The sequence below is a fragment of the Callithrix jacchus genome, chromosome 3 (genome assembly GCF_049354715.1).
Source record: "Callithrix jacchus isolate 240 chromosome 3, calJac240_pri, whole genome shotgun sequence".
Taxonomy (NCBI): domain Eukaryota; kingdom Metazoa; phylum Chordata; class Mammalia; order Primates; family Cebidae; genus Callithrix; species Callithrix jacchus.
In genome coordinates this window covers 77,832,766-77,976,944 of record NC_133504.1, presented here as the reverse complement: position 1 = coordinate 77,976,944, position 144,179 = coordinate 77,832,766, and the positions used below count along the sequence as shown (strand labels likewise).

Below are 144,179 nucleotides of genomic sequence, written 5' to 3'. Positions count from 1 at the left end.
ACCTACTGGTGTTGACCAAGTGGTACAAACACAACATTACCATGATTTTAACTTATTGCTAAAATATTAAAAACAATAGGAGGAAAAAACCCGACCTATTCTCAGTACCCATATTACAGTAGGTAGGTAGGCAGACACAAGCAGGGCAGGAGAGGCTCCCCACAGCCAGGAACATCAAGTGACCATCAGGTGATGGCCAGGCAGTTGTTAAACTGTCCGTCTAAAATAATTGGTTGCAGCCAGCACCAGAAAAAGGCAGTCTCCCTACAGATAGAAAACAACTGAAGTGGGTGATCAGCAGCTTCCTGGTAAGATCTCAGGAGTTGGGTGAGTGGGCTCAAACCTGTGCACTAAAAGGCAAATGGTGGCATTTAATTGGTATATGACCTCCTTCTGGGAACACCCAACTGGTAAGGGAAAACACCTCAAATAAGCATGTGCACAGCTTCAGTAAACACACTGCGCAAGTGGCCCCTCCCAAGTGCTGGCAGGTCGGTGCCTGTGCAGAATGCCAATGTCTACAACCCTAAGTCAAACGTAAACCAGGCATTTGAATCTCTCAAGTTGCCTACTTAGCCCTCTTCCATGTGTACTTTATTTTCTTTTTTTCCTGATCTAAACTTTTTAGGAAACTTTCATTCACGTTCTGAAACATACCTTGGTCTCTCCCTCTGCTTTATGCTCTCAGATCGAATACTTTCTTCTGAGGAGGCAAGAATTGAGGTTGCTGCAGACCCATAGGTCTTTAGTACTGCTAACACCCAGACTATCACTGTCAATGTGAAGAAAGTCTCTGCATCACATACTATTTCAATGGACATAGTGTAACTCAGGTCTATGGGGCCTCTAACACTAACATACCTGCATCAGAAGGCAAGACCAACTGTGAGGGACCTCTTCATCTGCCTCCATAGCATTCTGGAAACTTAACAGGGAGTCAACCTGGAATCAAGTGGTGAAGTGGGATCTGTCATGGTTTTTTAAATAGTGAAGAGCCAAACACACCCAGAGAATGCTTGTATAGATGTATGATCCATACAGATATGTAGTCTACCCAGAGTTTCCTAGCAGTTTAAAAATGTATCTGGGGATAAGAGTGTGATCTGAGAGACCAAAATAAATACCCTTTTAAATACCCTTTTATCAATTAAGATGGATCCAAAGGTTGAGGAAACAAAATTACCTGCGGGTTGAGGGTTCAGGAACTGGCTGGTATGGCTACTTCCTAAATTCCTACAGCTATGAGAAAACCACTCTCTTGCTAAACTCCCTAATAACAGGAGCTATCAAGCAAATTATCAGACCCCACCTAACTGATTTACAACCCAGACCACTGTAACTCTGATTGGACAGAGGACTAGCCTTACAGACATTCCTTCCTTATAAGCTGCAACAGACCGTAGGCCAGTTTCAGCCAGTTTGTAGAGACTGCATACAAGATTTGCATTCACCTTCTGACATCAAGAGCCAAATTTCCCCTAAGTTTAATGCTAAAACCCCATCCCAAAGTGAACATGGGATAGTTGTTACATATGTTTACCCATTACACATGCTCTTGGCTTCCCTCTTAAATATGTACAGCCTTTCTCCCAAACCTGCTGGATATATATAATACAGGCCCAGTGAGACATTAAACTCAACCTGTCCTGGCCTCTTTGAAGAGAGAGTACCTTGAGTTCACTTTGGAGACTGTCTCTTCCCAGTTTGCAAGCTGATACAATCAGTAAAACTTTTCTTTCTACTATTTTGCCATCCTTGTGGTCCTTTGAATAAGAGAGAGAGAAAGAGAAGGATGGAGAGAACTAAGTTCTTAGGCCCTGGGAAAGGAATGGCAAGGGTTATTTCTGCCTGGTCTACTTAGAGATTCATTTGGCTAGGCTTTAATCCGGGCTAGGCTATTTCATACCTGGATACTCTGAGGTTATACAAAATACAGGACTTCAAACCATTCACAATCAATGGCATGCGGATAGGGAATCTTTGCATTTCAGTCCACCTCTGAGTAAATGCAATTCACTGCAGGAGAATTCAGTGGCAGTATTTGACACTTGGTCACTGCCCTCACAGAGGATAAAAAGTGGTGGACACAGCCTGATCACACCAACCAGCTTATAGGCTGTCTGAATACTTTATTTAGTGATTACATATGCTCAAATTCATGAACATCATTGGTTTGCAGAAAGCAACAATGTTTCTAGTATCTTGTATTTTCTAAGAAAAAGCCACCTGCTGTTGGAAGGGCCAAAATAAAACTTACCCTTTACTCTGAAGTTTCACTGAAAAATCAACTCAGAAAAGTCCGATTAATTGGAGAAAAGGCATACAAATCTATTAACATGTACGGGAGAGAATAATGGAGTGATTACCCAATATCCCAATGAGGTACAGACACTACTTTGTAGAGGAAACCGTAATGAAGAAGTGCGGATGATTTTAGTGGGGCAGTACATGATTTTTAGGGGAATTCAATGGGCTTGAAAAACATAAAATGAACTGGGACAAAGTCTACTGGGCCCACAGAGTGGGCAGCAGTTTATGACAAAATCTTTCCAGGTTTGTTGACAGACTTCAGTCTCTTTTTCTGTGATAAGTTCTGTTAATAAAATCTCAAGGAAGGGACCAGAGGTAATTATTTTTTATTTGGCAGCTCCAGACTTTAGGCAAATAAGGAACTTCAGAGAACAAATTTATCCTATGCTTTGGGAGACAAGGAAGACTGAGAAATAGGAGGAATGGGGAGGAGAAGGTCAGAGACACCTTGAGCCTCTTCTTCAGCATGTCAGAGTGCCATGTTTTGGGGTATTGGTTTCTTTCTTTCTTTCTTTCTTTCTTTCTTTCTTTCTTTCTTTCTTTCTTTCTTTCTTTCTTTCTTTCTTTATCTCTCTCTTTCTTTTCCTTCCTTCCTTCCTTCCTTCCTTCCTTCCTTCCTTCCTTCCTTCCTTCCTTCCTTCCTTTTCTTCCTTCTCTCTTTCTCTTTCTTTCTTACTTTCTTTCTTTCTTTTCTATCTTTTTTGAGACAGAATCTCACTCTGTCACCCAGGCTGGAATGCAGTGGCACAATCTTGGCTCACTGCAACCTTCACCTCCTGGGTTCATATGATTCTCCTGTCTCAGCCTCCTGAGTAACTGGGATTACAGGCATGCACCACCACACCCGGGTAATTTTTTAATTTTTAGTAGAGACGGGGTTTTGCCATGTTGGCTAGGCTGATCTCAAACTCCTGACCTAAGGTGATCCGCCCTCCTCAGCCTCCCATGGTACTGGGATTACAGGCATGAGCTCCCATGCCTGCTCTTGGGGCGTTGGTTTCTAAACCCTAACACTATCTATAACTTTTCAGAGTTAAGTCAGTAAAGTAGACTTTTAACAAATGGAAGAAAAACAGTAGTATTATAATATCTACAATCCTACAATGATACTTGATTCATAATTTTACTAAAGAGCCAATGTAGAGAAAAACTGTAAATAATGGTGATGATGTGAATCAGAGAAGAGGCAAGAGTTCACCCATCTGGCAGCCTTGCCCTGCCTGTCCTTGAAAACCTTGTTCTTAGGTGTCACATGGAGTATAGATACCAGTGCTTAGTGGGGGCTGGAGTCTATTCTGACGCCAGAAATGTGGTTCTGAGCTTAGATTATTTGTTTAACGCAGTTATCTGAAGTGAGACAACACCTACAAATAGATAACAGGACTGCTGTTTAAAGTTGGAAAAACTACAGAGCAAGACAATGTATTGAAAAGGATAAATAGTGGGGATTTGGAATGATCTTTCTGAACCCATAACAAGTGACAGAAAAAAAATTATCCATTTTCAAGCTATTGGGAATGACACAACACTTTCTGGGATTCACATTTCATATCAGAGTTGTTTAACCAGCAAAATGCTGAAGTGATTAAATATGAAACCACACAGCTAAAGCTGGAGAAAACTGTTTGGTCAGAAATGCTTCTGGAATGAGAATGCTTTAGTTATTTTTGTTTGGTTGGCCAGTGATGAAATGCGCTATACTCAGCCTGCTAAAGTTATCCACAGAGGAAGGTTTACTTTAGTGGTTTTAAGGTATCTTCTTTCAGAATTTTGATGTGGCAGTACATCCCTTAACAGCTCATTTCCTGAGGGATACTGAACAAGAGCCAAACCTAGGAAAAACGACAAGTTTAAGATCGCTCACCTCACTGTGAACTCTGTGTTTAAACGTAGAAGACACTCTCAAAATCTGGCTTCAGCTGAACACTGCCACATAGGCCCTAAATATTTATTATGCAGAGACCCAGGGCCTATTTTTCACGAGAAAAATAAGAGAAGATATCTTTACTAGCTTTGTGCCTTGCCCAAACATGAAACTGAAGCCAAAAGGAGTGAAAAGACCTTGTTTTTCCTATGACAATTTAGTTAGAGAAAATTTTAATAGGTTCATGGGCAGTGTCAACATCTTTTGGTTATCCACTGGAAATTTATAACTATACTAACTTATATCACTTTATTAAATATCCGTAAAAACCAGGCTGTTAGTCATTGAAAAATAAGGAGCTCACAGTTTGAAAGATGATATACGTGCAATATTTTCAGTTATATTTAAACTTATAAGTTGGGGAAAATCGTAGATACAGTTTCCAGTGTAAAACTTAGGTTGGGATTAAAAAGGTAGCATGATTGATCAGGGCACAGATTGGAGCTTAATGTTTTGTGGTGTCTGTTGGGTGCCCTGGACACTGCAGATCTTGGAAGTGTATCCTGAAATTGCATATGGAATACAGTTATCACATTTGCTTATAGAGTTAGCACTTCATGGCATGTCATGGATATGCTGTTGATTGTCATCTGATGCTTTTGTTTTACTTCAATGGTATAATGCAAAATGGCTAATGGAAATGTTTTTCAAATATAAAATTACTTGTAAGACACACATCTTCTTAAGAAGTCATATTACTAAACCAAGTAAGATAAATCCTCAAAACAGAAGATGAACTGCAGAAAGGGATTGGAGCTACATGGAGAGACTCATCAATGTGTCTGAATAAAGTGAATATATGTTTTTCAAATACATCATTTCCAACTGTAAAATGAATGGGATTATTTTCTGCTTAGCCTAATCTGATATGATTTGATTGTTCTATATTCTTTAAATTTCATAGCACCAATTCCTGAAATTGTTAATTATTGATTTTAACAATATACAATATTTTATAGTTTCTTTTGATTACAGTTAAATTACAGATTTTAATTTTTCTTGGTGTTTTATTAAACAGTTACAAGTAAAACTTCTTAACTTTGTTCATTACTTTCAGCAGCTCAAGCTTGGGAATCAGCTCTATGCTGATTAAGCTTCTGAGATTTTTTTTTCTACTGACAGCTGATAAAGAGTGCTTTCACAATAAATGTACTCTAATATATTTCTTGATTGTGATTGTTTTTTGGTCGAGGGTGGATAAGATAAGATACAGACTTACCAAAGAACACATAATTTGATAAGCTTTACCAAGTCTTTTTTTTTTAAAGCACTTATGTGTTTGAACTTGCTAAGTTCTCTCTCATCTTCTGTTTTTGTTTTTTGTTTGATTTAACACAGTAGGTGTGTAAAGGTGATACTTAAGAATAATGAAGAGGTAAGGTAGTTCTAAATAGAATTATTAGAGAAGAAAAATTTTAGAAAAATACTACTTCTCTTTCTTGGGCTTTAAAAAGAACTTAAACAGGATAAGTAAGTTGAGTGCATCTTTTTAAAAAATATATATATATTTTTGAAAGCACTGGGAGCTCTCTCCCTTCCCACAAGGACTTAAAACTACTGGCAGAAGGACTGTCTTGAAACATATCATGAGTGATAATTTTTCTTCCTATCTTCGAGGCAATCATTATCCTTGTTTTTCCTAATCCTTCTGCATTGGCTGTCTATTGATGAGTAGGTGCTAAAATAGCAAGAGGAGGGAGAGCATTAGGACAAATACCTAATGCGTGCGGGGCTTAAAACCTAGATGACAGGTTGATAGGTGCAGCAAACCACCACGGCACACACATACCTCTGTAACAAACCTGCATGTTCCGCACATGTATCCCAGAACTTAAAGTAAATTTTTTAAAAAGCACATTTATTAAAAAAGAAAAACCAATACATGTCTTAGAGAAGTCAGCCAGAGTCACACAATGCACTGTTGGGAACTTTCCATTTACTTATGTTTTAGTTTCTATGTATATTGGGACTCTGATCCTTCAAGGAACTGTTTTTCAAATTACCTTGTTAAACAAAATAGTTTCCTATCTACTGGTTACTTAAGTTAAAAAAAAGAAAAGAAAAACAAAGCTTTTATTTCTTGGCAGTTGTTGGAAGGAGATTGTGGTACCACATGAACTTGTTTAAAAACTAAAAGGTGGCATGAGCTGGTATAGTCAGCTTCTACCCCAAAACCTCTACCTCAAAATCTCTGAACCTGTTTTTGACAGGATACAGACTTCCAGAGGATCTTCTTGTTCTGAAGGCCCCTGTAGTGTAAAGTATGGTGCTTTGAATTTGGTTAAGTGGTCTATGAGCCTTCCTTATCGCCTTGTATTGAGCATCTTGAACACTTAGAACGTACCCGCTCCAGAAAAACAAATGTACAAACAAATAACCTATCCAAGGAGATTTCTAATCCGGTGGTTGGCAGATTATGCTGTGTATGTGATTCTGTTCCCTTTAAACTTTACTATCAGATTTTCTTCTGAAGCATCCTTCATTACTCTGTAATATCTTTGAAATTTCTGTGTCTCTGTGAGGTGTCAATAATTAGCAAAATACTCTGTCAGTTGGCAACAGCCTGATCTTTCTTATATATGCATTATGCAACAGACTCATGAAGACAAATTTGTTCCTCTGCCCGGTAAGGTACATGAAACCAAAACTAGTCTTCTAATCCCCAAACTTCTGCTTACTATGCATGAGACAAAAGAGATTAAACAAGGACATCCCAATTTCTTTTTTTTCTTCTTCTTCGGCTTTTTTTTTTTTTGGCAGAGCACAGGGGACTTTATTGATGGTACATGACAAGGTGGGGCTCCCTAGGCCCCTCCCTCTTCAAGGGGTCTGCATGGAAACTGTGAGGAGGGGCAATTCAGTGTGGTGGGGGACTCAGTGTGGCAGGGACTCCCCAGCAATGAGGGCCTCTCTTCCTCTCGCTGGGGCTGGTGGTCCAGGGGTCTTACTCCTTGGAGGTCATGTGGGACATGACGTCCACCACCCTGTTGCTGTAGCCAAATTCATTGTCATACCAGGAAATGAGCTTGACGAAGTGGTGTTCAGGGCAATGCCAGACCCAGCATCAAAGGTGGAAGTCACTGTTGAAGTCAGAGGACACCACCTGGTGCTCAGTGTAGCCCAGGATGCCCTTGAGGGGGCCCTCCGACACCTGCTTCACCACCTTCTTGATGTCATCATATTTGGCAGGTTTTTTCAGACTGCAGGTCACGTCCACCACTGACACGTTGGCAGTGGGGACATGGAATGCCATGCCAGTGAGCTTCCCGTTCAGCTCAAGGATGACCTTGCCCACGGCCTTGGCAGCACCAGTAGAGGCAGGGATGATGTTCTGGAAGGCCCCACGGCCATCACGCCACAGTTTCCCGCAGGGTCCATCCACGGTCTTCTGGGTGGCAGTGATGGCGTGGACGGTGGTCATGAGTCCTTCCATGATACCAAAGTTGACATGGATGACCTTGGCCAGGGGTGCTAAGCAGTTGGTGGTGCAGGAGGCATTGCTGACGATCTTGAGGCTGTTGTCATACTTCTCATGGTTCACGCCCATCACGAACATGGGGGCATCAGCAGAGGGGGCAGATATGATGACCCTTTTGGCTCCCTGCTGCAAGTGAGCCCCAGCCTTCTCCACGGTGGTGAAGATGCCAGTGGACTCCACCACGTACTCAGCACCAGCATCGCCCCACTTGATTTTGGAGGGATCTCACTCCTGGAAGATGGTGATGGGATTTCCATTGATGACAAGCTTCCCGTTCTCAGCCTTGACAGTGCCATGGAATTTGCCATGGGTGAAATCATACTGGAACATGTAGACCATGTAGTTGAGGTCAATGAAGGGATCGTTGACGGCAATGACATCCACTTTACCAGAGTTAAAAGCAGTCCTGGTGACCAGGCGCCCAATACGACCAAATCCGTTGACTCCGACCCTCATCTTCCCTATGGTGTCTCAGGGATGTGGCTGGTGATGGGAGACAAGATGCGGCTGTCTGTCGAACAGAAGGAGCAGAGAGCCGGACATCCCAATTTCTAAGAGTTTGTTATTTCCCAATCTAACTTCTTGCAGACTTAAAGAAAAACAGTGTAGTTTAGATTTTGAGAATATTCTGTTAAAGGAGAAGAATTTCTATTTTTCAGGTTTATCAAAAAATGAAGATGAAATAATAGCAAAGGTAGTTCCTAGAATAGTAAAGTCTTAGAAAACTTGGGGGGAAAAAGGCAAATAAATCGTCTCTTTTGTTTTCCTCTACATTTGCTTAAATATTTTACAGTTCTGTACCCAGATTTGTCTTGGTTGCAATCAGAACTACATAACTCCTTCAGGTTTTTCTGAAGCCAAGTCTCTAGGCTGATCACCAGATAAAATGTATTGAAAAATCATAGAGTAGCATGCAAACAGAAGAAAGCCAAATTTGTCCAAACAGAAAAACATTTAATCAAGTGAAATTTTCTTGATTTCGGCTTTTCTGAGTAAAGGCATCATTATTTAAACAGTGTGCTCTTTAGTATCATTACGTGTTCAATTGCATTGCTCCATGCCCCTTTATCTTCAAATATGGTGTTTCCTTTAATTTAAAAGGGTTTCAGTGTTCCCATTCCCTTATTTTCTAACAGACTTGCTTCTGGGAGAGATTAACTGTTGCCCTAGAAACACTCAAAACATCAATTTCCCTGGAGCAATATCTCACTAATCTCAGTACTTAAGTCACAATATTTAGTTAGAGTTTGTTCAGTGAATACTTTAAGGTTGATTAAATGACCATTAAATGTTCCAGAGCAACCAAAGTAAAAAGCTCAGAAGTAGCAGATCATCCATGTAGGAATGCAGCTCTCTCCACTCAGACACCAATTTTGTCAAGACCACCTAGAAGATGCACAACTACCATTTCCTAATGGTAATTGCAGAATTATCATTACTTATGGTACAGGTGATCCCATGCATAACTCATGTCTAACCTATATAAATTTCCCTAAAATTTCCTAAATGTGGCCTTCAGTCAAAACTTAGATAAACATTCAAGTGTGTATGTGTGTGCAACCTCAATGTGCAGAATCTGTCTTTTATTTACTTATCTTCTCACTTGTTGAGGTGCCTTTTTCTTCTTTGTATTGTTTATCAGCTCTCCAGGGAGGATCTTGGCAATTTAGACTATGTCTCTTTAGGAATGCAGATAGCAGATAATGAATTTTTTTTAAAGACAGTCTCACTCTATCTATTTGAGACAGAGCACTGTATCACCCAGTCTTGAGTGCAGTGGAGAGATCATGCATGGCTCACTGCAGCCTCCAACCCCTGGGCTAGGTGATCCTCCCACACCAGCCTTCTTAGCAGTGAGGACTGCAAGTAAGTGCCACCACACCTGGCTAAATTTTTATTTTTTTATAGAGATGGGATCTTGCTTTGTTGCCCAAGCTGATCTCAAACTCCTGACCTCAAGTAATCCTCCCACGTCAGCCTCTCAGAGTGCTAGGATTATAAGCGTGAGCTACCACACTTGGCAGAGGATGGATTTGAGAGGTATCTTCAGGCTGTTTGATCTCCCTGGAACAGAACAGAATTGGGTTTTGTTTTAGAGTTTGAATCAAGGATTAGATAACCTTCTGACGGAAAGTAGAATGTGATTAGAAAGATGCAGTTTCAAAATATGCCTACAAATTAATACATCTGCTCATAAGAGTTCCTGGAAGAGAAAAACAAAAAAACAAAAATAAAACAAAACAAAAATACCAGCAACGGCCGGGTGCAGTGGCTCAAGCCTGTAATCCCAGCACTTTGGGAGGCCGAGGCGGGTGGATCACGAGGTCAAGAGATCGAGACCATCCTGGTCAATATGGTGAAAGCCCGTCTCTACTAAAAATACAAAAAATTAGCTGGGCATGGTGGCACGTGCCTGTAATCCCAGCTACTCAGGAGGCTGAGGCAGGAGAATTGCCTGAACCCAGGAGGCGGAGGTTGCGGTGAGCCGAGATTGCGCCATTGCACTCCAGCCTGGGTAACGAGCGAAAACTCCGTCTCAAAAAAAAAAACCAGCAACAGCAACAAAATACGGAAACTCAATTCATAAATCAGCAGTTGATCAGAGATTGTGGAGGATCCCAGTAAAATTCACATGAATTGTTAAGAGAAATGCCATTCTATCACTTTTGAAAAGACTTTAATTAGCTTCTAGACCAGTGGGCCCAGTCTTTTTGACACCAGGGACTGGTTTAACGGAAGACAATTTTTGGATGGTTTCAGAATGCTTCAAGTGCGTTACATTTATTTTGCACTTTATTCCATTATTATTACATTATAATTTATACTGAAATACTTACAGAACTCACCATAATGTGGGATCAGTGTGAGCCCTGAGCTTATTTTCTTACTACTAGACAGTCCCATCTGGGGATGGTGTGATGGGAGAAAGTGATAGATCATGGGGCAATAGATTCTCATAAGGGGTGTGCAACCTGGATCTCTTACATGCACAGTTCACAACAGGGTGTATGCTCCTATGAGAATTTAACGCCATGCTGATCTGATGGCAGGCAGAGCTCAGGGGGTAATGCGAGCAATGGGGAGTGGCTGTAAATACAGATGAAGCTCTGCTTGCTTGATTGCTGCTCACCTCCTGCTGTGTGTCCACGTTCCTAACAGGCCACGAATGGGTAGCAATCTGTGACCTGAGGGTTGGGGAACCCTGTGCTAGACCATTGACAGGCACGCCTAATTCTTATTTCTGATCCACCTTGGTGGAGCATACTACTCTTCTATGAAGATTTAGAGGACGATGATATTACTGTATTCCGATTTCAGAAGTAATAAAACTGAGGTATAAAAGGTTAATGTGTTTCCCTGAACTTGTACAGTTTCCTGAAGCAAGAACGTACAGCTAGGTTGGAGAAGTACTTTCACAGAAGCCTACTTTAAAAAAATGTATAATGCTTTGAAATTTATTAAGCCTGTTTGCAATAACTTACATATTTTAGATATTTTATTATTATGCAAACATATGTAAGTGCATTGGAAATTTTGGCTGTTATAAAATTAAAATCTAACTTGAATGTTTAAAAATAATTTGTAGGAAGACTTTGCTTGCTATGACTTAGATTTGCATGTAAAATATCTTTTATTTATAATACACTTTGCTTTATTTTTTCACCTAGTTTTTAAATATTTTGAAATGTAATTCTACTGTAAAGTTTCGTTTCTATGCCTAGGAAACTACATGAACACTCTTCCGTATGGCTTAATTTTGTATTGACTGTGGCTGCTGATTGCAGTCCGCTTTCCTCCAGTTAGTGGCGACCAAGATGCCTTTCCAAGATGTTTTAAACTCATGTTTTCACAGTGCCTGCTTTCATTTAATACAGCTAGTATATTTTAAAGGTGATTGTCCACTTTAAAAATAAAAGATGCCAAAGTAAATAAACAGGAGATACCATGTTGTTTATTCCACTGGATAGGAAAGCTGGAAGGAACTCATAGGGTCTTCCAGTTGGGTTCCCCAATCCTTTCATTTGTATTTTTTGTTATTTGTTGTTGTTGTTTGAGACAGTCTTGCTCTGTCGCCCAGGCTGGTGTGCAGTGGCCAGATCTCAACTCGCTGCAACCTCTTGTCTGCCAGATTCAAGGGATTCTCCTGCCTCAGTTTCCTGAGTAGCTGGGATTACAGGCACCAGCCACCACACCCAGCTATTTTTTTTTTTTTTTTTTTGTCTTTCTAGTAGAGACAGGGTTACATCATGTTGGTCAGACTGGTCTCGAACTCCTAATGTCAAGTGATCTGCCTGCCTTAGGCCTCCCAAAGTGCTGAGATTACCAGCATGCGCCTCCGGGCCCAGCTCCCAATACTCTCATTTGTAAAGATAAGGATGCTGAGTCCAGTGTGGTGGTGCCAGTTGCCAAGCCCACACAACTAGTTAAGGCAGAGCCAGCATTGAGGCCCACATCTCTTGGCTCTCAGTCAAGTCTTTTACCACTGTATTAAAAGAGACCATATTTAGAAAAGATTAAAATGCTGAAGGTTTTTCTCCACATCTGTATTTTAAAGAAAAGGAAATCTCTAATATGAATTATAGTCACTATTAACAGTGTTTATCTGAAAAGTACTGGAGCTCTGAAAATTGTGAGGTTTGTCCTTCATAGACTAAATGGAAAAAAATGAAAAAGCCAACTCCACCTCCTGCTGTGAACATACTGCTCGCTCTCTGATGTATTCGGTGTACAGCTGCTCCAAGTCTTTCTCTTGAACACCATTCTGTTTACTTTAATGCAAACTTATTGTGGATTTTGGAATCAACTGAAGTATTTCTTAGTTTACAACAATGTTGTTTAAAGTTCACCATTAAAAATCATGATGGTAAAAACACTAACAGTCCTTTCCCCTATTAGAAATAATTTTAAAAGTACCTTAAGATAATATTTCAGAGGAACATTTCAACTTACAGCATATCTGACATTCGTCATCTTAATGCCTGGAAAAGAATGCTTGTCAAGAAGGATTTTGTCCTTTTACTAGTAGGAAGTGCATTACTCTAAGTATATATGCCTGCTTCTGCTCTCTTGAGGATCAGAATAATAGCAATAATGTAACACTTTACATCCATTATTTCATCAAACTCTCACAGTTACCTCATGAGATGGTTATTATGATCCCTACTTTACAAATGAAGTAATTGAGGTTGACGGGTTAAGATCAGAGGTTGATAAATGGCAGTGATTGAAATTTAAGCAGTCTCAGTGCAGGCCCTAGCTCTGTGTTAGCATGTGACATCTCCTGAGGAAGAGACTGCTTCCCAGGCTCAACATCATTTGGTTATGGCCCTTGGTCAGGGAGGGCTTTCTGTGTGGAGTGATGACCAGGTTAAGACCTCAGGAGACTACAGTGGTGGAGTACCTGGGCACTAGGCACAGAGGGCTGAGGTGAGTGTCTGCTTTGCTACTTACTACGTCTTTCTCTGTGTTTTCATTTCGTTGTCTGTATAATGGGAGATACCTCTTATAGCCATAGGTTTGCCGTGAGAATGGGATAAGGTGATACTTGTAAAGTGCTTTATACAATGAGGGGCACATAATATGCACTCAAAGAAGCTTAGCTATACATATACTTGATTGGTACTAAAGACAGCAATGAAATTCCTAATCCATTGCCAATTTCTCTATTAATGCCTATTATTACTTGAGAATTATTACCTGTTTTCAAGTAATAAAATATTTCTTGAGTCCTTAAGAAATATATTTTTATTGTTATTTTAACCCTCAAGGGAACTGAAGCAAGCATATATACTTCTTTCTCAAGAGGAAAGGAGTTCCAAATGGGAGTCTGGAGGCTAGGGGTGAGAGAGATTTGCTTTCTGCTATGAAAAGCCCAGCCTCTCATTGAATCTTACTTGCAAGGAAATAAAGCAGCCAGTCAGCAGATTTTTGTGTATGATGTGATAAAAGAAACTACAACAAGATGGAACAAAAACTGGATATGGTCCTCTCTCAAGAAGTTGAGGAATAGGAATGCTAACAAGGGATACCATGGGCAGAAATGTGCACAGTCCTTACAGAAACTCATAATTGAGGATGAGGTATGGGATGCTGGGCAGAGAGTTGCTTACTAAGAAGAAGTATTTCAGATGGGGGAGCCCTATTGCGAGTCAAGGAAGCTGTTCTCTGCACCTAAGATATTCCTGGCAAACACCATATAGGTTCTGTTTCTGAGCTGTCTTGATGTAAAATTTACCCTCTGCAAGTGTCTGCAAGACACCTAACCTCACAGTATGATGTTTTTCTAGTACTTTTCTTGAAGGTATTGGGATTACATTGCATGGATATCGATATTTTTTTATTCTTTCTCCTTCTACTGCTCCTGACGGCACACACCTAAAACTGCATACATGTTCTGAGTCTTCTAAAAGTCTGAGCTTCTGCCCCCACTGGGATACCCTATTCTTGCAGCTTCCTCATGAAGCATCATCCATTCTCCTCTAATTTTCTTCCATTGGAAATCTGGTGAATAAAATTTTGTACATTTTTACACTTAAAAAAAAGATATTCCTGGCAAAATAGCTTGGATAGGATTTACAACGAAAAAAAACAACCAACCAAACAAACAAAAAACACAGGTCCTTCTAACATACGTGAAGGCTGGTGGCTAGGGTACAGAATAAGATGATAGAATAAGATGAGAGTGGTTGGATGAAACAGAAGCATAGGCTAAGGAATCCTACAGGATATGGTTTAAACATGGCTTAGAGCCAGAGGTGACTAGCAAACTACTAGAGATCTAAAGAAGAGTTCACAGTCGAGCTCTCTCTCTCTGTCTTTTGCTCTCTCTTGCACTCAATTCGAGGATTTTATGTTTGGAATACCTCTTTCTCCCACTTGTTTCCTATTCCCTTCTCCCTCCCTGGGCGAATCCATGTGGAGTCTTCAGGTCTCAGCTTTACATCTTCCTTCAGGAATTCATCCCTGACCATGGAGACTGAGTTAGGTATTTTTTTGTAGGTCCTAGTTTTGGCAACTGCTTACCTCATCAAATCTGTTTTTGTTTTCTACATCTGTGTAATAAATTACCAGGAACATAACAGCTTTAAGAAACAAAATTTATCCTCTCACAGTTTCTCTGGATCAGGAGTTCAGAATGCTTTAGCTGTGTCTTCTACTCAGGGTCTTAGAAGGCCAAAATCAAGATTTTGGCTAGATGTGTCCTTATCTGGAGGCTTGACTGGGGAAAGGTTGGCTTCCAGGCTCCCTCAGCTTTCTGGCAGAATTCATTTCCTTGCAGCTGTATGCCTGATGTCCCTGTTTTCTTGACGCTGTTGTCCAGGACCCACTCTCAGTGCTGGTCCTTGCTGCATGGCCCTCTCTTTAATATGGCAATTTGCTTCTTCAAGGCTACTGGGAGAATCTCTCTTCACAGCTTTCTATGACAAAGTAACATTATGTAATCACAGGAGTGACTATTCATTACCTTTGTCATATAATGTAACCTAAGTAAGGGAGCAAATATCTGATTATATCTGTAAGTTTTGTCCACACATAAGAGGAAGAGATTATACAGGGTGTGCATACCAGGGAGAGGGGATCTTGAGGGCCATCTCAGAATTCTGCCTACCACAATATCCTTTGTCACATTGCAGTATAATTGCCAGCTGACTGAGATCTCAGAGTGACTATATCTCGGTGACCCTTATAGTTTTGCTTTGCATATGCTTAGCAAATACTCTCTTCTCAATAAAAATTTGCTGAATCAGTTCATAAGTGTTGACAGGTCAGATTAGATAGTAGAGAGTATGGAGACCTGAAGAGGAAAGATTTCAATAATTTATACATTTAGTAGAAATAGATAAAAGGATGCTGTTGAATGGCAATGAAGAACAGAGAAACTCTGAACTAAGTCCAGAGTCTACAAAATCTGTTAATGAGGATAGCTATAGGGATGGGGAAGCTTAATACTATAATTGGAGGTAGTGGTTATGTGACACTCAGCAATTTTTGTCAATGATATTGCATATGCTGTCAAATAGGTAAGAATGAATGGTTCCCAGTAATTGTGCTGCAGTGTGGAAAGCCATCATAACCATTGCTTTAAAAAACTACATTTAGGCAAGGCATAGTGGCCCATGCTTGTAAACACAGCACTTTGGGGACCAAGGCCACAGATCCCTTGAAGTCAGGAATTCAAGATCAGCCTGGGCAATATGGCAAAATCTTGTCTCACTAAAAATACAAAAATTAGCCAGGTGTGGTGGCACACATCTGTAATGCCAGCTATTCCAGAGACTAAGGCAGGACAATTGCTTGAAACCTGGAGACAGAGGTGGCAGTGAGCCAAGACCATGCCACTGCACTATAGCCTGGACAACAGAGTGAGACTGTTTCAAAAAAAACCAAAACCAACAAACTAAAAACTATATATTTATTTGAGCTTTTTCTCTTATCAAAGCACCTGACTAAATCTGTTGGAGGGTGTGTCAGGGCTTAACCAAAAAACTGTAGAAAATTTACAGCAGGGAATAGGGTTGTACAAGTGATGGTAAACCTGAGAAGCCAAAGAAAAGGCAGTGAGGTTAATCAAGATTAGCAACACCAGAAAGCCACTACCATCTTGGGATACAGAGGGAGGAGGCGTTATACAGGAGCTTAGAGACCCGAGTTACAGGCGGATCCTGGAACTAGAGTAGGCTGTTCTGAGCAAGAACTGGGATCATGGAGAAGAATAGGCTATCTCCAGAGATGCTGGATGACTCAATGAGAGGAGGAAGGCCCTGGCTTCGCCTTTCCTCCTACTCTTCAGTCTTTGACTACTGCCTCCTAGTAATTGAAGCCAGCTGAGATAGTTGATGGGCTAGCAGAGAAAATGCAGACAGTAGACAGCAGACAGTGACCCTCTTCCTGGGCATCTCCTAGACGCAGAGCAGAAGATGAGAAATGACCCATAGGCAAAAAGCTCAGGACCAGCACAGGGACGTAAAGATGCATGGTCAGGCATCTGTCCTCAAGGGGCTTACATTGTAGAAGAGGAAAGGAGGCATGCACAGTTAACCATAACGCGGGAGAAGTCAACACTTTCTAGGATAGTAATTGATGACTTTTGCAATGGCAGTCTGAGTGGCATGATAATTAAAAACAAACATGAAACAAAATTGTAGTCATTCAAAGTGGAGGTTGTATACAGAATTAGATATTAATTGAGTTTGTATTTCACATTATAATTAGCAAACACAAGAAGTAAGTTTCAGAAGAAACTTTGGAATATATGTATGGCTTAAAGAAGGAGATTTAAAGACAGGCAACCCAGAAGCTATGAGATAGATACAACTGGTTATACATAATATTTTTAAATTATGACAAAATACATAAAACTATATATAAAGGTAGAATACACATAATACATTAGGGAAAGACCATTTCTAACAAATGACATAAAAAGAATCAACACCTATAATGTATCGACAAGGTAATAAAAAGACAACCAAATAAAAAAGTTAGCAAAATGTGTTGGCAATTCATACAGAAGAGTAAAAAAATATGGTTCAATTTATCTAAAGCAAAGCATTTTTTTTAAAAGCCCTCATTTCATGGTTTATGAAAATGCAGAGAAATATGACTGATGGTATATCTGGCTAGGTTTTTCTATTATTTACTGGAAGGGAGGAGCAGCGGGGTATGGAATGGAAGACAAGGTCATGGGAGAGAAAGGCAAAAGCCCAAGGAGTCAATAAGACAAGTTTGTACAACACATACAATGTAAATATGGTCCCATTATGGGAGATCATGAAAATATGTGACTATATGTGTATGTGCATATACTGCTTACACTGCCCCAGCACTATTGTCTTTCACTTAGATTCCTGCTAGAGTGTTCTCTCTGATTTCCCTCTTTCACCTTTTGCATCTTCGTCTTTTTTTAATTTTTACTACAGAGCCTTGCTTTTTCACCCAGGCTGAAATGCAGTGGCTTGATCTTGGCTCACTGAAACCTCTGCCTACTGGGTTCAAGCGATTCTCTTGCCTCAACCTCCCAAGTAGTTGGGATTACAGGCGTGCACCACCACACCCAGTTAATTTTTGTAATTTTTGTAGAGATGGGGTTTCACTATGTTGGCCAGGCTGATCTTGAACTCCTGAGCTCAAGTGATCTGCTCACCTCGGCCTCCCAAAGTGCTGGGATTACAGGCGTGAGCCACCATGCCCGTCCCACCGTTGCCTTCTTTATTTTTTTAATTGTACTTTGGGCTCTGGGGTACATGTGCATATCCTGCTTCCTGCAGGATTGTTGCATAGGTATATACATGCCATGGTGGTTTGCGGTCTTCATTTCCCCTGCCGCTGACGCCTACATCAGGCATTTCTCCCTCCCCATCCTCCCTACCTCCCCTCCACCCCCACACCTAGCCCAGTGAGTGTTGTTTTCTTCCCTGTGCCCAAGTGTTCTCATTGTTCGACACCCGCCTATGAGTGAAAATATGTGGTATTTGGTTTTCTGTTCTTGTGTCAGTTTGCTGAGAGTGATGGTGTCTAGATTCATCCATGTCTTTACAAAGGACACGAACTCATCGTTTTTTATGGCTGCATAGTATTCCATGGTATATATGTGCCACATTTTCTTTGTCCAGTCTATCATTGATGGGTATTTGGATTGGTTCCAAGTCTTTGCTATCGTAAACAGCACCACAATGAACATACGTGTACATGTGTCTTTATAATAGAATGATTAATAATCCTTTGGATATATACCCAGTAATGGGATTGCTCGGTCAAATGGAATTTCTATATCTAGATCCTTGAGAAATCACCACACTGTCTTCCATAGTGGTTGAACTAATTTACACTCCCACCAACTGTGTAAAAGTGTTCCTTTTTCTCCACATCCTCTCCAGCATCTATTGTCTCCAGATTTCTTAATGTTCACCTCTCTAACTGGCGTAAGATGGTATATCTCAATGTTTTGATTTGCATTTCTCTAATCGTCAATGATGATGAGCACTTTTTCATGTTTGTTGGCCACATATATGTCTTCTTTTGAAAAGTGTCTGTTCATCCATCTTTGCTTTCTTTTTTTATGTTTTTTAATTTATTTTTTAAATTGTACTTTAGGTTCTGGGGTACATGTACAGATCATGCAAGATTGTTGCATAGGTACATACACGGCAAAGTTATTTGCTGTCTCCATCCCCCCATCACCTATATCTGGCATTTCTCCCCATGTTATCCCTCCCAACCTCCCCACCGCCTGCTTTCCCTCTCCTACCCCCACAACAGACCCCAGTGTGTGATTTGCCTTCTTATAGCCCATCCTCCACGCAGCAGCCAGAAAGTTTCTTTGAAAAGTTAATCATATCACAACCCTCCTCTGATCAATACTCTACCACAGCTTTCCATCTTAGTAAGATATGCCTTCTCATGTCATACTTTTCTTCCCTTTTCTTAGCACACTCCAGCCCCTTGGGTCTCCCTGCCATTTCCCAAACATCCTGAACACAATCTCACCTCATAACTTTAATACTTGCTGTCCCCTTTGCCCATACAGCTCCATCTTCCCACCCTCCTGTCCATGCCACTGCTCAAATGTTACCTCATCAGAGATTTCCCTGATGATCCCGTTTAAAATAATATGTTCTTTACTCTCTAAAACTTATAAACTCTACTTTTCTTCATAGCATCTATTACCACCTTACATATGACTAGACTTGAGGACTAGCACCTTCAGGACATGCACTGTGTGCCCATGGCACATAATAAGCACTCAAAAATTATTGACTGAATGAAAGAATGAATAAATGAATGAATGGAGATGAGTGGGTCAGGATAGTCACCCCAAAATTAACAGTGATAGGTTTCAGGGGCTTTTTATCTTATAATTTTTCTATCACTCAAATATTAAGTAACAGAATTTTTCAACATGATTTTCCTCATTGAGAAATCAGAGGATGTGGCTTGTGTTTATAGGAGTCCATGATACGTCCATAGGAAGAAGGACTCTAAGGAAAAATATACTTATTGCCCCTCCTCCTCATCTCAGAAATGTGGGATCATTTTTCCAGAGACTTCAAGATGTTACTTAGCTATTTCTCTGTGTATTTTCTAGCTATAGGCAGAAAATTGTATTTGCAGGAACCAGCTTCTACACCAAATCTATGTGCCCTGCATCTGACAGTCTTCTGCAATGGAGATAAATGTGTTTGTTGTTCAGGTTTAATAAAAACAAACAACACTAATACTTGCTGAGATAGGGGAAAAATGAACTGATATTTCAATTCATTTTGAAGTACATACAACAAATAAGATGGATGAATGGATGAATGGAGGGATTGGTTGTTGTGGAATAAAACAAGATAGTTAAGATGTTAATGGTAGAATCTAGGTGCTGATGGTGTTGGTCTTCACTGTAAAATTCTTTCAACTTATAAGTATTTGAAAAATTTTATAATTTTTTTAAGTACAACAGAACTTAAATTGTATCAGAGGGAATTTCAAAAATTTTGTGGAAAAATGGAATTAAAAGATAAATGTAAAAAGTTTAAACTTTATTTCTCAACATAAGCTCCATCAAATTTAAGACACTTGTGTAAGTGATAACATCAGTTATATAGTTCATCCCTAAAGAACTGAGGGTCCTGGGAATGTAACCATGTCCATGCAGTCTTTTTATAATATAAACTGAAGAAAAATAAGTGCCTTTTAAAGATTTTTTTAAAGATTAGAAAACAAAAAGTAATGAGAAGGAGTGAAATAAGGACTGTAACGTGGATGCCTAGTGATTTCACATTGAAACGCTCACACAATTGCTCTTGTTTAATGAGAGCAATGAGCAGGAGCTGTGTCATGGTGGAGGAAGACTCTTGGGGGAAACTTTCCCAGGCATTTTCTATTAAATCTTGGCTGACTGTCTCAAAACACTCTCATAACCAGCAGATGTTATCGTTCTTTGGCCCTCCAGCAAGTTAACAAGTAAAATGCCTGGAGCATTCCCAAAACTGTTGCCATGACCTTTGCTTTTATGCTTTGCCTGGACCACTTCCACGTCTTGTAGCCATTGCTTCGATTGTGCTTTGTCTTCAGGATCGTACTGGTAGAGCCATGTTTCATCTCCTGTTACAGTTCTTTGAAGAAATGCTTCAGGGCCTTGATCGTACTTGTTTAACATTTCCATTGAAAGCTGTGCTCTTGTCTGTAACTGATCTGAGCCCAGTGTCTTTGGCACGCATCAAGTGAGAAGTACACTCAATTTTAGTTTTTCAGTCAGAATTGTGTAAGCTGAATCAATGAGATGTCTATAGTGTTGGCTATTATTTAGGTTGTTAATCATCAATCATCTTCAATTAGGGCATAAACAAGATTAAATTTTTCCTCCCAAATTGGTGCAGATGGTCTGCTACTGTAGGCTTCACCTTCAACAGCATCTTGTCCCTTCTTACAATCAGTTATCTTTTTGAATACAGCTGATTTCTTTGAGGCACTGTCCCCATAAACTTTTTGCAAAACATCAGTCGTGTTGCTCTCTCCCATTCAAGCTTCACCATAAATTTGATGTTTGTTCTTGCCCCAATTTTAGTAGAATTCATGTTGTTCTGATAAGGGCTCTTTTAAAGCTGGTGTCTTGTCATTCTTAGTGCCTCAAACTAGATCCTAGATGTGTTATAACAAGTTATGGCAAGTTTACTTTTGTGCAAAAAAATTTTTAAATCTATTAGTAGTTTTTTCATAATATGAATTTTGCATAAACTTTTTAAAGACCCCTCATAATATTCAAAGCTACTTATTTCTTTTTGATGAGAGGGGAAAAATAGATATTCTGATAAAAGCACTCATACTGTTTTAGACATAGTAAATATTTTAGTCCATTTATTGTCTTATTTAGGATTTGCGGTTGTATAAACCACATTTATTTGATTTAAAAAATCATTTTTATCATTTGGTATTATGGTTTCATCAAGTATCTTTTGTACTTCAAGAGTTTGTGTAAGAAAGTATGAGAGTCTGGTTTTTCCCACTAATTAGGACTTTCAAAAGCTTACTGAAAAACACCCTTCTAAACTTGACAGCCATTGAGAGCTGTTGTGCTGAACTACAGTTAGCACTGTTAATAATAGCTTTTCCAGGAAAAGAATTTAATGACTGTGCAAAATCAAAAACTCTAAACAAAGTATCATTTGTATATCACTTCAATGTTGTCTTTGTTTTCCATGTAATAAACAGGCAGAAAAATTGGTCTCACTGCTAAATACTATAACCTTTGGAAACACAACTCTAAAAATATATTCATTCCAATGTGCCACATTGTTCATTACACAGAGGCCATAAAGAGCTAGGAACAGAATTTCCACTTGTTTTTTTTCTCTCTCTCCTGCTTCTCCTTCACCACTTCCTTCTTGCTCTTCCGCTTCTTCTTTCTCTTCCACTTCTCTCTCTTTTTTTCTCACTTTTTTTCTCTTAATCTCTTCTTTCTTCTCTCTCCTACCTCTTTCTCTCTCCTTTCTCCTCCCTCAGGATGGCAGGCCATTTCTATATGCTCATTTCTGCCACTAGCAAGATCATACTGAGGTAGAATATAGAGGGATAGGGACGGTTTAAGGGCAGTAGCAATAGCCAAGGATTAACTATGTTCCAAGCACAGAGACAAGCACCTTGTAAGTTAAAGCTTATTGATTCCTCACACCAATTTACAGAAAAGAAAACTATGATCCCAAGAGACCATCCAGGGTCACTCAGTCAGTAAAAGACAAAGCCAGAATTCTATACAAGAGAGTAGAATGTGGCAGGAAAACCCTGGGCCAAGAATCCCGGGTTTGAGCTTTTACACCACTATTCATCAGCTGTGTGACTCTGGGAAGTCATCCACAACTCTGTAAGCCTCACTAACCACTGATAAAATTAGAAATCTAGATTAGTTGTCTGTGCGATGTTCTTCTAGGTTTGACATCTTGTTATTCAGTCAAATCCTCATAATCCTTCTATTCATAGACTCTCTCTCCCTTTTTAGATTCATACATTGTTTTCTTTTGTTTTCAGAGACAAGAGTCTTGCTGTACTACCCAGGCTGGAATGCAGTGGTGTGATCTTAGCTCACTGCAGCCTCGAACTCCTGGGCTTAAGCAATCCTCTTGCCTCAGCCTCCTCAGTAACTATAACTACATGTGCACACCATTACTCCCAGCTAATTAAAAATACATTTTTAGATACATAGTCTCTGCGTTGTCATACATTTTTAATGCAGTAAATCCTGAATAATTCCACATATATGTTGAAATTAGATAAGCTATCTATATAGTGTATGCAGTTATTGAATAAATGACATAAATAATTGGCAAATGTTGCTTTAGCTGCAGAAAGAAAACTATTGTATTTTTGAGGATCAGGTGGTATCTCACAGGACTTCCTGAGTTTCTAATGGAGAAGGCCATTTACTAAGAATAGATAAGAATATGTCTTAGAATGTTAATGTCCTGTGGAATACAGTTTGGGAAATGCAGTTGCAGTATTCTGAAATTTGATTTTAAATTATTTTTAGGCATATACTGAAATATTAGATTTACATAAATGCATAATAGAGTCATGTACTTTTTTCTGTAATAAAGTTTATTGTTGTTGTTATTGTTTATTTTCCCCTTATCCCATTAATTTTGCATCTCCTTTCATACCCTCTCACTTGTGCTACCAGGGAAATTCATATTAACAACTTAGGACATACCAATTATCCATACTCATATAATAATTGAAAACATATGAATATATTTACATGTACATGTACATATATAGAGTTTTCTTGTCATGGATTTATAATGGAACATAGTATATGCACCACTTATTAGTTTGCTGTTCTCATTTGTTAATATCTTATGCAATTCCCTCTAAGGAATTTGGCTCAGTTCTAACTAAATTCCTTCTAAGTGTTTTAATAATGTTCCACAGTGTATATTGCTATTTTATTTAATCATTGCTTTTGCTGGAAAATTATCTTATTTTCATTTTTTTGGTCACTGCAAACAATGCTATGGTAAACACCCTACTATACACATCGTTATGCTCTTGTGTTCTTTTTTCTTATGGGTCATATTCTCAGGATGAAATTGAAGGTCAAAATTATATGTATTTTAAATTTGAATAAACATTAGTGAAAGTATTGTAATAATAAATATTTCCTTCAGCAATGTAGAAGAGTGGTTGCTTCCACTTATTCTCACCAGTAATGGGTATATTGTTTCATTTTTACCAGGCTGAGCGTTACAAAGTGCTTTCTCCTTCCTAATTCAATTCGAATCTTTTTAACTGCTGCTGAGCAATTTTCTAAGATGTTTATTATCCATATGATTTGCTCTTCTATAATTGCCTATTCCTATTTTTATTCATTTTTGTTTTTAAAATTTTTTTAGCCATTTTGTTATCAGTTTGCAAGAGCTCCTTATATATTATAGGTTATGGACATTTGTAATTTGTGGGGTAGATTTGTTTAAAAATTGTTAATTGTCTTTGTTTATGTTATCTTTTGTCATAAAAAATTTGCATTTTTTGTACTCTAGTATACCTTTTCTTTGTAAATTCTAATTTTCTCATTTTGTTAGGATTTTCTCTACCTGTTATATGCAGAGTCTTCTAATTTTCTTCTAGGATTTTTTTTAATATATAAGTTTTTTAAAAAAGTCATTTCAAGTTTATTTTCAAATAAAGTGTAGGATAGGTATCCAACTTTTTTTCTTCTAAATGAGTGGTCATATTAGGTGGTATGACTTACTAAATAACCCAGCCTTTATCACTAAATTAAAATACTGACTTTGAAGTAGAATGCATTAAATTTTCTAATGCACTCAGATACATTTATAGATTCTCCATATTGTGCAATCATCTGTTTGTCTGTTTCTTGATCAATATCATCCCGATTTGATTTCAAATTTAGCTGAAGATTCTGATACCTGGAAAGTCAAGTCCCCTCTCACTTTTCTTTTAGAAATATTTCTTGGCCCTTTTGAAGCATCTATTTTTTCTTCCAAGAAAACATTAAAAATATTTTAAATTAAAAGAAAAAGAGTGGAAATTCTATTTGGAATTGTAATGCATTTCTAATACTTTGATAATAATTAATATTTATATGATATCAAGTCTTTTCATTTAAGAATACAATATACCTTTCCATTTACTTAGATCTTGGTTTATGTATTGCAACGATATTTTTATGGTATTTGTCATTAAAATTTTTCCTCAAATCCTCATAGATATGACAATATTGTTATGTTTATAAGCTATTCACTATTTTTTACACTTTCAAATCTAAATGCTTATTATGAATAGAAAAATGTAATTGATTGTTTTATGTTTATGAAGTATCCAGGCACCTTTTTAAAATTTCTTAATAATTCTAATAGTGTTTCTTTTGTATTTTTTTGTCTTTTTGAGACTCTTTCGTTAAACAATTCAAACTTCAAAAAATGTTATATTTTCCTACTGTTCAAATTAATAATTTTATTGTTAGCAGTATTTTCATATTGCTACATACTCCATATCAATATAGTATAGCAATGTGATAAAAATTCCTCTCTGATTTGTGATTTTAATTGAAATTATTTTAGCATTTGGCAATTTAGAATAATATTTGATATGTTTTCTTTATTCGGTAACATCTGAAAGTAGCATTCTTCTATTTGTATTTTCATTATTGCTTTCCTTAGAAATGGCTGCTGAATTTTGAGTTTTTCATTTTCTATTGATATAACTAAAATATTTTTCTATTTAACTGTTATTTAATAGATTATGTTGCTATATTTTCTGACATTAAACAGTTCATTTCTAGAATAGAATAATACTTGTGACTGAGCATGTTGGATCAGGCTTATAATCCCAGCACTTTGAGAGGTTAAGGCAGGATGATCACTCGAGCCCAGGAGTTAGACACCAGCCTGGACAACACAGGGAGACCTCATCTCTACAGGAATAAAATAAAAACAATTAGCTGTGTGTGGCGGCTCATGCATGTGGTCCCAGCTACTTTGGAGGTGAAGGTGGAAGGACTGCTTGATCCTGGGAGGTCTAGGCTGTGAGAAGCCATGACTAGGTAGCTGCACTCCAGCCTGGATGATGTGAGATTCTGTCTCAGAAATAAATGAATAAATTATACTTGATCATAGAGGATAGACTTTATTTGCTAATTCTGTTAATATTTTGAATATATGTTTATAGGTGAGTTTTGCTACTGTTTAAATCATATTTTGATATTTAAGTGTGCTAATTTCATAATATTAGTTGGGCAGCAACTAATCTTTTGCTTATATCTGGAATGGTTTAATTATTTGTTAATAAGATTAGATAGAATTCAGCTGTGAAACCGTCTGGTACTGGTGATTTATTAAGTTAGGAATGAATAATTTTCTAATTTAAACAATTTTCTAATCTCTTCTTTGGTAATTAATGTATTAATGTTTTCTTTTCCTTGAATTGATTTTGACTATTTATATATTGCTGGAAAAATGTCCCTTTACTACAGATTTCCAAATTCGATGCAGTCAAATTGCATGTTATTTTCTTATAATTCTTTTATTCTTTTCTATTTTTATCATTGTCTTCTTTCTGATACCTTCTTCCAAGTCTCTGACATTGTGCTTTCTCTCATTTTTCTTCTTTTAGTGAAACTTAAAAGGGTTTATTTAGTCTATTGATCTTTTCAAATAACTAGGTTTTAAATGTATCTATTCTTTTTAGATTTTTGTTTTTGTTTCATTACTTTCAAATTTATAGTTACAAATTCTGTTTTCCTTGTTTCAGTTTTTGTTATTTATTTTATATTTTAATTTGGATGTTTAGTGTCTTTAATGTTTATCTTTTTAGAAAATAATGACTTAAGGCTATAAGCGTTCCTTTGTGTACAGCTTTCACCAGGTTTTATAGTGTGCTCCTTTTATTGCTTTATGTGATTGTTTTTCACTTTAAATGTCCCAGAGATTCTTGTATGTTGTGTCTTTGTTCTCATTGGTTTCAAAGAACATCTTTATTTCTGACTTCATTTCATTGTTTATCCAGTCAGCATTCAAGAGCCAGTTGTTCAGTTTCCATGAAGTTGTGTGGTTCTGAGTTAGTATCTTAATCCTGAGTTCTAATTTGATTGTACTGTGGTCTGAGAGACTGTTTGTTATGATTTCCATTCTTTTGCATTTGGTGAGGAGTGATTTACTTCCAATTATGTGGTCAGTTTTAGAGTAGGTGTGATGTGGTGCTGAGAAGAATGTGTATTCTGTAGATTTGGGGCAAAGTGTCTGTAAATGTCTATTAGGTTTGCTTGGTCCAGATGTGAGTTCAAGTCCTAGATATCCTTGTTAATTTTCTGTCTCGTTGATCTGTCTAATACTGACAATGGAGTATTAAAGTCTTCCACTATTATTATGTGGGAGTCTAAGTCTCTTTGTAGGTCACTAAGAACTTGCTTTATGTATCTGGGTGCTCCTGTATTGGGTGCATATATCTTTAGGATCATTAACTCTTCTTGTTGCGTTGCTCCTTTTACCATTATGTTATGTCTTTCTTTGTCTCTTTCGATCTTTGTTGATTAGAAGTCTATTTTATCAGAGACTAGGATTGCAAATCCTGCTTTTTTTGCTCTCCATTTGCTTGGTAAATCTTCCTCCATGCCTTTATTTTGAGCCTTTGTGTATCCTTGCACATGGGATGGGTTTCATTGATACAGCACACGGATGGGTTTTGGCTTTTTATCCAATTTGCCAGTGTGTGCCTTTTGATTGGGGCATTTAGCCCATTTACATTTAGGGTTAATATTGTTATGTGTGAATTTGTTCCTGCCATTTTGATGCTAGCTTGTTGTTTTGCCTATTTGTTGATGCAGTTTCTTGATCATATTGATGCTCTTTACCATTTGGTATGTTTTTGGAGTGGCTGGTACTGGTTGTTCCTTCCCTTGTTTAGTGCTTCTTTCAGGAGCTCTGGTAAGGCAGGCCTGGTGGTGATGAAATCTCTGAGCAACTGCTTGTTCATAAATGATTTTATTTCTCCTTTGTGTATGAAGCTTAGTTTGGCTGGATATGAAATTTTAGGTTGATAGTTATTTTCTTTAAGGATGTTGAATATTGGCCCCCCACTCTCTTTTGGCCTGTAGGGTTTCTGTGAAGAGATCCTCTGTGAGTCTGATGGGGTCCCTTTGTGGGTAACCCTACCTTTCTCTCTGGCTGCCCCTAGCATTTTCCCCTTCATTTCAACCCTGGTGAATCTGATGATTATGTGCCTTGGGGTTGCTCTTTTGAGGAATATTTTTGTGGTGTTCTTTGTATTTCCTGGACTTGAATTTGGCCTGCCTCACTAGGTTGGTGAAGTTCTCCTGGATAATGTCTTGAAGAGTGTTTTCCAGCTTGGATTCATTCTCTGTCACATTCTGATACACCTATAAAAAGTAGATTTGGTCTTTTCCCATAATCCCATAAAACAAGAAGGGAAGATTAGAGAAAAAAGAGTAAAAAGAAATGAACAAATCCCAGGTTTTATTCATTTCTTTTTACTCTTTTTTCTCTAATCTTGCCTTCTTGTTTTATTTCATTCAGTTGACCTTCAATCTCTGATATCCTTTCTTCTGCTTGGTTGATTCAGCTATTGAAACTTGTGTATATTTGTGAAGTTCTCATGTTGTGTTTTTCAGTTCCATCATGTTGTTTATATTATCTAAACTGTATATTCTAGTTAGCATCTCAACTAACCTTTTTTCTAGGTTCTTAGTTTCTTTGCATTGGCTTAGAACATGTTTTTTTAGCTCAGAAAATTTTGTTACTACCCACTTTCTGAAGACTGTTTCTGTCAATTCATCAGACTCGTTGTCCATCCAGCCTTGTTCCCTTGCTGGTGAGGAGTTGTGTTCCCTTGAAGGAGGAGAGCTGTTCTGGTTTTTGGTGTTTTCATCCTTTTTGCACTGGTTTCTTCCCATCTTTGTGTATTTATCTACCTGTGGTCTTTGTGGTTGATGACTTTCAGATGGGGTCTCTGAGTGGATGCTCTTCTTGTTGATGATGAGGTTATTTATTTCTGTTTTTTAGTTTTTCATCTAACAGTCAGTCCCCTCTGATGTAGGACTGCTGGAGGTTCACTCCAGACCCTGCTTGCTTGGGGATCACCTGCGGTGGCTGCAGAAGAGTAAGGGTTGCTGCCAGTTTCTTCTTCTGTTATCTTTGTTCCAGAAGGATACCCACCAGATGTCAGCCTGGGTTCTCCTTTATGAGCTATCTTTTTATATATATGGGGGTTGGGAGCCTATTGAGAAGACAGTCTGTCCCTTAGAGAAGCTCAAGTGCTGATCTGTGAGCTCCCTTATTCCATTCAGAGCTGCTGGGCAGGTACGTTTAAGTTGGCTGCAGCGGAACTCCTAACCGCCTTTTTTTTCCTGGTGCTCTGTCCTGGGAAGGAGGGGCTTCATTTATAAGTTCCTTATGTGCTGCTGCCTTTTTTCAGAAATGCCCTGCCCAGTGATGAGGTAGCCTAGACACAGTCTGCCAGCAGAGGCATTTTTGAACTGCTGTGGGCTCTGCTCAGCTGCTATGTGAACTTTCTTGTGGTTTTGTTTATAGGGGTATAGTTAGAACTGCCTTGGTAATGGCAGTCTGCATCAGTAATGGTGACCTGCCTCTGTAATGGCAGACTGCCTCAGTAATGGCGGACTGCCTCGGTAATGGTGAACTGCCTTGGTAATGGCAGATGCCTTTCCCCCAGCAGAGCTGGACCATCCTGGGTCCAGCTGTGCTTGCTGTGAAACTCTCAATCCAGAGCATTTCAGATTGCTGGTTTTTGTGTGGGTGGGACCTGCTGAGCCAGATCACCTAGCTCCCTGTTTCAGCCCCTTTTTGTTCAGTTGAATGGGTGACTCTGTCTCCCAGGCATTCCAGGCACCAGTTGAAATGGCCACCAAGATTTGTGTGGACACTTGCTGTGCCATCTGAAACAGCCATGCTGGAGACTTCTGATGCTTTTCCTCTGGGGAATCTCCTGGTCTGTGGGCAGTAAAAACTTGTTTGGAAATGTGGTGATCACTTATCCTCTGCATTCTGGCTAGGAACTGCAGTCCAGAGTTGTTCCTATCCATTTATCTTGGATCTCAGTGAAACACTTTTAATTCTAAACTCATTAGGCTTTCATTTCAGTGTATCTGTTTAATTTCAAGAATCCTTATTTAGCACTTAAACCCCTCATTCTCAGTTTCTCATTAATATTTAGATTTAATTATATATATATGTATATATAGTTAGATAGGTGCAGTGTATGTGTGTGTGTGTGTGTGTGTGTGTGTGTGTGTGTGTGTGTGTACTGTCCTGAAATGCTCTTTGATTTCTGTGTTCAACTGATCTCCTCAGCAGCTCTATTCCACTGGGTACCTGTATCCTTTGATATTCTTATTTTAAGTTGTTCTTTGAATGAGTTATTTTTCTTTGTGGACTCATGGGTACCTGGATACAGATTTTGGAGTGTTAGTGGTCCCCTAAGTGAGGGAAAGCAAAGCATCCCCTACCTAACTTGCTGAGGAGCTGTATAACACAGAGGCAGACAGAATCTATCTAAGCAATGAAAAGAACCTTTCTACTCATTTTGCTACTCACACTTTTCTATCCTCAGAAATAGGGAAGTCTCAGCCCACCACACACCCCTCCTTGTGGAAGTCAGACTAAGATTCCTCATGTAAGGTCAAGTTGACTTTAGCTGCGTGAAGTGCACAGAATTCTGAGGCTTTTCCCAGCATTCATCAAGCACAACCTTTATTTTGAGGGTATCTAAGTCTGGTTTTCAGACAAATGTTTAAATCATGTTGGGACAGAGCCCCACATTTTCTCCTCTGTCAAAACTTTTCAGAACTCAATACCTTAACACTCAATGGTTCACCAACACCAATTGCTGCTTGGCTCAACACAGGCAAATAAATTCAAGACATAAAAATATATAGGAAATAAAATATTGAAATTCTTTCACTATCTCTCCATAATAATCTTAGAACAGAATTACCGTTTTTCAATTAATTAATGATATGACTAATTAGAATACCTTAAAATGAGGGAGTAAGCAGAAATGAAAAAGGGGGTGTGTAATAGATAGAATATGGTTGAAGCTATTTTTATGGACTGACCAAAATCCTTCAAGTAATTACTACTCTTCTTATGCCTCAGCTCATGTAATGTCAGCCTTGAAAAATTGCACTGTTAGAAACATTTCTGTTGCAAGTAGCAGAAAAATAAATATATATGGCTTATATAAAAATGGAATTTATTTCCTCATCTAACCATCTGGAGCCAAGCTGACTCTGGGAAAAATAGGAATATTGGACTTTGGATAATGACTATTCAGTTATGTTATTGCCGATTAGTTTCTGCCTAACTTCTGTTTTTCTGTGGCAAAACTAATCCATCTCAAGATTCTAAGATATCTACCCAAAACCCTGGGGATATTGGGTTTCTTGGTAATGTCCAATGGCAAAGAAGTCTTTTCCATTAACTCACTGAGAAAAGCATGTAAACTTCTTTCCCAGAAGGTACCAGCGAACATGAACCACATTTCACTGGCCCTATGTGGATCAAATAGTGTAATGAACAAAAAACTCTCCTATTCTTTGGCTGTACAAAAGTGATCAAGATAAGATAAAGACACAAATAGTGTCCGCCAAAATCCTGTTTGTCAGGGTCACCAAAGATTTCTCCTTTGACAAATCTAGGGATCAATTTGTAGTCCTCATTTTACTTGATTTATTAGTAGTATTTGACTCAATTAATCATTTATGCCTTCTTGAAAGACTTTATTTCCTTTGCTTCTATGATCGTACACTCCTGGTTTTTCTCATACTACACTGGTTGCTTCAGTTTAGTCTCCTTTGCTGGTTTTTCCTCAAGATCCAGTATTTTAGAGATGGAGTGGGCTTGAAACAGTTTTTTTAGAACTCATCTTTTTTCTATCTATACTCACAGCCTTCAAAGTCTTAATCAATTATCAGTTTCATGGCTCTAAGTATGAATTAATTACATGAACATGTACAATAAATATCATCAACAGCATCATCTAGAAGATACCAAATCAACATCATCAAGTTTATCACTAAATGCAAGAGAAATGTTATTTGATTTACTGCTAGTGGACCCTATTATGTAGATTCTGTTATTATCCCCATTTTACAGGGAGAAAAATGAGACTTAAGACAATATAAATAACTTAGGTAAGATCACACAACAAGAAAAGTGGTAGAGTACAGCCAAGCCTGAAATCTCAACAGAAACATTCCAGAGCCGTTTTCAACCAGCACATGTTACTGTCTCTATGGTGTCAATAACTTCTTGGTATGTATCACTTCTGAAAGGCATTTATTTGCTCACAGGTGGTAATCTGAAGTTATTAGGATGTCTTGCTTCCAGGAGCTGATTTCCCTGATGTCAAGAATTTCCTAAAATTTCTATTTTAAATGACTTCAAAATTTTCAGCAGTGAATTTTCCTGCTCGTGGGAAAATTTTAAATGCCAAACTACCATTGATTCTATTTTCCTAAAAAAAAAAAAAATTGCTCAGCACACTAAAAAGAAGAAGCCTAAAACACTCTTTGAAACTTACTTCCCTGGCTAATGCCTCTTTTATTTATTTTTCTCTCAATCATCTTAGTGAAATAACTTTGCAAAACACAAAAATAACAAAATAAATAAGGTGACATAGAACAAGGAGATAAAATTACTTTCTTGTCCTCCTTTTTAAATCTGTAGTCCATCTTCCCCATCTCATTAAAATTACCTTTCAATTACCAAATTCAATAGATATTTTTTAGTCTTTGCTTTACTCAGTTTTCATCTGGCATTTAGCAATGCTGATCATTCCATTCTTGAAACTGTTTTCTCCTTTGACTTCCATGACATATGCTCTTCTGAATTTCCTCCTACTTCCATGACATTTTCTTTCTTTCTTTTTTTTCTTATTGCATTTTAGGTTTTGGGGTACATGTGCAGAACATGCAAGATAGTTGCATAGGTACACACGTGGCAGTGTGCTTTGCTGCCTTCCTCCCCAAAGGATATGAACAGACACTTTACAAAAGAAGACATTTTCTTTAGAATACTACTTATGCAAAGTATATTTTAAGCTTGGTTTTCTTCAGGGTTTTAAGTCTTCTTCTCTCCCTGGATAATGTCATCCATTTAGATTGTCATTAAAAACCGAATCACCCATGAGAGGCCGAGGTGGATGTGCTCAGTACTTTATATAAAGTCAACATTGCTAAGCTGGGCTTAATTTAAAGTGTAAGTTAGAAAATTTCCCTTGCAATATTAATAATCTTCTAGAAGTGATATTATACATTTTAGTATCTCCTTATATGTGCAGCCTTCTATTAAGTCTAAGTAATTTTCACCCAAGTTAACCATATTAAAAGTTATATTTATTATTCCATGGCATTAAGACAGCAATTAGCATTATTAACAAAGTAGATGTATTACTTTGTGCTAAAAATTCTTAAATTTTCATATGGAAAAGTCACTTCTGTTTTCTCATGGAAAGATAGCAAAGTGAGTTCCGTCTGAGGCAACATTAATAGTTGAATCCAAATAAATTTTATTACATTATCTTGAATAAATATGTTTTATATTCTCAAGACATCCATTTTTGGAGTTTAAAATTTATAGTACATATAGAGATTATTTAATAATGCTAACTAATTGTAATTTTTATTGGAAATAACTCAAGTTTAGCTTTTTAAAACAGAGTTAACAATGCAGAAAAATGAAACTTGCAATTCTGTTTTTGTAGTTAGGACATTCCAAAAATTAATTACTGTAGACCGTGTCTCCCAAGAGTTCTGTTTTTAATTTCTGTCATCTCCTTCAAACTTTTAAACTTGACAGAAATAGAATGTGGTAAAAATTTAGCTTCCCATGAATAAATAAGATTTTTTGTATGCTAATTTTTATCCATTTAAAGCTTGGTCTGTGATTGGAAAGACTTGTAAAATTTACTCCTGTGTAACAACTTCTGCCTTTTCTTTAAGTCACAAACGGTTGGTATCTATTTTTCATTGCAGTGAAATTCATGTAAAATAAAAATAATGTTTTTTTAATAACATTTTAAAATGAGTAATTCAGTGACACTTAGTACATTTACATTGTTACACTGCCATCAACTCTATCTAGTTCCAAAACCTTTTGATTGTGCTAAAAGGTGACCCTGTACATACTAAGCAATTACCCTCCACCCTTCACCCCCTTATTCCCTGGTAATTCTGTTTCCTATAAATTCACCTATTCTGGAAATTTCATATAAATAGAATCCTACAATATGTGGCCTTTTGTGTCTGGCTTCTTAAATTAGAGTAAAGGTTTTCAAAGTCTATCCACTTTGTAGTATGTATCAATATTTCATTTCTTTTAATGATTGAATAATATCCTATGGTATGTGTATGAATCACAATTTGTGTATCCATTCTTCTGTTGGACATTTGAATTGTGTCCACTTTTTGGCTTTCATGGATAGGGCTGCTATGAACATTCACACACAAGTATGGTTGAAGTACCATTTTCAATCAGCTGGCATTTTTTTGTCAAGGATATAAAAGTAAGTTTCCTGAGTTTTTGAAAGCTATTGAAAATGTGACTGAATATTATAGACAATTTTCTTATTTTGGGATATATCTAAAGAAACCAAAATTTAAAGCTTTGAGTGCTTTTTTTTCTCTTGAAGCTGATACTTCTGTTTCATACAGAAAGGGTCAGGACTGACAGTCTTGGGGCAATTCAATTCAACTGTTCATATTTGTTGAGCCAATCTATGTGAAAATCAGTTTCTATTATATGTTAAGTATTGTATTTAGTTGGTGGTATAGAAAAGAATTTCACTTTCAGAAAAGCTTATAGATATTCAGAGATACTCCAATCATATATGACAAAAAGTCGTCGGGATGTGGCCATGCTTGAGAGTGTGCCCAGGATGCTACAGAGCAACAAGAAGGCAGACCTCATCCAACCCAGGCAGTTCAGCCAGTCTTCCAAGAGAAGGAATCTGAACTCTTTCAAATGTTATGAAGGTAAAGTACAAATTTCAACAATGAATTTTTCTGTCTTACTCCCCAGAGGTAAATAATGTACCCTTCTGGGATATTTTTGTGTGCAAAAAAAGGCATACATTTGTGTTGAAAAGACATGCAGACAAATATATCAGTAGGTATACACATTTCAAGATGGAATCAAACAATTCATGTTGTTTTGTAAATGCCTTTTACACTTAACTATTGTAATTTTATTCCTGAGATATCGATGAGCTGAGCCTGAAAATGTATGAGATAGTCTGGTGAAGAAAATCGTGAAGAAATTTTATGCAAAGAACAGCAGGGGTAAAGGTGTGGGGATGAGGAAGAGCACTATATATTCTACACCTCTAAATAATTCAGTCCTTTTGGAGAGGGAAGCAAAAACTAGCATCTAAATTTGATAGAGCTGAAAGTGGAAGACTGATGATTTTAGACAATCTATAACTGGATTTGAATGATTTTATGATAATCAAACTCTACCTTTTAAGTCTTTGCATTTTCCTTCTTTCCTTTAAGGTTCTTAGTGAAGCCTCATCTAAAACAGATTTTAATTTCCCCCAGAAACAACTATTTCATCTTGTTTGTTTACTTATCCAGGTATGACCCTGAATTGTGTACAATTTTCCAAAACTTCAGTTCAGGTTAACATTGTTTGTGTGATAATGATAGTCTAAGTACTGTGATGAAGTGCTGGTGATAAATAGATGCATGAAAAAATCTATGTCTTAATGATATCATAAGCTAATGGAGGATCTGTAGATATGGATAGGGCGATACTGTACAGATAATTTATAACTTTACAGCATGACCCTCAGTCCACAAATTGTTGAGATCAGGGAAGGCTTCTTGGAATAAGTGAATACAAATTATTTAAGGCAAGAAACGTAGGCAAACATTTCAGGCAAAGAATCAAGCACAATAAAGATAGCTAGGTTTAGAAAAATGCAAGCAGTTTCATCTCTTGGAGCATAATATGGCACATTGTGTTGGAAGAGGCAGAGGTGAAGAAGTGGTGATCATAGTGTGCAGTGTTAAAGAACTTGAACTTGATAAGAAGCCACTGAAAAATATTTAAAGTAGACAGAAATGGTTGCAGAGTGTGGATTTGAAAAGAGCAGGATTATAGTTGGGCAGACAAGTTAATAGGCCATTACAATACTCTAGCTGAAAGATTATGACATCTGAACAACAGCAGTGGATGGAAAAGGGTTGGTGAGAAGAGAACTGAATTAATAAATGTCTTAGAATTAAAATCAGAACACAATGCTAAGAAGAAGAAATGCTAAGAGGATAGAAGAAACAAAGGATGTAACCTAGATTTGTACTTTTGGTGATGGGAAAAATGCGTGTGTTGAGCATTCAAATCTGTATCCAATGAATGTGTGGTTCAGAGACTTGAGGGCAGGTTAAAACTGGAGAAACAGCTTGAGCAACATGGCAAGACACCATCTCTACAGAAAAATTAAAATATAAAAAAATTAGCTAGATATGGTGGTGCATGCCTGTTGTCTCAGCCACTTTGGAGGCTACAGTGAGAAAACTGCCTGAGCACAGGACGTTGAGGCTGCAGTGAGCTGTGACTGCAGCACTGCATTCCAGTCTGGACAGTTGAAGCTGTCATGCAGAGAGAATCTATGGGATAAAAAATGTTGAGAATAGAAGTATGGCACAGAAGAGTAGTTAGCTTACAAAAGGGAATGTCAAATAATGATAAGAATATTAAAAATAGAACCAGCAGGGAGTGGCAGTGTCATGGTGTGAAGTAGGAGGATAGCGAAGCACCACAGAGAAAACCACTTGAAGGATGACGGCCAAGAGTTACCCTTTGGAAATTCCCCAGTTCCTGAGAATTCTTAGGTGAATTTTGAATACTCAATAAGGCCACAAAAATTGATAATGAAATGATAAAAACAATAGATAAGAATGACTAATGTGATGGTTAATTTCATACGTCAACTTGTCTGGACCATGGAGTACCCAGATATTTAATTAAACATTCTGACTTGGTCTGTGAGGGTGTTTCTAAATGAGATCAACATTTGATTCAGCAAACCGAGTAAAGAAGATTAACCTCTTTAATGTGGTTGGGCCTCATTCAATATATTGTAGGCCTAAATAGAAAAACGTGGCAGAATAAGAGAGAATTTGTTCTCTCTCTGCTTGTCTTCAAGCTGGGACGGTGGCCTTCTCCTGCCTTTGGGCTCTGACATGGACTGGAACTTACACCATCACCTCTCCTGGTTCCCAGGCCTTTGGACTTGGACTAAAACTATACCATTGGCTTTCCTGGATCTCTGTCTTGCCCACTGCATATCTTGGAATTTTGCAGCTTCCATAACCATGTCAGCCAATTTCTTATAATGAATCTCTTTATTTCATTCAGATACGCATGTATGTCTTCTGTTTCTCTGGAGGACCCAGACTAATACAGATTTGGGTAGTGAGAATGGGGTGCTACTGTAACAAATACCTGAAAATGTGGGAGCAGATTTGGAACTGGGTTATCAGTAGAGGCTGTGATTATTTTGAGGTACATTCTAATAAAAGCCAAGATTGCTGTGAAGGGATTGTTAAAGGTGATTCTGGTGTGGGCTCAGAAAGAGAAGAGGGGAGCTATACAGAAAGCTCTCATCTTCTTAGATCATACATAATCATCATGAACAGAATGTTGATTAAAAAAAATAGATGGCAAAGGCCATTCCGGTGAGGCATCAGAGGAAAATGAGGAATATGTTATTGGACAATGGAGGAAGAAAGATCCTTGTTATAAAGTGGCAAACAGCTTTACTGAATTGTGTTCATGTTCTAGTGTTTTGTGGAAGGTGAAGCATACAAGCAAAGGAATTGGATATTATCTGAGGAGATTTTAAGGCAGAGTGTTGAAGGAGTGGCATGGTTTCTCCTGACTGCTTATACTAACATGCAAGAAGAGAGAATTACTTTGAAGAAGGAATTGTGAAGCAAAAATAAATCAGAACTTTTTTACCTTATCTCCAAATCTTTTAAAGATTTAAAATATTCTCAGCCTATTCATATTTCAAAAACTGAGAAAGTGTGTTGGGAAGAGAACTTTAAGGGTAGGGCAAAGAACCATTTCATAAAGAGATTAGTATGAGTGTGAACTACAGACCTAATAGCTACTCTAGCAGAAACACTGCCAGTTTGAAGGAAATAGAGGGGTTAAAATGAAGGATGGCTGCCAAACTTACTAGCTCTTATAGAACTGGACCATAGAGCTATTCCATTGTTAACATACACTGTTCTACAAGACAAGGGAAGAATGACACCAAAGGCAATTCAGAGATCATCAGTCCTGGCTCCTCAGTTTTATAGGGTGCCTGTGGGGATATCTTCTCAGTTTTAATTGTCCAAATGGTGACCAATCAGAGCCTTGGGAGGCATGAATTCTTCCTGGCAGAGCTGCAGAGGTGGGCCCACCACCCAAAAGGGATAGAAGGCAGGACTGCCACCCCAGTATGTCCAGAGGGGAGGGCATCAAATCAAAGCAGATTATTCTTGAGACTTTGATCCAATAAAACTTGCTTTGTTGGGTTTCAGAATTGCCATGGACCTGTTACTCCTTTTTTCTTTCTGATTTCGCCCTTTTTAAATGGAATGTCTACCTTATGCCTGCCCCATCATAGTATTTTGGAAGACGCAGCTCATTTAGTTTCATAGGTTCACAGCTGAAGAGGAATTTTGCCTCAGGATGAATCCTGCCTTAAGACTCACTCATTTCTAGTTTAGATGATATTTAAATAAGACTTTCAGACTTTAGACTTGAGAGTTGATGATAAAATGAGTTAAGACTTTTGGGCTATTAGGATGGAATGAATATATTTTGCATGTGAGAAGGACATGCTTTTCGAGGCACCAGGGTGGAATGTTATAAACTGTATATTTATATTCTCCCCCAAATTTATACATTGAAACCCTGCTCCCCAGTATATTTGGAGGTTGAGGCCTTTGGGAGGTAATTAGGTGTAGACGAAGTCGTAAGGGTGAGTGAGGTTCCCGTTATGGGATTAGTGTCTTTATAAGAGGAAGAGATCAGAACTCTCTCTTCAGCGTGTGAAATGACACCAAAGAGGCAGCCATCTGGAAGGCAGGAAAAGAGCTCTTGTACTCAAACTTTTAACTTCCAGAACTGTAAGGAAATAAATACCTGCTGTGTAAGCCAACAAGTCTGTGGTATTTTGTTGTAGGAGTTCAAGCAGACTAGGGCAGCGAATATTTGTGAGGACTTGCCATATGCCAGTTGTAGTTCTAAATATTTTATGGAACTTATCTCCAAGTTCTCTTCATTCGGACTTGAGTTCATTTTAGACCTATTTTTTAGCTGTCACCTGGAATTCTCTATAGTCCTTTAAAATTGTAGTCTTGCTTCTGACACAGTTTTCTTCTCTTTGGTCAGTCTGAAGCATATGCTGGTTAGTGTTGTCCTGCTTCTAATCTTACTTTCTTTCTCTTTTGGAGACAAAGTTTAGAGGACAGCTCTGCTTCCTTGAACAATAAACATACCTTGTTTTTTAGTTTATAAAAATGCAAGGATGTATGCAGTGGTTTGCAACTTGGCAAGCTCTTTTGTAACTGTCAAAATTTTTATATTGTTTCTTTTCTCTTAAAACACATAATGCTATTCCATTTACCCTATATAATATCATCCTAATGAAATATATGTTTTGCTTTAAAATCTTTAATTGATCAGTCTATTATACTTATCTCCAGGAAAAGTATGTGTATTAAATTGAAGTGGAATTTAAAAAAATTTCTGTGTCTATAATGCCTGAAATATTAACATTTCTATTCTGTATTTATGTTGTATTATAATTATTAGTAGTATACAATTAGTGCAACAAATTATAAAGTATAAAAATAACAGAAATAATTTTATAAAGCATAAAACATTTATTTGAAATACATGTATCTTATGAGTTATATAGATCTGGGTATTTTTTCACCTATTAAATTGTTAGTTGATAAATATTACTTATTGCTATATTGAGACAGGTTTCACCATCATTTTCCTATTTTTTGTTTATATAGATAAGTATTTCTTAAATTTGTTGGGACTTAAGACCTCCTATATTCTTAAAAATTATTGAAGACCCCAAAGAGCTTTTGCTTATGAGTGCTTTATTGATCAACATTTACCGTACTCAATTTCATTTCTCAAAATTAAAAAAAAATTTTCATTAAAAAACAAAAGTAATAAATTTATTGCGTGCAAGCATAAATAATATATTTAATGAACAATATCTCTTAAAAGATAGTGAGAATATTGGCATTGTTTTCTATTTTTACAAATCTCTTTAATGCCTGGCTTAATAAAAGGCAGTTGGATTTGCGAATCTCCTTATACAGTCAGTCTTTTGCAATATGTTTCTTTGTTGAAATATATAAGAAAAATTTGATATCACACAAATATGTAGAAAGAAAAAAGAAACTTATGGACCTTTAAAAGAGTCCCAGGGACTCCTTAGGTATTTTGGGATCATATTTTGAGAATGACTGATATAGAGGTAAGTACTAAAAGAGAAGAATTGTTCCCATAAAAAGTAGACAAGAATGGAAGAAGTATTGTTACAACCATTGCGTACTTTCTTTTTTGGAATTCCTTATATAAGTTTTTATTATTAAATATTATGTTTAAATTATCTACCAGCTAACAATTCAATTAAGTCCTTTTTCAATTTTATTGAAAATAAATTCTTTGAAACCATCCAAGTTGCAAATGAATTCGTTACCCAGGCTCAGGGCCATTCATTTTCTCAATATTTAGGAAGCTTACCAAAAGGATCTTCAGAGAATTAAACAAATGACAGTCATGGCTATTACTCTTGCTATTAGACTCATCTTTGTTTTGACTTTTAACTCAGAAATAATTAAAAAAAATTGAAGTGTTATCGATTTAATATGACTTTGATAGTACAGTGCCTTAAATTGGAATAGTTATGTGCAAGCACTATTGTGTGTGTGCATGCACGTGTTTCCGCTTCTAATAATTGGAGTCACAGGTCGTTTATTCAATTGATGGAAAATATTGAATCAATCATCCAAATCAGATTTACTCATTTAAAAAAGTAATTTAAATAAATGGGTTAATATCGATGTTCTGAAAAGTGTCTTATTTGAGATTTCTAATTAATGACTATAAAAAAATAGTTTGAGAGACAGAAATAAGTCAGGGGTTGGAGCTACATGTGTAGACGAGTTTATTATCTGAAAATAAGCTTTCCTTCTTTAATGATTTTATAATATAAAATACTGTATAAATACTTAGCAAAAGTAATACCCATAGAGCAATGCATCTTTTTTCTTTAACCTAGTCTGTGGGCTACAAAAGAAATGTTTCTTTTCCTTTAGGCCACAGAAATCTTTCATTCTCTTTTGAAGCATTGAACTAGGGGTAAACTGAATATTCAACATAGCTTGCTAATTTCAGGTCAGTCTTAACATTGACTGAAAGAAATGTATTTCAATTATGGAGATTAGATCTGCAGCATTATGTGTGAAGCCCCAGGCTTTAAACTCAGATGATTTTTTTAATATCACGAGTGAACTAATCCATTCCACTGCCACCTAGATAAAATAGATACTTTCATTAGTGACACATTAAACAATATATTAGTCTTATTTAAAATAACTTTCAGTAAAACTATTTAGAATAAACACTAAAACTGGAAATGTGCTAGTTAAAATTTAACTTATTTATGATGTACTTACTGTAAATGATTGTTAAATCCACTGAATTAGCTAGAACAATTAGAATAGGGAGACATGGCTTATGCATCTTCTTCCTAAACCGCCCCCATGACCTCATTTAAATGAATATTGACCATCAGGCTCCAAATAAATAAATAAATAAATAAAATAACTGAGTCTATTTATTGGGTGCAATGAAAAGAAGGGGATGTAAAAGAACATCAGTTTCTCTACTCTTGTGCTGTTGGTCTCAGGGCAGGATATGTTCATGAGCCGAGTGTGATCTATTGGGATAGATGTGGGTGGTGATAGATGAATGCTAATTACTTTAGCTGCATCTTTGCCAAAGATTCCTGTCTCTGTAAAAGCCAAAATTGTGAGGCTGATTTGACCTCTGGATAAGTAAAATATGCACTGTGTGTTTTCTTTGACCAGGCTTGGTTCTGCTCCTTCTTTGCTTATTGGTCCTGGTTTCTTTATTTGCTTCTATAATCAGGAGCAAAGCCCTGTTCCTGACTGGTCTACCTTCTCCATGGCTGCTACATTAAAAGGGGAAATTCCATTTTTCTTAAGAACTATGCTTTACAAGTTAGGTGGCTAATATTATTGGCTCAGTTGGAAAACAATGCTTAGAAATTGCTGGAATAAAAACATTCATACAGCCAGGTCAGCAATATCCCACTCAAAGTTGTTCTTTCTTATGAGGTTGTAAACACACTTGATATTTATTTTCCTACTTTCCTCTCCGAAAGTAAAATAATTACAAAAACAAAAACCCTTTAAAAAGCTCTCTACACATTAATCTTCTCTTGTTTGTATTCCTATAGCTATTAATTGAAACTGCTTGAAAAAGAGTTGACTATATAGATTAAAACATAAATATCTCCAGATTAAGGAACAAATGTGTAGGAATATTTTTCTTCAAATTGATACTGAAAAATGGAGAACTTCCAAGCTTCTTAAGATATCTAAAAAATGTATCTGAAGAAATTCTAAATAATAAGATAAAGATGGCTTTACCAAAGCCATTTTGACAAGGACTTGGGGTCTAAGATAAATGCAGCCTTTGACCATATCATATCAATTTTTATTCATGTGAAATATGTATGAATAGCAAATACTTTTAAAAAATGAATAGAGATGTTTCATAGAAGAGTAACAAAGAGGCTGAAGGTGTGTTCTACCTGATAGAGCTGGTTCGCCTGTGCTGAGTAGTTTACACTATTTGTGTCTTTGGTCACTTTTGGCATCTGCTGATGAAATCATCTCTGCCAGCCCTCCCTCTAACCTCTTTCAGTTTTTAACTCTTGCTGTTATTTCCCCATAGTGGTGCTGAATTATTCAAATTACAGACAGAGTAATGACTGTCCTGCACCCTTTTGGAGCTATGGTCCTTACATTCAGTTTGGTGTCCTCATAATTTAAAAAGAATCCGGGAGAAGGCACATTGTCTTCTTCTCTGTAGTTGAATATGTCCTCTGTTTTTCCTGCAGCCTCCTTTCTTATTTTCCTAATTAGTAGATTGTCTCCATAGACCCAAGGCCTATTAGGGGCTTCTTTCATACATGCTGTTTTTTATTGGAAGCATTTGAATCTGTTCAGTTACATGAATATTTACTGAGCTAGATTCAAGACACTATGTGAGGTATCACAGAAATCCTGAAGTGGGTAAAGCAAAATCATTGATCTCAAATATCTTGCAATTTGTTAAATGATTTTAATACACAGTAAAGTAATGCCCTAAGATTCATACAAAAATTCTTGCTAAAAATAAAGGACAGATCATATCTGGTTTAGAGGATAAAGAAAGGGTTAATGGAGTGAGAGAATGATGTTTCAGATTTGTCCACATGCAGGAAAGTGAGTAGGAAAAACAGTTCTTTTACAGAATCATCTCATTTAAAGTTTAAATTGTAACTGTGAGGTAGGAATTATGCACATTTTATAGATTATAAAACAAGATTAGAGAAGCACAGTACTTTGCTGTGTTTACACAGCTGATAAATGAGAAATGGAATGCAATGCAACATAACTCCAAGACTCCCAGCCCTTCTCTCCACCATGTTTGCTGCCTTTTAAGTATCAAGAAGGGAAGAACACTTTAGAAGGATGAAAGCACATATTCTATTTGGAGGGGCAATCAGATTTGACTGGAATGTGCAGGCATTGACGGAAGTACTAGCAAATAAGATTGGTAATATGTGCCAAGCGTGTATATTTGGTAGGATGTTGAATACCAGAGTGTAAATGTTTATTTGATAGGCAGTGAAGAGCCCTTGATGATTTTAGAGCCACAGAGTAAGGTGAGACTCCATGGATAAGAAAGAATAATCTGGTAGCAGTGCTCAAGATGGACAGGAGGTCCATCAGTGCTTAAGATGGACAGGAGTTCTCTCCTTCTGTCTCCTATTATGGCGCTTCATTTAAAAATGATGACTTAAACAAAGTGAAAGAAATGAGGATCACAGGAGGAAGAATGTAAGAAATACTTCGGAGATAGGATCTGCATGACTAGATGTTGACAGAATTTTAGAGGTGAAGGAGAAAGAAAAGCTGAACACAACTTAGCTAGTATGAACATGAACATATGAAGAAATGGAATTCCCATTACCTACAACTTAGGTCTCTCCTGTCTCCTATTATAGAGCTTCAGTTAAAAATGATGACTTAAACAAAGTGATAGAAATGAGGATCACAGGAGGAAGAATGTAAGAAATACTTTGGAGACAGGATCTGCGTGACTAGATGTTGACAGAATTTTAGAGGTGAAGGAGAAAGAAAAGCTTAATACAACTTAGCTAGTATGAACATGATCATATGAAGAAATGGAATTCCCATTACCTACATCACAGAAGGATCTCCTTTGGGGAAGAAAGTTATCAAAGTAGTTTAGGATTATGCTGAATTTAAGGTTCATATAAGTGATTTAGGAAATAACAACCAAGAAATAGCTGGAAATGTAATTCTGAAGCTCCAAAAATGAGGCCTGGGACAGAGATACAGATTTATAGTCATCTGTATAGAAACTATGATCAAATCTGGGAAGTGAATAAGAACTTTGAGGGAAGAAAATTATGGAGAATTCTGGGAAATTATGATTAGGAGGAAGTTGATTATTTCGTTTTCTCAAACACAACAGAAACACTTCATCTGAATTATTAATCTTCATTTAGATTCTGCAAAAGCAAACATTTTTCTCCATACTCATGTATGTCAGCCATTTGCTGAAATTACAGACTCCAAAAGTATGCATGTTTCAATTGGTACCTCTGCCTTATCATTTAATCATCGTCTGAGCTTCATTTTTGCTATCCGCTTGAATAATTGGTGGTGTCAAACATAAAAAATGAATCCTTTTGAGAGTACGGCATGTTTAATATATATTTAATACTGAAGTTCATCACAGATGATTAGGCATATGTTTGGGTTTCTACCTATTGAATTCAAAGCATCTTAAATTTGTTTCAGCTTCTTGTTAGATTAAAGGCTTGATTTTTTTTAAACTCACTGACTGTGATGAACAAAGGATGAGGTAGAAATCATATACAAGGGGAATTAAAGAACCATGGTGAAAACATCATGAGAATAACAAAAATATAGTTTAAATAACTTGTCTTGTGTTTCTCCTTTCTTTTCTTTCAATCATGCTGTTCTTTTAAATATTATGAATCAGTGATGTGTTTTAAGAAACCCAACTCCTTAAAAATCTATGAAACATAATTTAGAAGTGCTGATTTATATTTAAAGAGAAGTATTTTGCTTCATTCGTTTATTTAGCATTGCTAGGTTGGGGCATTTAAACATATATTGGCAGATCCTTATTTTCCAGGGTGAGATAGGGTATTGAGGCTTAAAACAACAGTAACACAAAGGCCTCAGTGGAAGGTGTTCTCATCTGCTGGTGTCTGGCTTCTCTGGCTTCCAGGGTCTTGCTAACTACATCACAGCTTGGGTCCCCAACCCTGTCTATTCCTCAGCTTTTCCCACCCTTGGCTTTGTTCGGATTACCCACTAGGTTCTTTTAAGCATTGCTTCCTGCTTCCACAATGAATGTCTTTCTGAATAGCTGCCTATAAGTTTGGCTCTTGTTGGAGTCTAAGTTCTCTTTTTACTGAGGACTTCCATAGAATCTTACTGTGACCAACTTTCTTCAGGTCTGTACCTCAGCTTTTTTGGCTTCCATACTGGCCTCCATTCAGAATTGTCCAACCCAGGTAACTTAACTTCTCTCATTTCAAGTGGGAAACAATTATTTTTCTCTGTTTATCCTGGGTTATTCAGTGGGAGCCCTTTAAGTTAGACAAAAGACAGACAAGCAAGGGAAAAACAAACAGAAGTTAATCAATGGATTAGTCACTTCCCACACTCATAGAGAAATACCTGAGACTGAGTAATTTATAAAGAAAAGAGGTTTAATTGATTTATGATTCTACAGACTGTACAGGATACACAGTGGCTTTTGCTTCTGGGGGTGCCTCAGGAAGCTTCCACACATGGAGAAAGTCAAGGGGAAGCGAAGCATCTTATGTGGTCAGAGCAGGAGCAAGGGGCGGGGGGAGGTGCTACACACTTTTTTTTTTTTAGTTTACTTTAAGGCCGGGCGTGGTGATTCACGCCTGTAATCCAAGCACTTTGGAAGCCAAGGCAGGTGGATCACCTGAGGTCAGGAGTTCAAGACCAGCCTGATCAACATGGTGAAACCCCGTCTTTAAAAAAAAAAAAATTCTACTTTAAGTTGGCCGGGCATGGTGGCTCATGCCTGTAATCCCAGCACTTTGGAAGGCCGAGGTGGGCGGATCACAAGGTCAAGAGATTGAGACCATCCTGGCCAACATGGTGAAACCCCATCTCTACTAAAAATATAAAAATTCCCTGGGCATGGTGGCATGCGCCTGTAGTCCCAGCTACTTGGGAGGCTGAGGCGGGAGAATTGCTTGAACCCAGGAGGCAGAGGTTGCAGTGAGCCGAGATTGTGCCACTGCACTCCAGCCTGGTGACAGAGCAAGACTCCATCTCAAAATATATATATATATATATATATACACACTTTAAGTTATGGGGTACATGTGCAGAACATGCAGGTTTGTTACACAGGTATACATATGCCCTGGTGGTTTGCTGCATCCATCACCTTGCCATCTACATCAGGTATTTCTCCTAATGCTGTTCCTCCTCTAATCTCTCACCCCTCAACAAACCCCAGTGTGTGATGTTCCCATCCCTGTATCCATGTATTCTCATTGTTCAACTCCCACTTACGAGTGAGAACATGTGGTGTTTGTTTTTCTATTCCTATGTTAGTTTGCTGAGAATGATTGTTTCCAACTTCATCTATGTCCCTGCAAAGGACATGAACTCATCCTTTTTATGGCTGCATAGTATTCCATGGTGTGTATGTGCCACATTTTGTTTTTCCAGTCTACCATTGATGAGCATCTGGGTTGGTTCCAAGTCTTTGCTATTGTGAATAGTGCTGTAATAAACATATGGATGTATGTGTCTTTGTAATAGGATGATTTATAATCCTTTGGGTATATGCCAGGTAATGGGATTGCTGGGTCAAGTGGTTTTTCTAGTTCTAGATCCTTGAGGAATCGCTACACTGTCTTCCACAATGGTTGAACTAATTTACACTCCCACCAACAGTATAAAAGCATTCCTATTTTTCCACGTCCTCTCCAGCATCTGTTGTCTCCTGACTTTTTAATGAGGATAGCATTGAATCTGTAAATTACTTTGGGCAGTATGGCCATATTCACAATATTGATTCTTTCTAACCATGAGCAGGGAATGTTTTTCCATTTGTTTTTGTCCTCTCTTATTTCCTTGAGCAGTAGTTTGTAATTTTCCTTGAAGAGGTCCCTTATAAGTTGTATTCTCAGGTATTTTATTCTCTTTGTAGCAATTGTGAATGGGAGTGGACTCGTGATTTGGCAGTCTGTTATCGGTGTATAGAAATGCTTGTGATTTTTGCACGTTGATTTTGTATCCTGAGACTTTGCTGAAGTTGCTTATCAGCTTAAGGAGATTTTAGGCTGAAACAGAATTTTCTAAATATACAATCATGTCATCTGCAAATAGAGACAACTTGACTTCCTCTTTTCCTAACTGAATACCCTTTATTTCTTTCTCTTGCTTAAATGCCCTGGCCAAACTTCCAATACTATATTAAAAAGGAGTGGTGAGAGAGGGCATCTTTGTCTTGTGCTGGTTTTCAAAGGGAATGCTTCCAGTTTTTGCCCCTTCAGTATGATATTGGCTGTGTGTTGTCATAAATAGCTCTTATTATTTTGAGATATGTTCCATAAATACCTAGTTTATTGAGAGTTTTTAGCATGAAGGGCTGTTGAATTTTGTTTAAGGCCTTCTCCTCATCTATTGACATAATTATGTGGTTTTTGTCTTTGTTTCTGTTTATGAGATGGATTATGTTTATTGATTTGCATATGTTGAACCAGCCTTACATCCCAGGGATGAAGCTGATTTGATTGTGGTGGATAAGCTTTTCCAGTTGGCCAGCATTTTACTGATGCTTTTTGCATCGAAATTCATCAGGAATATTGGCCTAAAATTTCCTTTTTTTTGTGTCTCTGCCAGGTTTTGGTATCAGGGTGAAGTTGGCCTCATAAAATGAGTTAGGGAGGATTCCCTCTTTTTATATTGATTATAATAGTTTCAGAAGGAATGGTACCAGCTCCTCTTTGTACCTCTGGTAGAATTCAGCTGTGAACCTATCTGGTCCTAGACTTTTTTTGGTTGGTAGACCATTAATTGCTGCCTCAATTTCAGAACTTGTTACTGATCTATTCAGGGATTTAACTTATGCCTGGTTTAGTCTTGGGAGAGTTTAAGGGTCCAGGAATTTATCCATTTCTTCTAGGTTTTCTAGTTTATCTGTATAAAGTTGTTTTTGGTATTCTCTGATAGTAATTTGTATTTCTGTGGCATCAGTGGTGATATTGCCTTTATCATTTTATTGCATCGATTTGATTCTTCTCTCTTTTCCTCATTATTAGTATGGCTAGTGGTCTATTTATTCTGTTGATATTTTTAAAAACCCAGCTACTGGACTCAGTGATTTTTTGAAGGGTTTTTCATGTCTCTATGTCGCTCAGTTCTGCTCTGATCTTAGTTACTTCTTGTCTTCCACTAGCTTTTGAATTTGTTTGCTCTTGCTTCTCTAGTTCTTTTAATTTTGACATTTGTGTGTCAATTTTAGATCTTTCCTGCTTTCTCTTTTCGGCATTTACTGCTGTAAATTTCCTTTTACACACTGTTTTAAATGTGTCCAAGAGATTCTTGTACATTGTGTCTTCGTTCTCATTAATTTCAAAGAACATTTTTATGTCTGCCTTCATTACATTATTTATCCAAGTCATTCAGGATCAGGTTGTTCAGTTTCCATGTAACTATGCAGTTTTGAGTGCATTTCTATTCCTGAGTTCTAATTTGTTGCACTGTGATCTGAGAGACTGTTATGATTTCCGTTCTTTTGCATTTTGCTGAGGAGTGTTTTACTTCCAATTATGTGGTCAATTTTAGAATAAGTGTGATGTGGTACTGCGAAGAATGTATATTCTGTGGATTTGGGGTGGAGAGTTCTGTAGCTGTCCATTAAGTTAGCTTGGTCCAGAGCTGAGTTCAAGTCCTGAATAGCTTCATTAATTTTCTATCTCATTGATCAGTCTAATATTGACAGTGGAGTGTTAAAGTCTCCCACTATTATTGTGTGGGAGTCTAAGCCTCTTTGTAGGTCTTTGCTTCATGACTCTGGTGATCCTGTGTTGGGTATATACATATTTAGGCTAGTTAGCACTTCTTGTTGTATTGATAACTTTACCATTATGTAATGCCCTTCTTTGTCTCTTTTGATCTTCGTTGGTTTAAAGTCTGTTTTATCAGTGAATAGGATTGCAACCCCTGCTTTTTTTTTTTGCTTTCCATTTGCTTGGTAAATCTTCCTCCATCCCTTTATTTTGAGCTTATGTGTGTCTTTGCATGTGTGATGGGTCTCTGAATACAGCACACCAATGGGTCTTGACTCTTTATCCAATTTGCCAGTCTGTGTCCTTTAATTGGGGCATTTAACCCATTTACATTTAAGGTTAATACTGTTATGTGTGAATTCGATCCTGCCATTATGACGCTAGTTCGTTATTTTGCCCATTCATTGATGCAATTTCTTCATAGTGCCGATTGTCTTTACTATTTGGTATGTTTTTGCAGTGGCTGCTACTGGTTATTTCTTTCCATGTTTAGTGCTTCCTTTAGGAGCACTCATAAGTCAGGCCAGGTGGTGACAAAATCAGCAGTTGCTTCTCCACAAAGGATTTTATTTCTCCTTTGCTTATGAAGCTTAGTTTGGCTGGATATGAAATTCTGGGCTGAAAATTCTTTTCTTTAAGAATGTTGAATATTGGCCCTCACTCTCTTCTGGCTTGTAGGGTTTCTGCCAAGAGATCCACTGTTAGTCTGATGGGCTTCCCTGTGTGGATAATCCAACCTTTCTTTCTGGCTGCCTTTAGCATTTTTTACTTCATTTCAACCTTGGTGAATCTGACAATTTTGTGTCTTCAGTTTGCTTTTCTTGAGAAGTATCTTCGTGGTGTCCTGTGTATTTCCTGAATTTGAATGTTGGCCTGCCTTGTTAGGTTGGGAATGTTCTTCTAGACACTATCCTGAAGTGTTTTCCAACTTGGTTTTATTCTGCCTGTCACTTTCAGGTACACCAATCAAATGTAGATTTTGTCTTTTCACCTAATCCCATATTTCTTGGAGGTTCGTTCATTTTTTTCACTCTTGTTTCTCTAATCTTGTCTTCTCACGTTATTTCATTGAGTCAGTCTTCAATCTCTGATGTCATTTCTTTCACTTGATTACTTCATCTGTTGAAACTTGTGTATGCTTCACGAATTTCTCATACTGTGTTTTTCAGCTCCATGAGGTCATTTATATTCTTCTCCCAACTGATTATTTTAGTTAGCAATTCATCTAACCTTTTTTCAAGGTTCTTAGCTTGTTGCATTGGGTCAGAACATACTCCTTTAGCTTGGAGGTGTTTATTATTACCTATCTTCTGAAGCCTGTTTCTGTCAATTCTTCAAACTCATTCTCCGTCCCGTTTTTTTCCCTTGCTGGTCCTCACCAAGCAAGGGAGTTGTGATCCCTTGGAGGAGAAGAGGCATTTTGGTTTTTGGAATTTTCAGCCTTTTTGCATTGGTTTCTCCTCATTTTCATGGATTTATCTACCTTTGATCTCTGAAGTTGATGACCTTTAGATAGGGTCTCTGAGTGGACATCCTTTTTGTTGATGTTGAAGCTATTCCTTTCTGTTTGTTAGTTTTCCTTCCAACAGTCAGGTTCCTCTGCTGCAGGTCTGCTGGAGTTTGCTGGAGGTCCACTTCAGAGCTTACTTGCCTAGGTATCACTAGCAGAGGCTGCAGAACAGCAAATAGTGCTGCCTGTTTCTTCCTCTGGTAGCTTTGTCCCAGAGGAGTACCTGCCAGATGCCAGCCAGAGCTTTCCTGTAAAAGGTGTCTGTCAGCTCCTACTGGGAGTTACCTCCCAGCCAGGATACATGGGGATCAAATACTTGTAGGTGTGTGGTCTTATTTCTGGATTTTCTATTTTGTTCCATTGGTCTGTGTGTCTGTTCTTGTACCAGTACCATCTTGTTTTGGTTACCATAGCCCTATAGTATAGTTTGAAGTCAGTTAGTGTGATACCTCTAGCTTTGTTCCTTTTGCTTAGTATTACCTTGGTTATTTGGTTTTTTTTTTAATTCTGTATGAATTTTAACATAGCTTTTTCCTAGTTCTGTGAAGAATGACAATGGTAGTTTAATGGGAATAGCATTGAATCTATAAATTACTTTTGACCGTATGGCCATTCTAAAGATATTAATTCTTCCTATCCATGAGCATGGAATGTTTTTCCATTAGTATGTGTCATCTCTGATTTCTTTGAGCAGTGGTTTGTAGGTCTCCTTGTAGAGATCTTTCACCTTTTTTGTTAGTTGTATTCCTGGGCATTTTCTTCTTTTTGTGGCAATTATAAATGGGAGTTTATTCTTGATTTGGCTCTCAGCTTGACTACTGTTGGTGTGTAGGAATGCTAGTAGTTTTTCACATTGATTTTGTATCCTGAAACTTTTCTGAAGTTGTTTATCAGCTTAGGAAGCTTTTGGGTTGAGACTATGGGGTTTTCTAAATATAATATTGTGTCATCTGCAAACAAAGATAGTCTGACTTCCTCTCTTCAAACTTAATGCCCTTCTTTCTTTCTCTTGCCTTATTGACTTGGCCAGAACTTCCTATACTATGTTGAGTAGGAGTGGTGAGAGAGTGCATTCTTGAATGGTTTATTTTCTTCTCTTTAAAGAATCTCCATATTATAAAGCCAAATGCATATTATCAAGTTAGTCAGTAGCTGTTATTATCTACACTAATTCATGTATGGTTTTTTGTTTTATCTTTTTGGATTGTCTTTTCACCTTAACTCTTTGAATTTAGACAGTTAATCCTTATACAAACTTGCTGATAACATATAAGAGGGTGATTCACAATTAGAGGTTAGTGAAATCTGATTTCCAGGGTTGTCAGTGCACCCAGACTATTCTGTCACACTATCACACTTTGCTGTCCAGGAGACCCTGCTAAGATAGGCTCCTCTAGTGGTAGGCCACCCATGTAAATCACACACAAGGGTAGTTTCCTCATGTTTGGGACCAAATTAGGGGCAGAGAGTGGAGTTCAAGAAAGATGTTGTCTCAGTTAATCTTCACTGCCTTACAGCAAGACAGTTTGAAGAGGATGAAAGAGATAAAGACCTTCTGGGTTTAGCCCAGTTCTCTCTTATGTATTTCTTCCTTACTTCTTTCCACCCTCAGCTCTGGCCTTGAGTTTATTTACTTATCCTGTTATAGGATTATTGTTATACAAAAAATAAAAAGGGAAGTAGATCAATTAAACATAATATTTGATCAAGGAACATAATCTGAAATCTCCCTTTATTGTCAATAATAGAATTTTGCTTCGCATTAATAACCTGATAAATGTACCAGGTCTTCACTTTTCAGACACAGATAAAACAGGAGTAGGCATTTAATGGACTTATGAGAAGTCCCACTGTGAACCTTGACACCAGCCTACTTAGTGTGGGCTTCTCCTCAGGAAACAATTGTGCTCATACTTTCAATTGAAGAATGCTTCATAGATTTTGAAATTAAAATGACAAAATCTTTTTTTAGGCAATATTCTTTATGGTTTTGTTTTTGTATGTAGAAGTAGATAAGGGGTTAAGTTTCCCTTAAAAGGTCTTTAAGTTGCCCTTGAAAATATGGGTATGTTTGGAAAATGTAACAAAGTGCATTTGGGAAATTTGGATTATATCCTGTGAAGAGGCAGGATGAAGAAGATTAAGTATTGTCCACACTACAATGAACATAAAATGGTTTCAATGATCAGAGGGGATTTTTGATTGACTAAGAGAATGTCATGTGATCAAAATTTATTTCTAACAGGATTTAGTGAGGGGAATTTCTTTTAAGTCAAGTAATCAGGGATCTAATCACAACAAAAAATAAGGGTTGATCTATATAATCTTTCCTAGTGTAGTATGGAGCAAATGAAAAGATGGGGGACCTCCAGAAACAAACCTCTAAAAAATGAAAAACTGCATTAAGCTTTGTAGAGAAACCAGAGAGTCTGTAGACAAAGCAGGAAGAGAAATTGAAAGCTGTACCACACAAAGAGAGTCACCATTTCTTACGTGATGAGCAGCTGCAGCACGAATTTACAGCACACATTGGATGGGAAGAAAGCTCATTACATTCTAAGAACAAATCCAAGAACTACAGGAATTGTTTACAGAGAATCTTTAAATGAAGCAGAAACTTAGAACAACTGTAGTTGGAGAATCTAAGAATATTTGGTACTGATTTTAATTTTTATAAAAAAGAGGAAAAAATCTAGCAAGTCTCATATGAGGTATAAATGATGTGAAATACAGAAATCAGTTTACAATGAAACCTCTATTAAAATAAGACAGAGAAAATATTTGACTTATAAAACATTTTCTTAGCTTCTTAAGAGTGTAACCTGTTCCTTAGTTTGAAAACATTGAAGGAAATGCCAGAATCACACAATATTATTTTTAAGGTTTTGGGCCAATACCTAATTATACTCATTAAAACTTAACTATATATTTTTCTTATTCCATACTTTGAATTCAGTTACTGTCAATGTTTTAGTCCAAAATTATACAAAGGAAAGAATTACTTTGAGTACTTTAAATACAGGAATTAAATAAAACCAGGTGAAAATTTCAATAAAAATTTTTACCCAGAGTAGTCAGAAATGGTAGGTCAGCTCCCAAATCTCTCTTGATTTTAGGGGCCTAAAGGCTTTTCCTCTATGGGTATGCTTCTTCTTATCATGGCTTTTTTCAAAGAAAGTTGCAGTTGCCTATGTTTGAAAGGCTGTTCTCTGTATGCCAGTTCCTCATATTTTATATAAGTAGGTTTTAAGTGATCAATTTTCAGTTTCACATCATATTGCCTTATAAAAATATCTCTGTTTTTCTGATGCTTTAAACATTTCTCATATCCTAAAGTCTTCAGGGAACAATTAAGCATGACTTTCTATTCAGTTTTCATAGTTTCTAATATAAAAGGCATTATAACTTTCGTAAGAGTAAAACAGTATTCAGAAGATGATACTCCATGGTAAAATACTGTATTAGTCTGCTTTCACCCTGCTATAAAGAAATACCCAAGACTGAGTAATTTATAAAAGAAAAAGGTTTAATTGACTCAGAGTTCTGCATGGCTGGGAGGTCTCAGGAAACTTATAATCACTGTGGAAGACAAAGAGAAAGCAGGCACATTCTTCACAAGGGTAGCAGGAAAGAGAAGCATGTGTGAAGGAAGAAATGTCAAACACTTAAAAACCATCAGATCATGTGATAACTCCCTTACTATCCCAAGAACAGCATGGAGAAACCTGCTACCATGATCCAGTTGCCTCCCTCCCTTAACACATGTGGATAATAGGTCTCTCCCTCAACACGTGGGGATTATAATTTGAGATGAGACTTGGATGGGGTCACAGAGCCAAACCATATTATTCTGTCCCTGGCCCTTCTCAAATCTCACATCCTTTATATATTTCAAAACCAATTATGCCTTCCCAACAGTCCTCCAAAATCTTAACTCATTGCAGCATTAACTCAAAAGTCCAAGTCCAAAATCTCATCTGAAACAAGTCCCTTCCACCCAGGAGCCTGTAAAATCAAAAGCAAGTTATTAATAGTTACTTCCAAGATACAATGAGGGCATAGGCATTGGATAAATGCTTCCATTCTAAATAGGAGAAATTGGCCAAAACAAAGGGCTACAGTCCCCATGCAAGTCTGAAATCCAACAGGGCAGTTATTACATCTTAAATCCAAAATAATCTCCTTTGACTTCATATCTCACATCCGGGGCATGCTGATGCAAAGGGTGGACTCCCACAGACTTGGGCAGCTCCACCCCTGTGGCTTTGCAGGGTTCAGCCCCTGTGGCTGCTTTCATGGGCTGGCGTTGAGCATCTGTTGCTTTTTTGGGTGCATGATGTAAGCTGTCAGTAGATCTATCACTCTGGGGTCTGGAGGATACTGGCCCTTTACTCACAACTCCATTAGGTAGTACCCCAGTGAGGACTCTGTGTGGGGGCTCCAACATCACATTTCCCTTCTGCACTGCCCTAGCAGAGGTCCTTTATGAGGGCACCACCCCTGCAGCAGACTTCTGCAAGGACACCCAGGCATTTTCAAACATCCTCTGAAATCTAGGCAGAGGTTTTCAAGCCTCAATTCTTGACTTCTATGCACCTGCAAACCTGACACCACATGGACACTGCCAAGGCTTAAAGCTTGCAGCCTCTAAAGCAACAGCCTGAGCTGTACTTTGGACCCTGTTAGGCATAGCTGGAGCTGGGGCAGCTGGGATGCAGGGTACCAAATCCTGAGGGTTCACACAGCAGTGTGGACTTGGTCCCAGCCCACAAAACAATTTTTTCCTCCTAGGCCTCTGGGCCTATAATGGGAGGAGCTTCCATGAAGGTCTTAGATGTGCCCTGGAGACATTTCCCCATTGTCTTGGCTATTTACATTTGGCTCCTTGTTGCTTATGCAAATTTCTGCAGCTGGCTTCAATTTCTCCCCAGAAGATGGGTTTTTCTTTTCTACCACACAGGCTGCAAATTTTCCAAACTGTTACATTCTATCATCTCTTGAATGCTTTGATGCTTAGAAATTTCTTCTGTCTGGTTCCCTAAATCATCTCTCTGAAGTTCAAAGTTCCACAGATCTCTAGGACAGGGGCAAAAGATCACCAGTCTCTTTGCTAAAGCATAACAAGAGTCACCTTTGCTCCAGTTCCCAACAAGTTCCTCATCTCCATTTGAGACCATCTCAGCCTGGACTTCATTGCCCACGTCACTTTCAACATTTGGTCAAAATTATTCAACAAGTCTTTAGGAAGTTCCAAACTTTCCCACATCGTCCTATCACCCTCTAAGCCCTCCAAACTATTTCAACCTCTTCCCGTTACCCAGTTCCAAGGTCTCTTCCACATTTTCAGCTTATTTTTATTGCAGTGCCCCACTACATTGGTATCAATTTCCTGGATTAGTTCATTTTCACACTGTTATAAAAAAATACCTGAGATTGGGTAATTTAGGAAAGAGGCTTAATTGACTCACAGTTCCACATGGCTGGGAAGGCCTCAGGAAGCTTACAGTAATGGCAGAAGGTGAAGGAGAATCAAGAACCTTCTTCACATGGCAACAGGACAGAAAAGCATGAAGGAGGAACTTCTAAATATTTATAAAACCATCATATCTCATGAGAAGTCACTTGTTATCCCAAAAACAGCATGGGAGAAATTGCCCCCATGATCCAATTAGCTCCTTTCTTTAGACATGTGGGGATTAAAGGGGTCCCTCCCTCAACATGAGGGGATTATAATTTGAGATGAGATTTGGGTGGGGATACAGAGACAAACCCTATCAAATATGCTAACTTAAAAAACAAAAGTTTACAAAGGAGATACAAATTTGTAGAACATAAAAGTGATATACATCAGCAAAATCCTATTGCGTTTTAATTTCAAAGGGACCAAATAGCTTAAATTTTTACCTGAAGATGTATACTAGACTTCAGTCCTAAAAAAATGGTAGAATGATATAAAATTCTCTAATGCTATTAGTCTTTCTCAGGTTAAATAATATTATCTTCCTTATGTCTTGTCTCTAACCATGACAATAAGACTAGATTTTAGTATTTCACTGAGGCACATTTGAGCTTTTGTAAATCGGTAACTTACTGCTTATTTTCATAAGCTTTTAGCATTCTTCCCAATCTTGAGAGGTACAATATAACATAGTGTAGTGGTGCCAACCAGGGAGGATGTGAACATTTTCCAAGATACCTAAATATGAAGAGTTTTAAGGCAATCAATTTCCTGACACTTTACTTCCATATGTAGTGTTTCTCCAAAATTGATCTGACAGAAAAGAAGCCTATGTTCACAAAAACCCAAGTACCACTTTATAATGGATATGCAAATTCCTCATTCATTTTATAACTTACTCAGTGACATTACCCCATAGGCTAAACAAATCTGGGTGCCTTTTCCAGTGATTAATTATAACACCATGAACCTAGAGGCCTTTAAAGCTCTCCCAGCTTTATACATACTTTTGTTAAGGATAAAGCCTAGAGGTAGCAACTGATATTTTTGCCACTTAAGAATGTGACGAATTCAGGTATGTATAAAGGTATAACTTTTATTTAGCAATGTTGCTTCGTTCCTTCCCTTGTTTATTTTTGTTTTGTTTTGTTTTTGAGACAAGGTCTTGCTCTGTTGCCCAGACTGGACTGCAGCGGCACAATCATGGTTTACTGGAACTTTGACCTCCAGGCCCAAGCAATCCTCCCAAGTAACTGGTACAACAGGTACACATCACCATGTCTAGCTAACTTTTGTAGTTTTTATAGAGATGGGGTTTCATTATATTGCCTAGGCTGGTCTCAAACTCCAGGGCATAAGCAGGCATCCCCTCATGCTGGAATTACAGGTGTGAGCCACCGTGCCCAGCCTTCTTTTGTCACCTATTTCAAAAAAATTCCTTTTGAACTTCCAGTTCTGTTAAAGCATTGGTACACAGTTTTTGAACTCCTTTCTAGTTTTATGATCAAACATAAAATCACATAATAATCGGTTACTAAGGAATGCTTGTTGTTGTAAGTAATCAGCTGAAAACTCAATTAGCTTCCTATTCCATTTTATAGAGAGAAAAACATAGGAACTGTTTGACTTGCAAGTAAAATTAATACACATTATATTGAAATAGAAACCTTGGGCACATTCTCAAATAATCTTGTCCACACCCTTCTTTCTCTGCCACGGTCAGCACTTTACTTGCACAGTCACTCTTCCACTTTCACATTGGAAAAAGACACTATACTGTAAAGAATAGGACCTGGTTTTCTCAGCAGCCACCAAGAGGCAACCAAGAAGTATGGGGGAGCTAGATCACTGTGGATATAACTCTTGATCAAGTAAAAGAAGAAGAGTAAGGGAGCCAAGGAGAAAATTTCCCCCTCCTTTCCATCTCTCTTTAGACTACTCAGAATTGAAGTTCCTCCTTTTAACCATTCCAGAAAAGTCTAAAACATAGAGTGACTATGACTGCTAAATAACTTGCTCTGTCTCTTTGTGGTTTTGTTATGGTAATTAGTATAGTATACTGCTTGCCTCTCTTCTCCTTCCTTCCCTTTGCTTTGCTGCCTTAGGCTCTTACCCTCCATTTATAAAGTGTTAGTTCTGGCAAGAACTGCGAAAGGCCCGAGATTTTACCCTGCCTGTAAGTTAACAAATGAGTCTGCCACAGTTTCACAGATGCTGACAGGACATGAGACTTCTGGGTCAGAGAAAAAGAACTTTAATACTCAACAGCACAGCAGGCAGTGAGTAGTGTGAGCTCCATGTTTACATTGGCATCCTTTATCCACCTGGGGAACAATATATTTGTGGTAGATTTCTGTTTAATAGCTGAGGAATCCCAACCTTGGGAAACTCTCAGTCTTTTAAAGGGTCTGTTATTAAACCTTTTCCCCAAAGGTAAATGTTTTCTTTATTATCTTGCTCAAAACAATTCTGCCTTCTGTGCCCAAAGGTGACACTATCTCTTTTTTCCAAGGTTTTTTGCTACACAAACATTCCTCGAAACATAATTTGAAACAAAAGCTGTCACAGATGTGACAATTGGTCTGATAGCTAGTTTATAATTTTAACTTTTATTAAAAAGAGATAGAAAATATTAAACATTTTCATGATCAATTAACAGGAGAATTCATGTTAATCAGGATAAATCTCACATGACATGACTTGGAAAAACAGATTTTAGTCACTATTGAACAAAACACATTAAGTCTGAAAGAAATTGCAGTAAAATTTTATCCATGTTTTTTTTCCAATATATTTTTAAATTTCCAATATTTCCAGAAAATATTCAATTACATTTAAGGCAAAGCTTTACTACAGTATGTTTTTAGGTTATTCTTAGGTGCTTTCGAGTATAAGAGAATAATATTGAGAAGAATAGGAAAGTTTCCCTGTCATTTAAATATGCAGAAGATATGATTTTTAAGCATTTAACAATTGTTACTGATGCTTTTGCTGATATTTTCTCAAGGAACTTCCTTCTGGAAGTTCAAAAAAGATTTTTTTTTTGAAATAGGAGACAAAAGAAGGCTGGGCACGGTGGCTTACACCTGTAATTCTGGCATAAGGGGATGATTGCTTGAGCTTCAGAGTTTGAGACCAGCCTAAGCAACATAGTGAAACCCCATCACTATAAAAAATACAAAAGTTAGCTAGACATGGTGGTGCAATAGGGCCAGCTCATTTGTCATTTGAGTAAACCAACAAGGTGAGAAATATCACCTAGTGTCAGCTGAGCAATTCTGTGTAGAGGTGACACTCAAAACTAGGTGATTTGTCAAAAGTACAAATGTTTTCAATTATAAGCATGGATGTATGAGCATAGTAAAAAGACAATAAAATACAAAACTCCAAAAGTAGTAATGCTATAATCAGTAGAATTATTGACTAATTTTACTTTTCCTTTTACAACTCTATATTTTGTATAATTTTTGTTTTTTTTTTTTTTGAGATAGGGTCTCTATCTGTTGCCCAAGCTGGAGTGTAATGGTGAAGTCACAGCTCACTGCAGCCTTGATCCACTAAGCTCAAGTGATTCTTTCACCTCAGCCTGTTGAATAGCTGGGGCCACAGGCACATGTCACCATGGCTTGCAAATTTAAAAATATATATATATATATTTTGGTAAAGACAGGATCTCACTATGTTGCTCAGGCTGATTTTGAACTACTGGTCTCAAGCCATCATTCTGCCTCACCCTCCCAAAGTGTTGGATTATAGGTGTGAGCCACCGTGCCTGGCTTGTATTTTACACAATTTCAAAAGTACACTTGTGTAACTTAACTAATCAGAGAAAGCACATGTGCATACTATGTATCATCAAATCTATAATACCACCTATTATGAGATACATGATTATCTTTTGTTTCACTGGGAAGAAATGCTGCCCATTGGAGACATGACATGATGTTAAATGCCATTGATTATAAGATAACTCAAAATTTCAGAAATGCTAAAATGCAAAAAAAAAATTGCTTTAGAGTGAATGGATTACAGTATTTTGTATAGTAATTTTTAAAATTTTCCTATTAAAGTATCATTTGCATACATTAAATTCACCCATGTTAGAGTATAGTTCTGTGAGTTTTGACAAATATAAAGTTATATAATCACCCTGCCACCAAAAGCGAGATGTAGAACAGTTCAATCACTCTTTGAAATTCTCCCATGTTCCGTTGTAGTCAATTTCTCCCCAGACCATCAGTCTCCAACAACTATGAACCTGTTCTTTATTCCTATATTTTTGCCTTTTCCAGAATGTCATATAAACAGAATCATATAGTATGAAGACTTTTAAGTTTGGCTTCTTCTTCCACTTAGCATGATACATTTGAGGTTTATCTATGTTCTTGTGCATATCCATGGTTCATTCATTTTTTTGCTGAGTAGCATTTCATTGTGTAAATGAAACACAGTTAGCTTATTCATTGACATTTAGACATTTAGGCTTGTTTGAGTTTTAGACATCAAGGCTGGTTGGAGATTACAAACAAAGCTGTCATAAACATTTATCTACATTGTTTTTGCCAGAATATAATACTTGTTTCTTTTTTTCCTTTTTCTTTTCTTTTTTTCTTTCTTTCTTTTACTTTTTTTTGGGAGAAAGAGTCTCACTTGCAGTGGCACAATCTAGGCTCACTGCAACCTCTGCCTTCCAGGTTCAAGAGATTTTCCTGCCTCAGCCTCCTGAGTAGCTGGGATTACAGGTGTGTGCCACTATGCCTGGCTAACTTTTTGTATTTTTAGTAGAGATGGGGTTTCATTATGTTGGCAAGGCTGGTCTTGAACTCCTGACCTCAAGTAATCTACTCACCTCAGCCTACCAAAGTTCTGTGATTACAAGCCTGAGCCATTGTGCCTGGCCAGAATATAATTTTTTATTCCACTTGGGTAAATATTGAATAATGACTTGCTGAGTCATGTACTAAATGTATGTTTAACGTTATTAGAAACTGACGAACTGTTTTCCAAAGTGACTATACCAACTTGCATTTCCTCCAGCCATGTTTGAGAGTTCCAGTTGCTTCACACTCTTGCTAGCAGTGGATATTGTCAGGTTTTGTTGTTATTTCTATTCTGACACGTAAATAGTTATACTTCTGGGTAGTTTTCCTAGTGACAAATTGGGTTGAGCATCTGTTCAATTGTGTATTTACCATATGTACATCTTCTTTGGTGAAGTGTCTGTTCAAATATTTTGCCTATTAAAAAAATTGGTTAGTTGTTTGCTTAAAGTTGAGTTTTAAGAATCCTTTATATATTCTGGATACAAGTCTTTTATCAGACTATAGTTTGCATTTTAGCAATTTCCCACGTGCTGCTGATACTGCTGTGCTTTTGGGAGTAGCAATAGCTACCCACGGGGCTTATTAAACTTTAACATCCTTAAAAACCAGCTGGGGTGGGATGGGACCCAGTAGGTCTGGGGTGCACCTGAGATTCTGCACTACCAACCAGATCTTAGAAGAACTCTGATGCTTCTGTGCTCACAGGTTTGGCAGAAAGGGCTTAGAGGGATCACAAGAGTCCAAGGAAGAGTTTCATTTCAGCCAAGATATTGAAGGATGAGTATATTTCTCCAGAAAGATACAGGGTAGAGAAGAATAGAAGGTGAAAGAGGAAGAAAAGAGAAGAAGAATTTTGCAGAGGGCATAACATGAGCCATGCCAGGTTGAATGAAAAAGGCGAAGACATTGGGGATGGACGATGACCTCTTATAAGAGGTAAGCCACAATCATATTGCAAAAGACATGTTTGAATTTTCTTTCCTGTAGGTGGAAGTGCATTGAAATATTTCAATCAGGAGAGTCATGTGATCAGACTGTCAGTATAGAAATATGTCTCTGACAGTGGAATAAAGGATGATTGGAAAAGAAAGTGGAGCTGGAAAACCAGTTGTTGCAATTGTGCAGTGAGAAATGATGGATGTTTTAATTAAGGCAGTTACAATGGTGTGCAAGAGGAGGAGTCAGATGAAGAGATGTTTAGGAAGAGCTATCAACATGACTAGGTAAAAACTGAATGTAGGGGAGCGAGCAGGGGAAAGCTAGATGCAAACCGGATGGTGTCATTTATCAGAATAAGGAATGTGTGTTTAAGGACTAAGTTTTGTGCAGATGACCAGGTTCATTAGATATGCTGAGGCTAAGGTAATTCATGTACAGCTACCTGCAAATGTCTACAAGATATTTGTAAAAGAAAGGGGGACAGAAGAGACAAATAGGTCAAAGTCATGAACTTGATAGTAATCTGTGAAGTTCCTTGATGAAATGTACAGAGTGCAAAAGAGATGAAAAGAATCAAAGTCTCTTTTGTATCCAAGAGACCCTCACATCTAAGAGGTAAATGAAAGAAGGGATCCAGTGAAAGAAAGGAAGGCATTTCTCTCAATAGGAGAAATTATTTCAATTTGAAATTCAGCAGGTAGACAATATCAGTCTCAAGGAATTGATTTGAAATCTTTCTTTTAATATTTAATACATATGTTCACCCCTTATAGACAGTAGATAAAATAATTTCCATAATTTTCCTAAGGTAAAAGATAATGATCATTTAATATATGTTTAACTTTTGGTTTGTGGAAGGTCTTTCATGCCTTGTTTTCTATTTAAGTCTTCAATTACTTCTCAGTAGAGAGCATAAAAAGAAAAACTGTTATTTCCTTCCTTGCATCTAAATCTGTATTTAAGAACTGAATATCTGTAAACAGTACCAGGCAATGCAGTAATTATACAGTTACTAAAGGGCACTGTTGATATGAACATATTTCATTTAGATGCAAACTTTGCTGCTGTATTTCAGAAACTTCATAAAATGCACTGATCCACACTAGAAATTAGCAGAGATTTACCATATAGAAACATATAGAAACAGTGTATAGCATGTTTACAAATATTTCTCTATCATTTGCTCCCAAGATGACAATTACTGCAGGTTTCTGAAGGGGCATGATCTAGCTCTTCTGCCCAGGTTCTGTTTCAAGAAGGACTATGCAATTGAATCCCTAACTGTATAGATGTATTAATTTTAGAGTGTAACAGCACACTGGACCCAGGTCTTCTGAGCCTGGGTCCAGTGTGCTGCTACACTCTAAATCAGTTAGAGTACTGATTCTTCTGTTTCTTAAATGCTATTCTTGGGCAAGTTGGTTCAGTTTATTTCAAAATTTTTTTTTTTACTGGATTTCTAGTATTACCAAGTACTGGAGAAACAAAGCTAAGTGAAATATAAACATGCATAGAATATTTCATAATAATAAGAGAAGTGGGCATAGGGCACTGTGAGTTTGAAAGAGATTCTTCTTCTTCAGCTTGAGGAGTAAGAGGTGGCCAGCATTTCTAGAGGAGAAGAAGCCTGAGATAATTTTTAGGCGTGGAAGTCATCACCTTTTCTCCACCCATAAACCAGGTCACACATGTTTATGTCTAAAAATCTCTTTTATTCCACTAAAAGAGAGCAAAAATGCAGTGCAGAATGAATAATAGTGTGTGCCTCAGGAACCAAATGTAGTTTTGTATTACTAGAAATTAAATCCTGAGATGTGGGTTCTTCAAAGTTCAGGCAGATGTCATGGAGGCTTCACAGCTGGCCCGTAATTGAAGTGATTTGTTGACATAAGAAAAGCAGTCACAGTTAAAAACTTGCATTGGTGTTATATAACTCTGGTGGCAGTGCGTAGGGTGTATTTGAAGGCGGCAAATCTGGAACCGTTTTTAATGTTTCAGTGAGGCATGATAAGGGCTTGAACTTGGCCATGGCAAAGTCTGGGAAAGGAAGGACACAATTAAGAAAAAGTAAGGAGGCAACTACTTATGACAGTGCTTGTTGAGCTGGAAAAAGCACAGCTTTAAGAGTGAGGGAGGCCTGAACTTGAACCCTAGCTTCATTACTTAGAAGCTTGAGCCTTTGCACGTTTCTATACTTCCTGATTTTCTGTAATCCTGGAAGCGAGGGTGACTTTGCTTTGTGCCATCCTAGGGATTAGGTATAACTTAAAGCACCCGAAATAAATAATTGTTATTACTAGCAGTATGATTTGCTTAACATCTCTTAAACTCAGTCTCCTCTCCTGCCTTACACATTTGTGATATTACAGTGAGACAGTATATGGTAATGGTAAATAACCTTTTGGGTAAAGAATTTCAGAAAGAAGTGTTCTATAGGCTACTTTTTTCTTCACTTGAAAGAAAAATAGCTTTAAATCTATCTTAAAAAAGATGATTTTCATAACTGATGCAATTTACTGTTTTATTGAATAAAAGCAAGATGATGAGAATATTGGCCATTGAAATGTGAATCATGAGCACCTTTGAGAATAAAAAATAAAAGTGTTACATTACTGTGGTTAAGAACACAGGATCTGGGGTCAGATTGATGGCTGAGTGCCTCTGGGAAAGTTAGTTTACTTCTCTGTGCCTCATTTTCTTGATCTCTAAATGGCTATACCTCCTAAGATATTTGTGAGGACTCAATGAGATAATTATGCATGTAAGCTGAGATAATTATGTTTATAAACTATTCAGCTATTTGCTGGGCACATGCTGAGGACTTAAATACTGACCTTTTTTTTTTTTATAGAATGTTCAAAGGAATGACTTCATATGCACTAATTCGTTACATATTTAAAAAAATACCCAAGGATGGGTATTATTATTATCATTCTTAGGTAAAATTATGCTGTTTGAAGTCACATACTAAGAAAGAAGTAGCAGTGACACTAGAATCTGTTCGTTCTATTCAGTGTTACATTTCTTGTTTATGATATGTACTCTTACAGAGAACATGCTGGTGGTCCTCTCCCTGCACCCCACCCAACCTGGGTCTTTCTGTCCCCCAAGACTGTAGGATAATCTCTGCTTAAGCCAAATGCAAACAACTATAACATGAACTATAGTTTTCTGGAGGGGCTGGCTGCTGCTCAGCCTGCACTGAGCTCTGGAGGGCCCAGTCTGCTGAGGGACTCAGCTCCAGTTTGGCTCCTCCCATGAGTGAGTGGTCCTCCTGGCCAATTCACAGCCTTCCGTTTACACCTAGGCCTCCCCCAACTGGGGTGCACGTTGTTGGAATCAAGGAATGTTCGTGATGCTCCTCTAGAGGTCCCAGGTCTCTCTTCTTTGTGTGACCTCACAGGCTCTTAGCTTAAATGCCGTGTGTATAAGGTCATTGTTTTAGGTTATGGGTTTCTTATTATTAAGGGACACTATGTTGAAGTCCTTTCAAAACCATCATAGACAGAAATACTTGTTATAAATGATAATAATAATAGCAAGCAGGGTGAAAAACATCTGTCAGTGGATATGGTCATTCCTAGGCAGGCTCTACTTTTCATGTGTCTACTCTTCCTATTTACAGATAGGAACAAGTAGAGAAAATCATGGAAATTAGTATGATTTTCAGAAAAATATATGCTCTCCCACCTCACTTTCAAAGGTAAAACTTGACATGGATGTTGAGGACTTGAATAGAAATGGAAGTAACAATTTCCTGATTTCTATTTCTCAAATGCATTCTGAGATCCTTCTCATGTCCCCAAATTTGATCCAGGTGTTATATCCTGAAGTTGCTTAGCCTTGGTAGGCTTTTCTCATTGGGTGAATTACCACCAAGATTAGCAAGTATCATTAAAATTATTGTGATGGATAAATTCAGTTGTAGTTATCATTATGGTTTATCTACTTTCCCTGCTCATTTGTATTAACACATTATGGTAAGACCACAAGTAACTGTCTCTAGTTGAAAAAGAAAAAAAAGAAATGTTAAATGGACTCTGAGAGAGCATTGTCTCATATATCTATTATGTACCTTCACTTGTGATACCAAATAAGCAGTTTATAGGGCAGAGATGCCTCAGCAATGTTGAGTATATAAGTCACACATTGGTTGGACTAGAAAGGGTTTTGAAATTCTTTCAATCCAACTCAAACCAATACTAAATTAGGAATAAGCAGTATCCTCTTTTTTGGACAAATTTTGTCTATCATGTCCATATGTGTTTTCTAAAGACTTTTATTTGGTGTTTTAGACTCTTAATGTGAATTGCTGCATTTCATCAAGTAACTGCCACAGGTCCCAGCCCAAACATCACATTTTTGATGACTCTGTGACCAATAATCAAGATTTAAAAACAAAACAAAAATCTAGCCATCAGTCAAAAGTTTGTCTGTTGGTCTACTTTCTGAAGGGCCAGCAAATAAGTTGCAGATGGATCAGTATTTACAGTTCCCTGACACGTCCTGAAGCCTTGGTGGATATTTCCTTCAGTGTCACCACAACACAGCATTTAAGTCTTCCATTTAAAAGGAGCCCCTCCTTAAGAGAGAGTAGGAGGAAGGGGGATGCACATGAAGCCATAGGAGTGTGAGTGGCTCAGCAAGTGAAGGTTGCTGTTCATTGTTACAAAGGGTGGAATGACAGAGAGATCTGTGTTTGTCTGCATTGACTGTGGCCAGCCACACTGGCTTCCTTTCAGCTTCTCCTTTCTCTCCTCAGAGACTTGTCCTGCCAGTGACACTCTGACCTGAGTCTTCAGGTGGACACTGTCCTCCCATTCTATGGGACTTGGCCCAAATATCACCTCCTTACAGGCAGTTTTTCTGACCATCTTCTCCAAGCAGATGCCTCTTACTCCTTTTTGCCATTGCACTCACTTATTTTCTTCACATCATCTTTTGCAAGTTCTGTGTATGTAGACTTTAAAAAAATGAGCAATCATCCCTTTTAGGCTATAACTTCAGGAGTCCGTGTCTGTTTGGTTCTTCACTGTTCATTTACTACAGAACATTGCACATAGCACTCAGTAAATGTTTATTAAATAAATGTTGAATGAAGGGTTTTATGGAATGAAAGTATTCCCCACCTTAGGTCCTTCTATCTCTCTGATTAATGTTTGTTATTTGTGATAACTTTTCAAAATTAATTAAATTTAACAAAATTACTATGTTATATGTCATTTTTGTGGAAAGCATTGTCTTCCCATCTTCAAAAACAAAACAATCAGCCTCAGAGTTTCTTTTGGAAAGAGAACTTTTCCTCTAGAAAAATAGCTATGTAGGCCACTTCAGCTGGGTTAGGAGAAACACCGAGGGCATGGCTTATACCATTAAAATGGAACAATGCTGCTAGGTACAATGTTCAACTGAATATGTTCATCTTAATCTGTGGTTCGAAGAGGGAGCCATGCCAGGGTGGTGGGACTCTGAAACCTTCTAAGAAAGGACTTAACAATTAAACAGATGAACAGTTTCTGGAAGCAGGGTAGTCAAAATCTTTAGAGAGCATGAACTGACATAAATTGCTTTTATAGCATCAAACTTTGGAAAAATCTGTGGCTCTCTTTTGGGGCCTTAAACTCCGGAGTGTTGGTTTCTCATTTTTGCTGTCATTGAGAATGTGACTCATATATCTGCACCTTTTTCAAAGCCAGCCAAGTCTGGGGAAACACCTGCTAAATATAAAATCCACACACTTAAGGGCATTTACTTTTCTCAATACACCAAACATGCAGTTAAGAAGTGAATGTCATGAAATGGACATTTGAAAAAACCATCCCTTCCTTGAGATGTAAATATTAGTAAGGAAAACTCATTTGTTTTACCTTTTTGGTTTGAAAATTATAGGTGAGTAATACCTTGTTAAAATATATAAATTCATAAATTATCGTTATTGTCAAGCCACACATATAATTATGCTTTTGCTTATACAAAATGAGCCTGATTGTATGCTTACAGTTCTGTGGGCTTGATGGCTTTCCCTCTCAAACCTCAGAGGAAAGAAAATTCTCCTCCAGCTACCATTTTGCAAAAAAAAGTCTTTCTTTGAGATGCCTATAATATATGGCTGCACAACAGATTAAAGGAGGGCTTTCGAAATGGGTTTAGAGCAGGTTCATCTCTGGTTTTTCAGCTGAGTTTATATACACATAAATTCTTTTGAATTATTTAGTATTGCTTCAGTTGTCCAGTGTTCTGCCCCAGGATTATTTATGTTCAGCTGAGCTTCAAGAAAGAAATGTACAAGGAGATGGTGATGATTAGAGGAAAAGAGCACAGGATTTGTGCTTTGGAATCAGACACAAGGGGATGGCTTAGTCATGTTGCTTAACATCTATGAAAATCATTTTGCTTAGCTGTAGAACAGATTTATTTAGGATCACTTCTGCTACATGAGGTCCTGTGGTTTAGATGGCAAATAATGGTATATTTTGAGAGCTGAATGGTTACAGTATGAAAATTAACTTTTAGACTATGCTTATTCTCATACGTTTATCTGCAGCTCTCTGCATGAAACATCTTTCTCTTTCCTGTTTATTTACTTGGTTAAATTTTTGTCCTTCAAAGTGCATTTCCCTTGACAGAGAGCCTTTTCTGACTTGCTGGTGTCTATTACATGCCCCTTATTTCATGTCCAGTTTCTTGACTTAACATACAATATTAAAACTTTTTCTTGACTTGCCATTTCCTCCATTGGTCTCTGAGTTCCATGAAGGTGGGAATCTTACTTTTTAAAATCATTTAAACCTCCATGTCAATTACAAGCATCATTCTGATGAAGAGTTGTCTCTCAATAAATATTGATCTAATGATTTATTTGTCAAGTCTTTATTTTCAAGGGCTGAATAATTTGGCATTACAATTATATACTTTATTTCCGGTTTCACCTTATCTTTCTAACAGAGGAATGACAGAATGTTAGATCAGAAAGAGAATTTGGAATTCAACTCAGTAACAAAATTTTGCATAAGAGAAAGTGAAAATCAAAAGAAATTAAACAGGCATTAATAATTAGTGACAGAACCAGTATTTCAGAGAGGAAGGCACTGTTCAAAGGCGAATGTTATGGGTTTGAGGTATTCAACTCTGAATTAACCACTTGGCTCTGGCTAAGACACTGATCTTTCCAGTTTTCAGTTTATTCACCACTAATATAAAGAAGAAATTCAGGAAGGAAGGTGATGTTGTGATGATTAAACAAGTTAATATCTGAGAAAACATATATAATTGCATAGAGCTATATGACTGTAACTACTTATTCTTAGGATTCTTATTTGAGAAGTCTCGATGGTGTCTCTGATTCCAAGAGAAAACACTTAACCAAGACTCTGAATGACTAATGCCACAACTGACAGGTGTGAAGAGCCTTTCCTGTTTAAAAAGAACCTTTGCAATTAACTTATTGAGTGCTCCTGCAAATACCTGCTAAGCAAACAACCACCCATTTGATTTCTATCTAGTCTCTCTTTTTTCATTCAGTTTAATTAGCCAACTTCAAGATTGTTAAATAGTACATGCTGTCTTGATTCTAACCTGCAAATAACAAGCTGTCATTTGTGAATTCCTTCCTGAAGTAAAGATAATTAGAAGGGCTCATTTTCTTGTGATTAATGTTTGGAAGAGAACTGGGACATAGAATATTTTTGATCTATTATTTTGTCATTCTAAAATAATGCTGACATTTGATTCTCATACTAAGTTATTCTGAACTCTTCTTAGCCATCAGACATCTAATGTGATGCAGCTTGTGCTAACATGTAAATGTTTAAGGATGATATTCAGAGTTTAAGTCTTACCGTTGCTTAGTGGTAGACAGTGGTAGTAAGGGGAAGAAAAAAGAAGGCAGGAAGGGAGTACCCTATGTCTACACTTTTTCTTATCTGCAGAATAAATTCATGTGTAAATTTTATACATGAATTTTATCTGCAGAAACTTTTTTTCTTGGGTCCCTAAAGTCAGGCAACCCTGGTCATCTAGATGTTGTTACAGCTATGACGTTTTCTTTCTTATTAAAGATAAGAACAATTGTACCTCACCAATGGAAGAGGCTCCTCCTTCATGCTGAACTCACTGTCACTTTTTATGTGACATATTTAACATTTTTACTTCTGCATGCAGCTACTTTGGTATCAAGTCCAAAACAAAGCCAAAGGGTTAATAATTCACAGCACCTCCAACTCTTCTGAAAGGTGTAGAGAATTGGTTTTAAATTAACGTATCTAATTTGTAGAAAATTTTCTGGAGAAAGTAATTTACTTCATTTAAATCGTTCTTCAGTTTTAATTCTTTGCTACAGAGGCAAAATTTTAGTATAATTTTCTGCCATCTGATAAACTTTCACTTATTTGCAGGTGGCTACAGTTTTTATAAGGCTTCTGATCTCATTTGAACATGAACTTGCCATGGTTCTTTGGCCAATATGGCTCCCATTTTATTCACTAATGTGCTTGTCTCCTCTTAGGTGCACATTAGTTTTCCCGTGTTTTTCTAAAAGTATGGAGGCTACAAACTCAGTATTTGAACCCCTTGACCTCATGTTACTCGTACATGAAATTACTGTTTCTATTTCTTTCTTTGCTGAGTCTCTTTCTAGAGTTCTTGTTGCTTTCTTGGCTTCTTCATTGCTCTTCTTTTCTACTGAATCTTCTTTCTTTTTGTTTTGTTATTCTCCTAGAACCTAGAAAAAATTACATTGAGTAGTTTTTCTAGCATGTATTTTTCAGTATGTTCCTGTTAATTGTTAACTACATTTTCAAAAAATAATCTATAGTGCTTATTTCCTGCTACTTTACTGTCATTCTAATCCCTAAAGATAAACACCATTAATGGTTTGTTGTGTTTTCTTCCAGACATTATATATGTATATATTTATTTTTTCTTAGCCTTGATGTATTTATATATATTATATATTTATATAAATATATTTGTTTGTTTATTTATATTAAATAGATATATGCCAGATTTGTATTAGTCTGTTTTCACACTGCTGTAAAGACAAACCTGAGACCGAGACTGGGTAACTGACAAAGAAAAGAGGTTTAATTGGCTCATAGTTCTGTGGGCTATGCTTCTGGGGAGGCTTCTGCTTCTGCGGAGGCCTCAGTAAACCTACAATTATGGTGAAGGTGAAGGGGAATCAAACATGTCTTCACATGGCTGACAGGAGAGAGAGCAAGCAAAGGGGGAGGTGCTACAGACTTTCAAACAACCAGGTCTTATGAGAACTCTATCACAAGGGGGAAGTCTGCTCTCAAGATTCAATCACCTCCCACTGCTCTCAAGATTCAATCACCTCCCACCAGGCTCCTCCTCTAACACTGGGAATTGTAGTTCGACATGAGATATTAGTGGGGACACATAGCCAAACCGTATCAAGGCCCAAATTTTGTGTGTGTGTGTGTGTGTGTGTGTGTTTCTTTCTCTCTTTCTCTTCCTTCCTTCCTTCCTTCCTTCCTTCCTTCCTTCCTTCCTTCCCTCCTTCCTTCCTTCCTTCCTTCCCTCCTCCTCCTTCTTCGTCGTCTTCTTCTTCTTCTTCTCCTTCCTTCCTTCCTTCCTTCCTTCCTTCCTTCCTTCCTTCCTTCCTTCCTTCCTTCCTTCCTTCCTTCCTTTCTTCTTCTCTTCTTCCTTTCTTTCTTTCTCTTTCTTCCTTTCTTTTGAGACAGAGTCTCACTCTGTTACCAAGGTGGAGTGCAGTGGCGAGATCATGGCTCATTGTAGTTTCTACCTCTTGGGCTTGAGATCGTCCTGCTTCACCTTCCTGAGTAGCTGAAACAACAGATGCATGCTACCATGCCCAGCTAATTTTTCATTTTTTGTAAAGATGAAGTCTCACTAGGTCTCCCAGACTGGTCTCTAACTCCTAGGCTCAAGCATTCCTCCCCTAGGCCTCCCAAAGTTTACAGGAGTGACTAACCATGCCTGGCCCCCAATTTCAAATAAGAGCTTCTGGTTGTGCAATTATATAACTTTAATTTTTATACATGAATTTAATTTTTTATGGAACTTCCATTATTCTGATTACCCCTATTTTGGGAGATCAAATAGCATCAAGGAGATGGGGGTCAGCTCATCTGCGCCACTGTCATTTTTCTATACAGGCCCCTGCCTTCCACTGTTTGTTTGTTTGTGTCTTGGATCACCAGCATGGCTCTATCTGGTCATGTCTTCTCCCCAGTTTTTTGCCTTATACTTGAGCATTTGTTGTTGAACAAAAAAAGCCAAAACATTGATTTTTTAAAAAAAATCTTGTATATTTTTCTGCATTATCCTCTCCTAGAGACATAGAACTCACTAGCTGCTGCTAAATGACAGAAATGTCAGAGTATCAGCATGTATATGAAAAAATTCTATTTTCTTAATAACTATAAAAATATGTTAATTGAATGTTCAGTGGGAATTTGCTGTTTTTGTGGTATGTTGACTGAAGCCTGGAAGATGAGAATAATAGATTATAAAGTACCTGGACATTTTCAAGAGAGACAGAAAATCAAAGGGCTTGCTAAGAAGTGGCTAAATCAGCGTGTGGACATCCCCTCACCTACCACCCTTACCATCCAATCTATATAAACAGAAAACCAGAAATTTAAGATAATTTACTGAAAAAAAGGAATTTATACAAGTAAGGAATGCTTTGTTCTTTTCTCTTTTCTTCCCTATGCAGGTGTTGCCATTATTCCAGGGTAGATAGGAGGAGATACCAAGAAAATCACTTAGAGAAATTTGGGAAGATTCTTGCAAGGAAGCAAGGGCTTCTCACTATCCAGTTGGAGTCTTTTTGAGCTGCTGAGACTTAGGGCCATTTCTGAGGATGCAGGGATGGAGCACTGCAAAAGTTCTTGGAAGAGCTTGAAATGCATTCTTTGTGTCTGTGACCAGGAGCTGTAGGAAGAATATGTCAACAACAGTTTTTTCAGAAGTCCTGGAAGTGGTGGGTGGGAGGCAACACTGGAGCTGCTCAAGAGGCTGCAGACACACACACACACACACACACACACACACCGAGAGAGAGAGAGAGAGAGAGAGAGAGAGAGAGAGAGAGAGAGAGAGAGAGAGAGAAACAGAAAGGGAAGTCACTTTCCCACAATTTTATAGAGCCGATAGGGCAAGGGGAAGCAGTTAGATTTGAGCTGCCCTAATGAGACACTGTTCCAGGTTGCCGCCTTCTCCAGAGAAGAGAGCCTAGGAGTGAGGAACTGTGAGGTGGGTAGGTCACTGGGTGCTGAGGCTAAGGGAAGAATCAAGAGAGCAGTCAGAGAGTACATCAGTCATGTAGGGAAACTATGAAATGATTCTTTTTCTCTAATCTCCATTCCTGTTGCACTGAGTGTGGTAGATTTACAAGTAGGGAAGGTGGAGTAAAAAATCAAGGGAAGGAAGGAAAGGGTGTGTGTGTGTGTGTGTGTGTGTGTGAGAGAGAGAGAGAGAGAGAGAGAGAGAGAGAGAGAGAGAGAGAGAGAGAGAGAAAGAGAGAGAAAGCTGATTATGCTGACCTATTATCTTGTAGTTCTCCAGGTCCAGCTGTGAGCTTAGGTTGGATGAGGCTGGGGATAGTTTTGTTACATGAGGGAATGAAGGATAAAATTGGATTTGTCTGGACTTTGTAAGGCATGAAAATCCGTTGTGATTAATGAAATAAGATTTAACTGAAACGACCAGGAAGTTAAGGGTGCATCCTCAATAGATTATCCTGGGAGGGAGGATGAGAGGGTTTTGCTTTGAAGGCCGTGATGAAAAACAAAGTTATTTGCTATCACATTGAGAGAAACTCATTCCATGTGTTAGTTTTATATTTCTCTATCAGTTTTAATAAACATGTATGTGGAATTTTGAGTATTACTTAATAATAATTATACATGTAATTATATATAATTATTACATATTAATATATATAATACAATTATACATATATTAATTATATACATATTAATTATACATAATATTATATATTTGTATATAATTATGATATATAATATATATTTGTATATATTTGTATATTATATACATAATATATATTTGTATATAATTATATATATTATAATAATTTATTTTATTATACTAATTTTAAAGTATAATAATAAAATTACTTAAAAATTTGAAAGATATGGCAAATTGATTTTTTCAGAAGTTTCAAAAATGGTGTATATAAACCTGCTTTTTACGCTTTTATCCACATTGGATCTTATTCAACATTTTAATCTCTGTAGGCATCAAAAGAAAAACTATACAGTGCCTTTTTGCTGTTTTGACCCTAATTTTTTTGAACGAGTTGATCATATTTTTAAATATTGCCCATTTCTAAATAGTCAATGATTTAAGTAATACACAACAAGAAGTGGCTCATAAAAATTGAAGTGTGACAGACAAGACTAAATTCTTCTATGATTATGACCTCAAATCCTAGCCCATTTGCTATCCTTCTCTTTCCACACCCCTATCTCACCAAATATTCCCTGTGAGGATCACATCGAATTTTTTAGCCTACTTCTTCTGATGTTTTCCTTCATGTTTCTAAATGTTAGGCTTCTTACAGCTGTCTCTATTAAATTGTGCCGTTATCTTTTGACTTCTTTGCTAGTTGTTTTTGCCCATTGACACCATCTTCCTAATTATGACTTTACTATTGTCTGGTTTATTTATTGATTTCTGGCTTACATTGGTCTTCTTTCTCTCGTTACATTAGGTAGTAACTTAGATAATTAAATTTTTATCTTCTTTCTTCATATGCATTTAATGCTATAGATTTCCTTATGAGTACTGCTTTTGCTATATTCCACAAATTCTGATAAGTTGTATTTTAATTTTCTTTTACTTTAAAATATTTTAAAACTTACCTTGAGACTTCGTTGGCCCATGTATTATTGAGAAGTATGTTGCTTAATCTCCAAATATTCTGAGATTTTCCAGCCATCTGACGGTTATTGATCTCTAGCTTAATTCCAATGTGCTCTGAGAGCATATTTTGTATGATTTCTATTTTTTTAATTTGTTAAGATAAAGATTTTTTTTTTGAGACAGAGTCTTGCTCTGTCGCCAGGCACCAGGCTGGAGTGCAGTGGCACGATCTCGGCTCACTGCAACCTCTGCCTCCCAGGTTCAAGCAATTCTCCTGCCTCAGCCTCCCAGATAGCTGGGACTATGGGCCCATGCTACCACGCCCAGCTAATATTTTTTTATTTTTAGTAGAGACGGGGTTTCACCATGTTGGCCAAGATGGTCTCGATTTCTTGACCTCATGATCCGCCGGCTTCGGCCTCCCAAAGTGCTGGGATTACAGGCTTGAGCCACCGTGCTCACTGAAATGTGTGTTTTATAATACAGAAGGTGGTTGACCTTGGTGCATGTTACATGTGAGCTTGAGAAAAATGTATAATCTGCTGCTTTTGAATGAAACCGTCAATAAATGTCATTAAATCCAGTTGATTGATGGTGCCCAGTTGAAGTATATCCTTATTGAATTTCTCCCTGTTGGATCTTTCAATTATTGATTGAGGAAGCTCTTATTAATATCTGCCAGCTCCAGCTATAATCATGGATTTATCTATTTTTCCTTGAAGTTCTGTCAGTTTTTGCCTCACTCAGCTGTTTTTGATGCTTTTGTTAGATGCACACAAATTAAAAGTTGTTCTATCTTTTTGGAGAGTTTATTATATTATTATGTAATGTCCCTCCTTATTTCTGGAAAATTTCCTTGTTTTGAAGTCAGCTTGATTTGTGATTAGTATAGCTAACTCAGCTTTTGATTAGTGTTATGATGGTGTATTTTTCTTAACCCTTTACTGTTTATCTGTGAAGACATGTTTAAAATGGGTTTTTTTGTAGATAACATATAGTTGAGTCTTGTTTTATCAACCACCCTGATAGTCTTTTTAGTTGGTGAATGAGGATATTTACATTTTAAGTGGTCATTTATATCGTCACATTAATTCTACAATGTTTGTAACTTTTTTTTATTTGTTGCCTTTCTTCTTCTTCTTTTTTTTTTTTTTTTTTAAAAATCCCACATTTGATGCCTTATCTGTATTTTTCTTTATTGTGGTTAAAAAAAAGTATGAGATATGTCTTTTAAAGGTTTTTAAGTGTATAGTACAGTATTGTTAACTAAAAGCAGTTTCATACAGCAGATCTCTAGGACTTTCTCATCTTGCATAATTAAAACTATACTCATTGAATGCAACTCCCCATTTCTCTCAACCGCAGTCTATGGCAAATGTCATTCTACTCTGCTTCTATGAGGTTGACTGTTAATTTACTTAATTTAGAGATAAGGTCTTGCTATCTTGCTCTGTCATGTAGGCTAAAGTGCAATGGCATGAACATCGCTCATTGCAACCTCAAACTCCTGGGCTCAGGGGATCCTCCGGTTTCAGATTCCTGAATAACTGGGACTACTGGCACATGCAACCACATCTGACTAACTTTTATAAATATTTATTTTAGAGATGGAGTTGTGCCTTGCTGCCCAATTGGTCTTCAACTCTTGGGCTCAAGTGTCCCTCCTGACTTGGCCTCCCAAAAGCTGGGATTATAGGTATGAGCCACTGCACTTGGCTGCACATCTTCATTAGAGTGAATAATGCCACAATAAGCATGGAAGTGTAAATATCTTATCAAGATACTGATTTTAACTCTTTTGAATAAATACTTAGAAGTGGAATTGCTGGATCATATGATAGTTCTTTTTTAATTTTCTGGGGAGCTTCCATACAATTTGTAAGCATATTTTAGTGCATAGGGTTACAGTTTCTTCACCACGTCACTAAAATTTGTTATTTTCTGTTTTTTTGATAATGAACATTCCAACAGGTGTGAATTGCTATCTCACTGTTATTTTGATTTGCATTTTCCTGATGTTTAATAATACCAAGCACCCTTTTATATACTATTGCTCATTTGTATGTCTTTATACAAATGTTGGTTCAGGTTCTCAGGCCATTTTTAAATTGGGTTATTTGCTCTTTTTGCTATTGAGTTGTAGAAGTTTTATATATATATATATATATATATATATATATATACACACACACACACACACGCGTGCGTGCGCGCACACACACACACACTTACACTCACTTTAGACATTAACACCTTATCAGATATATGCTTTCTAAACATTTCTCCCATTCTATAGGTTGCTTTCACTCTGTTGTTTCCTTTGCTATGCAAAGCTCTTTCATTTTATGTAATTCCACTTATCTACTTTTGCTTTTGTTGCCTGTGCTTTTGATGTCATAACTAAGAAATGCTTGCCAAGGCCAATATAATGCAGCTCTTCCCCTATGCACACTTCTAGGAGTATTACACTTTCAGGTCTTATGTTTAGTCTTTAAGCCATTTTGAGTTGATTTTTTGCATGTGGTATAAAATAAATGTTCAATTTTTTCTTTGCATATGAATATTCAGTTTTCTCAACACCATTTGTTGAAGAGACTATTATTTCTCCATTGTCTATTCTTGGTACTCTTGTCAAAGATCTATTGGCCATATATGGATGAATTAATTTCTGGCCTTTCTAATCTCTTCAATTAGTTTCCATGGCTCTCTGTATGCCAGTTCCAGTTCCACACTCTTTTAATTACTGTAGCTTTGTAATATATTTTGAAATCTGAAAGTGAAATGCATCCAACTTTGTTCTTTTTTCTTAAGATTGCTTTGGCTATTCAGAGTTCTTTGTGGTTTCAAAGTGGTTTGAAGCCACCAGATGAGCATGAGTGTGAGTCACCATGCTCAGCAATCATGAATTTTGAGATTGTTATTTCTATTTCTGCAAAAAATGCCAAAGGGATTTTGACAGGGATTGAATCAAATCTGTAGATTGCTGTGGGTAATAGGGATATTTTGACAATATCAAGTCTTCTAATTCATGAACATAGATGTCTTGCTATTTATTTCTTCTTCTTTTTTAATTTCTTTCAGTGATGTTTTGTAGTTTTCAGTGTATACATTTTTTCTTCTCTGTTAAGTTTATTTCTTGGCATTTCATTTTTTTATGCTATTGTATATTGGATTGTTTCTTAATTTCCTTTTTAGGTATTTTGTTGTTAACATATGGAGACACAACTGAGTTTTGCATATTGATTTTGTATCCTGTGAATTTTATAAATTAACTTATTAGTTTTAAGAGGTTTTTATTTTAAAACAATATCTTTAGGGTTTTCTACTTATAAGATCATGTCACTTGTAAACAAAGATAGTTTTATTTCTACTTTTCTAATTTGGATGACTGTTATTTTCTTTTCTTGACTAACTGCTCTGGCTAGGGCTTCTGGTATTATGTTAAATAGAAGTGGTAAAGTGGGCATCCTTGCCTTGTTCTTAGAGGATCTTAGAGGAAAAGCTTTCAGTATTTTTACCATTGAGTTTGATGTTAGCTGTGGGATTTTTATATATGACCTTCACTATGTTGAGATAATTTCTATTCTTAATTTATTGAGTGTTTTTTTAAACATGAAAGCATGTTGAATTTTATCAAATATTTTTGATGTATCTATTGATATGATCATGCAATTTAAAAAAAAATTGAGATAGGGTCTCGCTCTGTTGCCCAGGCTGGAGTGTAATGGTGCAATCATGGTTTACTGCAGCCTCTACCTTCTGGGCTCAATTGATCCACCTGCGTCAGCCTCCTGAGTAAGTGGGACTACAAGCATGCAATGCCAGACCCAGCTAATTTTTGTATTTTTATAGAGATGGGTTTTTTCCATGTTGCCCAAGCTCATGTCAAACTTCTGGCCTCAAGCGGTCCATCTGCCTCAGCCTCCCAAAGTGCTAAGATTACAGGCATGAGCCACCACACCCAGCAATCATCCTTTTTTCTGTTAATGTGGAGTTGATTTTTATATGTTGAACCATCTGACATCCTAGGATAAATTTCACTTGGTTATGTTGTATGATACTTTTAATGTGCCATTGATTTCAGTTTGTTAGTACTTTGTTCAGGATTTTTGCTTTTATGTTAATCAGGGATACTGTTTGTAGTTTTCTTGTTTTGGAATGTCTTTGTGTGCTTTGGTATCAAGGTAATTCTGGCCTCACAAAATGAGGTTGTAATAATTCCTTTCTCTTCATTTTTTTTTAAGGGTTTGAGAAGGATTGATTTCAATTCTTTCTTAATTTCTGGCAGAATTAACCCATGAAGTCATCTGATCCTGCCTGGGCTTTCCTTTTTTGAAAGGTTCCATCTGCTTACTTATTATTCATCTGTTCAGTTTTTCTATTTCTTCATAATTCAGACTTGGTAAGTTGCATGTTTCTAAGACAGTATCCATTTATTCATGGTTGTCCAATTTTTTGGCATGTGCTTATTTATAGTAGTGTCATATAATCCTTTGAATTTATATGTTATCAGTAAGGTCACCACTTTTACTTCTAATTTTGTTTATTTGGGTCTTTTTTTAGTTTCGCTATGGGTTTACCAATTTTGTTGGTTTTTTCAAAAAACCAACTCTTAGTTTCATTTACTTTAAACATTTTTAATTCTCTATTTCATTTATTTCTGCTCACCTTTATTATTTCCCTCCATCTGCTGACTTTGGGCATTGTTCTTTTTCTAGTCCCTTGAGGTGTGCCATTGGGTTTTTTTAAATTTGAAATATTTTTTTCTTTTAGAATGTAGGCAGTTATCACTATAAACTTTCTTTTTAATATTACTTTTGCTATATCCCATAGGTTTTGGTATATTGTGCTTTAGTTTGCACTTTTATCAAGGTATTTTCTAATACTCTTTTCAATTTATTCTCAGACTCATTGGTTGTTCAAGCCTGTTTTGTTTAATTTCTACATATTTGTGAATTTTCTAAATTTTCTCCTATTATTGATTTCTAGTATCATTCCATTGTAGTTGGAAAAGATACTTGGTATGATTTCAGTCTTCTTAAATTTGTTCAAAGTTTTTCATAGCCTAACATGTGATGTATCTTGGAGAGCGTTCTGTGTGTACTTGAGAAGAATTTGTATTCTGTTGCTGTTGGGTCAAAAGTTCTGTGTACATTTGTCAGAACAATTTGATCTATAATGTTGTTAAGTCCTGTGTTTCCTTATTGATTTTCTGTCTGGATGTTCTATTTGTTAGTGAAAGTGGGGTACTGAAATCTCCTAACATTATTGTAATGTATCTTCCTTTGGCTCTGTCAGTATTTCTTCATATATTTAGGTACTCTGATGTAGGATATATGCATATATATTAATAATTGTTATATGTTCATAGTGAATTATCGCTTTTATGATTATGTATTATCCTTCTATGTCTTTTGTGACAATATTTCACTTAGAGTCTATTTTGTTTGATATAAATATGGCTACTTATGCTCTCTTTTACTTGCCATTTACATGAAATATTTTTCTGTCTCTTTACTTTCAGCCTATGTGTGTGTCTTTTAATCTAAGTGAATCTCTTATATGTAGCATATAGTTGGATCATGTATCTTTGAGTTCATTTAACCACACTATCTCTTTTGAGTAGAGTTAAATCCAATTACATTTGAAGCAATTATTGTTAAGAAAGGACTTTCTATTCACATTTTATCCATTGTTTTCTGTCTACCCTGTAGCTATTTTGTCTATCTTTTCCTCTCTTGCTATCTTTCTTGGTGTTTTATTGATTTTTTTTATTGTCATGCTTTGATTGTTTTCTTTTGTTTATCTTCTAAAGGATATCTTTTGAGGTTACCATGTGGCTTACTTAAGACATTCTTTAGTTATAACAGTCAATTTTAGCTGATAATGACTTAACTTCAATTGCATTTAAAAAAAGAAACTCTAGACTTTTAAGTCTACCTCATGTGTATTTTATGTTATTGATGTCCCAAAATATATTTTTAATGTGTATACATTAATATACTTTTCATAAGCATAGTTTAAAAGATATATTTTCTTTTCGCTCCTATGTTAGAATTAAGTGATTTACACACCAGCATTAAAAGATGACAATATTCTGTATTCATCTATATTTTTTACCTTTATTAGCAAGTTCTGTGTCTATATGTTTTCATGTTGCTATTTAGGGTCCTTTTTTTCATCTTGAAGAATTCTCTTTAGCATTTCTTGCAAGGCAGATCTAGAAATTATGAACTCTTATAGCTTTGATTTGTCTGGTAAAGTCTTCATCTGTTATTCATTTTTGAAGATACAGTTTTACTGGAATAGTATTCTTAGTTGGCAGCACTTTCTCTTGGCACCTTGAATATATCATGCCTTTTCCTCTGGCCTATGAGGTTTCCATTGAAAAATCTCCTGACAGTCTTGCCGAGCCTCCCTTGTACAAAGTAAGTTGTTTTTATTGCTGCATTCAAAGTTTTCTCTTTGACTCTGGGTTTTGACAGTTAAATTATAATATATCTCAGTGTGAACTTCCTAGGGTTCATCTTATTGGAGCCCAAAAGATATCCTGGATCTGGGCATTTGTTTCCCTCTTCAGATTTGGGAAGATTTTAGCTATTATTTCTCTGAGTAAGCTTTCTTTTTCTTTCTCTTTCTTCTTCTCTGGTACTTCCATAATGCATATACTGGTCAGTTTGATGGTAACCTACATGTATCTTATACTTTCTTCACTCTTTTTCATTGTCTTCTTTTTTCGTCTTTGCCTGGTTAATTTCAAGTGACCTATCCTGTTGAGTTTGCTGATTGTTCTGCTTGCTCAAGGTTGCTGTTGAATCCCTCTAGTGAATTTTACCTTCAGTTATTATTTTCTTTAGCACCAAAATTTATGTTTGCTTCTTTTTTATATTTTCCTTATCTTTTTTGAAATTTTGTTTGTTCACACATTGTTTTTCTGAGCTTATTGAGCATCTATGGCAGTTTTTTTTTTAATTTGAATTCTCTGTCAGGTAATTAATAAACTTCCATTTCATTAAGCTCAGATTTTAAATATTTATCTTTGTTTTCTCTTTGGGCCATGATTTTCTGCTTCCCGCCCCCCCCGCTTGAGTCCTTGTGTTAATATCTGTCCATTAGAAAACCAGCCACCTCTCTCAGTCTTCAAGAACTGGCCATGTACAGGTAAAGGCCCTCACTATCACCCCAGACAAATATTTTGGTGGTCTCTCAAGCCTCCTTTGTGTATGCATCTTCTCTGGGGTTGTGCATGTAAATTCCCAATTAGAGAGAATTGCTGGTTTTATTTTTCAGGAATTTATAATCTCTTACGACCTCTGGTGTCCATCTGCCCTACTGTGGGCTTTTTAGAGAAACAGCATGCCCTGAACTCTTTGTGGTTGTTGTTCTCAGAGGCTCCTAGACATCTAGAGTATTGCAGATCCTGTCAGCACTCTAAGACAGGCAAGATACAATTCAGTCTGGCTGAATTCTGCCTTCAGATAGCCCCAGAAATGTTGGAATGTTGGATTTATGGTCCAGCTTCTTTCTTCCCCAGGGAGAAGCTGGGATTTGGGGGTTTCTGCTGGCTCTCTCTTTGCTGAGCTGGAGAAGCTGTGGCAAGTGTGTGCATACTAGTCCAAAGCTCTGCCTTTGTTTTCAGCAGCTTCATACATATGACCTTTTGCTGTCAGCATTCAGTTCAGCCAAGAAAAAAAGCAGTCTCTCAGGAAGCTTGCAGAAGAGTTAGAGTGTTGAACATACAGATCAGTCTTTTACTTCTCTCTGAAGGAAAAATCTGGGAGTTGGGGAATCATGTGGCACTATGGCACTGATCATGTGGCTCTGTGCATAGATTATAATTTATTGTGAGAGGGTGCCTCAAATTTTCTTCTTGGCTTTGATGATACTGGTTTGCCTTTGCCTGTGGTACAGAAACTTCTCAAGTGGTTTATGGTTTTCCCACAAAGGGAATTTGTTTGGTTGTTGTTAAATTGATGTGTCCATGGGGGAGCAGGAAGGTCTAGGCTTCCTATTCTGCTATCTTGCTCCTTTATGATTTTAAAACAGATATTTTTTATAGTTCCATTCTCTCCTCTCTTAGGATATTGATTATGCATTTTACAGAAAACTTTTAAATGATTATCCTAGAATTTGCAACTAATCTAAGCCAACTTTCAAATAACATAATACTGCATTTTGAGCAGTACAGATAGCTTGTAACAAAATAAGTTCAATTCCTCCCTCCTTTTCCTCATAATATTCTTGTTATTCAATTGTCAATATACTATAGTCATCCAATGTATTATTGCTATTATTACTTCAGACAGTTATCTATTCTATCAGTTAAGAATAAGAAAAATACAAGTGTTTTTAATCTTCATTTATTCCTTCTCTGATGCTCATTTGTTCTTTCTATAGATCCAAGTTTCTGACCTATATCATTTCTTTTTCTTGGAAGAACTTCTTTGAATGTTTCTTGCAGGGCAGACCTGCTGATGACAAGTTGTCTCAGAATTTACCTGCTTGAGAAAGTCTTTTTTCTACTTAATTATTGGAGGCTAATTTTGCCGTTCATAGATTTCCAGTTTTTTGTTTTTCCGTTCAACACTCTAAATAATTTACCCTTTTAATATTGTGAAATACACATTTGGTCTTTCTCCATGTTTCCTGGTACATAGATATCCTTTGAAACCCTTGCAATCTCTTAAGTGATAAATACCTTTTTGCATGCTAATGAGATGACTGGTGGCTGGGGGATTCTAGGTAACCTAAGACTGGAGCTGTTTGACAGGGGAACCAACCATATGATTAGAGGATTGGAACTTTCAGTCCCACCCCATGACCTCCAGGAAAGGGAGAGGGGCTTAAGGTTGAGTTGATCACTAATGACCAATAATGTAATCAATCATATGTATGTGACAAAGCCTCTATAAACAGCACTGGGTAGGCTGACAGAGCTTATGAGTTGCTGAATACATGGATGTTTCTGGAGAATGGCTCACCTGGGGAAGGCATGGAAGCTCAACATCTTTTCCCACATACCTTTTGCCCTGTGCATCTCTTCCATCTGGCTGTTTATCTGTACTCTTTGTAATATTCTTTATAATAAGCCAGAAAACATAAGTGTTAGTCCGAGTTCTGTTAGCTATCCTAGCAAATTAATCAAATCCAAGGAGTGGGTCTTGGGAATGCCAAAAAGAGGAAAGAGAGAGCACTGGAGTTCACTAATTGCCTTTTCCTCAGATCACATAAGGCTCTGAATGACAGATCCTTGTTACAGAGAGCATTCTGAAAAATATTTCAAAACAGTTACATCCCCCTCCTCTACCCAAAAATAAGTGGGAATTTTTCTTTGATCTGCACCTTGAAAATCTGTTGGAGTTCCTGGAAGTAAAACCCATAAAAATGGGGCCTCTCTAAAATTAGGCCCTCAGGAGGTTTTAACACTCAAACTAATAATACTCAACTTCAATGAGTCAACAAAATTACCCTTTACGTGTTCCTACTGAGTTACTGAGTCTAGTGGCTTCAACTTCAAGTAAGCTGATTTCAGCCATGTCTCTCTGTATTAGCTTCTCTCTAGATTTCAAGGTGTTGATTAACCCTGTCACCTTACTTCTCTGAAGCAACTAAGGAAATTCATTAATTTTCAGTTTGTACAACTTTTGCCTTGTGAGGATGGGAATGATGACATCAAATCTCTTTATGTATCAGAGTTCAAACTGTAAGTGTCTCCTCATTTTCTTTTAAAACTCTTCATAGTATCATGAAATTTCCCTTTATCTCCCAAGTTTCTCTCCTGGGAGTTGCATCCCCTGCTCCTCCGCATGCTAGTTGCTCTCTCATCTTGCTTCACAGCTGCCATCTCAGTGTTTGCTGCTTCCTTTCTTGCTTTTCTGGATTTATTCCAACATATTTTTTTTGGTTCTCATCCATATTTTGCTATAGTTTATTTTCACAGCTCTCTAAATAAAGGAATATGGGAAATAACTATCTGAGTCTGTATCTGAAAATGTCTCCTAGCACCAATAATACCTTTGATGTCTTTTTGATAAAATGTTGATGTCCTGATTTTTCTTCTGAAAGTTTATATCACTATGTCTAATCTTTAAAAAAAATCCACTGGAATGAGCACTAAGTATACTTTCATCTCCAGATTTATGTACTTTAGCATGGGGATACTTCCTTGAATTCTTTGATAATCTTATTTCTGCTTTCTTGGATGTATCCTTCTGTGACTTGTATTATTCTGGTTTTGCGCTTTCTGAATTCATTATCTACCTGATTCATCTCTACCTATTCCCCTCCTTTTATTCTTACTATACTTTCACAGAAACATTTTCTCAATTATATCTTCCAAATATTCTATTACATTAAAAAATTTTAGTAATCATAACTGAAAATTATAAGAATTGTTCAATCTTCAGTCAGGGTGTTCTTTTCCTGATTGGTCCTTTTTGTTTGTTTTGGTTTTGTTTTTGAGGCTGGGTCTCTCTATGTTACCTAGCTTGGTCTCAAACTCCTGGGCTCAAGTGATCCTCCCATGTTGGCTTCCCAAAGTGCTGGGATTACAGATGTGAGCCACCATACCTGGCCTGATTGTTCCTTTTTTATAACATGTTTTATTTGTTAATGCACTATCTCTTCTAAGCATTTTTGTTCTTCCAATAAGAGGTTTGTTTAAGTTTTATTCTGTTCCTTCTGATTAAAAGATGCAAAGTATAAAACAAGAAAAGAATTTTAAAGTATTATTAAAATAATAAATATTGTGTATTATTTAGTATCCTAAATGTCCTTCCATTTTTAAATATTTTTCCATTTTTAAATCTTGGTCTTTCACTTTCATACTGAAGGTCTCTTCAAATATTTTATAATCCCTGCTTGTTTATTTATATATTATCATAAAACAGTTATATGTGTTGATGGGACTTTTGTTCACATTATAAGAACATATTTGTTCACAGCTGGACTTTGCTTTGAGGTGACCATGCAGGGAGGTTAGTGTTAAAGTGGAGAACCTCTACATTATAGTTGTCATATTTAACAAATAAAAATATGGGACACACAGTTAAATTTGAATTTTAGATAAACAACAAACAATTTTTTACTGTAAGTATTTTACATACAAGCCCACCCTAAATGCCATTATATGGAGGTATTTGCTCAGGGCTGGTAGTTCCTTTTGAGGGGAACCCTCTAATTCTTTGTCTAGGGGCAGAAACTTGACTGTTGAATTTGTGATATATTTGTGTGTACACGGGGGAAGGGGTAGGGTTGGGAGTTGAATGTCCTGTACTTACCTGTTTTCAACCGATCTTCATTTGTAGTACTCTATCTCACTCCTGTCCTCTGCCAGACCTTACATTTCCAAACATAATGTGTCCCCGTGATTCTCTGACTATGATAGGTTACTGTCTCAACTTCATCTCCCTCAATGCATCTTTTAGGCCAGAGCTTCCGAACTAATATGCCCAATTAGATTACAAATATATTTCAATATATTGAAAATTTTACACTTTGTATGATGATGATGATCAAAGCATTTTCACTATCTTTTAAAAAATGTATAAGTTAAATTTTTAGCTAACATTCTTTGACTTTCTGCTTTTTGTACTTGTTACTTTAATGCGTATAACTCCATCCAGAGCATTGTTTGTCAGAGAGCGTTGAGAAACATTAGGTTTATGAATATTAATGAATGCTGAGTGTATGATAGAATATATTGTTTGCTAGGAAGAACAATGGCAAGGAAAACCTAGCTGACTCCCTGCCAAGTGGAAAACCATTTGGGACATTCCAAAGTGTCAAGACAATGTATAAATATCACACACCAGTTAAAGCAGTTCTTTGAGATATATGACCCTGTCCCCATGGATCCCTTGTAGAGAATACCTTTTAGTTGGTCTGTAATCAGTGGTAAGTGGGTAATAGCTACCTACTTGGTATTTTTTTGAGTTATGAGAAAATACAGAACACCCGTTTGTTAATAATAATCACTTGTTCAGAGACACTAACTACATGGGTCAGAATCTGCTCGGGGCCTTCAACCTGGAATGATGACAGCCCTTGAGGCTCTCAGTTCAGAAGGCTGTTGGCCCCCAAAATAGACCCACTTTGCTGTTCTATCTGAATGTCTGCCTCTTATTGCCTTCGGTGCTGCCTGGGTGGGGGTCTTTCTGGCCAAGCTGGTACTTGGTAAGAGAGCAACAGAACATCCAATTTATAAAAAATTGCTTTTGTAGTAATTTTTTTCAATAAGTTTGTTTATTTTGAATCTGAGTTTAAAATTGTAATACTATATAGCAGACCACTTTTGGCTAGTGGGGCATATCATTCAGAGCCTTTGGCAAACCAGGCTCAATTTTTTTCTTCCTCTGTCAATTAGCCCTAAGAAATGCCTAGGAGGCCCTGAATAGAATTACTGAAAGGAGAAAAGACATCACGGCAAGAGCAGAAACCATATGTTCAAAGAATTTACTTGTGCCTTTAGGTCTTGCTACAGTCCCGGCTTGTATATCTCATTTTTACATGCCACTGTTAGGGCTTCCCAGATCACATAATACACAGTTTATGATGAACAGTCACATCTCATGGTATGCATCTCACTGTCAAGTCACAGCCTCTACCAAGAAGACTGGCAGGAAGAGCATATCTGTTTTGTATAAGGAAGATACTTATCTTCTAAAAACAGGCTGGTGTGGCTCCAAAATTCTACAGGTTTATTGTGAATCTTCAATCAAGGATTGCCATTGAGTGAATACAAGTCTGTTCTTCCGTAGACCTTTGGATTATTGATACATCTTCCAGATTTCCTGCTCCAATTGCTGGGTTAGGAAGAAGCTTACACTGTAGACTGGGTTAGCATGAATGTCTTATTGTGGTCTGGCTTCTACTTAAAGTTGGCAGCCTTATATGTTATTTATTTAATGAACTGAAGGAAGACACACATGCAGACATTTTCTCCAAAGTTCATAAAAGCCTACCCCATGTTACATCTTTGTTTCAGTGATAATGAAGTAAGGTGAAGAACCATTGTCTTTCACCTAGGAGGGGATATCCTGGTAAGCCTCAGATTCTGAACTCCCTGAGACTTCAAAGATCTATTAGAAAACTTAACTTCCTGGGGAATTATCTCTCCAAGGGCCTAGGGGTCCCACTACTCTCTGTTAACTATCTAGGGTAACTGCTACTCCCTGCTCATCAGATTCTACCAGCATTATGTTATTAATATGGAGAATCAGCATGATGGATTATGGAATGGTGAAATAAGGTAAGATTTTGCAGACTATGGCACAATGCCAAATCATTGAAAAGGAAGCGATCATGACCTTAACCTTCTGGCTACTGGCTGAAGAAAAATGTGTGTGTGTGAATTGTAGCATACATCACCCAAGAGCTCTGATGCAGATGTACAAAAAGATTAATACTGATTTCATGCCTGCTTACACAACAACACTCATTCTGTAGCTCATAGATCAAGGAATAATTTTAATTTTCCAGTCTTATTATTTAAGAAATATGTTTGATAAGGCTATTGCTGTTGTAGATAGTGATTCCTCTGATGGATCTGGACAAAATAAATTGAAATCTTTTGGAAACAAGGACCGGGAGCCTAGTTGATTTGTTCCATTAAAAAGCTTACATATGTATCAGCAGCTATGAGTGAACTCATCACCTGATTAAGTTAATAATAATAAGCTGCTGATTTTTTTCTAAGGCTAATCTGTTTTCTACATGATTAAAAAAAGCACAAGTTAAATGAGGAAAAAATAGAATTTACAACTTTAGACTTTTTAAAGTACTTGATGGAAGCACTAATATCTGAAATTCTCTCAAAAGTGCAGAATTTATTTTGATTTACTATTTTAGTGGTAAGTACTTATTCCTGTGGCATTAAGTTTGCTGTTTCTACCATAGTCCGTTTCTTCATAGTTCAGGGATCCAGTGTTGGGATTCTGTCAGTAGCTAAGTATATCTCTTACAATTGAGCACTCGTGAATGGAGGGAATAAACACAAGTATGTTCTTAGACATACTAGGCCCACTTTGAGATGGAGTTGAGCCAAAATTCTGGTTATCAGTTGATGGCTAAGTATTCCCTTCCTTTCTTTCTTAATTGTAAATTTCATTTATTTATTTTTATAAGTTCACAATTTATATATATTTATGAGATAAAAAGTGATGTTATGATTTATGAACACAATATGGAATAATTAAATCAAGCTAACTGACATATACTTATCACTTTTTGTGGTGAGAACATTTGAAATGAACCTTGTTAGCAATTTTGAAATATTTCAAATACATTATTATTAATTATATTCACTATGCTGTGCAGTAGACCTCAAACCCCCCAACAACAACTTATTCCAAGGGTTTGTACCCTTTGATCATCTTCTCCCTATATCCCCCACTCCAAGCCTCTGTAACCAACTCTCTGCTTCTATGAGTCTGATTGTTCTCAATTATACATGTAAGTGAGAACATGCTATGTTGGTTGTTTTGTGTCTCATTTATTCAACTTAACAGAATGTTTTCTAATTCCATCCATATTATTGCAAATAACAGAATATCTTTCTTTTTAAGAGTGAATCACATTCCATTTTGTATAGGTCCCTTAGGAAATCTAGTTGGGAGGTGGGTTGTACCTGATTAGTCTATTTAACATTTTCATTTTCTTAAACCTAGAAATTTTTTACAGTATTCCAAGGATTTTTGGCATGTCTAGATTATTTAGTGAAAGTATAGTTATATGTATAAATTCATTGTGGTTTGTAATTCTGTTTCTTTGTCCCTGGTTTGGAGTTTTTAGAATCCTTTATTACAGTATTCTCCAGGTTAACAACAATGCAAAAATAACAAAAAAGTTTAATTACTTTGGTGTGTATGCTGTTGACTTTCTGAGTTAGTGTTTGCACCATTCTTGCCATGACATTGGGATTTGATTTTGGTTATTAATCTCGAAGCAATGACAGATGGAAGGAGTGAAGCATGAGAAGACTCAGCAGCCTATTTAAAAGATATCTTGCTCAGGTAAAGACATTAAAGACTAAAGTAAGGCAAGTCTCTACTTAACAGACAGAAGAAAGTCTGTTAACCTGTGTGCTGCCTCCCCACTGTTTCGGACAGTTAGAAACCTGGAGTTCTTATTCACAGTTATCTTAGTGTAACCAAATGTCTCCATTTAAATTATCAGGATGCCACTCTTTCCCAATTAATATGCCAAAGTTTCCAGGAAATATTTTCTTAAATATTTATTTTTAAATTTTAAAATTTATTTTTAAAAAATTGATTATACAGTAAAATGTTTATATATTTATCATGTATACTATATTGTTTTAAAATGCATTTGCATTAAGAAATAGCTAAATTGAGCTAAGTAACATATGTATTACCTCACAAACATCATTTTTGTTATGAGAACACTTACAATCTACTCTCTTAGTAACTTTCAAGAATAGAATACATTATTATTAACTATAGTTACCATGTTGTACAATAGATCTTTGGAACTTATTTCTTTTATCTAACTGAAATTTTGTATGTTTTGACCAGCATCTCTTTGATCATCCACTTCTCTCCCAGACTCTGGTAACCACCACTCTATTTTTTATTTCCTTGAGTTGAACTTTTTTAGATTCTACATATAAGTGACATTATGCAGTATAATGGTATTCCATTGTGTATACCTACCACATTTTCCTTATCTGTTCATCCAGTGATGGACACCTATGTTGTTTCCATATTCTGGCTATCGTGAATAATGCTGCAATAAATATGAAAATACAGACATCTCTCTGACATACTGATTTTTAAAAAAATATTTACCCAGTAGTTTGGTTACTGGATCCAGAAAGACTAGATCATGTTGTGAACTGGCTTATATTAACCATAACTTGAGCTGGAATTTAAAATCCTAAACTAGTTATTTCATTTTTTATTAGTCTCAATAATATAGTTAAAAGTAGATAACTGCATAAACTTCATATTCTTCATTTTTAGCATAGTATTCTATTTTGGTGAACATTTGCTCCATCAAGACATTGACTCCAAAAGAAACTTCATTCCAGGTGACCACATGTGCTAAGTAACTGCTTTACCAATGCATATTATGGATTTCTCTAGGTCCCACCATTTAGTTTTAATGGAAGACTTTCTCTTTTGACACCTAGTTAGATCAGATAGCAAATCTTAGATTGCTATTTCTTTGATACTCTGGTGTAGAGATACTCAGTTGCAAAGAAGAGAATCTAACTTGTTTAATAAAGGATTTACTGTAACATTATATAAATTTCAGAAATATTGGAATAATTGCAGAAACAAGTTATACTCTGAGCTTCCAAGAGAAATGATTCACAAAGGCACAGAACAGATCTGGCTGCAAGTATAGCTGTTGCTTCTGTCAAAATGAGAAAACTGTCCATCAAATTGGGAAGCTATCACTATAGGTTGTAGCTCCACAACCATGCTGCAGCTGGAATAATCCACACCAGCAAAAGAAATGCTTCATTCTATGCTTCTACTTTTACTTCTTCAGTTCTGAATTCAAGTTTTAAAACAAAACAAAACAAAACAAAATGCATGAATTGGTAGAACATAAATCATACCTGGAACTGTATCTACAAATTCAGGAAATGTAGTTTTATCATTTATGCCTCTGTAGTACACTATAGAACAATTCAAGTAGAAGTTTAGAAAGTTACTTGGACATCAGCGAGATGGTAGAATAGAAGATTCCAGTCCTTTACCCCTATGCAGAAACATCAATTTTGGCAGCTACCCATAAGTGAGACTACATTTTTGAGAACCCTAGAGTCCAGCTGAGAGAATCCAGCATCTGAGAATGTACTCATTGAGGAGCGTAAGAAAAGTAGTTTCACTTTACCTGCATTATCACCTCTTCCCCAAGGTGGCACAGCTCAGTACTGAGAGAGGTTTTTTCAAACCACAATTTTATCTCTTAAGGAGCGCAAGAGTGAAGTTCACACGTGGCTTCAGATGTCTTATGGGACACTACCCTGGAGGCCCATTTCTGTTTCATCTCACCCAGAACACTGAAGGAATTGGCACAGCTATGTTGTCTAGGGTAGCTAGGAACAAGGATGACTAGCATATGGATCTCAGCAACTGGCTATGCATCCTGTTAACTGGCTCATGGACTCTACCAAGAAACACACCCATGAATTCAGCAAAACAACTTGCCTATGGACACACCCAATCAGCCAACAAACAATATCAGCACCGTGCGTGTGCCTCCATATCAGTGCCCTGGATGTCTGCATGAGCAGCATACCATGGTCATTGTGCATGAGTCCCTTCATACAACACACAAATTTCAGGTACAGAATTTCAGTAGCCAGCTTGACTCCATAGGACTGGGATAATGGCCACAACCTTGAAAACTTCAGAACACTATCATAGGGAAAATAAATGAAGAACACTGTCTTAGGGAAAATAAATGAGAGACTCTCAGTATCCAGCCTGGCTTTGTGAAATTGAGAAAAGGCACAGAATCCAGGGCTTCTCCTCCTAGGATTAGGAGGAAATTTTTGAAAGCAAAAAAAAAAAAAAAACAACAAAACCAAAACAAACAAACAAAAACCACTAGTCACATACAAACTAGCCTCAATAAAACTCTTAGCAGAAACCATGCTAAAAGAGAGTGAGATGATATATTCAAAGTACTGAAAGAAAGAAAAAAATCTGTCAACAAAAAATACTATGCTCAGCCAAGTTGTTCTTCATAAATGAAGGAGAAATTAAGACTTTTTTAGACAAACAAAAATTAAGGTAGTTTATCAACACTAGACTTGCCTTACAAGAAATGCTAAAGGAAGTTCTCCATGTTAAAATGAAAGGATACTAATTTGCAACATGAAAACATATAAAATATAAAACTCACTGGTAAAGGTAAGTATCTAGTCAAATTTAAAATACTCTAATAGTATAATTGTGATATATAAATTGCTGTTTAACTCTAGTATAAAAGTTAAAAGACAAAAGAATTAAAATAAATGCATAGTCATGCATTGCTTGACAATGAGTATATATTCTGAGAAATGCATCATTAGTCAATTTCATCATTGTCTGAACATCATAGAGTGTACTTACACACACATTTAGATGGTTTATTGTATTACATACCTAGGCTATATAGCTTGTTGCTGTAAGCTACCAGCCTACAGTACTTAATGCTGTAGGCCATTGTAATACAATGGTAAGTATTTGTGGGTCTAAACATAGAAAAGATATAGCAAAAAAAATATGGTATAAAAAATGGTGCACCTATATAGGGCATTTACCATGTATTTTCAGAACTAGATGTTGCTCTGGGTGAGTCCAGAAGTTAGTGGTGAACAAATGTGAAGGCCTAGGACATGACTGTGAACTATTGTCGAGTTCATAAACACTCTGCACTTAGACTACACTAAATTAATTAACAAATTTTTTAATAATAAATTAACCTTAGTTTACTGTAGTCTTTCTACTTTATAAATCTTTTAATTATTTTAACTTTTTGACTCTTTTGTAATAGCACTTACCTTAAAACACAAACACATTGTGCAGCTGTACAAAAATAGTTTTTCTTTATATCCTTATTACAAAAGCATATTCTATTTTTAAAATTTTTTTCTTTTACATTTAAATGTTTTTATTGAAAACTGAGACACAAACACATACATTAGCCTAGGTCTACATGGGGTCTGGATCATGGCTATCACTGTCTTTGACCCCCACATCTTGCCCCACTGGAAGGTCTTCGGTGGCAATAACATTCATGGAGATGTTGTCTCCTATGATTAAAAAAAAAAGAGACTTCTTCTAGAATGCTTCCTGAAGAAGCTGCCTGAGGCTATTCTTGAAAATGTGTTACTTGTCTTTGAAATAGGTCCGTGGTGGTTTGCTCGTTTTATTTCTTTTCTTTTCTTTTTTTAAATTTAGATTTCCCGGTAAGTAAATAATGCACCTTGAGAATTCATCTCTATTAATAAAAACCTTTTATTAAGGGTCAAGGTCCATGTTTTCAGTCTTTTTAAGGATATTGTGGAGGTTTGCAAAAGCTTCTGTTAAGCCTTTCAATGTGAATTTTCTTGGGGGTTCTTCTTTTTCTTCTCCTACAGTTTTTCATTCTCTTTTTTCTTCTTAAGCTCTGTGTTCCTGTTCCTGTTCAAACCACTCTTTATTAATCAATTCACCAGAAACCACCTCTAGGAGCTCCTCAATGTCATCTTTAACTACACCCGGAGTAGAGTCATTTGCCATCTCAGCCACACTTTTTTTTTTCATTTTTATAACATCCTCATTCTTGAAAATCCTTTGACATTACAGATGGAACTTGTTTGTCTTCGTCCAGAGGTCATTCATATAGTCCATGGTGACATCACCCAAGCCCAAGCAAGGTTTCTGATACAATCATATGTTATAATTTTTCCAGAATTTCATTAGCATCTTCCTCAGTTGCAGCAATAACTTGCACAAAAATCCTCCTCAAGTAGTAGGCTTTATAAGCTGCTGTAACTAGTTGATCCATTGGTTTACTTAAATACGTGGTATTTGGAATCACCACTTTGACTTTGGGATAAAGATCACCAATAAAAAGAGAATATGCAGAAGGATTATCAACAATAAGCAAAATGTGGAAAGGCATGTTATTCTTTAAACAGTATTTCTAAATTTTGCTGGCATAGCAACTTAGGAGGACATTTTGAAAGAGAAGCTGGGTCATCTATGAATTCTTCGTGTTCCTATTGTATACAGGCAGTGTGAGCCTACTGATATGCTTGAAAGTCATGGAGTTCTCACTGTGCAAGATCACAAAGGGTTTCAATTTGTAGCCTGCAATATTGACACCAAGGAAGACTGTTATCCTCTTTTTAAAAAACCTTGAAACTTGGCATTGACTTGACCTCTTTAGGATGAAAATCCTTTCAGGTATCCATTTCTAGAATAAAGAGATTTCATCTATATGGAATATTTGCTCTGCAAATAATTTTCCTCCACCATTAGCCTATCTGGAGTTTCCAAAAATTCTATAGCTGCCTTGACATCAGTACTTGCAGACTCGCCACTCAATTTCACATTATGTAATGAATAACAATTTTTCAATCACTTAAGCCACCCAAAGCTAGCACTAAATCTATCAACACAGTCAGGTCCTAACTTTTCCTTCAGTATTTCAGATGAACCTTTTGCATCGGCCATGATCTTCATGGGACTAAGAGGGATATGTTTCTGTGTCTTGTCTTCAATCCAGTTCATTGGAAGTGTCTCCATATCTGATATAGACCCATAGCAAAATTTTGTTAGTCACCTTGCCTTCAACAAAGCTGATTCTTTAACCGTTTGTCACTTTGTTCTTGTTCTTCAAGATTGTACCTATGTTGGAATGGAACATGGCTGACTGGTGAGCAATAATCATCACTGATATTCCGCTATATAATCTTTAATCACTTTTAATTTTATTTTCAAATCAGTCAGGTCAATCACTTGATGTGGCTTTTACCAGCGGCATTATTTGTAGATTTTTTATGCTTAAGGGCCATGATGAGCAAAACAATATTAGATTAAATTAACCATAGGATAAAGTAATACAATCAAAGGACCCAGTAAACACAAGATGTATTAAGCTGCTGCTGGCATGAAATAGCATACTGTCTTACAGTAAGCCTTTTTTCAATAAGTGGATGAAGTACACTATAAAATAATAATAAAAAGTATAGGTGGTAAATATATAAAACAGTTATATAATTATTTAATATCATTAAATATGTATTGTACATACTTTTATGTGCTATACTTTTATACGACTGTCAGCACAGTAGGTTTGTTTGTGCTAGTATCATGAAAGAGACATGAGCAATTCATTGTGTTATGGTGTTATAACAGCTATAATGTCACTAGCAATAAGAAGTTTTTCAAATTGATAATAATCTTAAGAAACAATCATTGTATATGTGGTTTATGTGTGATCAGAATATTGTTATGTAGCATATAACTGTACCTACAATAATTTGCTAATGAACAAAAATATGAAAAGATACAATTTGTGACATTAATAACATAAAAATATGGGGGTAGAGAAGTAAAAGTATAGATTTTTTTATGTTACTGAAGCTAAATTGTTATCATTTTAAAATAGACTTTCAAAAGTATAAGATGTTTTATTTATGTAAGCCTCATGGGTAATTACAAAAAAATCTGTAGTGTTACATAAAGATATCACAAGATAAATCAAAACATAACACTATAAAATCATCAAATCACAAAAAAGACCACAATGAAGAAAGAAATAAAGAAATTGCAAAACAGTTAGAAAATAATTAAAAGTATGGCAATATGTAGTCATTCCTATCAATAATAACTATGAAAGTAAATGAATTAAATTATTTTATCAAAAGACACAGTGACTGAATGGGTTAAAAAAAGAAGAGCCATTTACATGCTATATATAAAAGACTCACTTTAGCTTTAAGAACATACATAGACTGAAAATGAAGTGGAAAAAGATGTTTTACCCAATGGCAACCACTTGTAGTTGTATTTATACTAGACAAAGTAGTCTTTATGTCAAAACTATCATAAGAGATAAAGAAGGTTATTATATAATAATAAAGGGGCCATTTAATCAAGAAGTTCTAACAATTGTAAATATATATGCACCCAACATTAAAGCACTTAAATATATAAAATGAATATTAACAGAACTGAAGGGAAAAATAGACAGCAATACAGTAATAGTAGGAGACCTCAATACATGACTTTCAACAACGATAGATCAATTAAAAAAATCACTAAGGCCAGAGGACTTGAACAATACTACGGACCAAATGAACCCAATAGACATATGCAGAATATTCCATCCAATGGCAGCAGAATACGCATTCTTCTTAAAAGCACAGGAAACATTCTTCAGAATTGCTCATATGTTAGAAAACAAAGCAAGTTTAAGATTGAAATCATATTAACTGTCTTTTCCAACCACTATTGGAAAACTGGAAAATAATAACAAGAAATTCCCCCAATTTTATAAATACATGTAAATTAAACAAAATGCTCCTGAACACCTAACAGGCAAAAGAAAAAAATCAAAAAGAAAATTGAAAAATATCTCAAGACGTATAAAAATGTACATACGGCCGGGCGCGGTGGCTCACGCCTGTAATCCCATCAGTTTGGGAGGCCGAGGCGGGTGGATCAAGAGGTCAAGAGATGGAGACCATCCTGGTCAACATGGTGAAACCCCGTCTCTACTAAAAATACAAAAACTTAGCTGGGCATGGTGCCGCGTGCCTGTAATCCCAGCTACTCAGGAGGCCGAGGCAGGAGAATTGCCAAACCCAGGAAGTGGAGGTTGCGGTGAGCCAAGATCGCGCCATTGCACTCCAACCTGGTTATCAAGAGCGAAACTCCGTCTCAAAAAAAAAGAAAAGTACATACAATATACCAAAATTTATGGAATGCAGCAATAACAGTTCTAAGAATTAAGTTTATTGCACTTAAAACTACAATAAAAAAGAAATATCAATAAACAATCCAGCATTACACCTCAAAGAACTAGAAAAAATGTACAAACTAAGCCCAAGGTTAACAAAAGGAATAAATAAATTGAAGAGAGGAAATAAACAAAATAGAGACTAGAAAAACAATAAGCAAATCAACAAAATTAGAAGCTTTTTTAAAAGACTAACCTTTAAACAAAGAAAAAAACTCAAATAAAATTAGGAATGAAAATGAAGACATCACAACTGATACCACCGAAATACAAAGAATCATAAGAAACTGCTGTCAGAAAGATGAACAAATGTCAACAAATTAGATAAATCTAGAAGATATCTAGAAGGCATAGATAAATTTCCAGACATGTACAATCTACTAAGACTGAATCCTGAAGAAATAGAAAATCTAAATAGATCCATAATGAGAAAGTAGATCAATTAGGTAATTAAAAAGTTTCCTATCAAAGAAAAGTCTAGAATTTGATGTCTTCACTGCTAAATTCTGCCAAGTATTTAGAGAAAGATGATACCCATCTTTCTCAAATTCTTTCAAAACATGAAGAAAGGAAATACTTCTAAACTTATTCTGTGAGAGCAGCATTACCGTGACAAAGCTAGACAAGGATCCTACAAGAAAAAAAAATTACCCACCAATATAATTGTTTAAAACAGATTGAAAAACTTCAATAAAACACTAACACACCAAATTCAATAGTACATTAAAAGGATTCTGTACAATGACTAAGTGGAACTTTCCCCAGAAATACAAAAAGGGTTCAAATTGTGTAAACCTGTAATTGTGGTACACCACATTAGCAAAGTGAGGGACAAAAACCCATATGATTATCTCAATGATGCAGAGAAAACATCTGACAAAATTCAACATCCTTTCATCATAAAAAATTTCCAACAAATTAGGTATAGAAAGTATGTACCTCAATGCAATAAAGGCCAAATGCAGTGTCATATGACAATTACAGTGTCACCCACAGATAACACCATGCTCAATAGTGAAAAGCTGAAAGCTTTTCCTATAAGATCCAGGACAATACAAAGATGTCCACGCTAGCCACTTCTACTGAACATAGTATTGGAAGTCCTAGCCAGAGCAAATAGGCAAGAAAAATAAACTAGCATTATTCAACCTGGAAAGGAAGAAGTAAAAGTATTTCTGATAGCCGATAACATAATTTTAAGCATATTGTAAACCTTACAGATTCCACTAAAATACTGGTTGAAATAATGAACAAAACCAGTAATTTTGCAAGACACAAAATCAACATACAAAAATCAGTTGCATTTTCTTACACTATCAATGAACTATCCAAAAAGAAAATTTAAAAAACAGTTTGTTTTATAATAGCAACAGAAAGCCTAGAATACCTAGAAACATACTTTGCCAAAGAGGTGAAGCACTTACACACTGAAAATTTTGAAATGTTAATGAAGAAAATTTAAAAGACATTGATAAATGGAAAGACATTCCATGTTTATGAGTTGAAAGATTCAATACTATTAAAATGTTTATACTGTCAAAATGACCTACAGATTCAATGCAATTAGTGTCAAAAACCCTAATGGCATTATTTACAGAAATGAAAAAACAATACTAAGATTCATATGAAATTACAAGACCTAGAATAAAGAAATCTTAATCAAGAAGACCAAAGTTGGAGCCATCCTACTTTCTGATTTCAAATTATAGACCAAAGATATAGTAATCAAAATATGGTACTGGCATATAAACAAGTGGAACGGAACGAGAGCCCAGTAATAAGCTCATACATATATGCTCAACTAATCTTCAAAAACAGCACCAAGAATAAAGGAACAGAAAAGATAGTGTCTTCAATAAATGGTGTTGGGAAAGTGGAATATCCGCATGCAAGAGAATAAATTTGAACTCTTATCCTGCCCCATACCCAACAATAGACTCAAAATGGAATAAAGACATACATGTAAGAGCCCAAATCATAAAACTACTAGAAAACATACAGAAAAAGCTTCCTCACATGGGCCTTGGCAATGGTTTTTTTGGGTATATGACACCACTAGCAAAGACAATCACAGCAAAAATTAAGTGAGATTGTATCAAACCATAAAGGTTCTGCCCAGCAAAGGAAACACTTGACATAATAAAAGTCAACCTAAAAAATGAGAGAAAATATTTGCAAAATATATATTTAATAAGAGGCTGATTCAGTGTATATAAGAAACTCCTATAATCCAGTAGCAAGAAGCAAATAACCTGGTTAAAAAAGGTTATTTTTTACCTTTTTTACCTTTTACCAAAGGTCCTGAACAGACATTTTTTTTTTAACCTTTTACCTGAACAGACATATTTTTTACCTTTTACCAGAGGACCTGAACAGACATTTCTCTAAATGTACAAATGGTCAACAGGCATCTGAAAAGGTGTTCAATATCGCTAATTATTATAGACATTTAAATTAAAAGCACAATGAGATATCACCTCACACCTATTAGAAGGGTAATTATTAAAGCTGCAAAAAATAGCAAGGGTTGGTGAGGTATATAGAAATTGGAACTCTGCATTGTTAATGAAGATATAAAATGGTGCTAGTGCCATGGTAAACAGTATGGAGGCTTTTCAAAAAATTAAAGATAAAGTTACTACATTGTACTCGTCTATTCTCCCACTGCTATAAAAATACTATCTGAGACTGGCTAATTTATAAAGGAAAGGAGTTTAACTGAGTCATGGTTCAATATGGCTGGGGAAGCCGCAGGAAACTTACAATCATGGTGAAAGGTAAAGGAGAAGAAAGCACCTTCTTTTCAAGTCAGCAGGAGAGGGAGAGTGCACAAGGGAAACTGTCACTTTTAGGCCATCAGATCTCGTGAGAACTTCCCTACTATCAGGAGAACACCATGGGGAAACTGCCCCATTATCCAATCACCTCCCTCCAGTACTCTCCCTCAACATGTGGGGATTAGAACTGATGAGGTTTGAGTGGGGACACAGAGCCAAATCATATCACATATGATCCAGCAATCTTGCTTCTGGGTATTTATCCAAAGGAACTGAAATCAAGATCTTGAGATATCTGTACTTGTTTGTTAATTGCAGCATTATTCATAGTAGCCAAGATATGGAAACAAGCTAAATGCTAACTGATGGATGAATAGATAAAAAGCATGTGATTTGTATACATAGTGTGTGTAGAGGGAAACATGGAGCATGATCTAGGGCAGCTACCAGCATTGATTTGTGAGTTTTGTCTCAAAATCCTTCTCACATATTTTCTGTGTCTTCTTTTTTTGAGGTACATTCTCCTACACTTAAACATACATACAGGAAAATACTATATGTTAATTGTTTTCCAAATTATTAGTTCGTTTTTATTTAGTTATTTTATTGACCGAATCTAGTATCTACTGCAAATATGATTATATATTTTCCTCATTCCTACTCCCACCTGTTGGGTTAGGAAGCTATGTCTCAGGAAATAAAAGCAGTGTGTATAAATGGTTCCTTCTTTTGTCATTTCAACTCTATGATTCTGTGTGAGTGGAACTGGGTATCTATAGAACTTGATGCAAACAAGCAATAGCTGCTGAGGCTTCCAAAGCTATGTCACTTACCAAACTCCCTTCTCTGCAAGAACACTGGAGAGGGATGTATTAGTTTGTGGCATGCTGTTGGTTTTGGCAGGTATTCTTCACAGTTCACAGTTTGGGACTATTCTTGATTTGTCCAGAGTTTTCTATTCTTTTTCCTTTGTTATTTTGTAGGTGCATCTAGTGTAGTGAAATCAAAACAGCTTTATCATGATGTGTTTGGCAGGAATCCCTTTTTAATTAGGCAAGAGATTGAAAGGAATATTTTGTATTTATCTCTTTCAGAGTACTTTGAATGAAACAAAAGTAGAATTAATTTTAACTTATATAGCTTTTAATTCTTTTTTGCATGTCAGTGGGGCTCAATCAATAACAACATAAAGAGAATGAATTTAATAAATATAAATGAATGATGATCTAATTTTGGATCTAACTAATAGAAAATGTAAGTGACAGCTTAAACCTCCACATTGTTTATTAAATGTGATAAATATAGCCTTTTCCCTACATAGTACTCCTGAGGAAACTTCTCATTTGGAGACTCATATAAAATTATGATGAAATTTTCTCTTTTTTCTGAATAATCTTCTCTTTAAAAAATCCTTGGATGCTTAATAGGCTCAACAGTATATTAAGAATAAATGGCTTCCCTAGGGCTATGGAGTGGAAATGAAATTATTATGAGTATTAGGACTAGCAGGAATATTTAGGTCATAAATGGAAATGTCACAGTCTCGTGGAACTGTTTGCTTTGCATATTTATGATTTTAGTTATTTATACCTTGCTTTGTTTTCAAAAGGATTTCAGACAGCTTACCAAAATAAAGAAAATAAAAACAAATGAGTGAGGGAATCAACGTAAAGAGAAGATATTATGGAAAAAACAAGATGACACAAGGAGGAAACAAGGAGTGAGTGAATGTAACATTTGTTGCAAGATTCAGTCTACTCGCTAAATGTGGACGGCTATTTGGCTCAGAGCTTTCTAGCAGCCAAAGTGAAGAGGGATATGTAATTAGTTTCAAGATTCACAAACTCATTAAGAGGTAATCCAAGCTGCCTCTAGGGGGACCTGCATATTAATCCTGGTATTAATTACCAGATTTAAATGTAATGACTTGTTTTCTTAACAACATGCGTAGAGTGAATAAAACAACAAATTTCACAGAGAAATTTGTTGGAAACTCCTTTAATAAAGTTCAATGGCATAACACTAAAAAATAATTCACTTAAAATTTATTCCAGCAGAGACTAGAATGGTACAGTTCAGGTACAGACTCCTACTGGTCTGTAGAGTATTAGAGTATTCAAAGGAAGTAATGAATTATATATTCATTTCATAGGTGATATATTTAAATTTTAATAATTGTTTTAAATTAAAATATGATACATGTACATTAAAAATCAAGTAACATGGGTACACTAAGTTTAAATACCCCACCCACCTTTACTCTCCAGGAGTTCTCATTATTAAAAATTTAGATTTCTTTCTTTATATAAACAAATATATTAATGTTTAAGTGTGTGTGCACATGAACACATTACACACCCCTACACACATGAACAGAGTTAAATTCTGGTTTCTACCACTCACAAATCTAGAGGCATCATGTTTTAGTCACATACTTGGTGTAGGATGCAGCTGCTGGTCCACATGTACCAACAGGATAATTTTGTTTAGACAGAGTGCTCTTCACACAGATCACTCCAAATAGATATCTGTCAGGGCACTTACTTAGGGATGCTGCAGTAGAGCAGTTGGGCAGGTCAAGCTCTGGTTCACCTATGGTCTGAATGTTTATGTCCTCCTACAATTTGTATGCTGAGATCCTCACCCTCAAGATGATGGTGTTAGGAGATGCTTCTGGAGGATGATTAGGTCATGGGAGCAAAATCGTCATGAATGTAATTAGTGCCCTTATAGAACAAGCCCAGGAGATACCCCTTGCCCCTTCTATCATGTGATGACACAGTGAGAAGACAACATCCATGGGTCATGAAATAGGCCTTCACCAGACATTGAGCTTGCTGGTGCCTTGATCTTGGACTTCTCCTCCTCCAGAACTGTGAGAAATAAGTTTCTGTAGTTTATAAGCTACACAATTTATAGTGTTTTGTTATAGCCACTCATAATTTTAGTAGGGTTTACTTACAAAATTCATAGTCAAACCTCCTAATTTAAAAATTCTTTATTTAAAAATTTTAAAATTACTAATTTCTTTGCTCATGGTTGGAAGCTGCAGAACATGAGACATCTATGATGTCAGCCTTTCAGGGCAGAGCACAGTAGTAATAGTGAATCAAAAGAAATCACAAATGTAGAGATTGAAAAATAAAAGATGAATAGGGATTAGGAAAAATAAATATCAAATTCTAAGGGTAAAATATTATTAAAGAAAATAAAAGCAGAAAAATAAGTTTTTTTTAACACTTCTTTTTTATTTTCAATTCAGGGGAGTACTTGTGTAGGTTTGTTACAAGTGTATATTGCTTGGCGCTAAGGTTTGGGCTTCTATGGATTCTATAACCCGGAGAGTGAACATGATACTGAATAAAAAGTTTTGCAGCCCTTGGCCCCTACCTTCTTCTATTATTTTGGAGTCTCCTGTGTTTATTGTTCCCATCTTTATGTCTGTGTGAGCCAAAAATGTTGCTCCTACTTATAAGTGAGTACTATTTGCTCTTCTGTTTGTCTGTTAGCTCGCTTAGGATAATGGCCTCCAACTACATCTGTGTTGCTACAAAAGATGATTTCATTCTTTTTTGTAGCTGCATAGTATTCTATGGTGTATAGGGATCATATTTTCTTTATTTAATCAACCATTAATGGGCACCTATGTTGATTCTATGTCTTTGCTATTATGAATAATGCTGTGATAAACATAAATACATATGTGTTTTTGATAGAATGATTTATTTTCTTTTAGATGTAGATCCAGTAATGGAGTTGTTGGGTCAAATGGCAGTTCATGCTTTAGTTCTTTGAGAAATTTTGAAATTGCTTTCCACAGTGGCTGGACTATTTTGCATTCCTACCAACAGTGTATAAGCATTTCTTTTTCTCTACAGTCTCACCAGTATATTAATCTTATTATCATTATTATTATTTTACTTTTCAGTAATAGCCATTGTGATTGGTGTGAGAAAGTATCTTGTGGTTCCTATTTGCATCTCTCTGTTAATTAGTTATGTGAAGCATTTTTTTGTGTTCATGTCTTTTGCCCACTTTTTAAATGGGGCTCTTTGTTTTTTTTCTTGTTGAGTTGTTTAAGTTCTTTATGGATTCTGGATATTATGGCTTTGTTAGATGCATGGTTTGCAAATATATTCTCTCATTGTGTAGGCTGTCTGTTTACTCTGTTGATTATTTTGCTGTGAAGAAGCTCTTTAGTTTAATTAGGTCCCATTTGCCTATTTTTCATTTTGCTCCACTTGCTTTTGGGGTCCTCATTATAAGTTATTTGCCTAAACTAATGTCTAGAAGGGCATCTGTTAGGCTTTCTGCTAGAAGTTTTATGGTTTGAGGTCTTAAATTTAAGTCTTTAATCCACCTTGAGTTAATTTTTGTATATGGTGAAAAGTAGAAGTCCAGTTTCATTCTTGTACAAATGGTCAGCCAGTGGAAAATAAAGATCAAACAAGCAAATAGTTACTAAAGTAAGAACAGAAAGATAACAAATATTACAATATAAATTAAAAGTAAAAGGAACACAAAAATAATGCCAAGTAAACAATCTAGAGTTTTAGAAATCAAAACAAAACAAAAACTGATTTTTTAAATATAAATTATATCCAAGCAGGAAAAGAAAATTTAAAAAAAAGTAAAGAATGGAAGAAAAAATGGAAAAGACAGACAGACAGTTGACTACTGTAGGTAAGTAACTTGAATTCTTAAGAAAATCCTGAGGTGGCTCTTTTGCTAGCTATTCATAGGAAAACAAAAACAAAAACAAAAATAGCTGACTCTTATACGATGCCCTTAAACTCTGGCACTTTAATTCAAACCTGCAGGCACAAACTTGTAGGCACTCATAATCTCAGGGGTAGTGGTTTTGTATTTCAAACAGATGGTAGTCAGTTGTGGTGGTCCTGGGTGGTCCATTAAGCTATTAACATTGCCTTTAAATACTTTCCATACAACTGTACAATGGGAGTATTATAAAAAGTTTGAGAAAAATCACAAACAGCCATAGAATTTATAAGCTGTTCAGCAATCCAGGGCAAAGAATGCCACTTCCCCATTGACAGTAATAGTTGGCATATTAGTTGGAGTTGTCTCTACAGTAAACTTTAGAACAATCTGCTTTGGATTTTTCACTTTATAAAAATAATTCAGTATTTTAAAAATATAGACAAGAAAACAAAAACAAAAAAATATAAATAAAAGAAAGGAGAGAAAGGAAGAAGAAAAAGAAAATGAAGAAAGAAAAGGAAGTACCAGAAAATGCCTCTTCAAAGCCATGGTTCTAATCAGTGTACATCTGTGGATAGCAATGCCATTTTTCCATTACTGATTTTTATATTTGGGGGCAACAATCTTTAAGGTATAACTACAATAGTAAGAAAGTATGACTGCAAAATTCAGTAACCCTTGCTATGCTTGTTTCTCTGAGTCTCTGTTTCATTTGTTCTAAGAATTGCCCAAAATAACATATGAGAGAATAGTATCAAAAACTCCTCAATGTGGACTCAAATGCCATAAAACTCTAGACAGATAAACTGTTACAGTGAAATTTGTCATAACTCAGCCTCTCCAATGTGAACTGATACTTCATCTGTGGTGTGATCATATGTGTATGTGGAGCTTCCACCTTGGTATGCTTATGCTTTATAGACTTTTGTACCTTTGGCAACAAATCTACTTTCCCATGGCTTTCTCCTACTGTTAGTGAAGTGGGAAATAAAATATGCTTTTTAAACTTCCCTTGGGGTTTAAATAAAGTTAGAATATGACTAGGCAACCAACAACAGGAAACAATGAGAAACAAATGGCAAATTCTCGCAAGTCAAGTCTTTCCTTTAAGGTCAACTCTGGCACATACGCTGCATAGCAGCTAATAATAATATAAAAGAAATAAGCAAAGCTCTGCAAGCCTTTTGCTATTTACTGCTATTTCCTCTGCCCTCCACATCCCAGGCTTTGTATCCCTGGGAGATAGGTGGTTGTCAATGTTAATCTTATTTAGTAGGTGGAAACATGAAAATTAATGTAAACTGATTTATGTAACTATGAGTTTCTTAAGGACAAGAATTGTTTTCTATTGGTATTTTGAATCTCCAGACAGAGAACAATGCCTAACTTTATTAGTTGCCCAATAACAACATAATGCCACCTTCATACATTTGTAGCATACATATATACTATTCTGCCAATCCCTATCATGAAGAAGATAAAAAATAGTGCTACAGACATAAAACTCTGAACTTTCCACAAAACATATAGCTCTTTCAGGATTGTCATCTACTTGTTCCAGGTTGGTAAATGTTTTGGAAAATATGAAAACATCTTGATTTTCAGATGATGCAAGAAACCAGAAAGATTTGTATGAGAAACAGTAATATGAAACCAAAGTATCCAATCAGGAAATGTTATGATTTTATCTTTCACATTTCTTACTTTGGGAATTAATGAACAAAACAATTTTCAATAGAACTAATGATCCATGAGATGCAACATAGTGAGTGAAAAATTCCTTGAGTCATTTAGAGTCACCCGATATTTATCGAATTGTCTATTATGTCAGGCTTGTGCTAAGCTTTGGTAATATTGAAATGAGTTAGACAAATATAGTCCCTGTCCTCACAGAGCTGACCTTTTAGAGGAGGAAATAGGCAAAAATCAACCAACTAAACAAGTATTTTAAGTGGGTCATAGGAAAGAAGCACAGCACTGAAATGGGGCAGGGCAGTGGAGGAAGGGGGTTCTAGAGAGACTTGACTAAGGACTGGGACCTCACTAGGTAACAAAGGCTGAGATCAGAAGGGATTCCAGACCCTGGAGAGGAATGTTCCAGAACCATGAACTTACAGAAGCAAAAGTTTTGAGATGGAAAAGAATTTGCATGTTAGATCTAGGTCGGAATATAGACATGGCTATTTATGAGCATAAGCAGGCAATTTCCTTTATCTAGGACCCTTAGTTTTACATTTGTAAATTCAAAATAATAATGCCTATGTTGAAAACTGACATGAAAGTTAAAGCTTTCACTAGCAAAGTGCCCAAGACATTTCAGACCTTCAGAAAATGTTTCTTTTCAGCCAACGTTTTTGAACTTCTGATGAATTCCTTACAAAAGTCCTAGCAATAACAGTGACCAAAAAATGTTAACACTGCCCAAAGATGTGTCATTTTTTTCCAAGTAGCACTTACCGTAAAAAAAACAACAACAAGTACTGGAAACTTTAAACAGGATTCATCTGTACCCTAACAACTGTGAAGGTCACAGATTACCATGCCTATTTTTTAATCCAAATATATTTCAGTGACTGCAAAAAATCAAGGAAGAAATGTAACAGATTGAATTCTTTACTTGGTGAGTTTTCAATAATAGATTAGTGTGTATTTAATGAACTTTTCAGCATGAGTGAATTAAATCTCTTTTACATTAAACAGACTCTTATACAAGACTTCACAATGCTGCTGTATCACCACCAGGATTATTTTACTATCTATAGATGTTTTACATTTTTAAGAGCCCTACAAAAACATGTGGCTGTTTATATGACCTCTCATAACTATTTTAGTTGGGTTTTGTCAACCAATTGTAATTCTTGTTTTCTTAACAAGCAAGTAACCTTCCCTTTCTCGGAACAAGAACATTTCATGCATTTAACGATTAGAGCAATGTAAGTCCTGAGCGAACTCTGTTCACCAAAATATATTCCTCTGAGACAAAACCACAGCCGTAAATTGACCCACAAAAAAGTAATCCCTGGGATTAGTGTCTGTATAACCTCTGTGTTCTGCTGAAAAATAAATGAGTGTACATGAGCACTCTTCATAACACACATCCTCAACACACACGTGCACACACACACACACACACATACACACACGGCAGTTGGCATAAACCAGAACTGAAGTGGTGGAGGTCATAATTGCATAAAAGCTTGAGAAATCAGCTCTGGATTAACAGGAACCTACATCCCTTGAGTATGTGGGAAAAGACATGCTTTTTTCTAGGAGTGTTCTCTGCCTTGGATGTGAACAGCGGGTAGCTATGTCCTCTGGCCACTGAGACCTCCAGTTAGGAAGATTGAGGTGGCCAGGAAGAGTTAATGGGGAAGAAGGTGTTTCTATTCCGTGTAGGTTTGCAGAGGGGTAAAATTGCAATTTGGAGCTTGTGGTATTGCCTAAGAAGAAAAGTGGAAAAGAAGAAGTTTGCCTGATGGGAGAGCATGGTAACCCAACGGAAACCAAAATTGTGGCATAGGTGAAGTAAAGCAAACTGAAATAACTCATTGTAGACAACGCTAGATAGAGTCATCTGGGTTTAAAAAATACTATTTTAAGAGAATGAGAAAATAATACTTTTGGTCGAAATTATTCCCAGGAATGTGGAAATTTTTTGTAACAATAAGGGAAAATGAAAGGAGATACTTGTGGATTGCGATTAAAGGTGTTTTTTAAAAAATTGGATACCTGTGAAGCACCCAATTTTAAAATAAAAATTACCTTTGTAATATTTATCTCACTAAGAACTGGGACCTGACTAGGTAACAAAGGCTGAGATCAGAAGGGATCTCAGACCCTGGAGAAGAATATTATCTCTTACAGAAGCAAAAGTGACTTTTGAGATAAATATTGAACTTATAGAAGGAAAAGTGACTTCTGAGATAAATATTGAACTTAAAGAAGCAAAAGTGAGTAAGTGAGATAAATATTACCTTTGTAATATTTGGTCAGCCAAATTTGTGTTTCCATTTTTTCTTTTCTAGTGACATTTCTTTTGTGAAATTCTTGCCTAGAATGCCTTCCATCTCTCCATTTATCTAAGTTTCATACTTCCTGTTAAAATCTTTCCTCCTCTGTTCAATTTCTTTTACTGACTCTATTCTCAGTAATCTAACCTTCCTCTGACTTTCCTTAGCTACTCTTTTATTACTGAGCTGTAAATCCTAGCTGAATTTAAAAGGAGAAATAGAGGCCGGGCGCGGTGGCTCAAGCCTGTAATCCCAGCACTTTGGGAGGCCGAGGCTGGTGGATCAAAAGGTCAAGAGATGGAGACCATCCTGGTCAACATGGTGAAACCCCGTCTCTACTAAAAATACAAAAAATTAGCTGGGCATGGTGGCGCGTGCCTGTAATCCCAGCTACTTAGGAGGCTGAGGCAGGAGAATTGCCTGAACCCAGAAGGCGGAGCTTGCAGTGAGCCGAGATCGCACCATTGCACTCCAGTCTGGGTAACAAGAGTGAAACTCCGTCTCAAAAAAATAAATAAATAAAAGGAGAAATAGAGTCAGATTGGTTGTGAAATTGGTAGACTGATGATCCCTTTCAGGTGCTATGTGCAAGAATTGTTAAGTTTTTGTTTTGGGAGCAGCAGGAGGGAGGAGTTTTGTGGAAGTTAAGTGGTGAAGACATGATTCCTGTGCAGGGGATAGGATTGAATTTTTCTTCTTCTAGTCTTTAGGGTCTACTTTGAGCCCAGTGGTAAGAGAAGTGGAGGCTAGGAGCTGGAAGAACTGTAGTTATGAAAGACTTGCTGAGACATTAGATAAATGAAGCATTGCTTTGGAGCCCATCAGATCACTTATAGCATATATATATATATATATATTTTTTTTTTTTGAGACGGAGTTTCGCTCTTGTTACCCAGGCTGGAGTGCAATGGCGCAATCTCGGCTCACCGCAACCTCCGCCCCCTGGGTTCAGGCAATTCTCCTGCCTCAGCCTCCTGAGTAGCTGGGATTACAGGCCCGCGCCACCGTGCCCAGCTAATTTTTTGTAATTTTTAGTAGAGACGGGGTTTCACCATGTTGACCAGGATGGTCTCGATCTGTTGACCTCGTGATCCACCCGCCTCGGCCTCCCAAAGTGCTGGGATTACAGGCTTGAGCCACCGCACCCGGCCATAGCATATATTTTTTATGAGAGGACAACTCTGATTCTGCCTCCAGCTCCATCGTTAGGTAGAGTCCAATGTTGTCTTGTCACTTTAAGAGTCAGAGGGCCACTGGTGTGGGGTTGTTAAGCATGCCAGATTGTATTCCACTATATAGCCCCAGGAGCAGAAGTGATGGAGTGGTACTCAGTTGAAGAAGACAGAGCTGAGGGACACAATCAGATGGGTCACAAAAAAAATGCAATACCCCAAACAAGACTCCCAGAAATATATAGGGGAGATTCTGAAATAAAGGAGAAGGGGTTGGGGTGGGGCTTAGTAAATGCATAAGCAAATAGAGGCTACAAATCCTAATAATTTGGCATAAATTTCAGTATGATTTTATTTCTGATCATAGCCTAGTATAGTCACTTCCACCTATTTAATTTACAACTTTCCAACATAATACAGTTTTCTCTTAAAACAAAACTGTTAGGTTCAGTGATACATGTGCAAGTTTGTCACATAGGTAAGCTTGTGTCATGGGGATATGTTGTACAGATTATTTCATTACCCAGGTACTAAGCCTAGTACCCAATTGTTATTTCTTCTGATCTTCTCCCTCCTCCCACCTTCCGCCCAGGCTCTGCTGTTCCTCTCTTTGTGTCCATGTGTTCTTGTTATTTAACTCCCACTTAAAAGTGAGAACATGTGGAATTTGGTTTTCTGTTGTTTCATTAATTTGCTAAAGATAATGGCCTCCAGGTTCATACATATTGCTACAAAGGACATGATCTTATTCTTTTTTTATGACTGCATAGTATTTCATGGTGTAAATCTACCACATTGTCTTTATCCAGTCTGTCATTGATAGGCATTTAGGTTGACTCCATGCCTTTCTTATTATGAATCATGTTGCAACAAACGTAGGAATGCATGAGTTTTTATGGTAAAATGATTCGTATTCCTTTAGGTATACACCCAATAGTGGGATTGCTGGATTGAATGGTAGTCCTCTTTTTAGCTCTTTGAGGAATTGCCACACTTCTTTCCACAGAGGTTGAACTAATTTACACTCCCAACAACAGCATATATGCATTCCTTTTTCTCTGTAACCTTGCCAGCATCCGTTATTTTTAAACTTTTTAATAACAGCCATTCTGACTGCTATGAGATGGTATCTCATTGTGGTTTTGATTTGCATTTCTTTCATGATCAGTGATATTGGGTTTTTTTTTTCATATGCTTCTTGGCTTGTCATTTTTTTGCTTGTAAATTTATTTAGGTTCCATACAGATGCTGAATAGCAGACCTTTGTCCTTTGTCAGATGCACAGTTTGCAAATATTTCCCCCTTTCTGTAGGTTGTTTGTTTACTCTGTTGATATTTTCTTTTGCTGTGCAGAAGCTTTTTCCTGTAATTAGATCTCATTTGTCAATTTCTGCCCTTATTGGAATTGCTACTGTCATCTTCATCATGAAATCTTTGCCAGATCCTACATCCAAAATGGTATTGCCTAGGTTGTGGGTGGTTTCTAGATACTGAGAATGACCTCGAGCTGGCAGACAGCAAGAACACCATACCCTTTACAGTCACAAGGAACTGGATTCTGCCAACAACCTTAATAAGCTTGGAAGTGTATTTTTCCTGGAGCATCCTGATTAAAAACCTAGCTAACGAACACCTTGATACAGGTCTTGTGAAAACAGAACAGAGAAATGAGTGAAGCTAACCCAGACTTCTGACCTACAGAACTGTGACGTAATATATTTATGTATTTATGTTGTTTTAAGCTCCCAGATTCATAACTGTTACAACAGCAACAGAGAAAAAATACACTAGGTATCAGCTTGGGTTTCTCTTTCTTTAATGCCAAGATAAGATTGGCTTCAGTGTTCCTTTTGGTGTCATCACCAATATTTCTACAAGGCCTCAGGTCCAGTAGGATAATGTATACACTCAGGTCTTCTCTGGCTCTGAGCTCCTGTTTCTACTTGACAATCTTGTAGAATATTTGTGCAGTTGAGTCTGCTTGCTCTTGCCTCTCTGCCATTGCCAAGAAAAAAATACAAGGCAAGCCTAGTCAAGATTAGAAATGCCTAATGTCTGCTGATATGCAACCAAGAAATGCTCCCTGTGTGTTAGCAAGGCTTTGTGATAATTTGTTATATGTCATTATGGTGGCAATAGATAACTCACACTGACTTGAAGGGAACTATTGCTCCTTTGACCTTTTACTCTTTGTCTTATTTCTCACGCCATAGCCACCCGTTTTCTAGCCCCATTTTAGAACGTTTTTTTCTCTCCCTGTTTTTCTATCTCCCTCTCATTCCTATTAATATTAATTTCTTAGTTAATAATAATGGCGTCTTTCGGCAGCCTTTTTGAAAACTCTATAAAGAGGGAAACTCTTTATGTTTTATGTAGTAATCATCTGGGGAACTGAACAAAAAGACGCCTCCACAAAGAGTGAATCATATAGCAGGATGTTATTTCTGAGGATATCCTGAATGATGCCACCAAGAGCCTGGGTGACCAAAGAATGGTCAGGGTACCAGAGTGGTCTTCAAAAAGAGAGGAGTAATGTATCTATCTGGTCATAGTTCCCTAGATTAGATAACATCGTTCGATTTCAAGGGGCCTCACACCAGTCCCAAACTAACGTATATTGTTATTACTAAAAATATATGTCACATAGCCACAACAAGATTGTAAAACACTTGATATAGGCTTTGTTTTCTATGTATTTTTTAATCGGAGTATGTCACCCAAGGTCTCCTTAATCAGTGTGTATTAATAATGATAATAAGGAAATATAAAAAGCTGAAGGAAGACGAGAGATTGCATGACAAAAATCTCAAATTAGTTTTTGGCTTCTTTTAATTTTTTATTTTACCCTGGAGAGATACAGTCAAGATTTAAAAAGGAATAAATCTAAGTACAATTTCATTAAACAATCTTAGAAAGAGAAATAAATGTGGAATATACAAATCAAAATGAATAGCAGATTTCAAGCTAGAGACTTTGAAACTATTAAAGTAAAAAGTATGAATCCAACAGCCATCTACTAATTATTAAGTCAATGACGATTATAATTCATTGAAATAAGCAGTAGTTCCATATGCCTAAGACAGAAAGCTTACTAGAAGGCAGTTGTTGACATGAAAATCATTGCTTAATGTTAAATTTGCTTTTAATAATTCCTTGGCATAATTCTACTAGCAATTATAACACAAAGCAGAATATGTTGCAACAACATGTGTGAAAATATCAAGAATCTGAAATTCATTTTATTTAAAAGACTCATCCTTTGACTTGTACTTAGAATTTCCACTGATTTCTGTATTTATTTAGAATTTGCACCATTTATCTAGACTGTTAATAAAATTTAGCTACGGGTTCAAATAATTTTAATTTTAAAAATAACTTTTATCTTTTTCTTAATGCAAAAGTAATGTATACTTATAGTAGTTTATATGGCCTGTTTTAAATATCTAAACCTAAACACAGAAGTTTGGCAGTTGACATTTAGGTGATTAGCATAACAGCTGTGCTTAATATAATGGGCTTTGAAATGAAAAAAAAAAACCACATTTAGTTGAGGGTCCAAATAGCTATTGAGGAGTATATTTCAACCTAAAGGTAAAGAAAACGGATGTACTATTGCCTTTAAACTCAATCTTGTAAACTCCTTGCTCTCACACTGGTTCTTGTGATACCAGATTTGTTGCTACTCTTCCCATTTAGGGGTGGAGTGTAATTTCTCTCTACTGAAATCTGGACAGGCTTTAGTGACATGCTTAACCAACATAACATGGTGGGAGAGACTTTCTGGGACTTTTGAGGGCAGGAGCTAAAATGCCTTCCAACTTTTACCTGGGCCTAAAAGATTACTCTCTGAACTAACACATAAGATCACATAAGACTAATTTTAGCCTGTAATGCCTGGGAAGTGCTCAAGTTGTCAGTCACATCTTCCAGCTGCAACTTCCAGGATGTTGGACATGTGAGTGAAACTGTCTTGCACTTTCCAAAGCAGACCATTCACCAGCTGACTGCCAATGAGCAGCATGTCAATGATATGAGAAACAGAACAGTTACCCAGCTGAAGTTTGCCTGAATTCTTGGTCCATAAAGCTCAGCCATACTAACTTCATTTTGTTTTTTTTAAGTCACTAGGTTTTGGAGATATGTTCTAGTTGTCTGTTTCTAAATAGCAAATCACTCCAATACTTAATGACTTAAAACAAGTACGAGGCCGGCTGTTATTCTAATCACCTAAAATGTCAAGTGCCAAACTTTTGTGTGTAGGTTTAGACATTTAAAACAGACCATGCAGATTACTATAAGCATACATTACTTTTGTATTAATAAAAAGATAAAAGTTATTTTTAAAAGTAAAATTCTTTGAACCCATAGCTAAACTTTATTAACAATCTAGAGAAATGGTGCAAATTCTAAATGAATACAGGAATCAGTAGGAATTCCAAGCACAAGGCAAAGGATGAGTCTTCTAAATGATCTTTTAATGTTTGTGGGGCCAGGAATTTAGATGGAGCACAGCAGGGCTGGCTTATCTGCTCCAAAATGTTCTGGGGCCTGAGCTGGATATATTTGAAAGCTGGGGTGATTTGAGGACTGAAGGCTTGTATCATATGGAGACAGGTTTCCTTCTTGTCTGGTGGTCGATGCTGGGTTTTGGCTAGTCTCTTAGCTAGACTATTGGCTTGAGCATGTATCTGTGGTTTTTCCATGCATCCTCTCCACATGCACTAGTCAGGGCTTTCTCAGAGCATGGTGCCACATCTCAAGAGAATTAATCAGATGAATGCTCTACTGCCTGTTGTGACTTAGTGTTGGAAGTTGCCTATGTCCATTCTGATGTAGTCGCAAGCCTGCCTAGATTAAGAAGAGGAAAAAGGGGTTAAAACCCATATCCCTCCTCTGGTTTAAGTAAATGAAAGTGAGGAATGCTGTGTCTGCTTCAGAAAACAAAGAAAAGAAGAGAGAATAGGTCAAATTCCTGAACTGGAAACTAAATCTTTATAGAGGAATAGAAGTTAAGAAAGGTTAGGAAGGGATGTTCAAGCTTTACATCAGATTCCTTTAAGAACATCACCTAAACACTGTAGAAAACAAAGGGGAACTAAAAGTATTCATAATCTCACAGCACAGAAATAAACCTTATTTGTATACACAAATACCTACATTTTATATTATATTAAATTATTTATTTATTTATTTATTTTGATACAGGGTTTTGCTCTGTCATACAGGCTGGAGTGCAGGGCATAATCACTGCTCACTGCATTCTCAAAATAAAGGTTCAATCGATTCTCCCACCTCAGCCTCCCAAGTAGCTAAGACTATGTACAGCACACACTGCAGTACAGGGCTAACTTTTGTAATTTTTGTAGAGATGGGGTTTTACCATGTTTCTTAGGCTGGTCTTGAACTCCTAGACTCAAACAATACACATGTCTTGGTCTCCCAGAGCACTGGGATTATAGACATAATCCATGTCACTTGGGCATTTTTATATTTTAAAAAATTATTTTTACTTTACTTACAATAAATAAAACTTCATTTTAAAATATATTATATATTGCAGTCTGATTGTTTTTGACTTAATAATTATCATAAGTATATTATCTTCTAATTTTAATCTCATTGAATATTGTATGAAATAATTAGAATAATAGAATCTGAGCACTGAAAGTACTCATTCTTTACTTTATGCTGGGATTAATATCTAGAACCAATATCTAAGATCCGGATTCTTTTCAGTGAGCATTACATGTAAGCATATTCTGACAAATATATACTTCCCTTTCATATTTTCAAAGCAGTCTTGGTACTGAGGAGTAGGAATGTAATCACATATCATCTGTAGAAAGCTTCCCTTCACCCGAGAATGAGAAGGACTCACCTTTAAAAGTTTTATAGGAACTCACTGGTTTAGAATGTGCTGAAAGAAACTATCTTTTATTGAGCATCTACTGTATGCCAGAGTCTATATTAAGTGCTTTCTTTGCAACAACACTGTGAATTTGGTTTTACTAATCTCCATTAAAAAATGAGAATCAGAAATATTAATGTCACTTAACTAGTAAGGGAAGAAGCCAGAGTTTAAACTCAGATCTTTCTGACATCCATGTTATACTTTTCAAAAATATTACCATTCTTTTCCTTTAGTCACAAAAGGGCCAAATTTTTCTTCTACTCAAAATTTTTCTTTCTGCAATAAGACTAAGATAATGAGTACACATTAAGTATGAAATTCCTTGATATATAATAGTCTTTCAATAAATAGGATGGATATTATTAACAATAGTAAAGATTCCTTTCAACACATCTTATTTACTGTTGTAAACAAAAACAGAATGACTGATGGTGGTAACTAGCCCAAAATAACATTACATTTTTACATTCAATGTTCATTGCTACCTTTTATTGTATGATACCATTATATTTCTGTTATAACATTCAGCTAAAAATATCTATTTTGAACTCAATGTATCATTGGCATTTTTCATATCATTGGTTTTTTTCATTTTAGGTAGTAACAAAGAAACTATATTATGGCTATTAAGTGTACACCAGAATGCATGGCAATGGGCAATAGGAAATAATAAAATACATTTTCTGATACCAAAAAGTTTGCAATCTATTTAGGGAGAAGAGAGAAATCCTAATGAAAAAAAATGACTGATAGAAGACAGAATATATTTCAGTATTAGATTATATGGTATCACCTTTAAGTTTTGTAGATCAGACACCATAAATATTTGAATTCAAGTAGAAGCTGGGGATTTAACTAACACAATGAATGATGAGTCCTTCAGGAACAAAGCACAGTATGTGTGAAGTTCACATGAGGAGAGGGAGGCAGGCATGTTTCCAACAGAAAGATACTGATCTTAAAGAATGAAGAGGTCTGTTGAAAAGTAATGAGAAATAAGATACGTTGGTAGAATAAAAACAGAGGGTCAAATAATCCCATTACTAGGTGTATACTCAAAGGAAAGTAAATTATTCTACCAAAAAGACACATCCACACATATGCTCATGGCAGCAGTATTCACAATAGCAGAGACATGGAATCAACCTAGGTACCTATGAGTTGTCGAATGGATAAAGAAAATATGGTACATATACACCATGGAATACTACACAGCCATAAAAAAGAATGAAATTATGTCCTTTGCAGCAACAGGGACTCAGCTGGAGACCATTGTCCTAAAAGAATTAACTCAGAAGCAGAAAACCAAATATCACATGTTCTCACTTATAAGTAGGAGGTAAACCTTGAGTTCAAACAGACATAAAGAGGGGAACATAGTCACTAGGGACTCCAAAAGAATGGGTGGAGGGAGTGGGGCAAGAGCTGCAAACACCCTTATTGGCTACTATGTTCATTCTCGGGGTGACAGAATCAACAGAAGCTCAAACTTCAACACCATGCAGTATAACCATGGAACAAACCTGCACATGTATCCCCTGAATCTAAAATGAAAATAAAAATTTTAAAAATAATAAAATTAAAATGAACACAGAAAATTTTTTAGAAAAGTCACACCAAATAATTTTTTTCATATTGCAAAAAGGTAACTTTTCCTTTACTTTTGCCTAGAATTATCAGTGTTTTATATTATTTCTGTACAATTTCTATCAATCCATAAATTTCCTTAATCCTGAAGTTTATAAAATATATTTTAAAAATGTATAAAAGGCTATTTCTATTCAGTATTCCTCCTATTGATGCTAAAATGAGAAATTAGATTTTGAATTTTCTTTCCAAAATAAAATAAAGTTACTTTCCATAGAGAAGGCCTATGATTAAATATGGAATCACTCCATGTGGGCCATGAACACTTCTGAGAAAATGTGGTATGGTACTGAGTAACTGTGGTATAGACTACTGATAAATGATAGAAAAGTTTCTAACTTAGTTACCAAAATGAATTAAAGCCACTTTAAAATAAACATCTTCCATAGTTTCTTATTTAAAAACTATTCTGAATCTGGAGTTGTTAAATAAGGTAACACCATGTGTCAACTTTGTACACTATTAGTAAATTATCTGCTATGTGTATTAGTCCATTTTCATGCTGCTGATAAAGACATACCCAAAACTGGGCAGCTTATGAGAAAAAGAGGTTAATGGACTTACAGTTCTACATAGCTAGGGAGGCCTCACAATCATGGTACAAGGTGAAAAGGCATGTGTTACGTGGAAGCAGACAAGAGAAAGCCAGGTGAAAGGGGCCATCAGATCTTGTGAGACTTACTCACTACCATGAGAATAGTATGGGGGAAAAAAATAAAAAATAAAAACAAAAAAATAACAACAACAACAAAAAAAGAGAATAGTATGGGGGAAACCAACCCCATGATTCAATTATCTCCCACTGATTCCCTCCCACAACAGGGGGGAATTATGAGAGCTACAATTCAAGATGAGATTTGGGTCAGGACACAACCAAACCATATCATTTCACCCCTGGCCCCTCCAAGATCTCATGTCCTCACATCAAAACCAACCATGCCTTCCCAACAAGGCCCAGAAGTTGTAACTCATTTTAGCATTAACTTAAAAGTCCACAGTCCAAAGTTTCATCTGAGATAAGGCAAGTCCCTTCCACCCATGAGCCTGTAAAATCAAAAGCAAGTTAGTTACTTTCTAGTTACAATGGGGTAAAGACATTGGGTAAACACAGCAGTTCCAAATGGGAGAAATTGACCAAAACAAAGGGGCTACAGGCCACATGCAAGTCTGAAATTCAGTGGGGCAGTCAAATTTTAAAGCTCTAAAATGATCTCCTTTGACTCTATGTCTTGCATTAAGGTCATGCTGATGCAAGAGGTGGGTTCCTATGGTCTTGGGCAGCTCCAGTCCTGTGGTTTTTCAGGATATAGCCTCCCTCACTGATTTCATGGGCTGGCATTGAGTGCCTGTGGCTTTTCCAGACACACAGTACAAGCTTTCAGTGGATTTACCATTCTGGTGTCTAGGGGATGGTGGCCCTCTTCTCACAGTTCCACTACACAGCACCCCACTGGGGACTCCGTGTGGGCTTCACCCAACTTTTCCCTTCCACACTGCCCTAGCAGAGGTTCTCCATGAGTACTTTGTCCCTGCAGCAAATTTCTGCCTGGACATCCAGGTGTTTCCATACATCATCTGAAATCTAGGCAGAGGTTCCCAAACCCCAATTCTTGACTTCTGTGCACTCTTGGGCTCAACATTATGTGGAAGCTGCTGAGGCTTGGGGCTTGCACCCTCTGAAGCCATGATCCAAGCTCTACATTGATCCCTTTCAGCCACAGCTGGAGTGGCTGAAATGCAGGGCATCCTGGGCCTTGCCCACAAAACCATTTTTTTCTCCTATGATGAGAGGAGCTGCTGCAAAGTTCTCTGATGTGCCCTAGAGATATTTTCCCCATTGTCTTGGGGACTGACATTTGGCTCCTTGTTACTTATGCAAATTTCTGCAGCTGGCTTGAATTTCTTCTCAGAAAATGAGATTTTTCTTTTCTATTGCATTGCCAGGCTGTAAATTTTCCAAATTTTTATGCTTTTTTTTTCCTTTTAAAACTGAATGCTTTTAACAGCACCCAAGTCACATCTTGAATTCTTTGCTGCTTAGAAATTTCTTCTGTCAGATACCCTAAATCATCTTTCTCAAGTTTGAAGTTCCACAAATCTCTGGAGCAGGGGTCAAATGCCACCAGTATCTTTGCTAAAACATAACAAGGGTTACCTTTGCCCCAGTTCTCAACAAGTTTTTCCATCTGAGACCACCTCAGCCTGGATTTCACTGTGCACATCATTATCAGCATTTTGGTCAAAGCCATTCAACAAGTCTCTAAGAAGTTCCAAACTTCCCCACATTTTCCTGTCTTCTTCTGAGCTCTCTAAACTGTTCCAACCTTTGCCTGTTACCCAGTTCTAAAGTTGCTTTCACATTTTTGGGTATCTTTTCAGCAGTGCTACACTCTACTGGTACCAATTTATTGCATTAGTCTGTTTTCATGCTGCTGATAAAGTCATATCTGAAACTGGGCAATTCATAAGAAAAAGAGGTTTAATGGATTCACAGTTCCACATGGCTGGGGAGGCCTCACAATCATGGAGGAAGGTAAAAGGCATGTCTTACATAGAAAAGAGAGAATGAGACAGCCAGGCAAAAGGGCTTTCCCTTATAAAATGATCAGATCTCATAAGACTTATTTACTATCATAAGAACAGTATGGGGGAAACCACCACCATGACTCAGTTATCTCCTACCAGGTCCCTCCCACAACATATGGGAATTATGGGAGCTACAATTCAAGATGAGATTTGGATGGGACTACAACCAAACCATACCACTGGGAAAGATGAGGAAATGAATGAACACACAGTGTAGACAGCTGCCAGGATGGCCTCCAGTGATTCTTACTTTCTTGCATTCTTACATTTCTTCCCTTACTGAATAGAGCTGGCTTGTGTGAGATAAAAACTGTTGCTTTATGCCACTAAGTTTTGCCATATTTTTTTATGCAGCATTAGATAATTGATGCACACGCTTACAATAACCCTCATCTTCTCTCTCATCTGCTTCTAAATCTTTATTACTAGTTTTGATATGAATATTTCAACATCATTGGGACTTACAACCTTATTTTCATTTTGTGGCCATAATATTCAATTTTCAGCCTTAGTTCTATATTCCCAGAGAAGTATTAAAATTTCAGAACTCGGGAAATCCTTTTTACTATGAACTGGTTCCTTCTGAGTACTCACGTTTTTAATTGTATTTAGCTGGCTGGATTTCATCAGGCAGTTTTTTTAAATAGGTTCATATATATTTTATTCCCAGCTGTAACACAGCTTGAGGCCAGTATAATATTTTCTAACTTGCTTTTTTAGTTTGGGTATCTGTAATTTTTCATGCATGAAATTTAGTCACTTCCCAAGATGTAGATCAGTGGATAAATATTCATCAGTTTTTCCTTGGACGTGACATCTCCATTTTTGCCTCTATATAATTAAATATTTTTCTGTTTCATAATTTCAGTTTCTTTTTCAGGAGTTTACAATATTGGTTCAGTATACCTGCAAGGCTACATGGTAGAGTGGTAAAAGCATGGCCTCTGGAGTCAAACTGCTGGGTTCAAATTACAGACTGACTACTGATTATCTTGTGCAAGTATATAGCCACTTGTGTGTGTATGTCTGTTTGTGTGTATCAGTTTTCTATCTAAACATGAAGCAAGACTACCTACCTTTTGAAGATTTTCTATATATTAAGTAATTAATACGTGTTAGACATTTATAAGAAAGGTAAGCACTGGTTTCTTCGTGTTTATTTTGTTTGATGTTAATTTAGCACCTTGTATCTGTATATTTCTTTTGTTTTACCAAATTTGGGACATTTTTAGCCTCTATTTATAAAAATAATTTTTCTGTTTCATTTGCTACTTTCCTTTTGGGATTCATATGTGTAGGATTACATATATGTTATGATTATATGTCTGTTATATCATTTGATATTTAATGGTCCTCAGTCTCTGTTCTCTTTTCACCACGTGTTTTCTCTCTAACATATAATGGATTATTATTATTAATTTGTATTGTTTATTTATTCTTTCCTCTGTTATTTCTTTCTTCTGGATTTGGGTCATTTCGTCTATCCTCTGAAACTTTTAGTTCTGATATTGTATATTTCAGTTACAAAATTTCCATTTTTTTATTTTACTTTCTGTGACCACTAAGATTTTATATCTCATTACTCTTCATGAGCATATTTTATTTTACTTTGTTTAGAATAATTATGAGACCTGTTTTAAAAAATCACTGCCTGCTAGTTCCAAGATCTCTTTCATCTTAGGATTGATTTTGTTCGATTTTCTTTTTGGTTGAAATGTCTTACATTTTTTTAGATGTTGAGAAATTTTGAATTATATTCTGAACACTATAACTATTAGGTTGTGGGGATTTTGCTATTTTTCTCCAATAATTGCTGTTTCCTTTGTTTTATTGGGCTAGTATATTGGCCCAGATTTAAATGAAAACTCTGTTTCTTGAGCAGAAGCTCCAGCATCAGTTATATATTTTTTTTATTTTTGCTAACCTGCTTTGAATCTATGCCACACATGCAAGGTCCAGAGTGTTACAATACGATCTGAATGTGTCCTCCAAAAATCATGTCTTGAAAAGTTTATCCCCAGTGCAACAGTGTTGGGAGACAGGGCCCAATGGGAGATGTTTAGATCATGAGGTTTCTGCCTCATGACCTAATGTATTATGCCACTACAAGAAGGGCTTGAGGGAGCAGGATTTCTACAGCAGTACAGAATTGACTAAGATAAGGGACCAGTGAAAGATGTGGATAGATAGCATTTGAAGATCCTCTGTTCAATGGGCTTTTTTCTTTCAAAGATTTCCCACTTTTTATAGCATCCATGTTTTATCTAACTTCAGTTTTCTTGATCCCTGAGCCAGAAGACTATGATATTTTCACTGACACCTACCTTTAGTGTGACATGCTAACAGCACTCAGCCACAGGCTAAAAGCCATGAAAACAGAAATATTCTTTGTTCGACTCCTTTTCTCTCCTCTTTCAAGTGTTCACATAGCATTAGAGGGTGCCTACTATTCATTCTCTAGTGTCTTCAGGAAATTGCTTTTTGCAGTATTTCTGGATTTTATAGTTATTTTACAGGGGAAGAGCTTTCCGGTAGGATATTACATTGTCAATACAAGAATCAGAAACTCCTCCCTTAAAAAAATCTTTTGGGGGATTTTGAGTCAAGATAATAATAGAGAGGTGCTTGCTAGGTTCTGAATGTCTGTGTCTCTCAAAGTGTATGTTGAAACCCTCACCTCTAAGACGATGGTATTAGAAGGTGGGGTTCTTTTAGAGGTAATTTGTTCATACATAGAATTAGTTCTCTTAGAGGGAGGTATCACATTACCCAACTTCAAACTATACCACAAAGTCACAGTTAATATAATAAAACAGCATGGTACTAGTACAAAAACAAACATATAGACAAATGGAACAGAATAAAGAACCCAGAAATAAAGCCATACGCTTACATAATCTCATCCTAGACAAAATTGAAAAAATAAGTAAAGGACTTACTATTCAATAAATGGTGCTGGAATAATTAGTTATCCATATGCAAAAGAATGAAACTTCACCCTTATATATCACCATATAGAAAAATTAGCTCAAGATGGATTAAATATTTAAATGTAAAGACCTAAAACAATGCTAGAAGAAAAAAGTCCTAGAAGAAAACCTAGGAAATACTTACCTGGACATCAGCCTTGGCAAAGAATTTATAACCACGTTCTCAAAAGCAATTGCAACAAAAACAAAGATTGCTAAGTGGGACCTAATTAAACCAGCGCGTCCACACAGCCATGTAAACAGACAATCTATGGATTAGGAGAAAATCTTTCAAACTATTCACCTGACAAAGGTCTAATATCCAGAACCTATAAGGAACTTAAAAGAATCAACAGGTGAAAAACAAATGAGCCCATTAAAAAGTGGCAAAAGGCACAAACAGATGCTTCTGAAAAGAAGACATACAAGTGGCCAGCAAACGTATGAAAAAATGCTCCAAATCACTAATCATCAGAGAGACACAAATCAAAACCACAATGAGATCACATCTCACATAAGTCAGAATGTCTATTATTAAAAGTTCAAAAAATAACAGATGTTGATGAGGCTGTAAAGAAAATGGATGCTTATGCATTCCTTATTACGAAAAGAAAGGAAACCTAAAGGAGCCTGTTTGCTCCTGCCATACTATGTTGCAGTGAGAAGACATCTATTTATGAAGGAAGCAGGCTCACATTAGACACTGAGTCAGCTGATACCTTGATCTTGGACTTTGCAGGCTCCAGAAGAGTGAAAAAATAAACTTCTTTTGTTTATAAGCTACCCAGGTATTTTGTTATGGCAACCCGAATGGAGTAAGAGAGTACTTTTGTACTCTAGCCTATTTAATAAAGGACACAAACATATCTACTTATTGTTCTTGCTCATTTTTTTGTAAATCTCCTTATAGTAAACCCAAGACAAGGTTATTTTTGTTGAATCTTTATTTGAAAGCAGAGTCTTTCCACCATCATATGTTACAAAAGCATGTCTCCAAAACCAGTGGGGAGTACACAATCAGGTAGAAATGGATCACTTGTCAACTGCGGCAAGTTGTTGAATTAGGGTTTGCCTCAGTTTGTATAAGAATTTGGGACAATAATATTTACTCCCAAGACTGGTGTTGAGAATTAAAGAGATGGTGGATGCAAGACTTCTGAAAAAGTGTAGGTAATCAGAAAGTGTTGACTTTACTTGTTAAACTTTTTTTTTTTTTCAAATTCTGCTCATTCCTAAATTCTTTCTGGATCCGTTTAATTACTTATAATCTGTTCCTTCTTTTTTATGTAATATATGCCATTTTATTTATAACTGTCTATGGTTCTTGTCTTATTACCTGATATATAGTTATCAGAAATTTCAGCTTATCTTTCTCATTATGTTTTAAGTTCCTTGAAGAAAGGGACAGATTTCACCTACTTGTGTATGGCTTGCATGAACTAGAAATACTCAGCAAGTATTTGTAGAATTGAATTAGCTTTCCTGAATTGCCATTTCATCAACATTATAGCATTTCCTCAAGAGGTATCGCAAAATTCAGTATCTGTTTTTAAAATGCATGAAAAATTCTTAGTTACATTGACTTTTTCATTTCTTTGATCCTTCCTCAGTGTTTAAAAATCAGTTTAAAGATTTTACTTGTACCTTTTGAGATTCAAAAGCACACATAAATCAGTTTTCTCTTAAATTCATTATGGCAAATGTCTCTCCATATAAACTTCAAATGTTTATAATCAAGGACTTGAAATGTCAACAGAGTAGTTCTTTTTCTTTAATCAAATATTTTAAATAATTGACTAGATAGTACACAGTAAATTCATGCTTTTTCTTTTTTCACTTTGCAGATACATTTCATTTTATTCTTCTACAGGAATGTTATCTTTTCCCCTGCATACTCTTCAGTATGTCTGCTCAGCACAAAACATGCCTCATCCTCAGATGATAGGAGTGGAAAAACAATTTCAGCAATGCCAAAATACTTCTTTATCTCAGAAATTTTAATTTTGAGTTGGTACATAGGAGGAAAAAAGGCAGTTTAAACCAAGTTACTTATGGCAGTGTGACTCAGATAGAGAGACCACAAACACTTTCTACTAAGGCCCCTTCTAGTTTTTTCTTCAAGCTTGATTAGTAAGCTCTACCTTTGATGCAGTTAGATGCTGAGGATCCTCCCAAGTAACTCTTTTTGAAGCCTAAGGTAATTTGAATTCATTTCTTTTGTTTTCCACCAAAACCAATGAGGAAACTTAAAAAAAAATTGTCTTAAATATTGTGCTCTTTATACACAATGGCATATTATAATTGGAAAGTTTTTTGGTTCTGGTACTTGAATAAAAGTCTTGTTTATCTTTTACTAAGCTCTATTCTTTTGCTTCTACTTGTGATCATAAGCCAGTTGCTCAAAGACCAGTTTAGAAAAGGCTTAAGAAGGAAGAGGACCAGAGGGAAATTACCATAAGGAGACAGGATGACTCTGGGAACTTGGAGGAAAATGTTCAGGCACTGTATGAGGAAGCAGAACACCGGTCGTAGGTTCTGTGTCAGTGGCTTTCTGTGGGTAAATCCTCTGAAAATGTATGTGACTAAACACCATAATGTGGATTTCTGAAAGCTGAATGACTCAAGGAAAAATCTGCTTATTTCTGAAAAAAGCAATAGGTGGTTTCTTTTAGTAAGTTATTAAATTTCTCTAAGGCATGAATTATCTATTATATAAGGGAAAGTGTTTCAATACAAGTATTCTGTCCTTAAGTTTGGCCATTCATGGAATTCAAATGGCCTTTAATGCAAAGCTCTGGTGAGTGCGGATCTGCCCTTCTTTCACTAGTCTCTCCCATATTTGTAACGTCTATAGTCACAGTTTGTGTGAAAATAAAGGCTGTGGAGTCCCCTGGAATTCTTACTAATATGCTCCTGCTGCCTTAATTATTAAAAGCTTTTATACCTTCATAAGAGATGCCTCATTGCTAGAGCCTCTCCATACACTAATTCTTAGAGGATACTTAAGAAATGAGTCCCAGGAAGGTGTCCATTGCAGGAATTCTAAATGGGACTCTGAGCTATGGACAGACATTGATGCAAACTGACTTAAGACAGTGCAACCCTTAAGGTTCCTTTAGAAAATATTGATAGCTGCAAAAAGTTTTGAGGGAGATACAGTTTACATATTTCTCCACAACATTATTACTAGTTTATAATAAATTCAAATTTCAAAACAAATTATTAAACAGTTTACCAAGTGTGAACAAAACTGTATGCCCAATTTCTTCTAAAAATTGGATAACATTCCCACCATCCATCTTTCCAAGTGCCCTGAAGATTACCTTGCATAAAAGGTTTACTTGAAACAATTGTAACAATAATCTGCAGGCAAGATTTGGCTAATACTGTATCTGGCATCAGGAAAACAGAATTCTCCACTTCAGTGTCTGGACTCCAATGAAAGTTAAGATCTAAGCTTCAAACTTTGTGTCCAAAGATGCTTTCATGCAAGGATGGGTGGTACCAAATCTTTAGACAACCTTCATATATCATCGAATACCACTACTGCTACCAATAAGGACCTATTTTTTAATATTCATTATGCTTTCATACAAGCATTAATTTCACTAATGAAGCCCCATTTCTTAGATGCATTTTTTTTTTTTAGACAAAGTCTCACTTTCTTGCCCATGCTGGAGTGCAGTGGCACGATCTTGGCTCACTGAATCTCCGCCTCCCGGGTTCAAGCAATTCTCCTGCCTCAGCCTCCTGAGTAGCTGGGATTACAGGTGTGTGCCACCATGCCAGGCTAATTTTTGTATTTTTAGTAGAGACAGAGTTTCACCACGTTTGTCAGCCTGGTCTCGAACTCCTGACCTCATGATTCACCCTCCTTGGCCTCCCAAAGTGCTGGGAGTACAGGTATGAGCTGCCACACCCAGCCTATATGCATTATTTTAATCAGCAGAAATCTAGCACTGATGAGATATAAAGATAGCTGTAGTCCTTGTAGTACGTTTTTATGAAATGTGGACTTTCTAATATATGCTAGGTGATCATCCCTGGAAAGTGAATTATCAATTAAGGGTATCACTAAACAATACATACATAGTATCACATATCAATGTTGATGTATTTTAAGGGTATAACTAAATAATGCATACATAGTATCATACATCAAAGTTGATGTATTTTCAAGTTAATTTAAGATATGTGAGTCATTAGTCACAATAGCAGAAACATGGAATAAACCTAGGTGCCCAAAAACAGTGAATTGGATAAGGAAAATATGGTACATTTGCACCATGGAACACTACACAGCTATAAAAAATGAAATTATGTCTTTTGCACGAATATGGATGCAGCTGGAGGCCATTATCCTGGGTGAACTAATGCAGAAACAGAAAACCAAATACATGTTCTCACTTATAAGGAAGCTAAAATTGGGCACCTGTGGATACAAAGATGGTAACAATATACACTGGGAAGTATAGAGGAGTGAATAGGAAGAGGGATTGAAAAAAATTCCTGTTGGGTACTATACTTACTACCTGGGTAACAGATTCATTCGTACTCCAAATCTCAGCATCAAGCAATATACCTTAGTTAAAAACCTGCGCATGTACCCCAGATTCTAAAATAAAAGTTAAAAAAGAACAAACATTTTAAAAATTAAAATGCAATTGTTATTTTGAAATTTTCAGGGATTATAAGTGTTATGGTTTAAAAAATTCAAGGTCAGGCCAGGAGTGGTGGCTCACACCTGTAATCCCAGCACTTTGGAGAGCCAAGGCAGGCTGATTGCTTGAGCTCAGGAGTTCCAGACCAGCCTCGGCAACATGGCAAAATATTTCTACAATACATACAAAAATTAGCAGGATATGGTGGTGTACACCTATACTCCAAGTTACTTGGGGTCCTGAGGTGGGAAGATTGCTTAAGCCCAGGAGGCTGAGGTTTCAGTGAGCTGAGATTGCACCACTACATGCCAGCATGGGTGACAAAGTGAGACCCTGTCTCAAAACAGCAACAAAAAAATGTTTAGGCTCAAGGATTGTAGAATTCAGAACTTGTATTTTAGCCATATTGAGATTTAAGTAATTTTGTGTCATAATGAGGAAACAGAAACAACTATGGAGCAGTAGCTCCAGAATTTCTGATTCTATTTGGAAGGAGAGTCTAGGAAACTTGTATGGAAGCTCTGTTTGCATAACAGGACACTTTTTGACTTGGATGTTATGCTTATTTAGATGGCTTTTAATATGAGATTGTGGGTGCTCTGGCTTTGGTATTTTCACCAGGAAAATTGTGAAATATTACCCTTTAAAAAGCTGGGGTGGGCGTGTTTGTTTTTAATAATGAATCTGCAATATGTATAAGGCATTTATACCACATATAAAAGATTTTTGAACGTTCAATGATTTTAATCTATAAGAGAGACTATTTATTTGATAAATGGGAAGCTTTATTGCAGAGCTGATTTGAGCTCCACAGATGACAGTAAGAGATTGTGAAAGTTCCTTTCATATAACACTAAACATTAGTGTATATTAGAATCTAAACATGATGACAGTTCTAATAATAAGTATGTTTCTAGTCTAACAAAATAGTATTACTTTATATTCATAATATTTGTTTTTTCTAAGAAAGTAGTAAATTGGAGTGTAACACAACGATCAATCTAAGTATTCCCATAACATTTATAGTTTCATTAGCCAATTGTAATTTTTGATTGTGATTTTTGAAAACTACGAAGCCAGCCTAACTACTATAAGACTTCACTTTTTTATCTATAAAACTATGATCCTCTCTTGAAAGAAAATTGTATTTATAAATCATCTATGATAAAAGAATCTGTATAAAATTTGTAAGTTCTTCCGTAGGCTGCAAATTATAGTGAAATTTTTAAACATATGGTTTTTAATTAGTGTGTTTTTTTCCTTTTAAAATAAACATGTCTGCCTTCAAATCCTGCTCTTTTCTTTAGAAACTGAAGCCATTTGTTCTTTGTTTTTAAAGTCTTTAATCTTAAAAGCTATTTTAGATTTCAAAAGGCTTAAAGCTTTTATGTGGTCCCTTGAGCTTAGGCAAGAAATAGATTTTGGGATCACTAACATATGGAAGAGATTGGGTAAGATCATCCTGAGAGAGAAAGTGTAATGAAAAAAAATAGGACAGAGGAAAGAGTTCTGAGGCATGCCGCAATTCAAAAAAAGGAAGAAAAGGAGTTCACAATAAGAGAAAGGGAAATTTGGATATTATGACATCTTGAATGCCAAGGAAAAAGATGAGTGAGTAACGAGGGACCCCACTGTTTCACATTTCTGTTTAGGTTACAGAAGGTTGAAATGACCATTGATTTCCTTTTAGCTATAGATAAACTAAAAATAATGTTTGATATGGTTTGGCTGTGTCCCTATGCAAATTTCATTTTGCATACTAGTTCCCATAATCCCCATGTGTCATGGGAGGGACCTGCTGGGAGATAATTGAATCATTGGGGTGGTTACCCCCATACTCTTCTTATGATAGTGAGTGAGTTCTCACAAGATCTGGTGGTTTTATGAGGGACTTTTCCCTCTTTTGCTCAGCACTTCCTTCTCCTCCCACCATGTGAAGAAGGATGTGTTTCCTTCCCCTTTTGCCATGATTGCAAGTTTCTTGAGGCCTCCTCAGCCCTGTGGAACTGTGAATCAATTAGACCTCTTTCCCTTATAACTTACCTAGCCTTAGGCAGTTCTTTATAACAATTTGAGAATGTAATAATACAGAGTTTGTATTTTAAGTCATCAAAGAGTTATAGAATCTAATAACTCTAAAGAAACTGAATTCAAAAATGAGATAAATTTATCTAGATTATCACAAGTCAATGGCCACTTGCATTCTGAAGTTAGTCTGGAGATCTGTTTTCCCTTTGTCCCAACGATTTGGCAAAGAAAAGTTGTTGGGACAAAGGGAAAACAGTCAAGCTGGGCTGACAGAATGGATTGAAATCTGAAAGAAACATAAGAGCCCTGCTTTCCCATCAATTTTCTCCTATAGGAATTTTGCTGAATAAGCTCAAATTTGCTGTGAACCTAAAGCTGCCCTCAAAAATATATTAAGAATATCTGTCACACAGAATTTATTGAATTGGATTAACAGCAGACTGCATTAAACAGAAGAAATTATTAGTGACAGGTCAATAGAAATAATAACACCAAAGTACTTAAAAAGATATTTAAAAATTCTATTTCTAACTTAATTTAAAAATTATCTTTTTAACAGAACTGAACAGAAAAGAAATATCTGAAAGCAAATATAGACAGTCTAGTATGCATGTAATTGGTATACCAGGAGAGAAAAAGGAGAATGAAGTAGGAAAATATATATGTATGTATATTTGTGTGTATATATATGTATATGTGTGTGTGTATGTCTGTGTGTGTGTGTGTGTGTGTGTGTGTGTGTGTGTGTGTATATATATGTATGTATGTATGAAGAGAGACTAGGCAATAAATTTTTTTTTAAAAAAGCAGCTGGTTGAAAATCTAAAATCATAGAACTAAAAAGCTCAGTGAACAACAGGCCAGAGTAATTACAAATAAAAGCTTCCCTGGGTACATCATAGTCGAACTATTTAAAGCCAAAGATAAAGAGAAAAACCTTACAAATATCCTTGGGTAAGAATGAGAAATAACTAACTACAAATAATGATGGAAGCCAGAAGAAAGTCGATACACACTTCTTTACCTAATAAAAGTATTGGTCAATTTGCAAATGAAAATGAAAATGTTTTCAGGCAGCAAAACATGAGACTATTCATCACTAGGAAGAAAACATGAACAATAAAAGTTAAGGAAGTTTCTTTAGGATGAAAAGAAGTAAGCCCAGATGGAAGATTGGATCTCCTTAAAGAAAATGGAGAGCACACAAAAGGGTAAATATGTGGATGAACATTTTTAAACTTTTAAAATTTTTATCTCGCTGTTTCAAGCAAATACAGTAACAATGCATTGTGGAATTTGAAATGATAAAGAAGTAAAGTATATGACAATAGCACAATGGAAAAAGAGACATATATAAAGTATTTATATTGTTTTTGAAGTTGAATACTATTAAATTTAGGGTTCATTGTGATAAATTAAGACTCAATATTGTAATTTCTAAGTAATCACTTAGAAGCAATACACAATTAAAAAGCCAACAGAATAGAAAAAATGGTATACTAAAAAAATATTTAAATAACACAAAAAAAACCATGAAATGTGAAGCAAAGGAAAAAGTGATGGGACAAACAGAAATCAGCCAGCATGGTGGAAAACACAAGTTCAACCATATCAGTAATTACATTAAATATTTATAGAATTAAAACTCCATTTAAAGTATAGAAAATATCATGTTGTATTTAGTTTTAAAAACAAGACCCAACAAAACAGTTTATAATTGAATGTTCTTTTATAATCCAGCCTGACATTATCTAGTCTTTAAACATAAGAATGTAATGAGTTCGGAAATAAAAGGATTGGGATGCTTATAATAAAAAGATTAATGTAGCTATATTAATGTCAGATAGAGTAGACTTCAAGCCAATAATTATTACCAGGAATAAAGACAACATTTCATAATAACCCAAGGGTCAACTCATCAGGAAAACATAATAATTCTAAATGAAAATGCCCCTAGTAACATAGATTCAAAATACTTGAGACAAAATCAAACAGAAGTAAAAGCGAGAACAGACAAATCCATAATCATAGCTGGAAATTTTAACACTTCTCTCTCAGAAATCTGTAAATAAAGTGTATAAAATATCAATGAGTATATGATGGATTTGAATTATACTTATTAAGCAGCTTGATGTAATTGAAATGGATAGTACAACATACTCAGTAATTGCAGTATACACGTTATTTTATTTTATTATTATTTTTTGAGACAGATTTTTCCTCTTGTTGGCCAGGCTAGAGTGCAATGGCGCAATCTCGGCTCACTGCAACCTCTGCCTCCTGGGTTCAAGATTCTCCTATCTCAGCCTCCTGAGTAGCTGGAATTACAGGCATCTGCCACCATGCCCAGCTTACTTTGTGTTTTTTACTAGAGATGGGGTTTCTCCATGTTGGCCAGGCTGATCTCGAACTCCCAGCCTCAGGTGATCTGCCCGCCTTGGCCTTCCAAAATGCTGGAATTACAGGCGTGAGCCACTGTGCCCAGCCTATTTTATTTTTACTTATTTATATATTTTGTGAGACTGTGGAGTCTTGCTCTATCACCAGGCTGGAGTGCAGTGGCATGATCTGGACTCACTGCAACCCCTGCCTCCCTGGTTCAAGTGATTCCTCTGCCTCAGCCTCCCAAGTAGCTGGGATTACAGGCACATCACCAAGCCTGGCTAATTTTTTTTTTTTTTTTTTTTTTTTTTTTAGTAGAGACTGGGTTTCACCACATCAGCCAGGATGGTCTGAATCTCCTGACCTTCGATACATGTGATTCTTAAATGCATTTTCAACACTCACCAAAATAGGCCATAAACTGGGCCATAAATTAAGTTGCAAAATATTTCAAAGGACTGAAATCATGCAGAGTATGTTCTCTGACTTAAATAAAATTAAACTAGAAAATTAGAGTTTAAATAATAATTGGGAAATAACCAAATATTTGAAAATTAAGAAATAACTTTTAAAATAACCCATAGGAGATATCATAAGGGAAATTTTAAAATATTTCATATCAAACAAGGATGAAAATACAACATATTAATATTTGTGGGATGCAGCTAAAGCCTTGATAAGAGAAAACATTTTAATACTACATGCAAACATTAGAAAAAAATTTTATTTAAAAAATTTAATCTTACACTTCAGAAAGCTAGATAGAAAAGAGGAAATTAAGCTTCATGATTGTAGAAGAGGAAATGCCAATGATGAGAACAGAAATCAGTGAAATATAAAACAGATGAACAATAGAAAAATAACGAATCCAGAAGTCAATTCTTTGAAAAGATTAATACAAAGTCGTGATCCTCTAGCAAGGCCAGTTAAGAAAAAGCAAAAAATATAAATTATCAATATCAGCAATAAAATGAGATACGTGACTATAGATTAATAAGAATAAGAATAAATGGGATAGTATAAACAATGTTACTCCAATAAGTTTGACAACTTGGGAGAAATATATATTCCTTGGCAAATATAATTTTTTGAAACTAATCCCAAAATAAATAGACACTAAGAAGTTCCATACCTGTTAATAAAGTTGTATCTACAATTAAAAACATTTCCACAAAGAAAACTCAGGGCCCAGATAGCTTTACTAATGAAGTCTACCAAACAATAAAGGAAAAAGCAAGATATCCTGTACAAGGTCTTTCAGAGTATACAGGAAGAGAAAATGCTTTTCAACTAGCCTTATGAGGCCAGAGAACCCTGAAACCACACTTGGCAAGGGCAGGAGAATACGTCCATGGGTGCCCTCGGTTGACGCAGTTCTTCCTCCTGTTGTCTGCAATTCTGCTGAATATACTGAGAACACAACATTCTAAGATAAGGATGAAGTGTCTGGAAAAAATCCAGCCGATGTCTTTGTTCATCTGTATTAGTCCGTTTTCAAGCTGCTGAAAAGACATACCCAAGACTGGACAATTTACAAAAGAAAGAGGTTTAATTGGACTTACAGTTCTACGTGGCTGAGGAGACCTTACAAGCAAGGCAGAAGGCAAGAAGCAAGTCACATCTTCTGTGGATGGCAGCAGGCAAAGAGAGAGCTTGTGCAGAGAAACGCCCATTTTTAAAACTAGATCTCATGAGACCCATTTACTATCACGAGAACAGTGCAGGAAAGACATGTCCCTGTGATTCAATCATCTCCCACTGGCTCCCTCTCACAACACATGGGAATTATGGGAGCCACAAAATGAGACTTGTGTGGGAACACAGAGCCAAACCATATCATTCCACCCCTGGCTTCTCCCAAATCTCATATCTTCACATTTCAAAATCAATCATGCTTTCCCAAAAGTTCCCCAAAGTCTGAACTTATTTCAGCATTAACTCAAAAGGGCACAGGCCAAAGTCTCATCCAAGACAAAGCAAGTCCCTTCTGCCTATGAACCTATAAAATCAAAAGCAAGTTAGTTACTTTCTAGATACAGTGGAGGTACAGGCATTGGGTAAATACAGGTATTCCAAGTGGGAGAAATTGGCCACAACAAAGGGGCTACAGGACCCATGAGAGTCAGAAATCCACTGGGGCAGTTAAATCTTAAAGCTCCCAAATGATCTCTTTTACTCCGTGTCTCACATCAGATCACACTGATACAAGAGGTGGGTTCCTATGGTCTTGGACAGCTCCACCCCTGTGGTTTTGCTGGGTACAGCCTCCCTCATGGCTGCTTTCATGGGTTGACAGCAAGTGTCTGAGGTTTTTCCAAGCACATGGTGCAAGCTGTCAGTGGATCTACCATTTCAGGGTCTGGAAGACAGTGGCCCTTTTCTCACAGCTCCACTAGTTGGTGCTTCAGTGGGGCACTGATCCCACACATTTCCCTTCTGCACTGCCCAAGCAAAGGTTCTCCATGAGAGCCCTGCCCCTGCAGCAAACTTCTTGGGCATCCAGGCATTCCATACATCCTCTGAAATCTAGGCAGAGGTTCCAAAACCTCAATTTTTGACTTCTGTTCAGTCACAGGACCAACACTATGTGGAAGCTGCCAAGGTTTGGGGCTTGGACCCTCTGAAGCCATGACCCCTGCTCTACATTGGCCCTTTTCAGCCATGACTGGAGCAGCTGGGATGCAGGGCACCAAGTCCCTAGGCTGCACACAGCATGAGGACTCTAGGCCTGTTCCATGAAACCATTTTCTCCTAGATTTCCAGGCCTGTGTTGGAATGGGCTTCAGTGAAGACCTCTAACATGCCCTGGAGACATTTTCACCATTGTCTTGGGAATTAACATTCTTCTTATTACTTATGCAAATTTCTGTAGCCAGCTTGAATTTCTCCTCGGAACACAAGATTTTCTTTTCTATCGCATTGTCAGACTGCAAATTTTCCAAACTTTTATGCTCTATTTCCCTTATAAAACTGAATGCCTTTCACAGCACCCAAGTCACATCTGAAATAGTTTGCAGCTTAGAATTTTCTTCTGCCAGATAACCTAAGTCATCTCTCCCAACTTCAAAGTTCCACAAATCTCTAGGGCAAGGCAAAATGCCACCAGTCTCTTTGCTACAACACAACAAGAGTCAAGTTTGCTCCAGTTCCCAACAAGTTCCTCATCTCCATCTGAGACCACCTCAGCCTGGACCTTATTGTTTATATTGTTTCTAGCTTTTGGTCAAAGGCATTCAACAAGTCTCTAGGAAGTTACAAACTCTCCCACATTTTTCTTTCTTCTTCTGAGCACTACAAACTGTTCCAACCTTTGCCTGTTACACAGTTCCAAAGTTGCTTCCACATCTTTGGGTGTCAGCATTGAAAAGCATCCATTGGAAGGAGGCCACTGTTTGCCTTCTTCAAGAATAATAAATGTGAAATCAGTATAGATAGCATAGAGAGGAAGAGATGGAGGCACTGAATATAGTTAATTCTTTTAAGAAGATTTGCTGTGAGGAAAAGGAAAACAGATTTGATGGTAGCAGGAGGGAAATGTGTATGTTTATTCTTTGGGCCCAGAAGGGAAAGGATGCCTCACAAATCTGAAATTCTTTTATTTTATAGTTATTATTGAAAAATGAAAACTCAGAATATTCCAATCATTTATTTTTTGTACAGTTTTAGATTTACAGAAAATATAAGGGTATAGTAGACAGAGTAGTAGCATGGAGTTCCATACACCTGCTTTCCCTTGCCCCCACCCCACCCTGTGTACAGTTTCCCTTATTATTAATATCTTGCATTAGTGTGGTACATTTATTATAATTCACAAACAAAATTGCTATATTATTCTTAACTGAAGCTCATGGTTTACATCAAGTTTCAATCTTTCCATTGTTTTATAAGTTTTGAAAAATGCATTATGTCATGTATGTATTAATACCATAACAGTTCAATGCAGAATAGTTTTAGCATCCTAAAAATCTCTGTGCTTCACCTGTTCATCCTTTCTCCAACTCTCTCTTTGTTTTTTTTTTTTTTTTTTTTGAGACAGAGTCTCGCTTTGTCACCCAGGCTGGAGTGCAGTGGCGTGATTTCTGCCCACTACAACCTCCACCTCTCAGGTTCCAGAGATTCTCCTGCCTCAGCCTCCTGAGTAGCTGGGATTACAAGTGTGTGCCACCATGCCCAGCTAATTTTTGTATTTTTAGTAGAGATGAGGTTTCACCATGTTGGTCAGGCTTGTCTCAAACTCCTGACCTCAGGTGATCCACCCTCCATTGCCTCCCAAAGTGCTGGGATTACAGGTGTGAGCCAGCACACCCAGACACTCTTTTTGTTTGAAATAGGAAATTACCAAACTATCTCCAATCTTTTGAGGCCCTGGTACCAATGATCTTTTCACGGTCTCCACAGCTTTACCTTTTCATGTTACATAGTTGGAATCATACCATATGTAGCCTTTTCTTACTTGTTTCTTTTCTCTTAAAAGTTAGTTCTGCACATTTGCAGTCAATCTTTTCTTTTACCCTTATCATCAGACAACTACTGATCTGTTTTCTGACTCTATAGTTTGTCTCTTATAGAAATTTGATATACATACAATTATACAACATGCAAATCTTTGAAATGGCTTTGTTCATTAGCATATTTGTCTATTTCATATCTTTGTTGCATGTATCAGTAGTTTGTTCATTTTAATTGTCAAGTAGTATTCCATGGTATATATTTATTTACCGCATATTTTGGAAGAAGCATTCTCGTTGTATTTTTCAGGTTCCAAGAATTTGTTACTGTTATCACCTCTCTTCTTTTTCTTGTGAATTACTGTCTTTATAACATGCAGTTATAGTGAAGCTTTTGAGACACTGAAGTTGGTGGTGTTTGTTAAATTTGCTCTTTAAGAAGTTTTCTTTTCTTTACTTCATAAGGTGATAGGTAAAGACCTGTTCCATTATTTTACTGTGAGGAGAATAATTACTACAACAATTCAAGTATTTAAAATTAAAACATATCTGGTAACTTCATCTGTTTTTTATTTATTTTAATAATTAATTACTTTAATGAGTGTAGAATATTCTCATGGCAACAAGCAAATTATCTTGGCCAGGATTATTACATTTAATCGTGACTACTGATTATCCTAATGTGTTTGGCTACGAAAAAGTATATGAAATTTAGTCACAATACTGATGGTATCCACACAGCACCTATTCCTTTATTTTATTTTATTTTTGAGACAAGGTCTCACTCTATCACCCAAGTTGGCATGCAGTGCTGCAATCATGGCTCACTGAAACCTCAAACTCCTGAGCTGTAATGATCATCCCACCTCATCTTTGAAGTAGCTAAGAATACAGGTGCTTGCCACTGTGCCCTGCCCATATTCCATTTAAACATTTTCACATATTCTCTTCTAATTGATTATTGCCTTCGTGAGAAAGATTTATGTCTTTATCGCAATTGTGAACTCCTTAAAACATACAATAAGACTATACTTGCTTTGGCTACTCCTCATATGTCTGATGAAAGCACTAACTTTATTTTACATGCATTTTAAAAAGGAAAAGCTATCAAGGTTGAAGAACATCATACTCAAATTACTTGTATTTTATAGTGTAATAAATGATAGATAATTCAGAGAACCACTTCTATGCCATTTTTAAAGCCAGAAAAATTTTATAAAACCTTAGAAGAAATATTATGGTTTTCTTTTATGGAACTCTTATTAAAACAATCCATCTGATTATCATCTATGCACTAGGCAAAAATAAAAGCTTATGGCATTATGTGTGACACAGTTCTGAGCTCTCAATTTTTCCAATTGTTGTGCCAAAACTATTTTAAAATGGCACCTGAGCCTAACATTGCTTAATATGTTCCTTGGACCTTACTTGGTAAGTTTATGTTTTCAAGGCTGCCCTGTAATTTCTGTTTTTAGCAGAGTTTAATATGAATTTTTAAAACTTGCCTGATGAACAATTCTAACAATAATACAATGTTTAAAACCTGAGAATTTTTGGTTTTAAAAATGAAACTAAAATAAATAAAGTACAGAGATTGACATTATATTATTTAAATAACTTTTTTATTTTTAGAAATTAGATTTGAGATTAATCAATTCATGTTGTAATATATTTGGAATTTTTAATTTTTTTTCAGAGACAATATTTAAAACTTATCTTTTTCAAATTAGAAGAATATTGTAACTAAGGAGTATGATGCAATTCAATTTTGTAACTTTCTATTTTTTTCTTTATTAGACTCAATTTGTGTTGTTGGAATAAATAACTTCCTAAAGAATTATTTTACTCAAAGTGAGGTCTGAAAATGTATAACAAGTTACCTGATTGTCTTACTATTTTGCAACATAATTGGTTTGATTTCTAAAAGATGGGCTGATGTTTTATTTAATGGGTTTGTTGTTTCTCAACATAGTCTGCCTTTTTAAAAAGATCAGTTTATTAATTTTTCCCCCAGGAACTGTAGATATAGGAGTAAGATAAAGATAATGTTAATAATGAAAATAATATCTAGTTGAAAACAACTGAAGTGGGTGATAGCATAGGCTTCTTCCTCCCCTGGCATATGAGAAACAATGGTATGGTTGAGTAAGAGTAATAAATAAGCATAAGTTATGACAACTTGTCAGAAACAGTTTTATGAGCTTTGTATGTAATAAATCATCTTCACAAGGTAGCTAATATCAATATCACCTCCATTTCATAGATGAAGAAACAGAGACAAGTCATTTGGCTGAAAAGATGTGAAAGTGGGCTGAGCATCCAGACAGTGTGGCTCTGGAGTCCATGAGCCACATCCCTCTACATCGCTGCTATAAAGGATAATTCTCCAGAAAAAAAATGTGAGAGAAATTATACAAGGACAAGATTTCTTTCAAATAAAAGATTAATAATGATAAACAGAATAAAACGTAGTAATTATAATGGAGCAATAATCAAACTAAAAGGTGCAAGCTCGATGTGGCTCTAGTTTACTAAGTCACCAAACAGCGCTATTGTGAGATGTTAATCTTATTTGACTCATACTGAAAAGTAATAACTAAAAGTCATTAATAACTATAATAAAGAAAATAAATCTCTCATTAAAATCAAGAAGAGACACAGAGTGTGCCTTTCATACTTGCTAGTTTTTCATTTTAATTATTTGTTCTATTTACTGACAGTATTGTGATGGTAGAGGCAGGATGGAAGTGAAAGGAATTGGATAATCATTTAATTTTGAAATGCTTTTTAGACATCCAAATAAAGATGTCAGGTAAGCTGTTGGATAAATGTAACTCAAACTCAGAGGAAAAGTCTAGAAGTCTTGGCTGGAAATACAAATTTGGGGATCATTACAATGGTATTTAAACTCATGAAATTGGTTGATATTATCCAGAAAAAGGGTGAAAAAAGAGAAAGAAGTCTGATAGTAGGGTAAGAGGAAAAGTCAATAAAGGAAACAGAAATAGTAGTCATGGAACAGTGGTGAATTCATGAGAGTAGGGACACAGGAAAGGAAAGTGAGCATAGTCAAGTATGCTTAAGGCTGCTGATGGTTAGATTATGTTAAGTCTATCCGCTGGGCTGAGCAACATGGAAGTCATTGGTGAATTTAGAGAGCAGTTTCATTGGAGTGTGGAGATAGAAACGAAGTTCACATGGGTGGGACAATTGTGACAAAGTGAGGTTAGAGATGCATGGTAGACTAATTCTACCACACTTCCTATAGTTACTCTTATAAGAAAAGCCCAACTTTACTCACTGCCTTCCCCATCCCTATGAAACCATTTCCATGAAAGCACACAATACTGTCATCTTTTCTCTCTATATTTTTTACCTCTCATTTGTTCATCTAGTTCATATTTTCTTTTAAAATCCCTCTTTTAGAGAACTCATTTTCTATTGTCATAAGAGTCTTCTACCTTTTCAACCACTTCTTCAAATGTTATCTCTACTGTCTCACCTTACCTGAAGTTGTTTATTACATCTCTCCTCACATGTGTAGGGGCCTATAATGGGCTCATTATTCATGTTCACTATTACCATTTCCAGGAAATACTCCTGCTCTTTTTATACTTATGCTACCTGGCCATATGACACATTTCTCTTCTTACTGCCATATTTACTGATTTTCTTATCACTCGTATAAATCCACTGACATTTCAGAATGTGTAAAAGATTTCTTTTAGTTTTTTTCAAAAATCTTCTCAAATCGATAATAGTTACCCAGAAATCAAAGTTATAGATGTTTTTGTCTACTTTTCATAGATGGTGAGAAATTTAGCAGTCCTCTCATCATCCTTCTCCCTCCCTACCCCATGTCCAGTTCTGACTAACAGGGTCTACAAAGCCCATCACAGTGGCCTTTGGCACCTGTGACTAGGTTCATTCTGTGCTACTTTCTTCCTTATTTTTGTGTCCTTAGGGCTGTTCTTTCTACCTGCAATAGTCTTCCTTATCTAGTCTAATCCTACTTTTTTAATCTATGACTTACTACTCAGATCTCTATTCAAATGTCCTTTTCTAAGAGAAGCCTGCCTTCGACTCCCCAGATTAGGCCAGGTGCCCATCCATTGGACTCAGTGCCAAAGGGTATGATGATTTTGAGTGAGCCTCAGAGTATTATACAGATGAACTCCAGACCAGTCCTAGGCAGATGGAACCATGAAAAAGGCAAGTGTAAGAGCAAAAGCTGAAAGATTTATTTGGTCTTCTCTATTTGAGATTGAAAGCATAACATGTATTTCTTTTTAAAAGAGGTACTGAATATAAACAATAAATAATAAAATGTATTATATATATAACATATATATATAATTCATCAATAAAATACATTTCAAAAACTCTGTAGGAGTCTTACATGTTAGCTCTTCTGCTTTTGATGACCCCAAGACTCATGTTTTTTTCCTAGAAATATTATTTGGGACCAGAAGACAACTCAAAGAAATATTGTTTCGGCTATATCAGACAGTAAAGATTTTGACTATGAAATTTTATGCTTCTTTGTCTCTGGATGTTATCTCAGAAAAGTAAGTTAACATATTTTCTACATAGAAGACACCAAAAATAGACATGTATGGCAGAATAATGTGACTGCTGGGGGAGCTAATCTAGTCCTTCAGAAAATAGAGATGAACCGTATTGTAAATTTTTGGTTGTAAAAATATTCCACATGATTATTTTGATTTCTAGATTACAAAGTGTTTCGACAAACCAAAATTTTCCTCTTAATTTATAATCTACTTTGGCTTCATGAAATATTAACATATTTCTAAATATACCTTTAACCTTAAGAACATTTAAACCCAAGTCTCTTTAGGGCAATACTTTTCCATTTGAAGTGGCTCTATTAAGTTTAGATTAATTGAATTTGATTAAAAAGATCAAGTGGCGACGAAATTGTAGAATCTGTAATTTTAGATAATCTTTTAATATTAAAATACTTTCCTTTCATATATTCATAATTAAACTCTTAATTCATAACTTGCCATAATATCTAAATATTTTATATATTATTCACCCATCATCTGAAATCTGTTAAGTAATTTCTTAGTAAAGATAGGTGATAAATTGGGTAATGACTAGGTTTATTGTTCAGCATTACAAAACTTGTAAATGAATCTATCTTCAGGATTATTTTCTTCCTACAAATAGGTGCCAATGGAGACAATAAACCTCTGGATACCAGAGAGATTAATTAGTGAGATGGTCTCTGGAGGCCCTCCCTCTCAGTCCTCAGCTCTGACTTCTGAAAAAGTCCTCTAAACCACAACCTTTTTTTACTTTGTGAATGCAGAATTCTTTTCAACCTTAGAAAGTGGCCATATATTTCAAGAGTTGGATTTAATGTATCTAGTTGTCTATTTGACTTCTCCTGCTGAATATAAGGTAAGTCAAGACAGAGGCTCAATTCTTTGGCTGGATATCCTCAAACTGATGATGTTACCATAACACAACAGCAATAACAACATATAGAAACTCTGTGGGTTAGGTAAACTGCAAATTCCTTGACTGCAGATAGAAAATGATTATGAAGGTAGATTATTTTTGAAGTTTTGTAATAATAGGCAAGAATTGAAAAAACCTGCAATGGCCTATCGCCAGAAAATAGCATTGACCCCATTGAAACTATTTGTTAGTATTAAATACACGCATCATAGATCTTCATTTTTTAAAATAAGTTTTATATATTTTCTGCCTTTTTTTCTGTTTAAAGCAGAATAAACACTGTTTTATTTTTTAACACTGAATGTGAAATATTTTTCTTTTTCCATCTATTCTAAAAAGATAACCACCAGGCAATACATATTTAGAGGCAGAAAAAGTGACTTTTGACTAAATTATTTTCTTTGAGTATGAAGAGAAAATTTGCAGGTCAGAGAAGTGTTATGTATTAGTTTATAAAATTTAGTCAAGTCATTGAATTTCTCTGGGCTTCATTTACATTATGTATAAAATGAGAAATTTGGACTGAATTATAAACTCTTCCAGTGCTGGAATTCAATTACTATTTAATTACCACAAGTCATTTTAAGATTAAAAATTGAATTAGAACAGTAAGTCTTTAACAATCATGAAAGAATTATTAAGTATTTAATTTGTGCATGCCATTTAATGTTTTTCTTCCATAAAATGCAAAGGATTATCTACCTTGAACTAGAGTATATACAAAAGGGAAAAGTCAAATAGACAACGATGTAACATGTAATTCATGTTTTTCAAAAACTGGTTAATTTGGATCTGACCACTTCGAAACAGCTGAAATATTTTACCACTATTAATTTAATCTCTCCAATGATAAACACCTATGCTTTTTAAAAAGTAAAAGATTGGATAGAAATAGGTATTTTTGTATTTCTATTTAGGTCATCCTGCTTATTCTTGAAATAAATTTAATTTTTCAAATGACAAAAAAATACATTAAATTTTTACTGGTATTGTTTTATATGACAGGGAACAAATCTTATTTACAATTGGGTAATCCTGAGAGGACTAACCAGTTTTGGAGTATGACTGTATATTTCAGGGTCTCTTCTGATTTTTATCAGTTAAAAGGAATGTGACAACATAGTAAAAATTATTGTTGAATTATAAAATATATTTCTTATAGGTGTATGGCCCTGAAAATATATATGCAAATCAATTTTCCTCAAACGGAATCACATTTCAAATAGTTTATGAAAAAACTGCGATCTAAGTAAACTAGTAATTAATTTGTTAGGAGAAGAAAATAATGAGCTAATTTTTTTTTTGGAGATACAGTCTCACTTTGTTGCCCAGGTTGAAGTGCAGTGGAACAATCTCAGCTCATGCAGCCTCCACCTCCCAGGTTCAAGCCGTTCTCCTGCCTCAGCCTCCTGAGTGTAGCTGGGACTATAGGCACTCACCACCAGGCCCAGGTAAATTTTTTTTTTTTTTTTTTTTTTTGGTAGAGACAGGATTTTACCATGTTAGCCAAGCTGGTTACAAACTCCTGAGCTAACTTAATATGAAATTAGATTGTATTTTTTTTCTAGTAATATCTAAAACATAAAAGGGGATCATCTTAAAATTAAAAATTCAACTAACTTCACAATTAAATATGTATTTTCTCTGTTGTCTTTTTGGCTTGAAAAAAGATTAATTCTGTACAAAACATAGCTCAACCACATTCTCTCCTCCCTCTGTGGCCACTCCAGCTTTCTTCCTGTAGCTCTAATACCTCAACATCTTTCTTATTTCAGATACTTCATCCATCTTCTTTTCTGCTTCTGGTCTTATGAAGCCAGTTCTGACCATCTTATCAGTCACATTATTTTCTTTGTTTATTTAATAATCTGTATGGGAATTTGTATCTGATCATTTGTTGGTGTTGTTTTAAATTTACATTTGACAAGCTTCTTCTTTGAGCACCTTAGGAGGCTGAGGCAGAAGAATTGCCTGAACCAGGAGGCAGAGGTTGTGGTGAGCCGAGATCACGCCATTGCACTCCAGCCTGCATAACAAGAGCGAAACTCCGTCTCAAAAAAATAAAAAGAAGTTATTGAACTTCACGATAACAGCAGGAAGTTTCCATAAGTCT

The 144,179-nt window shown here is 36.3% G+C and overlaps 2 long non-coding RNA genes and 1 pseudogene across 2 annotated transcripts; 1 reads left to right on the top strand and 2 right to left on the bottom strand.

Annotated features, from left to right (window-relative positions):
• Positions 1-7,140: 7,140 nt before the first annotated feature.
• LOC100406178 (glyceraldehyde-3-phosphate dehydrogenase pseudogene) lies at positions 7,141-8,249 on the bottom strand (annotated as a pseudogene).
• Positions 8,250-70,513: 62,264 nt separating this feature from the next.
• LOC103791884 (uncharacterized) lies at positions 70,514-74,468 on the bottom strand. The gene is made up of 4 exons (XR_618417.3): positions 74,405-74,468; positions 72,675-72,843; positions 71,078-71,121; positions 70,514-70,642 (listed from the first exon to the last, which is right to left on the bottom strand). It is a non-coding gene; the product is annotated as an uncharacterized LOC103791884 (long non-coding RNA).
• LOC103791883 (uncharacterized) lies at positions 73,079-141,144 on the top strand. Its single transcript, XR_001910523.5, has 3 exons — positions 73,079-73,164; positions 138,843-138,978; positions 141,030-141,144. It is a non-coding gene; the product is annotated as an uncharacterized LOC103791883 (long non-coding RNA).
• Positions 141,145-144,179: the final 3,035 nt, after the last annotated feature.